We start from the raw sequence: 118,354 nt of genomic DNA, 5'->3' as shown, positions 1-118,354 counted from the left end.
TACACATCCATTACTGTTGCAATTGTTAGCCATCCGAAAACTCTGCCCTATTCTGCTTTTTCTGGCACAGTCATAGTGGATATCTAAAGTTTACACATCCGAGTTTTGCTATGTTTTATGTTGTATATTAGCACGCCACAAGTGAGTGCATGTATAAACTTTAGTCTGACCCATCAAACAACCAAAGTCATTTGATGCATCAAAACAGTAACTAAACAAAACTGACAGGCTTGAGGTGAAGTGATTGGACATTTTTAAATGTCTGATGATGATAAACAATATACTGGATTTTTAAAACGAGCGGATTAGCAGATTACAGCTTTTATCTTTTGACAGGGGGAAAATCCTTCTCTTTTTAACCTTTTAGCTTTTTTTGTCAGTTAATTGATAAATTGAGTATGAGGATAGATTTAAGAGAAATATGAAACCTTTTTTTTATTTTGATCATGTATCCCTAAAGATGTCTAATGCACCTTGTGTGGTTCTTCATACCTGGTATCAGTTTGTTATCCATTTTATACATATATGGGATGTTTTGGTTACTTGTACTTTATTCTCAGTATTTTTTCTCACCTAGTTACACAGCAGTCATAAATATGTTCATTTACTGGTTACCTGCTTTATTTCTTATAAAGCATTGCAAATACTGTTAAGTATTTAAAGGGATAATTTGGGATTTTCTTGCAAGTCTGTCTTAAATAAAAATTGAGGTGCATATAAACAATCGATATAAAAAAGATCCTTTGCTAATAATGTTGATTGTCAACTCCTCTCTTGTTACTAACTCATTACAGCCATGATTAAACCCATGTCATAGAAACCTGGCTCCAATCCTGGTGATTTCAATAATTATAGGCAAATCTCTTATCTGGCGGATGTAAAAAAAAAAAAAGGTGGACTCCAGGCTTTCTGTTTATTCTTTTTTTCGACCTTAGTGCATTTGACACACTATCTCATTTAATACTTTTAGAGCATCTATTTTCCATTGGGATTCGTTGCACTTTTGTGGTTTGTTTCCTATCTAACCAATAGGATGCAGTTAGACCAAATTAGGAATAGTTGTGTGCGCGTTCCAACATTGCATAAGGAGTACCCCAAGGTTTTGTCCAGGGACCACTTCTATTGATTACATGCCTTCCTTACTAGGAAATAATTTTTTTTTTAGAATCATGGGGTTTGTTTTAATTGTTATAATGTTTACAATTAGCTTTATATGGCTGTTAAACCAACTGGTTCTTTCGTGATTTGATTTTCCTCACTGCCTGCCTCAGTGATGCTGGTGCATGAATGACTCCCGACTACCTTAAACTAACTTCCGTTAAATCTGTAATGCAGGTTGTTGGTTCCAAATCTGCTCTTTTTAAAGTGTTTGATTTTATTCTGACCATTGATGGTTTAACATTAGCATGTTCCACTCAGATTAAAAGCTTTGATGTGCTCTTTTAGTGCTCATATAAATAATTAAATAATTTGTCCTAGACATCACCCCTCCTCTTGCTCTGTGTCTTATTGCATTCAGTTCAAAATATTACTGTTAACATTTAGAGCCTTCATAATATTGCCCTATGCAGATTTACTTCCGATCTACACTCTACGTTTGCTCCCTGCCATCCTCTTCAGCGGGGCTGCTTTTGGTTCCAGATTTTAAACTTGGCACCAGTGTTGCGCCAAGGCTCTGTTCTGATATTCATCATTGTTCCTCTGAATGTTGCGATAAATGTTATGATTTTAATGTATTTTATTTTTGTATTTATATTTTTTTGTGGTCTTCGTATTTTAGTTATGCTTTTATTCTAGTTTTTGATGTAGTGTCCTTGGATGTCTTGAAAGACTAGTTATGTTTTATTATAAAATAAAAGTGTTAAATTTGTACCTAATCCGTCATAATTTTAAAAGATAACAACCCTTTAAGTCTCTTTTTGCACAGAATGAGGATTGTGGAATTTGGCTTCAATTATTTTCATTAATTGGAACTTACCGCTGAGCAGTAACATTATAAACAACCAAGACCTATGGAAATCTACTTACAGTATATGCACCACAGTTTTGACTTAATGCAGACTTGCCGAAAGAAATGTTTGATTTAAGGTAGGAGTCATAATGTGTTCACTTCCTAGTAATTGTTTCTCTTTTTGCTCTGTTCCTTTAAATTAAATCGAATTGAAATGGCTTTTTTCATCTTTCTTTCTAAAGGAATACAATTAAAGCAAATATTTAAATGTCATCTTAATTATTTGTAAATAAAATGCTTCAAACTGCCTAAAGACTTGTCCTTTTGTACCAGTTACAGATCTGAATTGTTTTGGAAGGATCCATTTGTAAAATTGTGCCCTGTTGTCTTCCATTCCCTGATGCATTTATTATTATTTTTTTTATCAAATTTTTAAACAATTATCAGGTCATGCTGCAGGAGATTTAATTCAAATGAACCTCAAATTTCATGAAATGTCAACACTTTTTTAATTATTTTTTTTTATTTAAGACTTGCTGTTCCAGTGATATGAGAGAAGTGGGATCATGTAACAGACTGTTACTTCTGATTCATGTCCCTGGCTTTTTTGTAAAAACAAGAATTTTAGTCATGAGGCCATTGCCACATGATGACCATCTGTTAGTACCCACGTCACTGGAGACATGGAGCACAGAGGGAGCTAATGTGAATGCTACAATGCAGCAGCTTGTGACCATGTATTTTGTTAAAGTAACAACATAGTCTTTAGCAAAACTGAATTGAGACTGTATCACAGTTGACTACTTGTACTCTTTCTGTGGAATACAAGAATTTCTGATATAAAAGTTTCTCTTTAATTATTGTGAAAATCCTTTTTCTGCACATCATGTGACTGTTGGATCTGAAAGATGTATTGATGCATAACAGCAATGTAGTTATAGTCCTCTAGATGTATAAAACTTGTATTAATTACAACAAACAGCTTTTTTGGTGAGAAATAGGTTTGCAGGATGATGAGTGGCACAATGGGGCCAGAGGATTGTTCACATGGAGCTACTTTTATGGCACCAGTGCCAAATAGAGCTTACAGAACCTTTTGTGGGCACGGTGTGGGCAATACTTATGTTGTGGACTTTAAATGCATGTGGACTCTTGAGTTTCTGCTCTGTGTTGTCCGCTCTGCTGCCTTGCCTAATAAGTCTATAAAGCAATTCTCTAAGGTGCTTTTAACAGTGTTGAGACTAGGGCTATTCTGGTGCTGTGGGCCTGCACAGGATACTGATAATAAGGTGGACCTTTCATCAGGTTTATTTTTGGGTCTGTTCTTATGAAGAGAATTCGACCTTTGTGAGCATGGGCCAGCAAACAGAGACACACAGGCAATGGATAATTATAAACTAGTACGTGACCTATAATTCTTTAATCAGAAAGATTTGTTTAAGTTGGGATTTTAGTTTGCAGCAGTTTCTGACAGATAACCACCTCAGATATCACCTTTTAAAAAAATCACAATACAGTCTTTCCTTTTTTATAATTTTTTAATCATATAAGAGAAAGTCTTTTAATAACATTTGTAGCCATAATAATAAATAAAACTAGTTTTAACCTTGATACTGTACCGGAGCATATCACAAACAAGGTTTAGAAGGCCTCCATTAATATAGCACCTTTTGTCAAGCCAGTGAGGACACACACTTTAAAGATCACACCTAATGTAATGCATAGACAGAAAGAGACAAATTGATCTTGTACATCACACTAGAGGCACGCGTAATACATATTTTGCCCTTTCTTTTGGGGACACTCATAAATATACATATTTTTTAACTGTGTGCAACTCTGTGTATAAAACCGTGAACCCTGATAAACACTCCATATTCATTTGACCGTACATAAATGTTTGCGAGAAATAAATGTATACAAGTAAAGGTGGTAAAGTGAATAACTTAACTAAGGTATCCCGTATACATGCAAGAAACAGACTTACAAGTCAGCAAATTATTGTCCTGCATCAAACAAGAAAACGATAAAATGACCAGAATTGAGTTAAGAACTGTCCAAAACATGTCCAAAAAATCTGCTTAGCCATCAACATCATGGACAAAATATGGTCATAAATAAATGATAAATGAGCATGATCAGAGATCACTTAAATGTTTGGTGAAGTTACATGGTAAAAAAAAAAATGCCCATTAGAGATCAGACCTACATTTAATAGTGAAAGTAAAAGCATTTCCACACACAATGTGACGAGTACTCTCAGGATTGGGACTCAACATCCCATGTGTGGCCATGAGAAAACCACTTGTTAGTGAGACTAACCAGAAAAAAGGCTTGCATTTGCTAGGGACCATAAAGATTGGACTTTAGAGCAATGAAAAGGTCATGTGGTCGGATAGGTCCAGATTGACCCTATTCAAGAGTGATGGGCACCTCAGGGTAAGAAGGGTGCATTAGAAGGGATGCACCCATCATGCATAGTGGCCACTGCACAAGCCTTTGGAGGCAGTTGCTTGAACTGGTCAGGCCTAGGCTCAGCAATGTTTTGTGGCAATAAAAAGAAGTGAGCTGACGACCTGAATGTATGAATGACCAGAATAGCTCACTAATGGAGTTTTTCTTGTGGTGGCTCAGGTATATTCCAGGACTGAGATTGTGCACGAGTGGTTCTGGGAGCATGCTTATAAGCTTATAGGCGGTCAGAATAAATATTCTCAGCATAAGAGTTTTTAATCTGCTTATTTGTGATTATATGTTAATAGAAAAGAAGATGGAAATGCACACCATAAGCTTTTGGTTGTTTGCTAACCTTCACATAAAAATGGGAAATGGTGATATCAGAAGTATTGAGCAAAGTCACAGTGTAATTCAAAACCACAGTATATGGTAAATATTGTATAACAGTAAGAGGATTATAGTTGAATATAATATATTTACATCTTAGGCGGACATGCAGCATAGATGTCATGTTTGGGCATATTTATGGCATTAGAAAATACAGAAATAACCTTAGTAGAAGTGCCAAGGAGACATACACAGAACCTTTTAGATTTTGTCAAAGATAAAGTATTTGGTATTATATCCAGAGAAGAAAAAAAAATCTTTCTTTTAAAAAATAAAAACGTATTTTATATGTTCATGCCAAGGACATTGGCTTTACATTCAGCTGAAGACAGGACTCATGTTTTTAAAAATATATAGAACTTTTAACAGAGACTGGCAAGGTGTTCACCTCGACCTGGTGTTCAGATCCAGATGAACTGCCTTTGCAAAGTATTGCACAGTGTAGCCACTCAAGGCTTGTCACGGTCAACGCTGGTATAAAAATAGTACAACAACAAACACACCAAACAAAAATCTTTTGTGTTTTCCGACAAGCATTTTCAGAGACTCGAGAAGACATGTGCATATTACAAAATCCATGCTAAAGTTGAAAAAAAGCTTGCTTCTCTGAGGCATGCACAGACGGTGTTCTGGTGGGGAAAAAACATGTTTTTTAAGAAAAAAAAAATATAGTCATACAGCTTACACAATAGTTTCTAATCCAACAAGCTTAGGCGTGAGTATGCGAGGAGTGACGCCGTTGTTGAGATCTTCTTCGAACTCAAGGAGCTGACCCATGAAGTTGAGGTTGGGCGAGATGATAGGTCTTCGCATCTTGACAAACTTGTAGGCGTCCGTCATCGTCATCCAAGTGTGTTTCATCAGGTAAGCAATGACAATCGTGGCAGACCGTGACACACCAGCCTGGCAGTGAATGAGCAGTCCCTTACCTGCCTGATGAGCTTCTTCTGTTGATGCAGATAAAAAAAAAGAACCAATTATAAACAAGACCTTGGATTACTCACGATTGAAGAGCTTTGATGTGAGCATTGGGGTGTATTTTTAAATGCCCCCCGAGATACCTTCAACCATTTTACAGATACAATTGATAAAACATAATGGACCAGGTTGAATTTGGGTTTGATGGGTCAGCTAGTGAATGCCTCTTTCAGAAACTTACATCATTCCTGATATCTAGAATTCCTTTGGGTCCTACCTTGAAATGCCTTCTGGCCCTTTTTTATTTTGCATTTCACTTCATTTTATGCTCAGGTAGGTGCTCAGATGAGATTTATCCTGTACAGGGTCACGGGGAGCCTAAAGCCTATGACAGGGAACTTGGAGCACAAGGGTGGTTACACCCTGCATGATGTGCCAACCCAGTGTGTTGTACAAGCAATTTGGAAATTCCAATCAGCCTCCTGTGAGTATCTTTGGAATGTAGGTGGAAACCATTAAGCACAGGGGGAACATTCAAACTCATGCACACATGCACACAGACCAGGGATGAGATTCAACTAAGCCACATTTAGTGGTAATCGGTTTGTCCGTATCCAATACAGGTCATAAACCTATACTTACACACTGGGGTTGGAACATCTACATGGAATTTATAAATGTGACTTGTAACTGTAGATGTGGATCTTTTTCAGTCTGATGATCATTTTTGCATCATCATCAGACATGCAATTGTGCAGGGTGCAAATATTAATTCGAGCTGGCAGTCACATATGAAGCTCATGGGACAAAAGGACTGCAGTGATTAAAATGTACTCGTGGTGGAATTCTGGCTTGGAATTTAGTCATTCTTCTTCATTACCGGCTTGCTCAAGAACTTTGTTAACCACCTCTTTTCATTAGAAAATATCACAAATGGCTATAAACAAAATAACCACAGGAGCAGGTGGTATTGATCTAACGTTTAGTTGGGGAGGGTAGAACATCCCACTGCCTTGGTGACACTGGTCCATTCATTGGTGCTCTCGTCTCAGACAAGCTGCATGTTTTGCATCTCAAAGAGAAGAAGGTAATAATTTTTTATCCTACGACTTGCCTCATTGTCACCTGTGTGTAAGCATAAAGACCATTTTTTATGGACCATCTGTTCAAGCTGCTCTCACAACAGGGTTGAGATCCTGGGATTGAGATATGAAGGACCAATCCATAAGAAACAGAAATCCAGCTTCCCTAAATAGGTCTTGCATAATCGGAGCCTGGGGATCATATTCTGTTTAGGAATGGAATTGGCTCATACACAGGGTATGGCATGGGGTCGCAAAATGGAATGAGAAACTTTTATGTTGAAGATTCTTCCCACCCTGAGGAAACCAACACCAAATAAAACCTAGCCTGTTTTTTCCTCCAACCCCCTTAAAGCACTCCGTCATTTGTTCTGCATTTTACAAATAATGTTCTCTATGATCCAAACACCTTAAACCTACACTTTTCTCATCCATCCTCTGTCCAGTATCTGTGTTCTTTTGGCCTTTTTAACATTTTCCATTCATACGCCAGTTACAAATAAAGCTTTTTCTATAAAATTCGGTCTGGAAGTTCGGCATCCCAGAATCATTTGTTTTGAAGCTGCAAAACAATTAAAGTAATTGAATCCTTTTTCCTCCTCATTGTATTTGAGGTTTGGTGTTGGGGCAAAAGCTGGCCTCGCTGACTTCCATAATGCCTGGACTGAAGAATTACCGCATTGCTGAAATTTTTTGTAAGGCCTACATTAAATAACCTGTTTCAAGGCTGAGGATTTGACTAAATTCATCAGAGGAATTGTATAAAACATCAGGATGCTTCAAGGTTTCAAACTTCAGAAGTTTGTTTCAATCGTAGAAATCCCAGTTGGCTTGGAGAATCATAAGAATCTGGAGTAATGATGGGTTTGTCATAACTCAATCAAAATCTGTGGGCTAATATTCTAAAAGAATAAGAGAAATATATATTTTTGAAACAATGCTAAGTTTTATTTTAACGTTTTATGACTTGTAAAAAAAAAACTTATATATATATTAATTAGACAAATCATAGCTTTAAACTTTGTTTAAAATTAAGATAATTAAGAAATTAAGCAAATTGAGAGAAATGTTATATGTTACAAAAGCAATATGATAACTAAAAATTTCAGACATTTGATTTTATCAACTTTAGTTTTTAAAAGCTTTTTTAGTGAAATCGTTTTTATTTCTAATTTGCACTTCTACTTTTTAATTATCTTCATGCATGACGTGATTACTCCTACTATGACGGTGTTATAGGTATTACCTTTGGATTACCTAATTAAATCAGAAGGTAGTTTCCATACCTATAAATTCAAACGCTTCTTCAAAGTACTGCCGTAGGTTCTGCTTATTGCTGTCGGTGGCGGGTAAGCGTTTGTACTTGAACATCCCTAGGTCATAAAGGTAGAGCGGTAGGTGCGTTGTAACATTGAGAATGTATCCAATGTTTAACCGTTGCATTTGGTCAAGGTCCTGTGCATCACGCTCGTTGCCCAGGTACAAAAAGGGCAGAACAGTTGTCATTTCAGCATTCTCAATGTCAGGGCTGGAGGGCAGCAAGGGAGGTAGCGCCCCAGACAGGGCAACAGCTGCACCAGCATCCTGACTCTCCTGAAGGTGTAGGGAGCTCTCACATAAGTCCTCATAGTCATGCCTGAAACTGGAAATACCACCTGTAAGGGACACATGCACACAAGAAACACTAGTGAGAATATGCAAGACGAAGTGACAATCTTCATCAACCTGTCTGAAAGTGACAGCTAGCAACAATGCACCTTTATCAGTCCATCTTCCCCTGTGCTTAATAGACACATATTATACCTCACTAATGTTTTTACCTACAGATTTGTCTCCTCCTTTCATTTTTATTCAAATGTGCGATGCTCAGGCTTTAATACCTTCAGCCAAATGAACCACATGGATTCCAGTGAGTCTGGTTTATAGTTCATAAAGAAATTGGGAATATAAAAAAAAAAACATTCCCAAGCTCTGACTGACACTTTTCTTAAATGCAACATGTAAGTTTTTTCTGCATATCTTTGCATAGGTTCTTATGAACTACAACATGAGAGGCAGTAATGTTTATAACAGCTGCAATTTTGGAAGCCCTGGCACTCATCAAGGTTTATTGCTGCACTACGGAATATCTTCTTGATGAGGTACAGTACTCCAGGCTTGTATTGATCAGCATAATCATTTGTGCAAACTGGTGAATTGGAGGACAATCCATGTGGCATCTGGGCTTAGCTCTGTTGTTGGCATTTTCTCATGATGCACTGGTGAACCTGAAGATTGTTGGCAGCTCTCCTGCACAAATGGTGCTCTTTTTAATTAATACCAGCAACTCCTCTTGCTTGTGTTGCCTACTTTTCTCTTCCAAATATCTGGATTGGTCAGCCTTAGCAGCAAGATTTGAAATATTGGTAGGAATCCAAGTACATCTCAATGGAGAGTACTTTACATTCCTTTACCCAATTCTGGCATTATTCCCTAAACATCTTTATAACACTGTAAATGGTACTGTATGTTCCCATTTATTGCCATGTTTCTACTTCTCTTAGATACTGTATTGACATTCTAACATTTTCATAAATGTTTCTGTATTCTTTACTATTTTTTTTTTTTTGAGAATTCTAGGCTACAACAGGGAAGTCTTCTGAAGGTGCCGTCATTGCTGCTTAACCATGCTGGATGGCTTCTCTAAGCATCTAGAACCAAGGATGGTGTCAAATGGCAACACAGATTCATGTTTGCTAAATATAAATGTATTTTTACCTTTCCCTGTAAGAATGCTGTGTGTATTGTGGGTGCTCGGTTAACGTCTTAAAGTTATGTGGCATTATGCCTGATTTGTGTTTAGGTCTTACAGATTTCCAAAATTTGTCTGTTAAAGTTTCAGCTGTAATTCAACTCCCTGCATTCTGGTGATCCTAAATTCTTTCTGTTTTACTCCTTTTTCAAATATGCTGCTTCAGTTTTTCTAGCTTTAAATGACCTTTGAGGTAGTGCCTTTCCCTAGCCAACAAGTGCAATGTTTAAGACCTAAATGTTTACCACCTGTGCTCAGGCCTTTCAGATATAGCTGAAACACAACTAAGAGTTAAAGAAGACTAGGTTAGCCATTGGCAGGTAGCTGCTACCCGCTAGTCTATTAAAAATGTAAACTAGAGAATGGCAGGGCTGGGCAGAACTGGGCAGAGGTGAGTAGACCTAGGGATGGTCTGTTTATACAAAAAGATAGCAATTGGTGAAAGTCTGATTTGCTTGTTTGTTGTTTTTTTTTTATGGGTGGCTGATGTGCCAATTTAGGACAATTCAAAGGTTTAACTACATTTGGATATCTGTTGACGGAAAAACGGTAGTAACACCCAGCAAAAGCCTAAAAGGACAAAATTTATATACCATGGGGCAGTGGTGGCTCAAATGGTTAACACTCTGGGTTACTGATCAGAAGATTCGGGATTTAAGCCCCAGCACTGCCACTGTTGAGCCTCTGAGGGTCCTTAACCCTATGGCTCCAGTGGCACTGTATCCTGGCTCACCCTGCACTTGGACCTCAGCGTCCTAACTGAGATATCTAAAAAGAAAAACATTTCACTGTGCTGTAAAATTACAATGCTGTATATAATAATCATAATAATAATAATAATAATAATAATAATTATTATTATTATTATTATTATTATTATTATTATTATTATTGTTGTTGTTATTATTTAAAGCTCCTTTCAGTTAGAGGGTCAGCTTAGTAAGGCAGAGATCTTATCTGGGTCAGCATGTACACCATCTGCATGTACACCACGCCCCAGGGATTTAACAGGAGACTTATAAGTCTCTCTCTCTCTCTCTCTCTCTCTCTCTACATGTGATAATGCCATATAATGAGTTACTGATTTTGCTCTCCAGATCTGCCTGAGCCTCCTGCTTGAAACATTCATCATCTGAATATCACACACCGGTTCAACAAGGAGAGACTAAAAGTCACTCTAAGACCATTGTAGATGGTTCACAAAGATAGATGTGGATGTTCTTTTTTGGATAGCATTAGAGCAACAAATGCTAAAAACAGTTTGCCCTTTAGTCTCAGTTAATAACTTAATACAATACTGTAATGATGTTCAAACTCAGATTTCTTTTAGCCCAGTATGCATGTTTGACTTTATATCATACCCCTTTACGGAGTTCTATTTCGCTACTCTCAACTTTGGCTACTGCTATGGCCTTGCTCTGCTTAATCTATATTTTATGATTTTCTTTAAGGCTTACTTAATCAAAAGGTGCTGCCTATTTGTTCGTACCTCATATAATAAAGACTAAAGTAGGGGGAAGGTCTTATATATAGTTAAGGAATAGCCGAGCCGTTCTATTAATGTTCAGCACTCTCAGTCATCAATCTGTATATTCATAGAACACAGTCTATGTGCTGAAGTCTAGATTGGTTAAGCGTTTTGTTAATAAGCTTCTCTGTTAAATAAATCTGGAGGAATCATATGTTGGTTTTAGTAAACAGGGATGTTTATGTTTGTTGTCAATCACCACCTATACCCCAATGTCCGCTGTCTAAAGCACTACATAAATACCATCAGGTCCATCATTTCACACAATTTCTGTATTTTCGTCTCTATACACCACCACAATGAATTTGAAATAAAGCAATCAAGAAGTGATCGAAAGTGTAGATTTTCAGCTTTAACAGGGTTTAACATAAACATTGGATTGGACTGTTTAGAAAATTCAGATATTTTTAAAAAAATCTCTTTATTTTCAGAGGCTTGATTTGGAATAAACTATTGTTGATGAATATTTTAGAATAGCATTGCTAACAGTTGTATTTTATAATACTTTATTGCAGATGCATTGCTGTCCATGCCTGCACCTGTGCTGTGAACCAGTTTTGCAGCATTTGACAGACGCTGAGCAGAAAGTAGAATTCAATGCACTTCAGAATTCACTTTAAAACTGATGTTGGCAATGACGCCAACAAAGTGTTCTACACTTGATCTTGTTAAGGGTTTTCTTTTACAGAAGAACAAATTCTGTGATTATTTACTTTGGTTCTTCTTTAGGTCCTTTGGTGTCACTGAGTTCGCAAGTGCATTCCCTCTTTTTAAAGATGTACCAGGTTGTTGATTTGGCAATTCCTAAAGTTTATTTTCTCTCTCTCTCTGTTGGGTCTGTTAATTTTATTTAGTTAAATGTTGGCCTTCTTCACTTGCTTTAGCACCTCAGACCATACAGTACATTGAATGTTCCTGTGAACAGCAACTAAATGCAAAATCAACAATAACAACCCAACGGACCACAACTGGACACCAAATTACTTATTAGTGAGTTGTTTGGATTTGAGTTGAAAACAGAAGGACAAAAAGATGGCTATAATTCCTGTACAGTTCATGTAAGGCTTTTATCTTTTCTTTTGAAGTTTACTCTTTAATTATTTGAATTATTTCTTGATTGTTTGATTTCAAATCCCTTATATTAATGCACAAAGGCAAAAACATGCCAAATACTTATGCACTTGAAAATGTAAGTAAATTAAAGTAAACTGAATTAAGAAAAAAATTTTATGTTTACAGTACTCTGTTAAAAACATTTTTTTTTAAATTGATTATTGTTAGTCTTAGAACATGAAACAATCCAATGCATATGATATGTCCCTGTGTATAAACTGTATATATACTGTATATATCACTCATCAACCTGAAGCCTATCCCACGAGGCCCAGGGCATAAGGCTATTGTATATACTGTATTGTACTGTATACTACTGTACTGTGTTAATTATTTGTTTCGGGGGAGGGGGGCACGGCCATAAAAACAAACAAAAATGTATATCAGTAGTATATCATTATTGACAGGCAGAAAGCACAACAAATTTCAGTGAGAAAGAAACAGAAGGAATGCAAAGGACGTGGTGAGCGAACAGACGAAGGCCCTGTGTGGTCTCACAGTATGGTGCTCAGCAAGCGGCACCCTAACAGATGTACTAGCTTCTCAATTCAGTGCTTTCTAACCCAGTCAAAATGTTTAAAAAAAAAGGCAGTGTTTACAATACAAGTAATTGTAAATTGTGTTTTTACCAACTGCTTAAGCTGCAGATGCCCCTCTTATGTAAGCTTTAAAAGTACATCTGTTTACTTGTGAGGTGCCGAATCCACCTGATCAAAAATAGCAGTCAATGTGGCTCACAAACAAGCAGAAAGTACTTAATTATTTAATGCAGAAAACTGTAAATGCCTTTTTAAAAAATGGATACACACAGTTTGACCTAGTTTCATCTAACATTTCACCAAAATAATATCCATGTTTTAAACTGAATAAAAATGTGCATAAACAACCTGTATTGTACTTGACCTAAACATCACTTATACGATTAAAGAGAGCTTAAGGCAATAATGAGGCTCTTTAATAATTATTATGGCAAATTGGTAATTAAAAAGTAAAATTATGCACCTGAAGGTAAGGTTCCTAGAAGTGCCAAATAGCCACTGTTGGCTCTCGAAATAATTAAGACTCTTACCTTTGATATATAAGTTTCTGCCAAATTAATGAATTAACTACTGTTAAAAAAATGAACAGGCCAACCTCGGAGAACAATTGGATCAGTTCCATCCCTGTGTAGAGACTCCAGAACTACATGCAAAGGTTGAGAGGAGGACAGTCGTGCCGGGTCCAATGTCCTCTCATCATAAATGATGATCTCTTTTGAAAAAATTCCCCTAAAGGAGTCTTTGCTCTGGCGGGAGGAAATGAGATCTAGCACAGTGATCTTGCCCTGCTGCAGGCGCCGGCGGCTGATCTTGTCTGAGCAGTTGATATGCACAGCACCTCGGATATGGCTCTTGTTGTAGTCTGTAAAGGGCCTACAGTCTATTATCATTGGCTGAGGCCCCACTGGATGACCCGTGGGGCAATATGTCATCTTCTGAGCGAGCTCACTCGGGTGGATGATGCGCACAGCACGTCTGGGTGTGCTGGATGTGAGACTGGGCGCACTGTAGGTTTCACTCTGGCCCACCGTTGCTCTGGAGAAACCTCCATGGTTGACGCTGGAGTTCAAGTTGGGGCTACTTGTACTGACCTGGCTCGGAGTTTGGTTCAGGGTCTGGGGCTGGCTGTCTTTCTCGTAAGTGGTCACAGTGCAGCAGCTGGCACTGTTGCATCCACACGTCAGGGAACGGTTGGAGCTGCTGGATGAGGGCATATAAGTGAGGTTGGTCACCTGGATCTCCACCACAATGGCACCCACGGTGGCTTCCAGGTAGGTTGTGTCCAGATAGAATTGGAACGGTACCACAAATATGTCATCGAGGGAAGCTGGAGGCATGGGTATACCACTGAGCAAAGGCTGGCAGACAACAAGGAACCCAGCTGGAAACTCTAGGGGAAAGGGGGTTTAAGTGAGCCATGACCAATAAATGAAAAACTGTCAAACAAGACAATGCAATTAGGTCTGTATTTACTTCTCTGAGAACAACTCAATGTTCATATCAAACATTATAATGGAAAAATATTTATACTGAATCTTCAGCTATCCAGTTTGGGTGAGCTTGTTTCTACACTAGCCTCTGATAACAAACGCCTAAGGATCGTCTTCTGCCGTTGTATCCCATCCGCCTCAAGGTTCCATATGTTATTTGTTCTGATTTGCTTTTTCTTTTGAGGTGCTTTTTCTGAATACATGACATGTGAGACCAGACAGAAGGGCTAATAAGACGAAAACTTTGCAGTGTTTATAATTTACCATACAATGAGATCACAACTTAGTAACATGATAATAAGTACAGTTTAGCCATGTGATCATAAATACAACAAACTTTGGTGAAATATCTGGAATACCAAGTAATCTGATGGCAGAAAACACTTTGCTATAGAAAGGCTGTAACTAGATGTTTTCTGTTTTCTGCACCATTCTTCACAAACTAGAGAAAATCCCAGGAATTCCACTGTTTTTGAAATATCTGGAAACACTGACACCAAAAATCATGCCACAAAGGCTTCTGACATTTTATTTAAACTTATGACCATATGAAGTATTTAGGTGGGTGGGTTACAGCAGAGAAAGACCACATCAGATTCTGCCCCATCAGCCGAGAACAGGAAGCTGAAGCTTTAAGTGGGCACTGAGTGACTGAAACTTGGATAGAGTTCCAGGCGGTGTTTTTCTAAAACCACACTTTTGTTCCCGTTTTTATATTTGACATGAACATTAATTGAAGCTTTTGACCTGTATCCGCATGATTTAACGTATTACACTGCTGCCACATGACTGGTTAGAGAATTGCAGGAATGTTTAGCTACACTTGTTCTTATTTAAGAGGCCGTGAGTTTATATGCTTGTTTTGCTGAACTACTCGGGCTGCAGACTCGTTTAAAAATAGCACAGCCCTCTCTGAAACTCGGCATGAGGACGTGCTGAGAATATGATATACAGACACATTCGACCTCTCTCTCTCTCTCTCTTTCACTCTCACACACACACACACACTTCTGATTTATCATAATGCACAGTTCACTGGGCTTTTCCAAACCACACACTTGCCAGCGCAGAAAGCTCCGAGTCAAACACACACTCCTGTACTACTGAATACACAGGACCAGCATGCAACTTACCTTTGGTGTGTTTTATAAAGACTAGAGGGTGAGATTTAAAGGTGTCTGCAAAGCTTCTAATCGACTGTATTCATCCCGACAGCTCGAGCAGCTGCTTCTTCAGAGCATTTTCACTTTCTGCTATGCTCAGTGAGAGTACAGATTAGAGACTCTCACTTTGGAGTGACACCGGGTCGAGCCAATAGATTTCCTCCTCATCGATCCAGTAATCAGAGTTCTACTGGCTATCTAGCAAAACCAGCTCTGGGAAAAAAAAACAAGGAGGAGGAGGAGGCTGGACGAATGTAAATTCAGCATTCAGAGGCTTGATCAGGGAGCAGTGCTTACTCAGCGTCCAGTGGATGGAAGCATACAAGAGACAGCAAGATCTGTATCAGCATGCACACATTCTCAGTGGCACACGGCATAACAGGATCAGTTTGGGAGGTTTCTTTGGTCCATTCCTACGTGAGAAAGGTTCTGGACCATCAAGTGTTCAGATGTATTATATGATAAATTTACATAACACTAAGGGCATCAGCTTAATCTCATAAATGTAAAGTAAATGCAATTGAACAGTCAACAGACAGAAAAAGAACAACACACAAGCAGGCGGTGAGAATGAAGTCCAGGTCATGTATCTCTAACGCTTTCTTGAGGTCTTGAGGCTAAAAGTGACAACATTTGGTTTTGTAACATTAAGCTGGAGTAAATCATCATAAATAAATGATTACCACCATTTTTTTACTTCCTCAGTATACTTGTTTACACCCATGAACAGAGCAAACTGTAATGCACCTACAGTTGGTATAGAAAAGAATCACCCCCTTTTAAACGAATCACATTTTGTTGCTTTGCAGCCTGAAATGAAGACACACAGTTTTTGTCTTATCCAAATATATTTATGCAGTACAACTTTTAATATCCAAGTGAAAGATATAACACCAATATGTAAAAAAAAATAATAATAAAAAAACAATCACTGATTTGGAAAAGGATCACCCCCTTCTAAAAAAGACTTATAATCCGGTGAAGCTAATCACCTTCTCAATGGTACACCAAGCTTTGGACGACTAGACTTATAGCAATATTTCTCTTCTCTTCTTTGTAGAACTGAGTCAAATTTGATGATGACCATTTGTAGACTGCAGTCTTTATTCCAGTTGCCATTCCACAGATGTTCAATAAGGTCTGACTAGGCCAAGTCTGGGCTCTAACCATGCAAGGACATTCCCCTTTTTCTCCTTCAACCAGTGTGCGGTCAGTTTTGCTTTGTGTCCCTGCTACAGTATGTGCTCACCCCATAACAGGATATTACCACCTCCATGGCATTACTGTAGGAATGGTTATTTGGATGGTGAGCTGATTTCCACCTGATTAGTTGTTTGCTATCATTGAAATTATTGGCTTTTAGTCTCATCTGACCTAATACCTTCTTCCATATGGCCTCAGAATCTTCACGGTGTGTTTTTGCACAGCTTAGTCGCTCAGGCTTTTTTCTTGTATCCATCCCATCCCATACAAGCCACATTTGTGAAGAATTTGAGATATTGTTGTCACGTTCACACAATGAGCACTCTTTGTCATAAATCCCTGCAACTGCTTCAGAGTTACTGTAGGCCTCTTGGTTGCCTGACCTGTTTCCTCCTGGCTCTTTCATCCAGTTTAGAGTGAAGTCCTGATCCAGGGAGAGTCTGTGTTGTTCTTAATACCTTCCAAGTCTTAATAATATACTTCTATACAGTGATAACACCAATGAAATATTTTGTAACCATCTCCTGACTTGTGCCTGTGCACAACTTTACCTTTTGACAGTGCCTTAACACCCACAGTTAATTGTTTGATTTAGTTGCAGAACCAAGCGCTAAAACGCTCTAGCATTTCATAATTAGCTAATTAAATGTTCACAGCTGACCACAGTTGAAAGTCAACTGGCTTTGTGTGCCATCAAGAAGGTGATTAGCTTCACCTGATTGAGTTTACAAGTCATTTTAGGAGAGGGTCATTCTTTCCCATATCGGTGACTGTTAAAGGTTTATTAAAACTAACTAATGAATGTAATGTTAGCTAATGTATGATTCTAGTGTTGCCACCTTCTATTTTTAAACATTATAAAGGACAACAAGTTTAGGAGCCTCTGTGGGAGTTTTGTAATTAAAGGTATTTTAAAATATTGGAAAATGAAACAAAAACCTTGTTATTTTATTATAATTTTTAGGTTGCTAAGACAGACGTTTCTTCATGTATTTCATGTTACACATTAGAGAACAATCTTGGTTTACTGAAGAGCGTGGGGTTTTGTGGAAAGGAAAAGTGAGCTTTTATACTTTCCTACCTGAGAGCAAAGCAACATTGTATAAAAACTACAAATATATATTTTAAGTGTACAGTGCATCCGGAAAGTATTCACAGCGCTTCACTTTTTACACATTTTGATATGTTACAGCCTTATTTCAAAATGGGTTTAATTCATTATTTACAATACCCCTTAATAACAACATAAAAGAGGTTTGTTTGAAATCTTTGCGAATTCATTAAAAAAAAAAAAAATGAAGAAATCACATCTACATAAGTATTCATAGCCTTTGCTATGACCCTCAAAATTTAGCTCAGGTGCATCCTCCTTCCACTGATAATCCAAGACACACACCTGTCTATATAAGGTCCAGTTAACAGCATGTGTTAGAGCCATTTAGAGACAGGAAAAGAAACAGAATTATATATACCTTACATAGACAGGTGTGTGTCTCCTTTTAAATCATGTTTAATTGACTGATGTTACCACAGGTGGACTCCAATTAAGTTGTAGAAACATCTCAAGGTTGATCAGTAAAGATTTTGAGTGTGTGCTGTGAATACTTCTCGGATGCACTGTAAATTGTTAATTTCGAAGGTTAAGTGCCAATTGGTTTTAATTGCCAATTTTTTTGACAACAAAATGTTAATATTTTAATAATTATATTGAATAAAATTCCTGCTGAAGTAAAATAGGAAATTTAAAATTCCAAACCCAAAAATATCTTAACAGTGAGTTGCTTAATGTTTTATGATAGAAAGTAATTAAATTAACTCTTGCATTTTTTAAATAAATTGCAGTTCAACTTATCAACTAAATTAGGCCAGGAGGCATTTTATTCTATTAAAAACTTGACATTTTAAATGAATAAATCCACTCAGATGAGTTCACAGTACTAAGCGTATTTACCAAAACCTGCGACATTACTGATGAACTGAACGTTGGATTGAACCAATTTAACAATCAGGATTTTAAAAATGGTGACACAGTGGTGTAATGGTTAGCACTTTCGCCTTGTACCTCCAGTGTCTGGGTTCGTTTCCCATCTCTGGGTCTGTCCATGGCTCTGACAAATGTGCCACAACATCAGCCAATCAGAGACTTTTAGCAGGTTAAGTCTGATCAGATGTTTTCTTCCTTATCTGAAACAGCCAGTTGGCCTTTTTAGTGGACCTGGTGCTGCGGAATTTTCTTCTGGTGAAATAATACCTTCCAATCATCACTGCAGTACTCTCCCTAGATGCCTCTCCTTTGATTATGCCCTGGCAAGCATCCAGTTTAAGTCCATGAGGGTGAGAAAGAAGGGACGAGTTCAGGCTCAGATACGGCAGGAGAGTTTCGGAAAAGTTTAGTTTTTAGCGGCCTCTGCAGTCACTCATCTGCTTTATGTGGTGTTACTGAAAGTTAACACACAGTGTCTCTGTCCTTCTTCTCTTTCCCTTATAAATGCATAATCTACAGTATATATAAATTCGCTTGGTGTATTAATTAGGTAAAAATTGTATCATAAAAATGATGTTTTTATAAAAAAAAAAAAACATATTTAAAATTACATGTATTAAGCCATCAAGACAATTTTTTACTACCATGTCCTCACAATGACAAATGGCAAGAAAGTCTACACACAACCTCTGGGTGTATCCATTCAGGACGTACGCCAAACCTAGGGGTATTCAGGATATGTTATCCTTTAAAATACTGCAGGTCTGACTGAAGGTTCCAGATGCTCCAGATACCTCACCTGAAGCATTCACCAATATGTTGATTGTGTACTGTACATATTTATTACTATGGGAATTATCTGATGAAATATTTACCCTGTGATATTCTGACCATAATTAGTAAACATGCGTGCAGATTTATCCTACAGCAGACCCGACTCATTATATTCATCTATTTCTCACTTTCTGACTCTTCCTTAAACTTTTCGCTCCTTTTCTTACTTCCCCTTCTCATCTCTCCTTCTCTTTTCCTGCTTCCTCTTCTGCACCACAGTTTTCTTTCCTTCTAACTCTCACTCATTTTCCCTCCTGGGCATTTTATCTTGAAAGACATACTGTATCCTCATCAAGCATTTAGAATACACAGGCAGTGTCGGAGACTGTCTCTGTGTCTTTAATTCATCAAGACATCCTCCTGGTTTCAACTGAATCCTATAATGAGAAGCAAGACTTTTAAGGGTTTCTTCATAGAGAAAGGTCTCTGTGGTTGGGTTGCAGGCTTGCATCTTACATAAGCTTTCGAAAAGCAGAGGATGAGACCCTCTTTTAGCCTGCCTAGAAACGAATAAAAAAAAGCTGTCCTACTCACAGGCTTCACTACAAAAATATGATCAATATGAAATAGAGCCCTGTATGTTAATATGATTATTATAGAAGACCCTGTGCACACACTCTCTGTTCATTTCTCACTCACTCATCTTCTATACCGCTTTATCCTGTATTCACGGTCGCAGGGACCTGGAGACTATTCCAGGAGGCTTAGGGCACAAGGCAGGGTACACCCTGAACAGGGTGCCAATCCATCACAGGGCACACACACACTATGGGCAATTTTGGAAACGCTAATTAGCCTAACCTGCAGATCTTTGGACTGTGGGAGGAAACCGACCAAGCACGGGAAGAACATGCAAATTCCATGCACACAGAGATGGGAATCGAGCCTGGCCGGGAATCGAACCCGGACCCGGACAGGCTGAAGCTTAGGTGACTTCTGATTGTTCAAATCATGTTTTAAGATCATCTGTTGCTAGCTGTCGCCACATCTTATATTTAAAATTTAAAAAACAAAGTAAAATAAATGGCTTAGAACAGCTAAAGGATGCTTAGTTACCATGGTGCAGTGTTTGTGTTTTAAAAGTATGTAAATTGCCAAAGATACACATCGTCAAATGCACAATAAACTTGGAAAAATTTATTAAAAATTCTTGTGCTTTTATATACAAACAGCCAATAATTTATTAAAGACATCATTGACATACAAGTAGAAATACAGCTTTATGGTTAATTTGTGACTGAGACAGTCTACTCTGAGAATTCCCTTACACATTAAAGGGTAGATCAAGTGTATAGCATTGTGTGCGTTTCCATAAACAGCACCCAACTCAAAAGCCAATATTTGTAGCTTCACTTTTTTTTTTTTTATCTCAGGTTAAAGTTTTGCAAAAAAAAAAAAAAAAAAAAACATGGGATCCTCAGTGACCACAGAGCAATTTGTGGTTTATTCATTGAGTCCCATCGCCGACTGCAGGACAACTTTTCAGATGGACAGCAAGCTGAAGTCCTTAAAAAAATAATAATAAATAAATAAATAAATAATAATAAATAAATGTTACTTATATTATTCTCTTAAATAAATAGGTAGTGCATAGTTTTTAAGATGACTTAAGCCCAGTTCCCATTCATGCGTTGCTATAAATTCACAAATTGTAATAAGTAGTCTTACTGTTCTTGCCCCTTTTTGCAATTTAAAACCACATCAATTCATAGCTAAATTTGGGGAAATAGGAACTAGGCTTAACGCTAGCGACATTTTAAAAGATTACCAGTATAAATTCAGTGCTTAATGTTAGTATAGTAAAATATATTTGGTTTCTTTAAGAATCAAAAGGGCTTGAACAGAAAACTCCTCAGGAACCCTGAGATCGTCCTCACTGTCCCTGTCCTTGCTGGAACATCTGATTTAACTCACTACATACACAGTGCTTACTGTTTATTGACATAATTCTTGGAGTCGTCTTCTTTTTCTCCTTTTGCTGCTCCCAATGGGGGTCACCACACTGGACCATTTGTCTTTATCTAAAGCGGTCTTTCGCATTTTCCCTCGACACTCCAACCCTTCAACCCCCTGCATGTCCTCCATCACCACATCCATAAAACTCCTCTTGGGCCTTCCTGTTCACCTCCCGCCTGTCAGCTTCATCTCGAACAATCCTTCTCCTGATATCCCCCTCATCTCCCATGTGCACGTGTCTAAACCATCTTAATCTGTCCTCTCTAACTTTCGTCCGACCTGCACTGTCCCCTCTAATATACTCATTGAGTCTACATTACTTACTAGTGCCTTTGGAACTATCGTCTGTTAAATAAAGACTATATTAAGAACAAATAGAACATATTTCAAAAAATAAAATACTTAAAATATGTATATTGTTAAAGGCAAGTACTGTTGAAATATAAAACCTAAAAAAAAACACCCTTGTGTCTGTGCACAGTAGTACAAATCAATAACACACCACCGCAGGAACATTCAGGGTTATTTCAGAATATTTTAATACCTTACTTTCAAAACATCATGTCCTTCCTTTTTCTGAGTCGTTCTTTTTTCTTTTTTTCTCTTGATAGTACACCCTGTTGTAATGTCTGTCTGAAAGAAGAAACACTATGTTAACATTAAAATAAACATGTATACAGTGCCCTCTGCGCATAAACATGAGGTGTTCAAGTCAAACCGGGATCTCTGATGAATGAAGGCTTTAAAGTGTGTACTATTTACAGAAGACATTAAGCACGGTACGTCGATGAGACTTTTGGCTGCAGTAAAACATTTGAATAGTGCAAACGTTTATATAATGATCCCAGTCGAAGGAGCTCCGAGCCATCAGTCACCGTTCATTTGTACATTTAGCGAGTACAACACCTGATCCTTGAAAATCGGTGGATAACTTGTCACAAACTTGCAGAATGCAAGCATTTGTCTGTGAAAACTTTACACACAATAATTTACACGTTACAGGAACTCAGCAGGCTGATAATCACAAGAAAGAGCTATCCACCCACTTCTGCATACATAAGCTCGAAGAGAAAGCATGCCATCCCTTCCACGACAGATTTATTCCCTCTTGGACGACCAGAAATGGTTGTGGCACGTGTTCTTTCTGGACCCCACAGTTAGTTTATTAAAAGACAACTAATGCAACAGTTTCTATAAACCACTGTTAAAAGTTATTGGCCAAGTTTTTTTTATTGTGTGCCATTTGCCCTGACATGGTCGACGGAATTAAGTCTATGGCCTAATGTCTAACATGGTAAAAAAAAATTTTTAAAAAGCTATTGGTCCTGTCTTCCAGGCAGACATTTTAAGCTATTTAAGAGATTTTGTCCAAGTTATTTGAGGATGTGCATCTAAAATGCAGACCACATTGTCCAACTGACTTCAAATGCATCACTCTATCCATTCATCCATTAAGAGAATGCCCCTTGTTGAGGTTGAAGTATAGCTGAATGGAGACTCAAAGGCAGGAGAGATTATAGCTCATAGATTGGCAGAAGTCTGGAGCGACAACCTCCGTCTGGTACCACTGTGGCCCGCCATCAGGAGAAGGGGAAAGAAAAGGAATGAATATATACAGTACAGTGGGGCAAAAAAGGATTTAGTCAGCCATCAATTGTGCAAGTTCTCCCACTTAAAAAGATGAGAGAGGCCTGTAATTTTCAATTTACGTATACCTTAACTATGAGAGAAAAAATCCAGAAAATCACATTGTAGGATTTTTAATGAATTAATTGATAAATTTCTCGGTAAAATAAATAAAAATTTGGTCAACTACAAACAAGCAAGATTTCTGGCTCCAACAGACCTGTAACTTCTTGAGAACCTGAGACTCCTCTGTCCTCCACTAGTTAACTGTATTAATGGCATCTGTTATCAGTATAAAAGACACCTGTCCACAACCTCAAACAGTCACACTCCACTATGGCCAAGACCAAAGAGCTGTCAAAGGACACCAGAAACAGAATTGTAGACCTGCACCAGGCTGGGAAGACTGAATCTGCAATCGGTAAGCAGCTTGGTGTGAAGAAATCAACTGTGGCAGCAATTATTAGAAAATGGAAGACATACAAGATCACTGTCCATGTAACAAAGGCTACCATCAGTAACACACTGCGCTGCCAGGGACTCAAATCCTGCAGTGTCAAGGCCCGTCTGTAGTTTGCTAGAGAACCAAAATAGAACATTGTGTTTGGAGGAGAAAGAATGCTGAGTTGCATCCAAAGAACACCATACCGGGCAACGAAGGAGTGGCTTCGTAAGAAGCATTTCAAGGTCCTGGAGTGGCCTAGTCAGTTTCCAGATCTCAACCCCATAGAAAATCTTTGGAAGGAGTTAAAAGTCCATGTTGCCCAGCGACAGCCCCAAAACAACCCTGCTCTAGAGGAGATCTGCATGGAGAAGTGAAAGACTTACAGAAAAGTTTGGCCTTGGTTGTCATTGCCAACGAAGGGTATATAACAAAGTATCGAGATGAAATTTTGTTATTGACCAAACCATAATTTGCAAATAAATTCTTTAAAAATCCTACAATGTGATTTTCTGGATTTTTTTCTTATTATTATTTTGTCTCTCATAGTTGGGGTACACCTATGATGAAATTACAGACCTCTCTCATCTTTTTAAGTGGGAGAACTTGCACAATTGGTGGCTGACTAAATCCTTTTTCACCCCACTGTATATACACAAACCTGCAGTCACTCTAACACAGCACCACTGAAGCAAACATTTTAAATTAACATACTGTTTTACTAAAGACTTAAAAATATATAAATACTTACTATATACGCCAAAGAAGTGCATGACTTGGATTTTGACATTCGTAAGTTCCATGCTCTCTCTCCTGCTGTGAACGGGTTTATAATGCATTTTCATCCAAAGGTCTTTCCTTTCTTCCCACTCTGCTTTTATTAGATTCTTAAACTTTCTAAAGAAACATAAGTATATACTGGTCAGAGTGAGCCAAGTAACTCCTGGATTAAGGTGTTATGGGAAATACTGCAAGTAAAAGGATACGTATACTGCATGCACTACATCTATAACTTCACAATAAATGAAAATAGACCCCCATTAGCATCATGGATGATTTGAGCTTAGTTCACATTATATGTCTCTTTCTGCCTCAGTTCAATAACACACACTCTTTCCAAACTAGCATGCTCTGATTGGCATTTGCTTAAAGAAACTCAAAAAATTTATGCAAATAAATAAAAAATAATAATAATCTTAGCAGTCCTGAGCAGAAGTATGTTCATTTAAAATCTCATTGATATTACCATCTGTTACCACATAGAATCAAAAATAGATATGGATATTGGTGTAGATATGAGGCAAAATGTCAAACTTCCACTTTTACCTCTAGGAAATCTTTTTTTTCTTGGCAAGCATCAATTCAGTTTTGCTTTTTATAGTTCTTTAGTCGACGGATCCACACACACACACACACACACACATGCACGCACACACACAACACAGTGAACTTAACACCATAACTGCTTTTAAATGCTTCTTAGTAAATTGTTCCAGCAGTTTCGGAACTGACTGGTGTTGCCCAATTAATCACAATATTGAAATCACAATATTGATCAATAATTTAATTACAGAAGGCTGCGATTTATTTTAAGTAGTGTATGTATGTATTAGTGGTAGGAATATATGTGGAGTTTCTTTTTTATATGTATCATTTTGAGTTGACAAACAGAACATTCTCTTAATGAGTCAAGTTGTCTGATTATTTGCTGTTAGCCTAGATGAATACATTTGAACACAAAATGGTTCATTTAATAGTTCATATCTGATGTTCCATATTGAAGTTTAAATCGCAATCGCAATGTATGTCAAAATAATCGCATAAACGTGATTCGTTTTTTTTTTTTAACACAATCAGGTGGCCCTATAATGGACTTTTTTTCCTTGGCATTTCAGAGACAGAATTAAAGGCTACACTGGAGTGAGTCTGTTCATTAGGGTCATCTGATTTTTTTTCTACATTGATTATTTATGAAAATAAATGGCACAATTTGTCTTAAAATTTTGCTCATTTTCTCTTACTTGTTTTTGAGACGCTGCAGAAGCTGCAGAAGGCAGTTCCATGCTTTCATGTCAGTCTTCCAGCTGGAGTATTCGAGAAGGTTCATTAGAACACTAAGAGCACGCTGCAGATTCTTCTGCTCTCCTGTTGAAGAAGGAGAATGAGGACATCTGATCATCAATCAGCTGAGACATATCACAAGTTCATATTTTTAAAAAGTAGTCACACTAAAAGATAAAACAACTGTGTCAAAAATTACCTGAGCTTATCAAAAGTGTGCAATACTCCAGCATCAGCTCATGACTGGGAACCAGTGAGTGCAGAACCTGAAACAATTTAGGACAAATGTGTTTCTACTGTATATATTTAAAAAGTGGCAACCTATAGTTCTGAAAATAAGGCTAATGTACATCTGGCAATATATTTTTCTTTGTCTTTCGGCTGTTCCCTTTCAGGGGTCGCCACAGCGAATCATCTGCCTCTATCTAACCCTATCCTCTACATCCTCTTCTCTCACACCAACTAAAATTATGTCCTCTCTCACTGCATCCACAGATCTCCTCTTTGGTCTTCCTCTAGCCAATACAAGAACTTAAAGATATAAGAACTGTCAATACATGCAGGTCCTCAAATGTCCACTCCAAAAGTGAGTCAATTCCCATAGTCCCCAAGTGCCCAAATATAGAAATTAAAATGTTTACAGCCTAGCACAAAAAATATTTGTTCTCCATAGCTAGATATATTGTTCAGACAAGTGACGTCACAAAGGGTTTGTCCAGTTCTTTCAGTCTATGACTCTTAAATGGTTAACATCAAATTTTCATGCACTACAGTATGTGATGCACATTCTAACCACAAGGGGCAGTGTTCTATCTTGATGTGTGCTTAGGTTCATGTAAGAATTGTTTATGGTCACATTAATGTAACTGTAGTAAATGATATTTTATGTGCCTTATATCAGGTCTATGTCAGGTGGTTAGTACACCAGTGGTTGTTTTTCTTTTTCAGTACATTCCAAATTGTTGTACTGGCTATGCCTGATACTTGAGGTAAAGGTGATGGTCAAAGGACCAAATGGTTTTACGTTGGCCGAGACACAGCACACAGCACACGCACACTGAGAGGTCTATAGATTGTTGTCAGTATACTGTACCTTTAGGGTGCTAATAAGTTGAGCTGGTGAAGCTTTATTTCTTTTCTGAAACTTGTACAAGTAAACGTGAGCATTGGGGTTTGATGGGTAATCCTGGCTATATGCATAGTTTAGCAGTAACTGTAGAGCTTCTTCTTTATCGTTGTAGAATTCTAGCATCTGTCAGAAAAATAAGCGGAGTATGTAAGAAGCCATCAAAATTAAACAAACATAGATTTGAAGTCAACGATCTGTTAACTCACATCAATGCAACCACATATGAAAGGGTCCCACACTCCTGGCTGCTTAACGATCTCCTGCAGGGTCACAGAGGCTTGTCTGAAGTAGCTGTGCATCTCGTGCTCACTTACACAATCATCTGGTAAAACAGAACAACATTTATTTGTACAAAGCTGTTACAACTACAGAAAGTAGATTTTTGCTAAATAATAAAAACAAAAAAGTAAGACTCCGAGATATCTGGTGCAGAAATGAAGGGACCCGTCTTACCTGCATCAGAAATAGACGTCCTCTTTGTGGACCAGACCAAATAATCCAGGAAGCCGCAGTACGCATGGATGAGTTTTAACTCCAGAGACTGGTGTTCCGACTGCTTGCCGTACCTCCAGTTCATCGCAATAGAAAGCTGCTGCTTGGCGTTGTGAATGGGGCCGTTCAGCAGCAGGTGGAACATGTGTTCCAGACAGATCTGGCAGAAGCAAGGAGAACTGGAGTTTTATCTCATGCACAGAAAATGAATAAACGTTTAAAACAAAACAACAAAAAAGTAATGTATTACATGTATTTTAAAATTAATTACTTTGACCATTGGCATGTTTTCAAAAAGATTCATGTTCTCCAACATCCTTTAGTTTCAGTAAGTATGTAACCCATATGCCTTTTTTGTCAAGAAGAAACACCATAAATTTGTCATGTCATTTTAACTGTTGTTTTTTCTGTTTAGTTTTGTTGGTTTAAACTATTTGTCCTTCATTAATTACACCCACGTAACTCGTTTGTTGGGATTGTGCCACTAGGACTGTTTAAATAAGACACCTTGCCAGCTTTTCCATCAATAATTAATGATTCTTAGATTATTTATTGTTAATGTGTTCAACTATCAATTTAAGAAAAACTTTGCGGCTCTAGTCGCTATTACAATTCAGGAGTTCAGCAGTACTCAGAATTCCTCTTTTGACATTCCTTTCCTTTCATTTTTTTTTTAAACAAGACAAAAATATATTACAAATGAATATATTACAATCAAACCTTAGCGTAATTTTTCACTCCAGTGTTTTTCATCCTCTCATACAAAATATTAAACTGCTCCATCTGTTTGTTTGGATGATGCTTGAGGACTTCAGTGCCGAGTCTCCAAAAAATCTGTCGGGAGGAGAAAATGCAATAAAAAATTTTTTTTTACATTTAATATTTATACAGAATCTCATTAACACTTTGCTCCAGATGACCTTTTTGTTAATGTCACAGTTTTGTAAGGTAGAGGATTTCCCTGGATAATGGTGACATGCATAAGGTAATGGATAATGAAGATGTGCTAATAGAAAACACCAACTCGTTTGCAGAACAGTCATTCCCATAACCTCCTACCTTAAAGTCGACCAACTGTTCACTTCAGCAGCACCAGTGAATAAAGTTGGGGAAATGTTTCAGATGAATTACCTCACAAGCTGCCAATTGCTTGCTAGCTGTGGTGTCTTCCAGCGTTTGAGTGTAAACTTCTAAATATTGTACGGCCTCTTCCCAGCGATGATGCAGAATGGCATCTCTAATGGCACGAAGACATAATCTTGTACTTTTATGAAATCCAGTTTCTTTATGTTGCCCTTAAATCAAACAACATAACAACAGTTAGCTAAGCAACCTGTAGAAAGGCAGTAAAAAGAAACCATACAAAAAAAAATTTCCTGTGTGAAACTGACCGACTGCTGTCATGAACAGGGGTGGGTGGGCGTGTTACCTCACAGGTTGGGTGCATGCTCGAGGGTTTTATTTCACAGGCAGTGACTCACTGGGTCACTCGGTGACTAAACCACAATCCTCTCTTCACTACTACCCACATTAGACTTTAGAGCTTTTAGACCTATGGTAATAACTTTTAACTCGGTGACTAAACCACAATCCTCTCTTCACTACTACCCACATTAGACTTTAGAGCTTTTAGACCTATGGTAATAACTTTTAACTCGGTGACTAAACCACAATCCTCTCTTCACTACTACCCACATTAGACTTTAGAGCTTTTAGACCTATGGTAATAACTTTTAACTCGGTGACTAAACCACAATCCTCTCTTCACTACTACCCACATTAGACTTTAGAGCTTTTAGACCTATGGTAATAACTTTTAAAGCTATACTAATAAATTTTAGAGCTATATCAATAACTGACATTTTCCTGGATCTAGTAATGAAACATTCTATAGTTCACAGACACCATGAACTGAATCTTTAGGTGGAAATAAATGGACCTGTTATTCCAACATTATAATAGCGCATGGATTTTAATAACGACACTAATATTTAAGTATTTGTTTAGGAATATGTTCCTAAAATAATTGCCGTACTGCGATCAGGGTTTTTGTGGCCCATCACCAATCCGTGATCACAGAAATCAGAATCGCTGATAGCCATATCGATCGCTGATTGCTGATCACGGGTGTGTGGATGTTATTGGGATCTGCTTTTTAAAGAGGAAAATATTGACTATTCTAAACACCAGTGCATAAATATAATTAAGATCTGAGAAAGTATTATAAATTGAAAACTTTTATTTATTGAAAGGCAACATACGCAACATTTACATTTAGGCATTTGGCAGACGCTCTTATCCAGAGCGACTTACATGTTTATCTCATTACACATCTGAGCAGTTGAGGGTTAAGGGCCTTGCTCAAGGGCCCAACAGTGGCAACTTGGGCCCTTGAGCAGTCAGATGTGTAACTTGGTGGTTGTGGGGTTTGAACCTGGGATCTTCTGAACCGTAGTCCAATGCCTTAACCACTGAGCTACCCCATGGATAGCTCAGCTCAACATGGTGGCTGTTGCCTTGCACCCCCAGGGGCCGGGTTTGATTCCCTTCTCCGTGTGCACGGAGTTTGCATGTTCTCCTAGTGCTTGGTGGGTTTCCTCTGGGTACTCCGGTTTCCTCCCACAATCCAAACTTATGAAGATGAGACTAACTGGTGTTCCCAAATTGCCCGTAGTATGTGTGTGTGTGTGTATGTGTGTGCCCTGTGATGGAATGGCACCCTGTCCATGGTGTACCCCCACCTTGTGCCCCAAGTCTCCTGGAATAGGCTCCAGGTCCCCCACAACTCAACCAAAGCACCTTTATAAACATGAATTAGTTAAAATAATTTTATTTAATAGTTTATTTAATATATATACACACACACACACATTTGTCTCTTTTTGATGGTGAAAAGTTTTCAGATAAGCAACAAAACCTTATATGTGTTGAACAGTTCAGTGATACACACACACACACACACGTGTCACGAAGCTCCGCCCACAGCGTGCCTCTGACTAACAGTAAACACAAACGGACTCTTTACTGCGCCTTAACACTAGAAGCGCCGCGCCAGTGTCACCTACTAAAAGCGCGGTTCAGCGGTCATTTGACCGCCTATTGTTTTGAATGGGAAGCTGCTGCTGACACACAATGATCGCTAGATGGCGCTTTCACCCAAAGCAAATAGTTTAGCTCCAAGATCAACTTGCACTTGGACAATGCGCCATTCATTCCCGCGTTGATAATAAGCGGTATCTTTTTTTCATATTCAACTGAGAAAACCTACTACAGAGTCTCTAAGGGGACAAACGAAGAGGGAAAAAACAAGTCATGTTTGGAATTATAACCCAAAGTTTTTGATTTTTTTCTGCCGTTTTTTCTCCTCCTTTGTCCATCTAGGGGCTTCGTACTATAACAAAAAGGAAAGCTCTACTTAATTTTATATCGTATGGAGAAAATGTTATTAGTTTGTTCATTCTATTTGAAGCTTCTGAACGTCTCGGAGCAGCGATTTAGTTCTGAACTCGCTTCCGTGAAATTATCGCTAAAAAAATATTAAATTTGAATAAATCAGATCTACTACAGCAAATAATAAACTATGCTATGTCATAACCGAAGCAAACACAACGAATATGTCTCGTTTCGTTCAGTGTTGCTAGGCAACGGACCACGCGCCCAATCGGTTCACTTTGCCGCGGTGTATTATAAACCTGCGAATTGTTTCACTGCTTATGTTCATGTAATAAAAGCGAGGGAAATGTGGAAGTGATGTGTGGCCACTGAATGAGAACTAAACCAAAGATTTCGGTAACTACACTGAGTGTAACATCTGCATAGTGACACTAAACAGCTGAACAACTTCACTTTCCCGTTTACCTCTGAGAAAAAAAAGCTGCATGTTGTTTGTTTATATGTTTATAAAAGTACACGAAGTAGGCGCGCGCGCGCGCACACACACACACACCTCCCCTGAGCCCTCGGTCAACATCTAATGACCGTCGATATGCAAATGAGTCAAGACGTAGCCTAACGTGGTGTCGTGTCGGATTTCAGCGGTCAAAGAAAGTGGAAAGACTTTGAAACAGTTGCAGCGTTTTTTTTCAGTTTGCAGAGCGACGAGTCCGTTGTTTCACTGGTTATGACATAGTGACACTAAACAGCTGAACAACTTCACTTTTCCGTTTACCTCTGAGAAAAAAAAGCTGTATTTAGTTTGTTTATATTCAGAGTAACACCTTCCAACCACCTCTCATAGTCTATTGTTAATTAGTTTCAGCCAAATCATTAAAACTATCACTACATAAGTACCCCAACACCATTGATCATGAGTTTCAGCTGAAACTAATTCTATACATGCAACAGAAAATGTAGATGCAGATTCCAAATGTATAAAGATACATGCTGTATATATATATATATATATATATATATATATATATATATATATATGTGTGTATTCGATGCATGCTATATATATATATATATATATATATATATATATATATATATATATATATATATATATGTGTATGTGTGTGTAATCGAGGCTGGCTCTATTCAGGGGCAATAGGGGCAGCGCCCCATCAACTAAATGTCTGCACATGTTAATATATTCCTAAAATTAATATATTACAAGTTGATAAACTGATCTGCGGTAGCAGAGAAATCCGCTGAAAAAGGGACACTACACAATACGGTATTAGATGTCCCTCATGTCTCTGCCCCTCTGCTGTGCGTATTCATTCACAGGCTGCAGCGCGCGCGCGCGCTCACACACACACACACACACACACACACACACCTCCCCTGAAGTAGTTGCGGCGTTTTTCAGTTACAACAAGCACAGCGATGAGTATAAGAATAAAATAAGGTAACAGTTTGGTCTGTGTAGTTAGTGCCCTTGTATAGAATAAATGAATGAATAACACATTCCAACAACTTCTCAAGAAAGTGCCATAGTTTTGCAAAAATACTTGCAAAACATCAGCATACATTGGAGGGAACTTCTGAGGTGGTCAGTGATTGATGGCACGGTCGTTCGGAGGGGGTTGTGATCACACCTACTGTTCTTTTGTTTCTAGGCTGTCGGTCAAATATCTCTCCACTTGGAATGGAAGCACAAAATATAGGGGCAACATGCAAGGGATTTCAGCATCTCGACGCACAGTAGAAGCTGTTTATAAAGAAGACACTCTTTGTTTTTTTATTTTGTAATCTTTCTCGTGTTTACCTTTTACTGTACAATGTATATTCATTTTATTAATGAATTGCTGTGAATAAACTACATATGCAGTTGATTTACCAGAAAGGACTTTTTTTGTGCTAAACTAAACTTTAGGGTCAAGTAATAGCGATTTTATTTGAAAAGTATATATAGGGAAAGATTAAGAAACACGCTGAAGCGGAATATATATATATATATATATAGCATGCATCTTTATACATTTGGAATCTGCATCTACATTTTCTGTTGCATGTATAGAATTAGTTTCAGCTGAAACTCATGATCAATGGTGTTGGGGTACTTATGTAGTGATAATTAGTTTCAGCCAAATCATTAAAACTAACAATAGACTATGAGAGGTGGTTGGAAGGTGTTACTCTGAATATAAACAAACTAAATACAGCTTTTTTTCTCAGAGGTAAACGGAAAAGTGAAGTTATTCAGCTGTTTAGTGTCACTATGTCATAACCAGTGAAACAACGTGGACTCATCGCTGTGCTTGTTGTAACTGAAAAAAACGCTGCAGCTGTTTCAAAGTCTTTCCACTTTCTTTGACCGCTGAAATCCGACACGACACCACGTTAGGCTACGTCTTGACTCATTTGCATACCGACGGTCATTAGATGTTGACCGAGGGCTCAGGGGAGGTGTGTGTGTGTGTGTGTCTGTGCGCGCGCGCGCCTACTTCTTGTACTTTTATAAACATTCTACATATAAACAAACAACATACAGCTTTTTTTTCTCAGAGGTAAACGGGAAAGTGAAGTTGTTCAGCTGTTTAGTGTCACTATGCAGATGTTACACTCAGTGTAGTTACCGAAATCTTTGATTTAGTTCACATTCAGTGGCCACACATCACTTCCACACTTTCCTCGCTTTTATGCATAAGCAGTGAAACAATTCGCAGGTTTATAATACACCGCGGCCAAGTGAACCACGTTCCCGCCGATTAGGCGCGTGGTCCGTTGCCTAGCAACACTGAACCAAACCAGGCATAATCGTGGTGTTTGCTTCGGTTATGACATAGCATAGTTTATTATCTGCTGTGGTAGATCTGATTTATTTACATTCAATAGTGAGGCTTTATATCCTCAGGAGGGGTCATTACATATGTAATATGTAAAATAATATTGTTTTAAAGATACTTTCACGGAAGCTTCTAACAGAACAAACAAACTAATTAATTAAAACCTTATAATATTAAGTAAAGCGAAATTCCCTAAATGTCCTTATAAAATATCGCTGATTATCAACGCCAGAACGAATGGCGAATTGTCGATATTTTACGGAAGCATATATATATATATATATATATATATATATATATATATATATATACTGCATATATGGAATGAAACCTGAGATAGTTACACATACGCACTGAATGACGCATAGATAGTATGCGCGATTCCTTGCGCCATCTGCTGAGAGAAATGAGAATCGCAGGTTGGAAAAGACAGGAAACGTCATGCCGCCGCGCAGCTGTCAGCGATTTCACGTAAATAAGAGCAAAATAGCTTTATACTGGCTTTTACTGGTGCGATTTTAAAAATTTAAGCATACAGGGTGATTAAGCTCACAGAACTAGGAAAAGTCATGAAAGGAGGGTCCTGGAAATTGATCGAGTGTGAAGTATTTTTTTTTTTTTACCCCCTTGCGGTCAAAAGACCGCTGCTCGGCGCTTCTAGTGTTAACACACTTCGGTTCAGGACGCGACTTGACCCACTGGATCTTTAACATCTTCTGCATATATTAAAAGCTTTATGTACAATAATGTGTAGAAACTAAGAACTGAACAAACTCGCTCGTCTCACCGCGGTGAAGTGTCCTACCTTTGGCGGGGTCCACGTGCAGTAAGCGGCTCTGTTTCAGCGTGCTCTCACTTCTGTCCTCATCCGAAATCTCATCGCTCTGCTCCGCCGCTGAGACGTTCAGCTCTAACAGAAAATCATCCATACCGGACTGTTTCTGTACTGGTTATTACTGTGAGTCGCTAATAAAACGCTCTGATTCGTCCGCAAGTCTCTGCAGAAAACCAGCATGAAATCATCACCTATAATTAAGCTTTAATCCAGCTCTCACTTTCCATGAGATGGGTTTTAAATAAATAAATAACTACAGCAGCAACAGCACATTAAAAACCCAGGTATCCGTATACAGCCCCACGCCAACAATAGTCACCTTACTTCCGGGTTTGACAAACTTTTGTCAAAATAAAAGTCCCACAGAGCCAAAACTAGTTCTACTGCTACTACGAAAAATAATAATACAGTATTCATAATTATTATAATTATATAAAACTTAATAAACAACCATAAATAAAAATAAAAAGTTTGGGAGATAAAAAAAAATGTATAGCTTAATATAATCTTAACCAATGAGTTTCCAAAAAATCAGCAGCATTCAGTTTTCATGGAAGACCTGGGTTCAATTCAGCCAATGCCCAAACCCCAGACATATTACCTTATATTGCTTTGTCTTAAACCCGGAATAAAATGGAATGATTCTGTCGGATAAAATCTGTGCCGGATCAGATGGTCAGCTTTGGCAACCCCTTAATGGGAGCAGCAGAAAGACCATCAACAACATATAGTTGTCATGAATAGGAAATCTAGCTATGAAGACCAAAAATGTTTGTACAAAGAAGGTATGGTACACCTTAAAAGGGTGCAAATCCATTGCAGGACACACACCTACACAATCCCACACAATTACAAACCATTATATGAGGTGGATAAACAATTAACCTAATCTGCATATTTTTGGACTGTGGGAGGAAACCGGATTACCCGGAGGAAACTCACCAAGCACGGAAAGAATATGCAAACTCCATAGACACAGATCTGAGGCCGAAATCAGCCCCTTAATCCTGGAGTTGTGAGGCCACCGTGCCACCTCACTAATTTACAGTACTCTCTGAAAGTTTTGGAACAACAAGGCAATTCCTTGTCATCATCTATACATAGAATATATTTGGATCAAAAGATGAATGAGACAATAGATTAGAATATGTTCTTCCCAGTTAAATTGGGTGCAATGTCTTTGCAAACTGTTAAACTGAACGTAGACCCTTAGATTTATTTTGCTGCCCCATCATGGGTTTTATCATCAATGAAGATTAGTGAGAATGTTTCAGAAACAGCAATGCAAGCCCAAGCCATGACACTACCTCCACTATGCCTCTCTCAACAGCTTGGCATACTTTGGCCTTTCCATCACTTTAGTAGAAGGTCATATCTGTTCTATAACTGGTTGGGTTTGCACATGCTGAGTATGGCCTCCTTATTTTTAATGGAAAAGTCTTCTTTATATGATGATAATGTAAATATAAACAGATATCGGGAAATAAAAGTTGAAATTTTGATCTGCTGTTTTATATTCATTGTTTGATCTCCAACCCAACCTCGCCATTCCAATACTTTCAGAGCAAAAGATAGACCAGGCTGTTCAACTTCGGTCTTGGCGGTCCAGCGTCCTGCACGGTTTGTAATTCACCAACACATAAACACACTCTCTGTAATTTACAGATGAGTTGATTTATCAGTGTTTGAACAGAATAATCAGCAAACTGTGCTGGTTGCTGGCCCTCCAGTACTGAACAGGAAGATCCCTGCTGAAGTCACTGGGTATGACTTACAAATCATAGGAAGTTATAAGAACCTTTTATAGACTTCCTATAATCCTGTATGTATTTGACAGAAATATCAAACCATGTAGAACATCTCCAGATGGAAACTGATGAGCATGATAAGAGGATGTAACAATGACAATGGCACTGCATTACATATACAGTTGTCATGAATGAACAAATTGACAATGGCTAATAGGGTACTTATTTAATCATAAAATGAATGTAATATTTTATAACTTCATTTTCTAGTAAATGTACAATGATTTTAGCATGAATATTTTTCACTCTTATTTTAATCATATTTATTTACAAGCATACTGTTCATAAAACAATTCCCAAAGTACACATTTGACAAACATTTTACTGGAATAAGGCATGAAATACATGACAGCAAGTCTGAAGCTGAGTATTTTAGCATGTTTGTAATAACATTAAAATCAAACTACAGTTCATTATACAGCTCACTATTCACTTCAGCTTTATTTATGGTTTTTAACAAAACCACTGTTTAAGCGTATGGGTTTACATGCATGCACTGGTCACTTTACTGGGAACTCTGTGCGCATACTGGATGACTCTAGTCACCTCAGGTGTTCAGCCACAACACTTTAGCACAGCGTATTGGATAACAACTGTATTGTTAACGTAATACGTCATGTACAATTTTATAATCCATGATAATCAAGAACATTCCGTTTATAATCGTTGGCTTGTAAGTTGATGCATTGAGCCATTAAATCCAATTGTTATTCCCAGGGTTAACACACTAGGTGGAGTTCTGCATTGGTTGAAAACTTGCAACTTGATGCTATTACAAACAATTGTTTGCTATAGACACTCTCCTCTGAGAGGAGGTTCTCAAATCTGTGCACCTTCAATGAGCCAAATAAAATGTAAACTAATCAAATTTTATTTCTGCTAAATGTGCACATCATATTTTTTTTATGAACTGTTCATGTTAAAACAATATATGTTTTTTTTTATTCCTTTTCAAATATTTGTGATATACAGCATATATTTTAACATCCTTCATTATTATGCATATACATTTTAAATGCACATGGATTTATTTCAATTTAACTGACATTATTGGCTCCAGAGGTTAGCAACATCTGCACCTTCATGTATAACATTCCCAAACATAATTTTAATCAAATATACAAGAGATACCCCCGAAACAACCCTTAACGAGGAGTTTTAGTAGACTTTGAAATCTGGTAATGTTTTAAAATTGAAAAAGAAGTTCAGTTTTCAGGCTTAAAAGTGAAAGAAACGATTACTTTTAATTAAAATAAAAAGTGTATGGTCTTTTGTGCAGAGCTTTCAACAATTTTTGTGGATCTCATTCGGGGGGTTCAATATGAATACAGTATTAGATAATCTCCTATGTAGTACACTTGTCTTGCTGTGGAACACAAAAACACTACGTAAATGGAATCCATAACGTTAGCTCGAGTATTATCGAGCACCTCTGTATTTCAGATCGCACACTAACAGCTTTGATTAATTAGGTTAAGGGTTAATCAATCATAAACATAATTACAATCTCATGCTCAAGAGCTCCTGGAAATGCTCAAGAGAGCACACATCCGGTGTCTTTCTGCGGCTTGAGATCAGGTTCCTTCACAGGCTTAATCTCCTCCTCCTGCTTGGGTTTGGAAGTTGCCTAGGAGCCGGAGAAGAATACATTTGTTAATTGATCTGCCAGCATCTGGGCGTAGCAATGTTTTTTTTTTTATGACCAAATCCTCTTGATGTATACCTTGTCATCTTTAGCTCCTCTGGTGAGATCGAATGTGGTGTAAACCTCAGGAGTACACTGACTGCTCAGCGGAGGAAGCTCAAAGCTGATGGGCTCTGCCAAACCATAACTTGCCTTCAACTCCAAAACTGGTGCATCTTTTGGCACTTTATGAAAGTATCTGTCACACAAAAATAACATTCCATTAAAAATCGATATTTTTATAGACCATGATCATGAGAGCTGATGAGCAGCACTTGCTTGTGATCATATTTTAGGTTGATAGCAGCATAGGTGCAAATGCATTTAATACGAGAAGCTGTTACTCTTGACTTAGCATTTTTGAAGTAAACATGCAGTCATCCAAAGTTCTGACTACCAGCTAGTTTGTCCCTTTGTTCACCTTTGTTTGAGATAATCTCATTAACAAGGGTTGCCAGGTTTCACCAAAATTCTAAGGTCACAGACCTTATGCTAGGGGTGCAAACGCTCACGAAAACGTACAGTTCGGGCGGTTCGTTTTCCCTTTTTTATGCGATTTGATTTTAGAAGAATGACAAAAATCATTTAGCTTCTTTCCAATTATTCCTTACAGAACTTTGGAAACATTTAAAGCCTAAGATGTTCGTTTAGGAGTTTTAAATGAAAACAGCATTCAAGATGTTTAAACAAAAATAAAATTTACAATACTCAATTGTTAAAATGCAATGTGTTTAATTCATCTTTTTTTTAAATACACTATTGTCCATATAATTAAAGTGTTCACCTTTGTCCTTGGAGCAATAATGAATAAAATATAATAATACTTAGAATTTCGAGATGAAAAAAGGGTCTTTGGTGGGTAATAAGATTATTAGGCCAATGTAGTAAACAAAGATACTGTATGTGCATAAGTAATGGAGCTATAGTATGAGTCCTGATATTGATATTATTTATTCATTTATTTATTTATTTGTCCTTAAGACATTTTGCCACAGTTGTGGACGTGTGCTTGGAGCATCGTTCATTTGGAAGAAGCATTTAAAACCAAACTTGAACTTCCTGGTTGATGTCTTGAGCCATCTGTTGTTTCAATAAATCCACATAATCTTCCTTCCTCATGATGCCATCTATGTTGTTCAATTCTTGTTTCATCAGACCAGGGGACATTTCTCCAAAAAGTAAGAGCTTTGTAATCTATGTGCATCTGCAAACTGTATTTTGACATTTTTTATGGCGGTTTTAGAGCAGTGGCTTCTTCTTTGCTGAGCAGTTACTTTGATATCGGCCTTGATTTTTACTGTGGATACAGATACCTTTGTCTTCCACCAGTGTCTTCACAAGCTCCTTTGCTGTTGTTATCGATTTGCATATCCTTTCTGAGCAGTATGATGGCTCCATGGTTCCATGTTGTTTATACATGCGTAATATTGTTTGTACAGATGCCCTTCAGGTATTTGGAAATTGTTCCCAAGGATGAGCCAGACTTGTGGAGCTCCACAATTTTTTTCTGAGCTCTTGGCTGATTTCTTTGGTTTATCCCTTGATGTCAACCACAGAGGCATGAACTTTGAAGGTAGCCCTTAAATTACATCCACATCTCCAATTGCCTCAAATTATACCAGAAGCTTCTAAAGCCATAAGATTATTTTCTGGAATTTTACAAGCAGTTCAGAGTCACCTAAGTGTATGTAAACTTGTATGGCTTATTGGTTTTATGAATTAAAAGTGAAATAATATAACTGTCAATAATTATTGAAAAAAAATACCCGTGTCGTGCATAAAGTAGATAAGAAATCTGTTTAAATTACTTCAACCTAAGTGTATGTAAATTTCTCACTTCAACTGTAACTGAATCGAGGTACCAGTGCAGATTTGGGTCAGTGTGGCAACTATGTCATTAACTGCCCAGCGCACTCGCCTGTTCCACAGTCTGTTCTTGGGGCACAGACACAATTCACCCCTAAGGATGTCTATTAGCATTTACTGCAGTTCCGAAGTCTGACCACTATTCATAATAATAAAAATAATAATAATAATAATTACAACAATAATTTTATTTACATAAACTTTATAACTTACATAAAGCCATTTTCCCTTTGACATTTCTCCAGCGTGTTTTTGATCAGACCCCCGAGCTTCGTGAAGAAGAGCTGTTCAGAAGGCTTGGCGGTGCTGCCTGGGCCTTTAGTTTGCCGATACTCTTTACACAGTGCCTCGGCACGCAAATAAACTAGAGGTGGAAAAAAAAACAGAAGTACAAACTGAAATGAGCTGAGCCCTTAAGTGTACATGGGCCTGAATAATAATATTTCCACTACGGAAAAAACATGTGCAGTAATAAACATATTCTTTAAATAACTTACATTTTTCAGCCTCTTGTAGGGATCTAATGGCCTCGCCACACTTGTCACTAGCAAGTAGAGTCTGGCCATAGTAGCAGTGTGCCTAGGGGACGAAAAAAAAAAAAAGCAACATTTCATCTTCTCAAATGAAGCAACAATGGTTGTGTTATAATCTGTAATACAAATGGCTATGATGATACGATAGGTTTAGGCAATATGCAATACTTTTACAGGTTTGGTGATGAACAATAACTGGTAACCTTACAGGAACCCTGGTCTTGGTGCAGCAAGGCTAGCATAACCAGAACACATGAACACTGATGAACAAAGACTTACGTAAGCCATGTAAAAGTGCTGCTTTAACTGCAAGTACTTTCTCCATTTATTGCTGCACTCTGGGTCCAGAGTGTTCAGAGTATGATCTACAAAGAAGAAAAGTTTACTCACACAACAAAAGATGAAAAGATAATAAAAGCTTCTTATATTTATATTTTTAAGCTTCTTTAATAGTATTTAATTCCCACACACCAGCCTTCTGGTAGTAGTTTGCGGTCTCTTGTGCCAAAGCTGCAATAAGGCCCGCGTTATGCTTCAATTCGATTGCACGAGCGATGGTCACTAAACGCAAACCGAGAAATACAACGCCCCAAAATTAAGTGTTTGTTCTGGCAATGGAAACGATCCAGAGAAAGTAAATAGACATAGAGAAATTTCCACACCTTCTTGGGCCTCTGCTTGACTCTGCACAATGTAGGTGTCAATCACCCTGGGCTCCATGTCTCGGCCTTTCTCCACTGGCGTGATCAGGCGTGGAATCTGAACTTCCTGGAAGGAATGAGACAAATCTAAAAGTTAATAATTAATAATAATATTTAATTTAATATTAAATCAGTTTAAACATACTGCAAAGATAGAAGGCATGATTTTTTTAATGCGATCTAGAATTGTGTCTGGAACGAAGTTTACCTTGAGGTATTTGAAAATTCCTGCTGCAGTTTTCAGATTCTTATGAACCTCTTTCGCCTCATCTTCAGTAACGCTAAAATGACACAATTAGCATATAGAACTCAGTTTTTACTTTTTACAAGACAACAAGACTCGTGATGAAATTTCTTGTGACTGAGGACATCAAAACAATTTACATTTACAGAAGACTTAAAGGCACAGTATTTTGATGAGACTCTTTTTAAAAGAATGCATTTTAAAGAAGGCTGTATGTTCGTAAATGTCGGTCCTGGCCGAGGGGGCTTGGAGCACATTGTAATCATTTCCGGAAAGCATTCAGCATGTGGTGTTCCACAAACACGTTACAGGAACTCGGCTGGGAGTTATGACCACATCCCCTGGACAGTCCGAACCTTAGTCCAAGCCATTTCCACATGTTTGGGCCATTAAAGGAGTGTTTCAGACGTGAAGAAGGCAGTCCGATCATGGCTCGGGGCGTGCTGAGAAAAATTTCTACCTTGATGGCATCCAAACACTAATATAACGCTGGGATAAGTGCATTAGTGTAGCAGGGATAGCAGGGGCTAGATTTCTTATCCTGCACAATCAAAAGTCCTGCTTTAACTTCAACGCCCATTATATTATACATAACAAACATGACATAAAATATGCTGTCTTATGTCATTTCTTAACACAATCTGATTAAAATTCAAAGCCTCAGTTCTGCAGCATTTGCTCTTAGGCACCGATGTTACACAAAACAAAGAGCAGCACTATTCCAGCTTCTTCACCATGACCACTGACGTCAGTCTTTGCACCTCCTGACCTACTACTTCCTGTATCCACTTCACCCAAGGATCTTTTTGCATATATTTTTTAACATTTATTTTTTTGAGCAGACCGCAGGCTGAAGAAGTGAAGAACAGTCCTGTGATATTATTAATGACATATAAGACATGCTGAACATGTTAAAGGTTCTCTTGTTAATATAATTCTTTTCAATGAACATGTTTTGTTCTTCTCCACAGAAGTGTGTTTCTCAGCGTAGATGACAATGTTATCTCTGTTTTGACCCTGGAACATCTGTGTATGTGCATGAAGCTTCAATAAAAACTATTCTTTTCTCCAAGTTAGTGCCTGCTTGCATCTTCATTAATGAGAAAAAGTAAAAATTGCCTCTCAATTTAATACGGTGTTTACATTTGTTAGTTGAAAATGCACACAAGTTACAGTTTGAATTAGGCGACTGTAGCTATAACAATCTGCTAGAGCAGTGTTTCCCAAAGTGTGGGCCACAAGATGTTGTTTATAAAAAATTAATAAAAAGATTAAAATTTTAAATTTTGCAATTCAGTTTAAAAGTTTTATATAATAAGACAACAAAAGCTACTGAAGAAAAGCCTAATTATATTTCCTTTTCCATCAGCTCACAGTCATACCATTTGTTTAAAACTAATGCACTTACTTTTCCTTTCCTGCCAACCTTGATGCAAATTTGGTATGCCAAACAGCAACATTAAAACCCATGGACACCAGCTCGAACACAGCATCTTGTTGGGAACTAAATAAAAACAAGAGAAATAAAGTTTCCATAAATGTTCCTGAGGTACTAGTTTGCTGTACGTCTTTCTCTGTATGATATTTTACCTGGGTGTGTTTCCTTGCAAAGTGTCAGTCCACTTAAAGTTCTGAATGAAGCGCAGCTTGTTCTCTTGTGTCGTGCCATCCAGAGACACAATAAACCCTATTCATGTCAAACAGGAAAAGAAAAGAAATATTCATATCACACCAAGCCCTTCTTTCATATTAATAATTAATGTTATAGCTTACGGTTGAGATAGTCGATGTAAATATCTGTACGTAGCTTGTACTTGTGTTACGTTTTTCAACTTAATAGCGCCTTTAATGTTTTAAGAGGAGGTGGGCCAAAAGTATGCGCTCCCCTGATCACTCCCCACCTATACAGTTTGATGGTTCCTTGCCAAACTGTTGCCACAAATTTCAACAACAATAAGTGTAGTCCAAGAATACACAAACCCTGTAAAAGAGCGAAGTATTCATCAGTGGCTTTCTTCATGATCTCCGGGGTGCACGTAGCATCTGTGAACATGTCCAGAAGTCTGGCCCTTGTGGTCCTCAAATCACTGCATCACAAACAGGATTTCACAATGTCAAAAACTTTTTTTTACTTTTGTTCACGGTCATGTTGTTTATGTACAAAAATGTAAAGCACATCCATCACCCAAGGTGACATCAACTGATACAGGGTACTTACTTGCAGATTTTATTGGCAGCAGGACTGGATGCCACCCCGTACAGGTTAAAGGAGACGGGCGCTGTGGCCTTCAGAGGATTCCGGTGAAACCAGTGTGTCATAATGAAACTCCTTACACACCTGTGCTGAGAATGTCACAGGAGCTGTTCATGGACACTACTGACATTCTGAGATTTTAGTAACATTGTAACTGTTTTGTTTCTTCTTTGTTACAGCTTATAATCAATGTAACAAATTGTAACTAAATAAATGCTTTTATGTTCATCTAATGATCATACACTTGTATCATTTTATTCACAGACACCCATGACAGCTATTGTATAGAGTACAATCATCCCTTTACATGAACAAAATATAACCTCAACTACGCAGAACGAACAACAGCCGAAAACATAGCTCTCTTCTCTGAACCCCAAACACCACGACATTCACAACTAACAACTGAATTCACCTGATACCGCGAAACCGAACCACTGAACTGTCCAACTCTTCTTATTTCTTTTCCTCTTCTTCTTTTTCTTCTTATCGGAACTGCTTCTAGACAAAACCAGGAGCTGATCCAAAACAGGAAACCTTCTTCCTGGTTCCCTACGTCCCAGATGACGTAAAGGTCGTAACTCGTAATTCCCAACATAACCAGAAATCAGTTCTGTCAACTCCCCCGGAACTCCTACTCGGAAACTACGAGTTCTGCAAGTGACGTCATACCAACATGGCGGCAAACAGTACACAGAACAGTAACAATATACTGTACTTACACAAATACTTATTCTAAATCAATAAATATATACATATCATTTTGTTACATTTTTAATTCTGACTTTACACAGACATACAAGGAGTAAAAAGCCATTCATAGTTTTAGGACAAAATATCGGGGGTGTTCAAGTCAAAGCAGGACTTGATGAAATTTCTTGTAAATTAATGCATAAAAACTGATTTCAATTTACAGAGGACTTTAAGCACAGTATTGCGATAAGACTCTTAGCCACAGTAAAGCATTTGAATGGTTTCCTTGAACATTCCGGAGTTATCCTTGAATACTGATGCTTAAGTTCTCACCAACTTGCAGAAGGGATGCATCTGTCTGTGGATACTGTACACATAATCACTCATGAACACCACTTCCACATTACATGATCTCGGTTGGGACTTATTGCACCGTACAGTCCTTGCTCCAAGCAATTTCCACATGTTTGGCCCATTATAGGAGTTACTAGGAGGCCAGCGTTTTGGACAGTCCAATTATGGCTCCACCCTACCACAGTCAAAAGTTTTGGTCTGACTAAAACACCCCTCATATATGCACATATATAATGTGTTATATTTTAGGCCAAAATACATTGAAATGAAACAAGGTGCTACCTGAGAAGCCAAAAAAGCCAAAAAGATCTCCCCTGTTATGTGTTGATTTTTACACCAGTGTGACACAGAAAACCAGGACCATGTTGTGAGGCTCACTCTTCTTTCCCAAGTGTTTCTTGTGCAACCCAGTGGTCTTCACATTTAATGCTCTGTTGACTTTCCTTTAGTGGCTTAAAAAACAAGAAATTGCTCGGGCATAGAATGAGGGGTGTGCACTTCTTTACAGGTCTTCAAACAGTAGAAAGATGTCTTTCAGAAGGCCCAGGTCCTGGGACCCTGGGTCCTGACTCAATGGCAATGAAAAACCTTCTGAGATAACATGACAAAGAAAACTTGAGAGGTGGTACTGGATAGCATGGGCATAAATATCACCCTTTATAACTTTTTAAGATCAAAAGTGCAATTGTAAAACAAAAAAACATGTTACAGTTAACAAAGTCCATTTAATTGAGATTACCCGCTGTTCACTGACAGAGACTTGGGTACAAAACTGCATTTTGTCCCCCTTTCCTATTTCTATTACGATTGTACATAGGATACATTAGAGTCAGTATTCATTGGTCTGACCAAGACCACTTCACAAACATCTCCATGCTTAAAGAACACTAGAAGAGGCTTCAAAGTACGATGACCAACCTGGAAAGACAGGCAAGCAGAGCTGGTCTCAAGATAACTAACGGGAACTGGAGAGGTTCAGCTACTTGGGCAGTGTGATCTTCCACAATGGACATGTGGAGGTGGATGTCTAGTGCCACATTAGAAAAGTAGGAGCTGTCTTTCAGAGAATGCACACTATCTTATCCATGCTATCCAGCTCCTTGAAAGTCAAGCTCTGTCTGTTTAGTTCCATCGGAGTAGCAATGGTACTCTATGCCAGTCAGACCTGGTAGGCATCAGCTAGCGTCACACAAAGCCGGATCCTTAATTTCTGTCAGAACTGTACAAACTTCACATTCTTATTACTTGTGGAAGACTCTATGATGTAGGCAGGTCATATCCTCCAAACAAAGGACCAACAGATCCTTAAGGCTGCAACAAGATGGGCCCCAACAAATTTCCATTTCCAAGGTAAACCACATGCAGGAGAAGACTAGAAAGACAGCTTTATTTATTTATTTATTTATTTATTATTTTCTGTATTTTTTATCTAAACAAATGTGCGTTAACTTTACATAATGCTTGATTTAACAGTGTTTCATGTTGTTGTGCATTATATAAAAAATGGACATTCGATAAATTGTGTTTTTGCGGGGGCTGCTCAAGTTAAATATGATGCAGACTTTTTGAAAGTAAAATTGTGGTATTTGCATGAAAGCGGGAGTACTGCCAAAGACTAATTTATGCAAATATGTTCAATGTGCATACAATTCATATGTTGGCATCAGCAGATTTTTTATGGACAATTGAAGAATTTGCATTTTTATGTTTCCTCTGGGTGCTCAGTCCAAAGACATACAGGGTAGGCTAAATGGCGTTCCCAAATTGTCTATTGTGTGTGTGTGTGTGTGTGTGTGTGTGTGTGTGTGTGCCCTGTCCAGGGTGTACCCCACCTCCTGCCCCAAGTTCCCTGGGATAGGCGACTCTGTATATGATAAGCGGTATAGATGATGAATAAATAAATGATTATTTAAAGGTATTTACTGTTCAGGGGATGTCATTTATGTCATATGTTGTATATAATATTAGCTAAATAAACCTCCAAATAAATCACAGTGTAAACATTCAGCAGTTAAAATGGTTATATATTTACTGTGATTTATTGTGAAGTAGTTTGTCAATAGGGATTTTTATCTTCAAACGATAAGCCATTGTTAATATTTGAACCTAATTAACCTATGAACAGAGGAGTTCAGGGGTGAGAGGGTACGTCTGGAAACACACCAGGCTGAAATAAACTTGAAACTTGAAATTCTCGCTGCAGGCTGCAGGACTGACTTCCGTGAAATCCCGAGCGCTTCCGAGGAAAGCCGAGTGCAGGATACGGTGAAGTTCGGTTGCACGCGCACAAGGGCTTGGTCCTGGTGTTGCGCGATCGCCGGTTCCAGTTGACGCGCACGCGGGCAGACAGTTACCCCCTGCGCATGCTGAGCACGAGCCTCTGACCCGCGATGGTAAACCTGCCCCGGGCTCCTGTAGCTGGGGAAGATGTCAGAGGTCACCAAGACCGTGCAGAAATGGCATGCCAGCTTCAAAAGGGGCACGGATTTTGACTCGTGGGGGCAGTTGGTGGAGGCAGTTGATGAGTACCATATGTAAGTTACACTCAGCAGGTTGGCATGAATAGTGCTTTGCTTTATTTCTGTTATTATATATATATATATATATATATATATATATATTAGCTCCGAGGCTTTTAGCTGCACTAACCCCATTGGATGAGTGCGGTTCCTCGAAAGCAGCATCCTGAGAAAGCTTCTAATGGATGTGTATGAAGCTTGTTGCACGAACACTTCCGCATTCTTTTGCCCTTACTGCTCCTGCGTTTCCGGTTCTTTCACTGCACTCGAACTTGCAGGAGTTCTGGATGTCAGTGACGTCATCAGACCCGTAAGCGCCATGGCAAATCAGTGTTAAAAACCAGAGATTGCATCTTTTCTGGCATTGTGTTTATACAAGAAAACTTTGGCAAGGCATTTGCCAGTTCATTGTAAATTTCATACACAATGACTTTGAGCTTTTCTTTAAGGATGTTTTGTTTGGAATTTTCCCTTTTGAGAAGAAATATGGATATATTTACTTTCTCTGCAATTTAATTATTTTCCACAAATGCAAAGTTATGAAAGTTACCCCAAACTTTTCTTATTTCCAAGAAGATATTAAAATCTATATTAAATCTTTATCTACCTCCTATAACAAAAAGGCAATTAAAACTTTAAATGTATGCTCACTTTTTGATGTTTTTGTATAATTTGTATCTGATTATTTATGTTGCGAGGAAAGATTCTTCTACAGGTGGTACACTCTGAACTACAGTATTTATATATTTTCATCTTGTGTGGTAGAAGTGAATTATTTGCTAAGTTGGTTTTTAAGTGCGATGACTAACTTTTATAAAGAACAGGCAACATTTAATAAATTATTACAATTTTAAACCTGAAAAAAAAAATCAAGGAAAAATGTAATATTTAATCGGGGTGTCTATAAATTATTGTACTTATAGAATTGAAATTTTTGCAATCGAATTGGCACACTGTCCCGATGTACTCCAAAATGAGGCGTTTTTCCTGCCACACAGGACCCAGGTTGCCTTTCACCTTAACTGCTTAACACACAACACCATGTCTGCTAACGTCCACCTGTCTCTGACACACAGAGTCAAAAGAAAGACGATTATGTGAAGATGATGTTCGTTAGATCAGACTTTAGATCAGCATTTCAAGCTGAGGTTTAAACATGTTTCTCTGTAACTGAAAACCCTGGACCATCAGGGACACCACCTCCAGATTTTATATGTTGTTCCCACTGCTGACCCACGACTGGTATTCCAGGTGGTTTCTAGGGTGGTGGTTGGTGATTGATTCCAAGAGGGTGCAAGGGTATTGTAATTCTGTTGTGTTGCTATTCATGGTGTTTACTACGGTGATGCCAGTTGGTTACTAAGGTAATAAAGATGGATGCTTCCTGATGATTGCATGGCATTGCGATGTGATTGCTATGGAATTCTAGATGAATAAAAAAAAAAAAAAAGGAATTGCTCATTAACATTTGCCGAAAACGCAAATACTAAGTATTTAGTATTTTTATTAATTTAGATTCCATACCATTTGGAATTTATTTAATGTGGGAACTTTTTCCTCAATTTCAGGTATAAATGAAAGGATGATATACTGTAGGTGTACTGAAATGATGATGTGTTTAATTAATTAGCAGATTATGGATCAGGTTGTGTTTATGCGTACCTTATGTTGCATATTTATGTTTCAGACTTGCACGGCAGCTGCAGAAGGAGGTCCAGTCATCAAAGTCTCCAGATTTCACTGATGAACAAAAGGTTTTTACGTCTGTCAAAGATGAAATGCATGCAGTAACATACAAATGCATTTTGTCTCATTTAATACATCATACTTGTATATAATCCAATGCATACTCAAAAGCTTTCTGTCTTAACTAGAAAACCCTGGGAAAAATTGCAGCATGCCTTGAAATGCGAAGTGCATCCTTACAGGTTGGTGATTAACTGAAGCTCTTTTTGTAAGATCAATGCTGTTAGAAGGTTACAGCAAAAAGATTAACATTAAATTTCATTTAATTGGAACAAGTTGTACTTGTACTTCCTTTATACTTCCCTTGTAATTCTTGATGGTTTGACTTGTTTACTGCGTTTACTGTGTTTAAGCTCATGGTGTTGACCTGATGCATCCTCAGACCCTCACAATCATTTCAACATTGTTCTACTTTCTGTTTCTGTTAGAGCGCACAGTGCCAAGAGGAGTTTACCTTACAGGATCTAAAGAAACTGGAACCCAGTACGTATAGACAAATCAAATCAAGAACACTGTCATAGTCTGAGGGGTGTTTAAATCAAACCGGGACTTTTGATTGTATAGTAACAGAACTGCAGAAAAAGACAGAAAACTCGCCTTATTTCTCTGTACAATCCCCTGCTACATTAAGGCACTTATCCTAAAGTGCTTGGAATTTTATTCCATGATCGGACTGCCTGCTTTAGGTCTGAAACGCTGGCCTCCCAGGAACTCCTTTAATGGCTCAAACATGTGGAAATGGCTTGGAGAGAGATCAGGAGCGTACAGGGATGTGGCAATAACTCCCAGACGAAAATTTTATCACAGGGCCCGGTTTGTCTTGGAAGCCCCTTGTAGAGTCATTATTGTGTGTATGTAAGGTAGCGTAGATTCAGCAGGGGACTTTATACCCCTTATTCACTGTCAAGCTGAAAACGTAGACCTACAGATTAAATGAACCGCATGCCTGTGATCAGAAACCAAACAGTGAGGAACACATGGTCCAGTTTCAGTACAGTACAGAAGAGTGGGAACATTTATTGTTTGTTTGTTTGTTTGTTTTAAAACTGTGTTTTTGTGTGTTTTTGGACAGTCATCAAAAATATCCTGACTTACAACAAAGATTTCCCCTTCAGTGTCCAACCAGTGCCTTCAAGGTAAAAGTCTACATACTGTACTTGTCTCCTGTTATTTTGGAGAGCATGACAGAGGATAGTAATTTCACATGTTGTGCTTTAGAAAAATCTTTGCACCAGGAGAGGAGGAAAACCTCGATGTGGAAGAGGAGCTGGACACGGCCACGGGGACGGGCTTAGTACAGTCCTTCCCCACAAGGCTTCCAGGTACCAGAACACCCACAGCCCTCTACAAGCTTATTTTGTTTGTAGCCTGGACAAAACCCATGTTGTCTCTCTCGGGTCCTTCTCAGGCGTGTGAGACACTGACCCGGGAAAAGAAATCCAAAGCTCTTTAAAGCATTATAATTTAATTACCGCTCAATGTGAAACATGATGAGCACAAAGCAGCTTTGCAACGTAGCGTTCCCCTTATTTAGTCAGGATAATACGATGATATGTTAACATGATGATGTTATGAGCTGGATTTAATAATCTGCTATACAATAAGCTACTTGCTCAATGTAAACAAACACCTAAACCAATAGATATTAATTAGAAAAGCTAAACGGAATATTTTTTTAACTTTTCTATATGTATTAATGTTTTCACACTGCTCATTTGGGAAGGGGTAGTTTAGGTGGCTAAGGGACTAGGTTGTTGGTTTGGGGATCTGAGGATCCGGGTTCGAGCCCTGCCATCGGTGGCTTGCCACACCCCATACACCCCATACTACCCAGCCATGCTTGCAGTGCCGACCCCGGATAAACGTATTCAGCGTAAAACCTGTGCCAAGTTGCTTTGCGGATTAATGGTCCGCTTGACGGGAGTAGTAGCACAACATCATGCACATACATTTCAAGAGCTTTGTTATAAAGTAGGGAAAAAGTCCAACCTGTGTAACTTTAAATTCAGTCACACAGGTTCCACTAGCTGACCCATATAATGATTTTTTTTTTGGGGGGGGAGATGAGTTTTTAGAGTCGGGATCTGATTTATGACTGAAAACTGAAAGCCTGTGGTCACTGTGCTTTAAATTGTGAGCTGCATTGTTTGCAACAGGTACGTTATTACCCCAGCTTCCCTCGGAGCCAGGGATGACGCTGCTCACTCTGAAAATTGAGAAGATCGGTTTAAAAGACGCAGGGCAATGCATCGAACCCTACATTACCATCAGTGTCCGAGGTAACATTATAATTATTGTTATTATTATTAGTAGTAGTAGTAGTAGAAGTAAGTATAAAAATAAAGATATTGTGTTTTTTTTTTTCTACTTCAGACTTGGATGGTGTTGATTTGAACCCTGTTCAGGACACTCCAGTGTCGACACATAAAGAAGACACATACATTCATTTCGGCGTCGATGTGGAAATCCAGAAACATCTCGAGAAGCTACCAAAAGGTCAGAAGTGTTTCTGCACAGTAGATTTAACTTCTGGTGATCAGATAACCTGGTTTATAGTTTGTGAATCTGAATGTACTGTTTTTGTACTGCAGGTGCTGCTATTTTCTTCGAATTCAAACACTACAAGCCCAAGAAGAAGTTCACCAGTACCAAATGTTTCGCCTTCATGGAGATGGATGAAATCAAACCTGGCCCCATTCTGATCGAGCTGTGAGTAGTGGCAATTGTAATGGCAAGCTGTGTGGATAATGAAGATCTGCTCCAGCCTGACCTGTGTGTAACCGTGATCTTAGGTACAAGAAGCCGACCGATTTCAAGAGGAAGAAACTCAACCTCCTTACGAAGAAGCCGCTCTACCTTCACCTCCATCAAACTCTACACAAAGACTGAGGGACACGTGGACCAGCACAAAACTGACCATTAGGAACAGCACTTTGTCTCACCTGCCAGCCTTTTAGGTTATTAAAGTTGGGTACATTTTATGCCGTTAATTAAAAAACAAACAGACATAACCACATAGCCATATTGCCTGAACGTGTCCAAGTGTTTAGAAGGATAAACAACCATGAGTACATCATCCTTGGTCCTTCAAAGTCAGCACTGATCAAGGAAGACATGGACTTTGTGCTCTTTACGGCCAGTGTGATGAGTGTCATGACCCATTACTTCTGGTTTATTGTTAATTACCATTATACAAGACATTTGCTATTAACTTTTTTTTTTCCAGTAAAAAGAAGTAAACACATCTTTGGATGTTCTCTATTAAATCGTCCTGATGATCCTTCATCCTCCCTGCTGCTTATCCTGCATAGGGTTGCGTGGGGCCTGGAGTCTCTGTCAGGCACCTCAAGGCAAGGGACACCCAGGATAGGGCGTGAAAAATATGTCCACAGGTGCACACACACTTACACACCCGATCACTTTTGAGCAGTTGAAGGTTAAGGGCCCAACAGTGCCAACTTGGTGGTGCTGGGGTTTGAACTATGAACTTTCCAGGCAATAGTCCAAGGCCTTAACCACTAATTATCAGCTAATCCTATCCCAACTGATCCCAAATAATTATTGCCCCACAAACTTTAGTTCGATACTCTTCTTTAACACTGGTATCCATGCTTCTGTCTACTGAGCATTGGTTCCTGAAGCAATCCACAAGCCTACCTTTTCGTGATCAAAGCGTTCCACTTTCACTTCATCAAACCAGATAGTTTATTTCCTCTTCGACCTAGATATATTTTTGCTTACATCAGAATGAGCTAACCGGTAAGGTTTCCTTCAGATGACTTATTCATGCAGATCATGTTTGTGCAGGCAACACTGGATTAACCTTAACTGCAGCTCCAGTGTCAGCGGGTTTCGCCTTTCTCTCCAGCACGCATGCAGATCGTTCCATTCGCTCGGTCTGCAGGCTTCAGATTCATTTCCTGATCCTCAGGCAGATGTTTAGAGGAGAAGTTTGGAAGTATTCCACTCTGGATTTGTTGTGCATGATGAGTTTTCAAGCTGCCTTGTAACTATGCATTACCACGTTAAACAGATTACAGTTCATTTGAGTTGAAGGCAACAAAGTTGTTTTGTCGCTAGACATATTTGCTAAATTTACTAAGCAGTTCATTTTATACATTTACCAATCGACAACTTATACGCATGTTTATTCAATTCATACCCTCCCATTTACTAAAACCGCTTACATTAATTCCTGTTGAGCTGTTTTATTCATAAAATGACTGTGCCAGTTTGGTTTATGACATTTCATCCCTTCACCTCTTCTAACTGGCCATTTAGCCTTCTGGGTCTCTGTTGCTGGGTGTAATCGACAAAGGTATCAGGCTACCAGGGTGCCAACACATTGCAGAGAACAAGTGCACAAAGACTGTCAAACTATTCGGTTTCAGGTCTTCTGGGTGGGAAACTAAAGTACTCGGATGAAACCTACAATGCCACCCTGGAGGTAAAGTAACACTGGTAAAAATTGTGCAATTTACAAACAATGTTCAGACATCCGGCTTCCAGGGAAAACAAAGTAAACTGACAGAACCAGGCCTTGTCATCTGTCCACTCCAACTCTAACCAAGGGCTTTTCTTATTCCCAAATCCTTAAGTATTTTGTTTTTATACTTGGCTTAGAGGTAGGCGTCTTGCCTGACATCAGGAAGGCCCAAAATAGATTCCCAGCCAATGCCCAAACCCCCGTCACTGGATGCAATGCCAGTCCCAAGCCCAGGTAAAATGGGAGGGCTGCATCAGGAATGGCATCCGGCATAAAACCTGTGCCCAGTTGTGCGTGGATCGAATGGTCCGCTGCAGCGACACTATGATTGGAGCAGCCAAAAGACATTATTTCATCTTAGCTCTGGTGTTAAGATCAGTCCTTGGGTATGTGCAAACTTCAGACTCTAGTTTACATTAGAATGTAGCTATTAAAGGACACATTAAATGTATCTTACTGGTCACTTTGAAAAGTAATGGAATAGTTGAAAAGTGTGTATTGTAACTGTCAGATCTCACCACTTTTTCTTTACTGCCATGATCTGGGCGGAGAGACTGTCTTTTGGAAAAAGGGTGCAAGAATTGCGCAAAGCACAGATAAGAACTTTCGGTGGCTAAACAGCTGGATAAGACAAGCAATAGTGCCTTTTTCTTCAATCTCAATTTTCCTCACGTTACCGTATAAACGTGGCCTGAGCTTAATTTTTATTTAGGGTTTCTATGGTGGGTGAAAAGATGGCAACGGACTCTACTTCCCAGGCGACTAAAATTTAGAGAGAACTTGACGGTGATATATAAATCTGTATTGAAGAACGTTGTGAGCTCATGCACTAATGTCCAGATGTTATGGAGGCTCCAGTTTTAGTTCATCCCAGTCCAGTGGGGACACCTTTTTGCAGGACACTAAAGTTCTTCCACTTCAACATGTCCCTAACACACCATGGCTTCATGGAGCTGGCTTTGTGCTCTTTGCCATGCTGGAAGCAAACTGTAATGCTTCAGCATACAAAAACATTTATAAGGAATTTTGTGGTGAGAGTTTGGTAAAGGACTACATATGGTAGCAATAATCAAGGTTGCACATTCTTTCTTCTGTACAGCGTACAATACATCCAAAAACAAAATCTTGATTTCAGACATTTTAAAACCTTCTAAATATGTACCAAATATCCTTACGTGTCTCTTTATAGAAGGTAAATGACTTTTCTGTATTTTTTAAAAGGGAATGTGCAGAATATTATTGGAATAATACAATATTATTTAAGAATTCTAATACATTTAAAATACCCTATATGTGTGTATACCCTACACACAATGTGATTATCCTAATAAACTAATTAAAGAATAGCCATTTCTTCTTACTAACACAATGTAAAGCCTGGAGAAATGTTTCAGTCTTTGGAAAACTTCTTTCTCCTTGGTTATAATTTTAACATCTTTTTGCAACCAGTGGCAGCAAACAACATGATGTTCTGTCTTCTCCGCTGATTGCATCTGTTTGTTCCATCACAAGGTACTGATAAGTGTTCACATCACTTCAGAGGATTTTCAAAGAATTAAACAAATCCAAATTACAAGTAGTCTTCAAGTTAAACCAGGACTTTTGATGCACAAAATAACAGAAGGCAGGTTTAAGAGTAGAAACTCTATTTCTCTATATAATCGCCTGCTAAACTATTGCACTTATCCCAGTGTTTCACTGGTGCTTGGAAACCATCGTTTTAGAAAGTTTTCTCAGTCGGACTGCCTGCTTCAAGTCTGAAATACTGACCTGATCATGACTCTGGCATACTGAGAAATCTTTCTACCTTGATGGTATCCAATAGTGAAACACTAGGATAAGTGCATTAGTGTAGCAGGGGATTTTATAAAAAAAATAAATAAAGGGAGTTTTTAGTCTTACAAGGGGTGTTCAAGCCAAACGGAGAATTTGGATTGTGCAGAATAACAACAGTCTTGTATTAAAAGAACAGTAGGTACATACTGCGTGTAGGTGTGATTCAGCATACAAAAACATTTATAAAACCAGACAAAACTGGACACCACCTTGCACATGTCCAGAGAATTTCCAGATAGTTCACCCATTTATATGTGGTGCAGAATCTCCTTAAATTCATTTAAATTGGCTGAAGTATGATATCAACCAAAATACTCATTATACTTTATTGGTCTAAATAAATCGCTCACATCGCTGATACACTGATATCACTTCTACATTTTCTCATTGAATTCATGACAATTTTATTGTGTTTTAATCACAGACGAAGGGAAACACACAAATAGTTTGTCAATATGACAGCAAGTGGTTCTTTTCACTAGGAAAAGAAAAAAAAATCATAAAAACACTAAATAAAGGACTGGTGATGAGCAAAATGTGATGATTTAACTGCTGAATGAATTTCAATTTCAATCTATTAGGGTAATTTTTCATGCGTTTCTCTGCAAAGAGAGAGAGAAAAAAAAAAGAGCACACAGCAAAAGCAAAGCGTTTGGGGTAAAACTGCCTGAGGTCTTAATCCTTTGAATAAACAAATACAATACTCTACTCTCTCTTAACTTAAGTCCAAGCACACAACATCTGAGTCTCTAAAATCTCACAATTCAATAAAAAACATCTGTATGGGTTAAGTAGTGGTCATTGACTCAACAGCAGCAACCAAATCTGTTTTCACACATGGGAGACCTACAAAATAACGTTCCATCTAAGATTCCTTTGCAAGAGTCTGAAATATCTGTGGAGAAACGTTTTTTTTTTAGTTAAAAAAGTAATATTTATGCATTTTGAAATGTTAATCGTAAGAAAATAATGACATCAAAGTCCTGAACTAAGCGTGAAGGGCTGATTTACTGTTTTAAGATTATTCATTGTTCATGATTGTGTTACTGCAGGTGCAGGAGCATCCTGTGCAGCCCTCTGCTCAGGTGGTACATCTGTTGCATGTAGCATCTTTTGCCCGTCCCTAGGCTGCTGAGGTGCAGGTGGAGCTGGTCCGTAGGCACCAGATGAGGGTGGAACCATGGCACCAGGGGGGGGCAATGGCCCAGAAGGGAAGGGCCGGTGTGGGAAAGGCAAGTCTTGGGGCCCGGAATAGTTGGGTGGGAAGTCAGGTATGCCATGTGCTGGTGGATGTGGATTCATGGATGGGAAGTCTCTCAGAGGTGGCCCATGCGCTTAAGTGGAAAAAAAAAAAAGAAAGTTAAGGACTAGAGTGAAGTTCCTGTACAATACCAGACAGAAAGACAAACATAACTACAAATAAATTATATGACTCAAATTAGAATCTTTTCATCATCCTGAGGCAGTGATCATCTTAGTAGTTTAGCCAAGAAGGACGGACCGAACCGCAAGCTAACTAACAAAACCAAGAGTAGCCTCCCAGAATATACCCCCATGATTACTGTAAATGTGAATTAAAATCAGGTTAATGAGTATTATTATTATTATTATTACGACATAATATATTACCGAAGCGTGGAGGGATGGGTCCAAATGGCGGGCGCAAGGGGAAAGGAGGTCTGTAGGAGTCCATGTGGGGAGGCCTGAAACCGGTATCAGGTCCAAACGGAGGCATCATGGGTGAATGACCATTAGGTGGTCGGATCGCTGGGGGAAGTGGTCCATTCAGTAAAGGAAGTGGTCCGCCCATGGGCTGGGGGCCATAAACCTTTTGATGAGGGTTTGGAGCTGGGACAGGAGAGTCTCTGATAGGAGATGGGAGAAATGATCCCTGTCTCTGAGACTTGGACATCTGGAAAATAAAGTAAACAACAGAATTAAGATTTCACTTAATTTTTAAGCCGTCAATAAAATTAACTGGGCCAATATACTGCCAGCCATGCACTTAAACACCCTTTAGCGGATTACCACAAGTAAGCACTGCGTTATACACCCCACAGATATGACACCAGTGATTTCAAAGACTTTGAGGATTTTATTGACAGGCAGAGCAGTCAGAATCAGCAGTATTTTTGGAATACAAACCACTTCTGTTATTCTTTACATTCTTTTTATTTTTTTATTTGAGGTGAAGAGGTAAAAGATACATGGTGAATTCAGATCATACTGGGATCTCAACTAATACGATACATGTAATAATTTCTCTAACTTTCAAATCTAGTCTATTATATAAATTTTACAAGATATTGCAGTATGTTGATGAATTTGAAGAAGATTGTAATGTAAAGATGATTTATTGATGCTTTGAATAAGTATGCTACAAATGCAAAAGTAATGTTCTAAAGAGGACAAAAAGTAAAAACCTAATCCATGTGAAATGACCAAGCATGCCATTAAAAAAAGAAAAATGCTTTTTTTTTAGTCTTTTTAGTCATGCCATGCTTACAGTCAGTTGCATATATAAAATCATCTGAATTCACCTTTTAATAAAAAAATAAAAAAAAGGTTAGGCATTAAACATGTTCTAGCATCCTGCCACTCCGAGCTTTTTAAATCAGAACAAGCAATTATCATTCACACATCCCTTTTTACATCCCAGCACTCGGGTCAAGTACTCACTGCCTCTGTAGGATCAGTGGAGGTCTGCATTGTGACCTCAGCCATTGTATCTATTGGCTTGTTTTTTTAAATATGTAAAGAGGAAGAGACACACACAGTGACTATGAAGACTAAAATGTGTCTAAAATGTAGAAGTTTCACAAAAGCAGCATCACAGATGACTTTCAGGGATACTTACAGGTCCGTCCTGTGTGCACGGTGATGAGGTGCGAGGGGCAGACAGTTCTGTTTAAAAAAACAAAAGGTTTTTATGGTATTTTCCTTCTTGTTCATTAAGAAAATTCTAAACAGGAGATAACGCATACCTGGCCGAAATGGCAGAGGATGTCCGAGGTCAGCAGAACGGCTGTGGCCATCCAGAAGAAGTCGTGGCCCTAAAAAGTGAACCAAACCAATTTTCAACATTTTACAGTTAGAGTTGCAAACTAGAGTTGCAAAGGTGTGTTTTGGCTCAGACTTTTCAATTCTCCAGAATACATGTGTCGAAAGACAAAGCAGATGAGTATGTGAACAGCAACATGTATTAAACAGAATGGATTAAAAAAGAGAAACGTGTTCCCAAGACACTGTGTGAAGCAGTATCCTGGGTAAATAAGAGCAGCGGAGGAGCCGGCTGATAAAGTAAACATGTCTTTAGGCAGGAATATAAACCGGACACTGAAAGTAGAGGTCACAGTGCCATCGCTATGGTTACACCACCCCAAAAGTCCATATTAATGATCTGTTTACCTTTTAAAGCCAGCATGTGTCATGACAGTGTGGGAATTAAAAATGGTTTGAACACGGAACAGAAACTCACCAAAAGGCTCACTCCTTCGTCCAACAGGACCGGATGGAGGACGTCCAGGATCTTCCATCATTAAAGGAGGAGAAGGAGCACCACCACTCACAGGGGAAGGCCCGTATGAATCCCCTGTTTACACAGAATTACCACGAAAATGGATGAAATGCAAGCTCAGCTGGTGAATAAAAACAAGTTACAGGAAAGCAGACGAAAGATCACCTCTCTGCTGATGAGGCATGTGGCGGTCTGCAGGACCTGACCTGTACAGAGAACGCTCTAAATCGGACATTTTGTCACTACACTCAACGATCCTGAGAAGAAAACAAAGCTCATTTAAACAATTGAAGATTATATACAGCACGTGAATATTTATTTTATAATGAGACCATTATGAGTCGAGCCGTAGTCCACTCACTTCTGACGCAGGTTAGCACATTCTCTCTTCTCTTCTATCAATGCTCGTTCAGAAGCTCTGGCTTTTAACTAAAACACATGATTATTCATTATCAGTACTGAATAAAAATAAACCAGTACATTCAACAGACATATGTTAGAACCACTTCCTCTTACCCAGTTCTCATGGGCTTTCTTTTCCTGAACAGCGATCTAAATGCAGAAAAAAAAAAAATCCCACAAGAGAACATTTATTTGTTATTAAGTCCAAAATGAAGCCAGAAAAGCCAACAGACAGAAGCACACCAAAAACAGGTAATGCCTGACCTCGCCTTTGAGTGTTCGCTCATTCTGCTGCATTTCCTCCTGCATGTCCTTCACTTTCTGCCTGAGATGTCTGAGCTCTTCTTCGGCTTGCATGGCTCGGCCGTCCACCTCCGACAGCTTTGTTTCCTTTTCGTGACGCTCCAGCTCTTCCTGAGTCAACTTCCTGTGAAAGAGTCAAGCCTGTTTTAAAAAAAACTGAAATCTAAAGCTTTTTAATTAACATCTCCATAGACAGATGATACTTACTGGTGCAGGATATTTTCTTTCTGGTGGTACAATTCGGTTGTAATTTCTAGTCTCTGCTGTAGGTTCTTGTACTGGTTCTCCAGCTGGGTTTTCTCATTATTTAGATTTGTTTGGTCATGGATGACTTTCTGAAATTGCTCTGTAATAAAAATATTCTTTGAATCAATGTTTTTAGCTGCTAACAACTAGAGCTATGAATCCCGGGTAGAAAAAGGAGCAATATCTCAAAAAATTCAAATATTTTTCAATCATGAAGATGGGAGTGTTTTGTATTTTCTGCAAAAGCTGTATTATATTTTATGGAATTCATCAATTTTAGTGTTTAATGTTCGTAAGTATACCCAAATGATTTTAAAAGTGCAAATTGAATAAAAAATAAAAAATTACTTACTATTTCAATTAATCAAATCGACCTAAAGAAAAGTATAAAGAACACCTTTAGTATAAATAGCAGTTGGGTAAGTACCTTCAAGTTCCTGTCTTGCTTTCTGTTCAGTCATGAAGTTTTCAAACCAGCGATTCCTCTCCTCCTCAATGACTGAAAGAGTAGCTTTGATCTAAGGTTAAAAACAACAGTTAAAGAAAATTATCTGTGCACTAAAGCCCTCATGCAGGAATTATTTCGGCATGCTCTTACCCGTGAGACATCCATCATCTGTTTGAGGTGCAACTTCAGTGGATCTCCGTTCTTGTCTGTAAACAACAGGAGTTTGAATATCCACGTGGTACAGAACAAAACCAAATAAAAAGATTAAAAAGCCCAGAATCACATCACACTCCCAATCATCCACTACACTGGCCATCTTACCGTTTTCTAGCTCTGTATCGTTATGAGACTCGAGGCTCTTCAGTTCAGCAATGCATTCAGTCAAAACCTACAGCAAAGAAGAAAGTCAGGGCTCTACTGCACTTTAAATAACCTTAAAACATTCTTACTGAGAAAAAGAATTTAAAACAATATTCTTCCAAACAGTTGAAATGTTGCTTCTTTTTTGGCCCTTTCTCTCTAAATAAGAAGAAAAAATAATCTAAGAAAAGCAGACTTTATTCTCATTTGCGTCAGTAAGGGCATCCACAATCCACACAAACAATCTCATTTTATAAAGATTTTTAAAAATAAACAAATTTATAAAAAAAGTCACCAATAGTCTGTGTAGTGGTGCAACAACATAAATGGACTGAGACTGAGATGTTTAATGGACTGGACCGAGATGTACTTTATTCCTGACATGCTACATTCCTGAGTATGCTACAAAGGCATATTGTTTTTAAATAAAGCGATATCTAGTAGGTTTCTTTTGTTAATTTTGGTGAACAGTAGAGATGGCTTAATCTGGTTTACTTCCTGGAGATTGTTTTTGTAAAATGGTAAAACATTTTTTTTTTAAAGTGTTTTTTGCATGAATAAAGAAAAACTTTCAGCTCACATCCATTTCATTCTCTTTGTGCACAAGTGCCTTCTCCAGCTCGGTTTGGGTTTTTTGGTAAACTTTGATTTCCTCGCTCAGTTTTTCATGCTTCTCCTGCCAGTCCTTGGCATCTCGTAATAGCTGTTAGGCGCACAGCAGTACAAAGGAATTAGAATAAGAAAATAAATGTACAGTTGCTTTTAAAACAAAATCAAGCATAATATATTTTACTCACTGATTTTTTCTGTTCTTTTAAGGCACAATTGTCCTTTTCAAATGACAACACCTGAGCTTTCAAGGCATCTTCTCTGAATTTCGCTTCATCCATGAGTACCTGAATCTAAAATAAATAAACACACAAATAAGAACATTAGTACTTGAATTTTGTCCCAACAACATAATGAAAACCAGGGGGAAATGCGCAGAATATACAAATTTCACATTTTTTAAGTTTTATATAGAACAGTGCACCTTTGTGCGTTCCTCATCATGCAGTTTTAGGATTTTCTCATACTTTTGAATTCCCTGATGCATTATGGATATCTGAGGGGGAAAGAAAACAAAACCACTTCAGCAGGGAGCAATTATAGATATTTTGATAAGAAAAGTTTAAATAGACAAAAAAGAAGTTTACCTTCTCATTTAAGGTTTTGTTCTCTTCTTTTGTCTTTGCAATTTTCTCGTAAAGTTGGGCAAAATTACCAGACAGCTTCTCCTTCTGGCTGTTGAGATCTTTGTAATGTGTCTAAAGCACATAATTTAAAGTCAGCTAACATCTTTGAAGGATAATCAACATTTACAGTCTTATGCAAAAGTTTGGGCACCCCTTGATAAACAGATTTTGATGATTTTTTTTTAATTGAAAAGATGTTAACACAGTCTATCTTGGAAATAGAAAAAATGCACAATATTTTCAGCAAACACTGCATGCATAGTTACTTCTTATGCCATAAATTGAACAAAAATAAAAACATTATTATGGCACTGTGCAAAAGTTTGGGCACCCTAAGAGTTTCAGTGTCTTAGATTCTTTTTACAAGGTTTCCGTTCGTTAGATTTTCTTAATCAGCTCGTTAGATCTGATGCATGGCAACAGCTGTCATTAGTAAATGCCAATTTACAAAGCTTTACAAATACTTTGACTCTTCAAACCTTGTGCACACACTTGCAGACGCTCAACAACTACTGAAGCTGAAAAGAGGATGTGCTTCTACACCAGGACAATGATCTAAACATATTTTGAAATCCACTATGGAAAACCTCAAGAGACACAAGCTGAAGGTTTTTGAATGGCCATCACAGTCCCCTGATTTAAACTTTGTGGGTAGATCTTACAAGAGCTGTGCATGCAAGACGACCAAAGAATATTACAAAACTAGAAGTCTTTTGCAAGGAAGAATGGGAGAAAATCCCAGGTACAAGAATCGAAAGACTTTTAGCTGGCTATAAAAAGCATTTGCAAGCTGTGATATCAGCCAGAGGAGGTGTTACTAAGTACTGATTATGTAGGGTGCCCAAACTTTTGCACAGTGCCACAATAATGTTTTTATTTTTCTTTGTTCAATTTATGACATAAAAAGTAACTATGCATCAATGTTTATTGAAAATATCATGCCATTTCCAAGAGAGACTGTGTTAACATCTTTTATATAAAAAATAAAATAAATAAATCTGTTATTTCTCAAGGGGTGCCTAAACTTTTGCATGAGACTGTATAAGACAACCATGGGAATACACAAGGTGAAGGCTTACCTCGAGTTCATTAAACTGCTTTTGTAGAGAACAGCGTGAGTCTTCAGAATTATTTAGCTTTTCCTCATGTTCCTTAATCTACATGAATACAGAGAGCAGTGCCTTATCAGTGCTTAACTACAATCAAAAACAAACCTTACACATAACAAATCTAATAATAATAAAAATAAAACACTTTACCGCATTGTTCAGTTCAGTGACTCTGTGGAGGACGTCAGACTTCTCACTCAAAAGCTGCTGGATCCTCGCCGCAAGTTGCTTTTCGGTTACTGGTAAACATAATAAAAAAAATCTGTTGTAAGACTCTGAATTAGGCACAACATGGCACAAAGAAACACTACAATACCTATGAGGTTTACAGGAGATACTTACAGAGATATGTCTTGTTCTTGACCTGAGGAGATTCAGATTAAATCAGAAGAGAATGTGGATTAATGTTTAAAAAAATTATAATAAACACAAACTTTTGTTATTATTATTTCCTGTGATATGACAAAGCATGGCCAAACAAACACTAAATAAATTACTGTGAAGTTAGAGGATATAAAATACACTGTGAGGAAGATGGCAATCACTGTATCCTTGTGTGCCTGTTTTATTATCAATTAAAATATATTTAGTGATAAAGCTATTTTCCCCTGAAATAACCAGATAAATAGTATGAGGGGTTTAAGTTAAACTGGGACTTGTGATAAAAGTTCTGGTGAATGAAGGAGTAAAACTGATTGACATCTAAAACTTCAAACAATGACTCTGAGCAGTAAAACATTTGCATTATGTGAACATTTTAAGGAAGGTTGTACGTTCGTGATGGATGATCCTGTCTGAAATTGCTCCAAGCCTGCTGCAGTAGGTCCTGTGAACATTAGCAAGTGCAACACTGATCCTTAAATATTAATGTATAACTTGTGGAGAACTTGTGGAAGAAATGCGTCTGTCAATGGGAACTATATACACAATCATTTACAAGACCACTTGCACATTACAGGGACTCAGTCGGAAGTTACTGCATACAGTTCTGACCTCACTCCAAGCCCTTTCCACTTTTGTGGTATTAAAGGAGGTCCTAGAAAGCCGGTGTCTCAGACTAGGAGCAGTCCGATCATGGCGCCGTTCTACCTTGATAGCACTAAAGTGCTATTGAAACGCTAGTATAAGTGAATTAGTGTGGCAGGGGATTATGTAGAGATATAAAGGTAGGTAAAACTCTCAACCGGTTTCTGTTATACGATTAAACGTCCCAGTTTGACCCGAACACCCATTATATTAACTAGCAGTCACAGGCTGCACATTTAAAACACTCTACATCCTGGTCTTTACAGCAAAAATCTTTTACCTGTATTACTGTGAATGATCTTATACTGCGTATATTGTGTGAATATTAATAATCACTTAGAAAAAAAAATCTTACAGCCAGAACAGTCCTCCACATGAACACCAGCACTGTAAGAACTCCCACCACAGCTGTAGCAACCACAGGCTTCCAGGGAAGGCCATGGAACGTCGGCCCGGGCTGCCATTCCTCAGGGAGAGCAGCCATCAGCTGGAACACAGACATTATCGTGGTCAAATCAGATTCATCACCACATTGCGTTTAACTCATTGTTTGTAAGTAATATAATACAGATTTAAGCAATGTTTATAATAAAACCTATTAAAACTGATTCCTTCACAAGTATTTATGAAGCTGTAGAATAGGGAATAATAACACTATTACAGAGTGACAGAAAAGGCATAATGCTTATACGTCTCAAAATTCAGTAGCTAGAACTATATCTATTACAGAGATTTGTCTTGTTCTTGACCTGAGGAGATTCACAAAGGTAATACTTCTTATCATGTTAATTAATAACCTTAAAACAATAATGGCTGTGTTTCATTAAAGAATAACTGCTTAGCAGATTATACATATATTCATCTTATAGTGGATTGTAAACCAATTAACAGATTTTTTTAATTACTGGTTTCCTAAACGGTGACTATAATATTTGAAATTTCATTTGTATATCATGACACCTCTTCTCCAGAAATTAACGTATTCATTTAAAAAAAAAAAGTGTGCAAGACAAAAGTGTACATTTTCAGTCACGTGACCATGGTCCGTTATAATTCGATAAACTAAAATGCCAAGCGAAGCAGTTCACGCAGGAGATCATGTGACACCTGCTGCAATCATTGGCAGTTATTAAAATTTCTGCAACACTTCCGGTTTAGTGAAAGCACCGGAAGTCGGGGATGATAAAAGGTCTATTTCTGTACTGTATTTATTTTGCATCAATATAAAATTTTATATTTTATATATACATAATAATATTAGACAAGTAAAAATTGATCATTTACGCCAACGACCTCTTTAAACAAGAGATAAGTGATGACTGTAAATGAACCACGGGACTTTGTGACAGCTGTTTAGTTTTGATATTCGTTTTGACTCGCAGCAATAAACACGTACTTGCTGAAATCCGGACAGACACTCGACAGAGACTGTAGTCCACAGGTCCAGCACTCCAGACAGAGCAGACGAGCGGTTTATTACACCCGACTCCATTTATCCTTCAGCTCTCACATAGACACCAGCAACACCACCGCGATAAATGTGCGGCTAAGCTAATTTCATACCGCTAATCTGTCAATCTGTACACAAAACCTGTCAGATCGGACAGAAACGAGATTGTGACAAAGCTAACAGAGAGATGTACAAGCGTTGTATGCTGTCAGTGACACGTCGTTTTATTTCTGCCCTGGAAACCTAAACCCTCAGTGAACAGTTCAGCTTCAGTCTGTACTTCAACCCGCGCTTCGACAAACACGCAGCTGTACAAAGTACCGTCTGTATCTTCTCTGATGTACTCGGAAATCGGAGGAGGGGGAAAGAAACCAGACCTCCGACACGGAAACATGCAACAGTTCAAGGCAGGAACTCGGGCAACGTCCACCTGACAAAAACACACATGACGTCGCGAAACATGGCGCGCGCAACTACGGAGACCCGAAAGGCCATAACGTCATTTTTATACTCCGCGAAAGTAAAAGTTGCTGTCTCGAGATTATGACTTGCTTTAGACATCCAGTTTTAGAATGAAATTAAATGTGTTGCCATTTCTATGACTACCATTTGTGTGCTCAAACATATGCCACATCTGGTGCATAATTTTTCTATGTATTTAAGTGTTTTTATTTCAATCAGAGACAGACACAAGTTACTATTTCTAAGCCACTATTTCTTGTTGTGAGGTCACAAGTATAACAAAATATCCAACAGCATCACTGTAGTGTAGCGAACAGATTTGCATTTTTCTCACTGGATAAAGTAAAATATCCCCAATTTTCCCCAATATCCATCATGTTGAACTGTCATTCTGAAATCACAATGCAGCAAAATTTCTAAAATTAAGTAAAAATTACTTACAATTCCTGCATACACTCCAAGGTATTCAGATGCAAAAAGAAAGAAGTCCAAAGCATCGTTCAAGGTCGATGTGCTTGCTTGTTCGTAGTTTGCGTTATTGTCAGAGAAATCAGATGCCCTTGAAGAGTCTAATGAATCTGATAAGTCAAATGATAAAACGTTATCTAAACTATTTCAGTGGATATACCCACTGAAGCAACAACAGCAAAAAAAGCCACCAACCTGAAGAGGGATCAATCTCAAATCCTGATATGTCCAAAGGATTATCCAAGATAGCTTGTGGTCCTCTCTGAATCTCTGCTTTTTCTTGAAAAGCTGCTTGAACATCTTCATTTTTATTAAAATGACCAGAGTCTTCCCCAGGACCAACATCCTTGCTGTTGGACTCATCTTCCTGCTCATTTACACTGAACAGTTCACTGGCTTCTTGAGGAACCTCTGGCATTTCTTTTACTTCTGTCTTGGGTTCTGGGATGGGTTCTATTGGACTTTCCACGTCTTCAGACACATTCTCTGCTAGCATTGGGAAAGAAATGAAAAAGAATGCATGAGATATATCTCACTGATGTTAGGAGAACACTTACACTCAGCCAAAAGACAGTATTGGTATTTTTTTTTTTATGTTGTACATGTAATACAGAAAATGAGTGTGCCAAAGAAGCTACTTCTGAAGTTTCTGCAACATGGAAGTGACCAATTATACTTCCCTAAAAATTTCAAGTTGCTAACTTCTGGTGTTTTGGAGAGATAATTTTATATGTGCACTAAAAATGGCAATTTTCAGGGTTATACTGTCTCAAACAATAATTTATACTTTTATTACTACAATCAATAACAATGCAAATTAATTATATTTCTTTATGAGTATTGATAACATTGGTGTAAGCTTCTAGAAGCAAACGCTTGTAAAAAGTGTTGCTTAATTTAAAGAATTCCATGCCTAATTAAGAACATTTTTCCCCAAAAAATCTGTAGTGTCTATAACCATGTCAAATTCATGTTGCAATATTTTAGAATAATATGCTTTTTTAGGTGTATGTCTTTTCACGTGAAATCTAAATTGGCCAAGTTCCATGTGAATGACAGTTAAGATCATTGAAAGATTTGAATTCAAAAGAGTTTCGAACACTACATAAAAGATCACAAAATTATATTTAGCAAATGTGTTTCTTCTTATCTGATAAAATATAAATATGTATGCGTATGTACAAAAAACAAAGCTTAGTTTGGGAGATAAGAAATATTAAGAATTATGGTAAATTGTTTTATATGATCCTATCTAAAAATCAATTTTTTTACCTAGGTGAGACATTTTTTAGCACCATGTTTTGGCCGACTTTTAATTGACCTACCAGTTTCGAAGACAGACAGGTTTTCCTTCGACAATGGGACTCTCTCGCTGTATTTCTGATGCAGATGAAAAACAAATTCTTGAAAGTCATCTAAAATGGCATCTTGCTCATCAATAAAGACCTGGTCGAGCTGCTGTCCAAGCTTAAGCGCTCTCTGCTCCCGAGCATCCTGTATCTTGTCAATCTCATCAAGTATGAGGTTTCCTGAAACCTCTAGGATGTTCTCCAGAGTGATCTCCAGGTCCTCGCTATTCTGAAAATGAGACTGCCTGGTAGACTTCAGCTCATCATCCAAGTCAGTAAACATTGCTTCAATTTTGTAAAGGTCTTTAAGGCTAAGGTGACGCAAGATGCGTTCAATTTCCTTATCTTTGAAGTGGTCTCTTAAAAGTGTGAGGCGCATCACGCTGTCGCTGTACTCAGGCTCGCTACTCGGAGCAGAAGCCTTTTGAATATCATCTGCACCATTAGTGTTAACAGGCTTTTTAACATTTTCATGAACATGTGATAAGACTGAGACGTCCTGCAACGTTTCCAGACCATCATGGGTTATCTCTTCTGATGTGTTCTTATTCTGCTTAAGTTCAGTGTCTGCAATGGTGTCTTCTGTCTCCTCAGCTTTATCAGTAGACAACAGCGCATTTTCATCCTCTAACAGCTCCTCAATTTCATTTTCCACGTCCTCCTCATCATCCCCACCAATGTCAAGTTCACGCTGTTCTCTTTTCAGCGTATTTTCAAATAAACCTATGATGTCTTTTTTAACTGCGTTGATTTGCTCATCAGGCTGCTCATTAAGCTCAGTTACAACATCAGCACTTTCCTTCACAAAGGCCTCTGGTTTGCGTTCGCCTGACTGTATACCACTTTGGATCGATTTTGAGAGATGTTTTTCCACCGGAATCTCTAACACCAGATTTTCATTTTCCAACTCTGATGTCAGGGAGTCAGATTCAGGTTCAATAAAGATGTCATCCGGATCTACAGACTTGTCCTGAATCTCTTCTAATTCTTTAGATTTTAATATAGTGTTTTGTTTCTCTGTTTTAGAATATGTATTGTCATCTAAAGAATTTATTACAAAGTCATTAATAGAGCGTTTTTCATTCTGTACTTTACTTGTTCCTGAGTCAGGAACTGAAATAGTCTGAAGTTCATCTGAACCTTTTTCATCGGTTTTAGAGTGAGCATCAGCTACCACCGCTGCCTCCTCCTCTTCCTCCTCCTCTTCCTCATCATCATCTTCAATATCATCTTCAGGGAAATTCATCCTCTCACCTCCACTTACAATTTTAAAAACCGTGTCCCCGAGAGTAGACCACATGCCATCATCCTTCTTTGCCTTAACTGAAGGAGAGGGCTGATGTGGACCAAGTTTATCTTCTGACTTGGATGTCTCTTCAAAAGTAAGCAGTGAAGGCTCTTTCAGACTTTGCTCTTCTAACTCGACTGGCTCCTTAACTTCTGGGTCACTGGTCCGATCTTCATCAGGGTCACTGGTCCGATCTTCATCAGGGTCACTGGTCCGATCTTCATCAGGGTCACTGGTCCGATCTTCATCAGGGTCACTGGTCCGATCTTCATCAGGGTCACTGCTCCGATCTTCATCAGGGTCACTGCTCCGATCTTCATCAGGGTCACTGCTCCGATCTTCATCAGGGTCACTGCTCCGATCTTCATCAGGGTCACTGCTCCGATCTTCATCAGGGTCTCTGCTCCGATCTTCATCAGGGTCTCTGCTCCGATCTTCATCAGGGTCTCTGCTCCGATCTTCATCAGGGTCTCTGCTCCGATCTTCATCAGGGTCTCTGCTCCGATCTTCATCAGGGTCTCTGCTCCGATCTTCCTCAGGGTCTCTGCTCCGATCTTCATCAGGGTCTCTGCTCTGATCTTCATCAGGGTCAGGGCTTACTTTTCGTGTGACTTCATCATCCGAAGTAACAGCATCGAAAGTTGTCCCTAAAGTCGTTTTTAAACTGGAAAAGGCTTCTACACGTGTCGTATGGTCACTCCTCTGTAAAGCTTCAGCATCCTTAGATGAAGGTTTATTTGATGTGTCCTTGTCTATTGCTTGCTCCTGATTAGAATCAGCCGCAACGTCAGGACTCTTTTTAACATCGTAACCATCTTCATCCTTTACATACGAAGATGTTGCTTCTAGTAGCACCTGAGCTGTTCCATGATCTTCAGCAGCTTCAGTTTCTTGTTCTGTATGCGATGAATCTGAATGAACTATCTTCCTTTGAGTGTATTCTCTCTCTCCATTTTTAGCAGCATCCTCACTGAGAGCCAGTCCTTCTTGCTTAATAGCTGACTCGGTTGCATCAGGAACATTTGTCTCTTCAAAAGTAAGCAGTGCAGGCTTTTTTACAACCTCCTCTTCTAATTCAGCTGGTGGCTTGACTGAGTCACTGTGCTGATCTTCATCCTCATCCTCATAGGGGCTTACTTTTTGTGTTTTTTCATCATCAGAGGTAACAGCATCGAAGGTTGTCCCTAAAGTTGTTTTTAATTTGGAAAAGGCTTCTACAGGTGTCGTATAGACACTTTTCTCTAAAACTCCAGCATCCTTAGACGAAGGTTTATCTGGCATGCCCTTGTCTCTGGCTTGCTCCTGATCAGAATCAGCATCAGAACTCTTTTTAACATCGTAATCATCTTTATCCTTTACATTAGAAGATGTTGTTTCCAGTGGCAGCTGAGCAGCTCCAGGATCTCGAACATCACCTTTTTCAACTGTGTGTTCATCTTCATCTTCTGTAATCATGGACTCAGAATCTATAATGTCCTTGCTAGTGTCTTCTCTTTCTCTATCTTCAGCTGTATCCTCACTGGGAGCTCGTTCTCCTGTTTTCTTACTCGGTTCATCAACCTCGTTAGAGAATGAGTTTCCTAACAGTACATCAATGTCATAGCTTTCAAATTTATCCCGTCCAGTGTCAAAGCAGACAAAGTCTGTTTCCTGGGGAAGGATAATAAACGAAATGAGAACTTCAATCTAGTCATGAACCTTAATGAATTTCTTTCCAGCATACAGTCCATATGTAAAAGAAGCTTACATGACATAAGTTATAAGGAAACAGCACACCTACCTCAGCAGGTACTTCTATTTCTTTATCTGTATATACATGATTTATTTTCAGAAGTTCCTTTGGGAAATAGCCGAAGCTGTTACCAACCTACATAAAAGAAAAAAAGGTTGTTTGTTAATACTAAGCAACAATAAGATGCATTTGATTAGTTAACTAGTTTTTGTAATGTTGCAAGGCATCATCTTTTTAATTTAATTTGTTTCATAGTTATCCATGTCTAATTATAATACAAATTAAAAGGCACCTGTTTAGCAGAATTCACTTTTCAATCACTTAATCAGATCTCTAGTATGTGTATGCAACCAAAAACATAAGCAATCTTTCCCTCAGTTTAGTCCGTTTTCATTTAAACAGGCAAATCAGATTCACACGACCTCATACAAGAAGAGCCGCTCAGCTGTGCTGTTCTCTGGAGGGGCGTGGCTCAGCAGGAGCTCATTTACATAAACAGGTATAAAAATACATAACTGAGGCGTATTTCAGCTGTAGGTTTAACACACTTTTTGAAAGCGGGCTGATACTTGTGAAATCAGTAAAACAGGAAATAAAACAGGAAATTAAATAAGAATGAAACATGGCAACTTTTAATAATTTAAATACTTCTATTTTTACCCCAGCCCTCTCTATCTCTGTCTTTTTCTCTTGCTCTGTCTCTTTCTTCTACAAGAAAGTAATAAGCAACTAATTTGTGTGCTTTGTATTGGATACAAATAAAATCCTTGAACCAAACTCTAAAACAGTGCTAAAGCTAATTTTTAAGTGAGTTTTTTTTACCCTTCAAGTGTTAGTAGCAACACCTGGCAACGTATTTTGCAGGGTACAGTTAATTCGCTATGAAATGAGAAGGTGTTTTTTTTATCTAAGTTGATAGCTTCAACAGTTTCTGAATTATGCCTGATTAAAAAACAATACATAAATAAATCTGAGCACCTTTTCTTGGTTTTGTCAAAAAAAACAAACAAGCGATCACAGAATGAACCAGTAATAAATGATTAACAGTCATACTCACGCTTCCAGCCCAGACATCTGACCTCTGTCCTGAGAGTTTATAGTACACGTATATCGTCTCTCCTTTTTTAAAGGACAGAAAACGGCAGTCTGGACCGGTGAAATCCAACGAGGCTTTCCCTCGACACAGAAGCACTGAGAAAAGAGAGGAAAGAAAGAACAACTTGGATGAAATTCACTTTCATGTCTATAACTGGTAAGCCTTATTGAAGTTTTCAAAGTAGTTTGAATTCAGGATCTAATTACATTAGTGAGGTTTTTAATCGGTCTGCACAGAAATATAAAGTCTTAGTCTAATGTTTCTAATAAACTTGTTCAACATACTACATAACATAATGAGCTTACATGAGGACCTGATGCATGTGATCTAAATAAGCTGATATATTACTTTTACATTAATAAATTATCATGGTAACAGGCTATAAATTTTTTTCACAGCAGAAACTGATCATACTATAGTTGTACATGAATAACTTAAGTCAAACAAGTCCAACCTATAACTGCCAATTCTGCTCATAATATGTTACTTTGGTCTTCTTTTTCTTTGAAGTCGCTTGAAAAAAATTACGGGTCATGTTTTTTTTTTTTTTTTAATATGGTTGCTTGATAGAGAAATCTGATAAGCTACATATTTTTTTTTATTTATGATCTCATTCTCTTTAAATTCATTTCTTGACATAGTCTTTACACAGTCCCACACTAATCACCACTGTAACACCCTGCCACAGACCCTCATGTGGACCTGCACAGAGATTTTAAAGATCCAGCTCCCCAGAACTATTATGGGTTTACAGCCCCGCCCTCCTCTCCCCCGCAGGAGAAAAATCATGTCATTCAAGCTCAGTCGCCTCATATTTCTTAAGAATGCCGGTAAAAAGAAGTCCAAATATGGAAGAAATATAAGAAAGATAGGAAAAAGAAAAACTTTTTTTAAGTATATGTTTTTATAATGTAGGCTTGTAACACATTATTGCTGGTGGCAAAAACAAGCAAATCCTCCTTGCACACTAAAATTAGTTTACACGGTTTTGTTACCTCCTCCTGCTCTGACCTTTTTTCATCTCATGTTTGATTGTTTGTGATAGATAAGTGTACCCGGCCTTGCATAGGAAAAAATAAATTGTTGCAATTTTATTTTTGTTAAAATATTTTAATAAATAAATAAATAAAACAGTACCAGTCAAAAGTTTGGACACACCTTTTAACTTAGTGTTTTATTTTCTACATTCTAGAACAGTACTTCAGATATCAAAACCACAAAATAACACATAAAATTATGTAATTAAGTAAAAACAACAAGAAAAAGTCAGGTGTTTTTTTAAGACATGAAGGTCAGCTGTTTTGAAATAATTCTTAGCAAAAACAGTATTTCTGCAAAAGTTTTTTTTTCCAAGCACATGATGAAACTTGGCTTTCATGAAGATCATCCCAAGAACCTAAATTTACCTCTGCTGCAGAGGAGAACTTCATTTAGATTTACCAGCCTTAAAAATCACTAATTAACAAACACCACCTCAGATTACAGCCATTATTAAAGGCTTTAAAAAGCATTTCAATGTTAACTGTTCAAGGGAGATTTTTGTGTATTTGGGTGCCTTCAGTATTGTTTTACACTGTAGAAAAAAATTAAAAAACGGAAAGACCATGAAATTACACAGGATATATCTAATATGTAGTTAAAATGTTAATGTTAACTTTGTTGTCTTAATAATATCGGGCTCGTTCCGGGTGTGTTTATGTGTTGGCACCCCATGGTCCGTCATAATAAACCAGTTCTCTATTTAATTAAGGCTGAGTTAGCTAGCTAGGCTAAGCGGCTAAACTGTAAACACAACACAATACTGCACCCATGCTTGGTTTTCCTAGGCTATTATTAATATGACAAAGGAAATAAACACTCTTGAGTGTTTCAAGATGCTCCAGCACTTAATGGTTAATCAGAAAGTTATAAATAAATGCGCGGGGTTTGTGTCAGGTTAGCTGCTCGTCCGTATCTACTTACTGCTACATTCCTCATCGGCGCATCGCTTAAAGTCAGAGAACCGCCGGTCTGACCAGGTTCCCCAACAACATGTGCAGATAAACAAGAGAAAAAGATTAAAACGTGAACTCGTCATTCTGCCGCGTTAGGTTAGAAAACCCTGCCTGAGCGTGCGGCAGAAAACACATACACACGCGTACACACACACATATACATAAGCCGACACGTCAGCATATCCGCGAGGCTGAGAGGAGAGAACATCCTGGAGTCATGTTACACTCCTTCAGGAGAAGAATTAAAGGGACAGCTTCTCAAACCAAAGACCCGAAGTGACCAAAAGCATACGGACACCCCAGCATCACACCAATGGCATGTTATTCAGTCACAGAAATGTACTGTATGCTCTTTAAAAAAAGGACAAATCTGATGCACCTGGGGATGAGCGACACCTCTGGTTTCCCCAATCCTGTAAAATACCCCTAAAGTTTCATCTGAATCCACCTGGACCTATATAAAACCTCATTCCCTCATCGTCTATACCCCTTTATCCCGTCCACAGGGCTGCAGGGGAGTCTATCCCAGGAGACCTAGGGCCAAAGGTGGGATGCCGATCCTTGCTGGACACACACATACACTAACACACTACAGGCAAATTGGAACTGCCATTTAGCTTAATCTGCATCTCTTTAGAATGTGGGAGTACACAGAGGAAACCCACCGAGTACAGGGAGAACATGCAAACTATATACACAGAAACTCTGAGGCTGGAATCGAACCCAAACCCTAGAGGTGCAAGGTGATAGTGCGAACCACTTAGTCACCATGCCACCCATATGTGAACTCATAAAGAGGTGATTTCTATAGTAGAAATCGAAAATAAGAAAGTGTTGAGGCTTTTTTGTAAATCTTTCAAATTTTATACAGATCTTAATAAAACATTGATTGAATAAGATTCGAGAACATGCAACAGGTCATCATTTATGTCAGTATCCTTTCAGGAGATGTTCTTCACTGTTTGACTGACCAACTGGCAGACTCTATGAGGTGTGATGAGTCTGGCAAGAAGTTGAAAGGAAAAGTATTTTTTTCCTGAGCAACAGTTAAAATTGATAATAAATTAAGTAATTGACTGTTATTGAGGTTATGGATCACCTGAACTGGTAGTACCGATACTCTGTTATGGTAACAGACCCACCAGTCCCTAGTCCCAGCACGGCAAAGCCCCAGGGCACAATGGCAGCATTATGCATTATACATGATGCATTAAAGTGCATGAAAGCAGAAGAACTAGTGTGTCCTTCCTGAGTGTCCTGGCACCATCTGAGCTAAGCTGAATGAACACAAATGCTCCAAAAATCTAGTGGAAACCTTTCTTCTCAATAGAGAAGAGTGTAGTACATTATGTCAGGGAAGTTGGGACAAAATTTAGAAATAGGATGTTTAATCACATATGGATGGCTCTATGGTGTGTGATATTTGAAATTAAATTGGAATTATATCTGTTATTGTGGTCCAAGAGTGTGAAGGAGTAAATGTTATTATTATTATCATTATTATTATTATTATTATGATTAAAGTGCAAAAAACCTACAATAATTTTTAATAAGCAATATTTAGACAAGTGAGCTGGGCCTGATTTGCCCAATGGTGGCGCTTTAGCACAAGGTATTGAGTCCCACAAAAAAATTATTTTACCATGTCAAGACAGTAATGGAACTTCATGAACCATTTAGTGCCACCCACATATTTAAATATTTATTTCTTTATTTATTGCCAATTTGTCTTATATGCAAATCATACATTTGATGAAGCTGAAATTTGCTCGGTTTATAGATTTTCAACTACTGTTGAACTGTTGAAAACTGTTCAACTGTTTTTCAACAAACATTCATTTCAAACTGGAATTCGGATCATTTAATTCCTGACAGATTTGGTCAGCATAATGTCAACATCTTGTTCAGGCAAATTCAATTCAATTCAATTTTTATTTTTATAGCGCAATTAACAATTGCCATTGTTGCAAAGCAGCTTTACAAAATCAAAAGAATTATTTAAGTCTGTATGGAATGTGAATGTGCATGAATCAAGATGAGCAGATTGTCCCTGGTGAGCAAGCCGCGGGCGACAGTGGCAAAGAAAAACTCCCTGAGATGGTAATAGGAAGAAACCTTGAGAGGAACCAGACTCAACAGGGAACCCATCCTCATTTGGGTGAAACAGAAATCAGGAATTGATCTGCATTTATACTGTGTGTTAGATGGCAGCCAGTTCAGCTAGTTCAACAACAGTTGATGTTAATTGATGTAAATATGGAGTCCAGGTAGTTATTGGAGACAAATGCAATCTTGAACTATCGAGCAACCGCAGCCAAGTCAAGTCCTCAGAGAAACAGCTGTCAACACCAGTCGAGGCCAGAACCGCCTTTATGAAACGGTTCTAAAACTATCCCCAGACACCAGACGCATTCCAAAGAGACACACGGGGCATCCATGCGGCAAGATCTCCAACCAGAAACGGGGCACCAGGATGGGTCAGACAGGTCCAGGGGGCAGAGGGAGTCTGGATCACTGGCAGCTCAGCAACGACATGTGTAGCTCGACAGAGAGAGGGGAAGAGAGAACAGAAGAGGGGAGAGCAGAAGAGGAGACATAACAATTTGGTATGGTCGCAGTCACATAATGTATAATGTGAATGTATATTTAGTGTAGAGTGCAAGCAGAGACTCCGGCAGGACTAACTATAACAGCATAACTAAAAGGTATGCTTAACTACAAATGTGTGCCATAATTCCATTTTACACTGTGTGATATGATTGAATCTTTAAAATTATTGTGGGAATTAGTCCACCTACAAGGCCTGCGTGATTCTTTTGTCATAGTGCCACCATCTGGACAGACAAAGTAAGGTTTATAAACCAAAAATTCACTCTTCTCCTTGATGCATTAGGTTATTATGTGTGCTAAATGACAGGATGTAGTTATGTACTGTACATATATTCGTGATCAATTGTCATAATGCCACCAGCCAGCAAATAAAAGCAGGGTCAAGTTTTTTTAATATAGCAGTGTTGACATGACAATTAACCCAGGCATTTCAAAGAGGAGTCAACTGAATTTGAATCTGATTTAGCCCACAGCTCACATACCTGGTCCATGATAAAGTATAATTATACCTGCTAATACTGATTAATCATTATAGTTAATCAGTATTAGCAAAACTGGCACCAGGATGTAATGCTTGTAAATCAAACCTTTTCATAATCATCTTTAAGGGCTGCTCTGATTCGTGCTTAATTCGATCAGCAAGATGTCAAGATAAAATCACAATGTGATCAAGTCATGTGCAAGCCAAAACATCTGGCAAAATTAACTTTTACTTTACAAGTCTTTCGATTTAGCACCAAGTTTCACGAGTATTAATTATGAGGTATAATCACACAAATTTACTAATTAACAGATTAAACATTTTACTATTTCTCTTGAAGAAATTATCAAAGTCAGGTTACTAAATTGAAAAGGAATTGAATTTAGCAAGCTTTTTAAATAGAGAGATATTATGCCTTTTGTTTATATTCTCCCCCAAAGGATCATGGAATTTTTATAATTTCAAAATTTGCTCCGTTAGAAGATTTAAGATAAAAATCATGAAGCTATTGTGCATGGTGTATGGCATGGTAATAAAACATTGCATAATTATTCTCTATTCATAATCCAATGCCATGGACAATTAATACATTCTTTATGGAATTTCATAAGCATATTTCATAAGCAGCGAGCTGGCGAAGAGCTGGATGATCTCGACTCAGGGCAACCTGCAAGTTCTCCCAATTTTCATAGTGTGGTGTTAATTTATTTTAGGGTCTCGGCTCGGCTCGGCTTTTCGAGCATGGCCTTCTGAACTGAAATATTTTTCTGTTGAACTCAAAGTCTTAGACACTTGCAAACAAAGCCACAACTCAACAGAACAGTGTCAGTGGAAATTGCTTTGCTCAGCACTACTAAGTTCACACTTCATGACACACAGACAGAGAAAAGTTAACACAGTGAAAACATGCCCACTACCACACTATAAAATAATATATTATATATCCAAAGCATACCCTTACTGTGTGTAGCAAATATTGGTTTGCTTCTGTTACAGGTCACCACAGAGGAGCATACAGTCCACATGTTAGATTTGGCACAAGTTTTTCTTCCCCGTGATACCATTCTTCACGGTTTATCTCGGTTCGGCACCAGTACTGAAGGGTGCACAGACTTGATGAAGGGTCCACCATCATCTGCGTCCCCTAGTGTTCCCCATCAGGGAATCGATACTGCACTGGACACTGTAGGAAAGAATGATTGTCTGCAAAACAATATCCCTACCTTAGCAAGAATTTCAATGTATTTATCAAGTCCTCTGAAGAAGAGGCAAAAAAATTAACTTTTTATATGTTAGGCTCCAGGCCTCCTGTGATCCTGTACAGGATTAGCCGTATAGCGAGTGAGTGAGTGAGTTCATTAATTTATCACTCATTGTCTAACCACTTTATCCTGTGTACAGGGTCACAGGGTGCCTGGGGGCCAGGAGACTTAGGACACGAGACGTAATCCATAGGACATAATCCATCGCAGGGCATAATCCACCCACATATACACACACTCACACGCTTATTCACACACTACAGGCAATTTGAGAATGCCAATTAGCCTAATCTGCATGTCTTTGGACTGTAGGCGGAAATCAGAGTATGCGGAGGAAACCCACCAAGCAGAGGGAGAATAAGCAAACCCCATGCACACAGACTCGAGGCAGGAATCGAATCTGGGACCGGGAAGTGCAAGTGTTAAACATTGAGCCAATTTATTTATTTATCTTTTTTTATACAATAATATTGTTATAAAAAGCTTGTGCAAGGTTTTATGATGGAAAACAGTACTTCGGCTCCTTAGGTATACACCAACCAGTTCCACAAGACTTTTGGGGATGGCTGTAGTGTCAGGACATTGGCAGAGGATCCTTTGGTTGCTGGGGACTGCGTTGTGGGGCCTCCATGGATCAGACTTGTTTGTACAGCACATTCCATGGGAGCTTGATTGGATTGGAATCTTGGAACTTTTTTTCTCTCATTGCCAGCATTGACCTTTTTTAAAAAAAATCTATTTGTGCTACGTTAGCTTTTCGATAAGATTGGGTTGCTCATAATCCTGTCACCAGTTTACTGGTATATAATTCATAATCAGTGTTATTCAATTCACCTGCTAGTAGTGTTAGTGTTGTGACTGATCGGTGCAGTTGGTCAGCTTACTGCTTCTTCATAAACCCAATAAAGGAAAATATTGTCAGCTACAATTTTTTTTTATAATGATAATAAGTGTATATAACCCAATAAGTTAACATTTTGAGAGTAGTGCTAGACCAGAGATCTTATTTTACTTTGACCTATGACTTTTCAAGGTAGGTTTATGTTGTGTGTGTTTACATTTGCTAAAAAGTTCTTTTTTTCCTGTCCAAGGCTTGGGAGAAGTGTTATTTTTCCCATCCTGCTGTCTGCTTCTTTTGTTTCGCATGATGTGGCTTACTGGCAGGAGGTGTGAAGAAGTTTTCGGAAAGTTACACCCATATGATAAAGACTGTAAAACTAGAATGTAGTCATGGATACATTATTCATTTAATAATGTTGTGTGTAAAAACCAAAAACACAACATCTTTCAGAAACACTCATTCTTCTCTGTATATATACAGTCATCATATGGGTATGGACACACCTTCTAATTCCATGGTCTTTCCTGATTTTTATTTTATTTTTCTACTACATTGTAAAACAATGCCGAAGCCATCCCAAATATGCAATAACCTCCAAAGTTGATATTAAGATGTCTCTGCTACTTATGCTCTGTAGAGCCTTCATAACGGCACTTATCGGAGGTACTGTTCGTTAATTGGTGATTTCTGAGGCTGGTAACCCTAAACAAATTCCTCTGCATTAGAGGTAGGTTTAGGTCTTGCTTTCCTGGGCTGATCTAAATGAGAGCCAGTTTCATCATGGTACTTGATGGATGAAGCACAAATAAACTTGATAATATTGTTCTTGCAAGAACTACAGTATTCCAGAACAGCTGACATTCATGTCTTAAAATAACAACTGACCATTATTACTTAATTATTAAATGCCATATTTATTATTTCATAGTTATGAAGACAAATGTTGTTTTAGAATGTAATATATACATATACAATACTTCTACACTTGTATATTTACTTGTATATTGTATCTAATTAGTCAGTAATGTTCACATCTCACATCACAATGGAGAAAACGTTTGATCTCTTTCTATGTTGTATCTCTATTTCTTTGTAAGTGAGCTCTCTGTTGAATCCAATATTAGCTGATGAAGCTTATAAGCCACTACTGTGCATATAGAAATTGTATTATTATTTTTTATTTAACTGATTACAGGAACAAAGAGAATGGCCAGACTGGTTTAAGCAGACAGCAAGGATTCTCATATAACTGTGGTGAGCAGAAAAGCATCTCTGCATGATGAACCACACCAGAAGAGGATCAGGTGTCACTACTACAAGCTAAGAACAGGGATCTGAGGCTACAGTGGGCACAGACTCACTCAGCCTGGGCAGACTGCAAATATCGTTCTTATTAAACATCATACGAAGTAGCGGAATAAGGTAGAAAATCTAGAAAGCAATTACTAAGTCTAGCGCTAACCTTTTGCTGAGGCCTTCACTTAGTGTACAGTATTACTGTAATTACAGAAATTGTAGCTGATGTTCATTTTTTTTAAATCTTGTGTTTTGCTGCTTCTGCAGAAATGAAAAGATAAATAAAAATCAACTGTGTTCCTATAATTATAGAAATTGTAGTTTGTGTTTAAATCCTTGGACGTGCTTATACATCAAGAAATAAATTAGTAAACCTCACTTACATTTAAGTGTTTATTTATTTATTTATTTATTTATTATTGTTGTTGTTGCTGTTGTTGTTATTTATTTATTATTTATTTATTTATTTATTTCAACTTATTTTATTCTTTTATTTTTACTTTTAATATTTTAGTAGAGTTCCAAATGTTTATAGCTGGAAATTGCTGGAATTTAACAATACGATTAATATGGTTTTATTCCTAGCAGCTCAATTACAGGGACGTGTATGTCACAGACTACACATAATCTAAAAGTTACATAAAAGTTTAACAAAAAACTATTATCTATTAAATAATAGATAAATAGCAGTATGCTTTAAATAACAGTATTTAAAAGTAAAACATACTGTATAATCCTTGATGTGATTTTTTTAAGGGGACATAGAGTTTCCCAACAGAGAGGCATAAATTTATTGAGCGAGAACTAAACACTGACTAAAATGCACAACATGCAGTTTATTAATGAATAAAACATTATAAAGCATTGCAAATCATCACATCACTCCAGCATGCATTATTTACATATAATGACCTGATTGGGACAAAAAAATTATTTATTAAAAGTACATTTATGCAGGACTTTTGACTTGCATTTCCAGAAACCAGGTTTGATTCTCTTCTCTGGTCTGTGTGCATGTTCACCCGAAGCTTGGTGTTTCCTCCCACAGTCCAAAGACATGCAGATTAGGCTAATTGTTTTTACCCAAATTGACCATAGAATGTGAAGAAGTGTGTGAGTGGGTGTATGTGTGTGCCCTGCGATGGATTGGCACTTCATTACCTGCCTTGTACCCTAAGTAGCGAAAGTCACTGCATAAATGTACTTTTTATAAATTTTTATAATTTGGTGTTCACATTACACAGGACCTGTCATGGTCCTATCACAGAAACACAGTGGTGAAAAAGGCCTGGCAGCGTCTCTACCACCTTAGATGTCTGAGAGACTTTAGACTGCCCTCTAAGGTGCTTAGGAACTTTTACTCCTGCACCAGAGAGAGCATCCTGACGGTAAACATCTTAACCTGGTTCGGGAACAGCACCATGCAGGACAGACGAGGGTGGTGTGATCAGCTGAATGCATCATCTGTACCAAGCTCCCTGACCTGCACTCGATCTACAGCAAGCGGTGCTGGACCAAGGCCAGGAAGATAGTGAAAGACCTCAGCCATCCCAACAATGGACTGTTCTCTCACTTCTCTGCGCTTCCGGTCCCTGAAGGCCAACACAGAGAGAGCAGGCTATACAAGCTCTCAATCACAACACCACATAGGACCTAACAGTCACACGCTTGCACATTTTGCACACCTCTGAACTGCAAACTTTTACTTTTTACTAGGACACACACATACGTTAACACATGGAACATTTGCACATTTGCAAATTTTGCACACTGTGAGCTTGAATTGCAATCTTGCACATTATCTTGCCAATAACTGGACTCGGTTCTACACTCTACATCACATTCCTATTACATTCATATTATATTTTATTTTGCTATATATATTTTTTTATTTTTAATATATATTCTTTAACTTCTTTATATTTTCATCTTATTCCACTATTTCATTTAGATTTTTATTATTCCTATAGCCCGGATATATATTATACTATAGTATATTATAATATATATTATGTACATTTAAAGGTTTTTTTTAATTCAAGGGAGGTCAACAGAAGTCATATAAGCAGTTCACTTCATATCATACAGTGTATGACTGTGTATGTGATGAATAAAACTTTGAACATTTGAAATTTTAAGTCTTCTGGGATAGGATCCAGGCCCCCTGCAACCCTGCACAGGATAAAGTGGTATAGACATTGAATTCACAGGGTAGAAACTTAATGCATTTAGGCATGTAGACTTGATCAAGACTATCTGCTGAAGCTCAAACCGAGCATCGGAAATAGAAAGGAAAGGTGATTTAAGTGAACATTTTTTACACTCTGTACATGGGATGGTTGTTATTGCCAGGCAGGCTGATGGGCAACCATCTCTAGAGAATGGTCAGAATATCCAGTGAGTGAAAGTTCTCAAAAGGTAGTAAAATATGGAAGTTCCTTTATAATCCGACAACTATTCACACACAAGCAGGCAGCACGGCATAGTGTCGTGTGGTAGGAGCAAATTACTGTATTTGCTTAGTTTCATATAAACTGTAATGAAATGTTTTAAAAAAGAATATAGAATCAAAATATTTCGAAAACCGTGATACTTATAGAATCGCAATACAAATAGAATCGGCACCTATGTATCATGATAATATCCTATTGGTTGGTCCCGGGTGATTCCCATCCCTAATCTATATGTACTTCTTGCATATCTCTCTCTCTCTCTCTCACTGTCATTTAATATATTAGAATGTCAATTTGTATATGTACTGTAAGATAGATACAAAGAGATATGTAAGAGAAAAAAATATATACATACTATATATAGCAGTATATATATACTGCTACTATATATATATATATATATATATATATAGTAGCAGCAGGTAGAAAAAAACACTAAAAAATACAAAAAAACCCATGGATCCAGAATAACTTCCTTATCCATTCTCATGTGACGTCATCCCGCTCTAAAGGTTTAAGCCAATAAGAGTGTGTCTGAGACTTGGGGAGGCGGGACAAGCACTCTTCCAGAGCTGCGGCTGTGGGAGGGATTTGGGACTGTACTCCTCCTCCTCATCATCATCCTCAGCATGCTCATGCTTTAGGAGTCTCCAGGAGGAGGTGCATGCGTGGTGTTGAATAACATGAAGGACGACCCAGAAGGCAGACTTCTCACTGAGGAGCCAGGGCGTCACTCCAGGGGTTGAGAACGGGAACGGGAATGGGAAGTATCCCGAGCAGCGTGAAAATCCAGCTGCTGGACAGGCTGAGAGGAAGAGCCAATCACAGGACAGTGGCGAATCTGGTGGGGAATGGCGTTGGGCCTACGTGTTCTCAAACCCTTACGGCAACGTTAGCACCAAGCACACTGTGCACGAGAGGGGAGTTTGTTTACCGCGAGGAAATAAACATCATTTTCTTTTATTAGTTTGTTTTATTTTAAATGGCTGCTGCTTCCTGTGGAAAGGAAGGAGGGCACAGAACAACCGCACCACCTTCACCATCAACACCAACAAGGAAAAACTTCAGCTCTGATTTTTTCCTGGCAACAAAGCTGCAGGTAAGCGGCGTCCTGAGGCGTCTCGCGCTCAGCATTGTCCCGAGCAAATGCTACAATGTAACATTTTAAACGCGCGCGTGTTTGATTCCAGCGCTGCAGTTTCCTCCTGTGTTAAAGAGAAAAAGCCGAGAACTCGAGGAGGGAAGCTGTGTGTGTGTGTGTGTGTGTGAAGAGAGTGGGGAAAGTTTGTCGACTCTTAGAAGGTAAATATCCGACTGGAAGGAAGGAAAGTGTGAGAGAGAAATTAGTGTTTTCTTTTCTCTGGTGCGTTTAAGAAATTAGTTGTGTAACCTGTAACAGCCAGACACACACCACAAAACTTCTCCATCTTTTCTTTAAGCTCATTTTTGTCCATCTGATTCTTCCTGAAATCTGTCTTGTTCTCAAACTAAAATCTCAGACAGGTTCAAACCTTTTTTTTTCTTTCTTATTCTAAATACATCTTTAAGGGTGTAATAGTCACAATATATTCAATTTTTTTAAATCGATTTCCTTATTTTTTTTTATGAACAATATACACATGAACTTTATACATTTTATAAACATATATTAACTGTCTTGGAATAAATGAGTTCCCTAGCAAATGATTAAATAAATGAATTGATAGGAAACCTGACTTCCTGACTGTAATGTTTGTTTTCAGTCTGTTTATAGCCACGCCCCCAAAAAGCCAGCGTCACATTTATAACTCATTATGTGGTGAAGTTGCATGATTGTAGAGCTGTACCCCAACTTTCAAGCTATCAAACATTACATTTTAAAGTGTTAGTGTTAGATGTTCCTTGCTAACACTGGAACGCTTGATCTTTAATTAATAACTTATTACAGTTCCAGTTGGTTAATGTGACCGAGAGTCAAGAGTGCTGATATTTTTCTCTAACCGCACTGGGATTGTTTGTTTTCCCCACAACAAATATCTGTCCTATTACTGCAGAAGACTTAATGACATCATCAGAGACGTGGAATAGATGAAAAGGAAGAAGGGATACTAGTTTTATTAGAAGCAACCTTGACAGGAATTTATGAATTGAGGCCAGCCAGCTGATGAACTGTAAAGTAAATATGGGTGCTTTAAGGCCTGTTTCCGGTACGAGTTGTAATGAGTGTTAATTTTCTATAAACTGGTTTTGTGAAGTTTTAGCAACTACAAAGAACCTAGCGAAACCTTTTATACAAGCCCCCCCAAACCCACATTGATTTTATGCTTTTCTTTTTAAAACAGGAAAACAGCATTCATATACTGGATGTTTTACTAAAAATACTACTCTTTTGGTATATTTTTGAATGATAACCCCTAACTGTGTAACCATTCCTGGTTTTTGGCTCCACAGAAGGTGTTCATGTTCTCAGAGGGCTGATAAACGGGTGCCATTTATTCCCCTCGGTTTTACTTTCCCCAGACTAAAATAGGAAAAATATTCTGGCTTGTGTGAGACGCTGTTTTTTTTTTTCCTCAACAGCTCATGAACCCTTTGAAATGCAGTGTACCGAAACATTAACCCTATCATTGCAACGTGACATCATGTATAGATGGTTTCAGTATCCAAAAGTCCAAGAGTGCTGGTATTTATGTGAACACCTAACTTGGAGAAAATGATGAGTAATGGTCCTTTGTTGCAGCACTCCCTGCATAAGAGCTTGAAAATGCACCTTTTTATGAATCTTCTTAAAGCCTACCTATATAGAAATGCTTTGAACTCCAGTAGTTAGAGGTCTCTCTGGCTGCTTCTGCTTCTAACATCATCTCTATAATTATAGTACAGGTAGGTGAAAAAGGCTCAGATGTCTGCCTTGAAGTCTGACCACATCAGCGAAATGGTGCTAATGGGAATTCCTGTATTTCATGTTAAGCGTCACGCTTCCAGGTGCTGTGCTGATTATGCTTGGTTTTTCTGAGGACAGGTTCTCGGCATGTATATCAGGTGATTAAGGTGCTAAGAACTGTAAGGTCATTCCAGGACAGATACAGAAGGACATGCTTTCTACAGATCTGGCCTGTGTTCAGCTTTCTGTATCGGCTGAGAACACATAACAGACTGATGTTTAACTCTCTGTAGCATGAGCGGGTGTTGCTTTACAGGTTAAGTGAAACATCAAGAGATGCAAACAGGAGAGCGGATCTCTTTTTTGAAGCTTCAAAGCTTCGGCATTTTAATCAATTTCTGCATCTTTTTCCTGCCAACTTCTGTCGTTGCAATTTTTTTCAGACCTCACCAGATCTTAAACAAAACCAAACAACTTTTAAGTAGAGAAAAAGCAAAGAAATTTATTGAAGAATATAGAAAGACAGACACCCCACAAAGCTCTAACTACAGGGTCCTTGAAGTCCATTACTCCCTTATTTTACATGGGTTTATATACCTGACAAGTGCTTCATCGCTCCTCCTTGTTTCTTTGTTTCATTCAATTTTTATTTAATATTTAGTAGATATGTGTTAATTTGTTCGGCCTAGTGGTGTCGTCTTATCTCTAAACCCTCTTATTTCATCTTTTATTTACTCATATCTGTGTCGGTCTCATTGGGCCTAAAAAAATTGAACTTTCCTTTTTCCAAAGAGAGTTTGGTTTGTTCTTTTTTTTTTTCTAACCAGAATATCGATTACTAGTGCTGACAACTTAATTTTGTTTTGAGATTTTTACAGGATGTGTAATAATAATTTTATTTTATGACACAGTCATGTCTCAACTGTCCTTGGTACAATTAGTTATTGAAATAATTTATTTATAAATTTTTATTTTTATTATACTTTTTTGATATCAACATTACATGTCATAATCATTATTGAACGTAATTATGTTTAGGATCAGTATGATTAATTTTGTCAAAGCTTGATTACCTCAGATTATATTATTTTAATTATTATTTCTAATTTAAAAGACTGATCATTAAAATTTTTTTCATAAGACAATTCTTAAATCATAATTTTTTCATTAACCTACAGTAGATGATTTTACACAATGACATTTGATAATATACGTATTTATATATATGGATTGCTAATTATGGACACATGAATTTCGGTTATTTAGTATAATATACAGTAGAGTGATTGTGTTAGTTGTAGTAGTAAGTTATAGTATTAGATTTGATTATTGATTATTGATCGACTCCCAAAATGTATTTCGACCATCTGTGCTCTGTGTCCGGAAAAAAACTAAACTGAAAGTTTGGCAAAGTACTTTCTGCACTTTTTCATTACGCTCTGTCTGCATTAAAGTTCCATATATTTTTGCTCTGTGTGAACAAGTCATCCTTTGGTTACACTCTTTTTTATTTTACTTGATTAAGGTTAGAAAAGGAGTATAATCATGATATATAATAAGATAAAATTAGTATTATCAGTACATTGTTAGTTTAGATATTATATTAGGCTATATTATTTTTGGTTAAGATTATTGTTTTAAATCAATCTCTTCCTCCTGCCTGTGTATTTTCTACTTGCCTAATTTGAGTTTCTAGCCTACAGGCCCTGTTTCTCTCTGGCATGGTTCTTTCACAGAGGTCTTTTGCGTATTGGGCATTAAACCTACCTTGTTAGACCAAATGGCACTGAATTCCTAAAATATCATTAAAATTTGATAAAATTCAAAAAGCTTCCTAGGCACTTCTTTTGTCAACATAAAAACAATCCTTTTAAACAGTTTAAACTGTGAAAACTTTTATGGAATCTTTTTTACATTATCATCTTCTTCTGTCTTCCTCCTCCCAGGCAAATAGTGCGAGCTCCATGGCTCTGACTGAGGCTTCTATCAATGTTCTTCCCCTAAATAGTGGTGGACTTCCTCAAAGCATGAGTGATCCAACACCAAGCACGCCTGCCAGCTCTGTCGCCGAGTCTCCACCGGATATCGGTGAGAACACTGAGCAGAACGCGAGAACAGCGTCTAAAACGGATCCACCTAGCCCAACCTGTGTCAAACAGAACTGTTCTATCCAACCTTCATCATCCTCCTCAGCGTTCTCGTCACGGTTCAAGTCTCCGATGTTACCCTGCACTCTTCCGCATCATCCTTCTGCCTGCTGCCCATTTCAAGAGCCGGAATGCTGTAACGGGAACCAGCAGGAAGGCAGTCTCTTCCAGGGCTCACTCCATGCACAGAGGGCTCTTCACATGGGCCCATGTTGTGTCCAGGGGACACCTAGCTTCTGCATGCAGCACCGGTGGCAGGAGCGTTTCCAGAACCAACCAAACATGGCCACATTCAGGTAACAGGTTTCTGGTTGATTTTTATTTTTTATTTTTATTTATTTATTTATTTTTATTTTTTTTTAAATCCTCTCTCTTTTTCTTTACGCACCGTTGTAGCTAGGGAAATAGTTCCCCATGCCGGAGTACTGATTTTCAGAAACAGCCATGTTAGAACAGAAGCGACAGATCAGCAGCGACCACTGCAGCAAGATTGCTCATGCACACACCTGTTTACAAAACACACCGGTATAACACAGTTTATACACACACACACATCTGTTGAACATGAATTACACACATGAAGAGGACAATTTACACACACACACACACACACACACACACACACACACACACACACACACACACACCTACCTGTTAAAAATGAATTACACATATGCAGAAGACAATATTACACACAAACATGCACACCTGTTGAACATAAATTACAGACATGCAGAAGACAATTTAATACAGACACGCCGGCAGGCAGGCAGACACGCCCTTACGGGCACACACATGGACGGACGGACACGGACACACGCGGAAGGACGGACAAGGACACGGACACACCCACACGGACGGACAAGGACACGGACACACCCACGCGGACGGACAAGGACACGGACACACCCACGCGGACACGGACGGACGGAGAAGGACACGGACACACCCACACAGACACGGACGGACGGAGAAGGACACGGACACACCCACACAGACACGGACGGACGGAGAAGGACACGGACACACCCACACAGACACGGATGGACGGAGAAGGACACGGACACACCCACACAGACACGGACGGACGGAGAAGGACACGGACACACCCACACAGACACGGACGGACGGAGAAGGACACGGACACACCCACACAGACACGGACGGACGGAGAAGGACACGGACACACCCACACGGACGGAAGAACGGACGGAGGAGGACACGGACACACCCACACAGACACACACGGAAGAACGGACGGAGGAGGACACGGACACACCCACACAGACACGGACGGACGGAGAAGGACACGGACACACAGACACGGGCGGACGGAGAAGGACACGGACACACCCACACAGACACGGACGGAAGAACGGACGCAGGAGGACACGGACACACCCACACAGACACGGACGGAGGAACGGACGCAGGAGGACACGGACACACCCACACAGACACGGACGGACGGAGGAGGACACGGACACACAGACACGGACGGACGGAGAAGGACACGGACACACCCACACAGACACGGACGGAAGAACGGACGGAGGAGGACACGGACACACCCACACGGACACGGACGGAAGAACGGACGGAGGAGGACACGGACACACCCACACGGACACGGACGGAAGAACGGACGGAGGAGGACACGGACACACCCACACGGACACGGACGGAAGAACGGACGGAGGAGGACACGGACACACCCACACGGACACGGACGGAAGAACGGACGGAGGAGGACACGGACACACCCACACGGACACGGAGGGAAGAACGGACGGAGGAGGACACGGACACACCCACACGGACACGGAGGGAAGAACGGACGGAGGAGGACACGGACACACCCACACGGACACGGAGGGAAGAACGGACGGAGGAGGACACGGACACACCCACACGGACACGGAGGGAAGAACGGACGGAGGAGGACACGGACACACCCACACGGACACGGAGGGAAGAACGGACGGAGGAGGACACGGACACACCCACACGGACACGGAGGGAAGAACGGACGGAGGAGGACACGGACACACCCACACGGACACGGAGGGAAGAACGGACGGAGGAGGACACGGACACACCCACACGGACACGGACGGAAGAACGGACGGAGGAGGACACGGACACACCCACACGGACACGGAGGGAAGAACGGACGGAGGAGGACACGGACACACCCACACGGACACGGAGGGAAGAACGGACGGAGGAGGACACGGACACACCCACACGGACACGGAGGGAAGAACGGACGGAGGAGGACACGGACACACCCACACGGACACGGAGGGAAGAACGGACGGAGGAGGACACGGACACACCCACACGGACACGGAGGGAAGAACGGACGGAGGAGGACACGGACACACCCACACGGACACGGAGGGAAGAACGGACGGAGGAGGACACGGACACACCCACACGGACACGGAGGGAAGAACGGACGGAGGAGGACACGGACACACCCACACGGACACGGAGGGAAGAACGGACGGAGGAGGACACGGACACACCCACACGGACACGGAGGGAAGAACGGACGGAGGAGGACACGGACACACCCACACGGACACGGACGGAAGAACGGACGGAGGAGGACACGGACACACCCACACGGACACGGAGGGAAGAACGGACGGAGGAGGACACGGACACACCCACACGGACACGGAGGGAAGAACGGACGGAGGAGGACACGGACACACCCACACGGACACGGAGGGAAGAACGGACGGAGGAGGACACGGACACACCCACACGGACACGGAGGGAAGAACGGACGGAGGAGGACACGGACACACCCACACGGACACGGAGGGAAGAACGGACGGAGGAGGACACGGACACACCCACACGGACACGGAGGGAAGAACGGACGGAGGAGGACACGGACACACCCACACGGACACGGAGGGAAGAACGGACGGAGGAGGACACGGACACACCCACACGGACACGGAGGGAAGAACGGACGGAGGAGGACACGGACACACCCACACGGACACGGAGGGAAGAACGGACGGAGGAGGACACGGACACACCCACACGGACACGGAGGGAAGAACGGACGGAGGAGGACACGGACACACCCACACGGACACGGAGGGAAGAACGGACGGAGGAGGACACGGACACACCCACACGGACACGGAGGGAAGAACGGACGGAGGAGGACACGGACACACCCACACGGACACGGAGGGAAGAACGGACGGAGGAGGACACGGACACACCCACACGGACACGGAGGGAAGAACGGACGGAGGAGGACACGGACACACCCACACGGACACGGAGGGAAGAACGGACGGAGGAGGACACGGACACACCCACACGGACACGGAGGGAAGAACGGACGGAGGAGGACACGGACACACCCACACGGACACGGAGGGAAGAACGGACGGAGGAGGACACGGACACACCCACACGGACACGGAGGGAAGAACGGACGGAGGAGGACACGGACACACCCACACGGACACGGAGGGAAGAACGGACGGAGGAGGACACGGACACACCCACACGGACACGGAGGGAAGAACGGACGGAGGAGGACACGGACACACCCACACGGACACGGAGGGAAGAACGGACGGAGGAGGACACGGACACACCCACACGGACACGGAGGGAAGAACGGACGGAGGAGGACACGGACACACCCACACGGACACGGAGGGAAGAACGGACGGAGGAGGACACGGACACACCCACACGGACACGGAGGGAAGAACGGACGGAGGAGGACACGGACACACCCACACGGACACGGAGGGAAGAACGGACGGAGGAGGACACGGACACACCCACACGGACACGGAGGGAAGAACGGACGGAGGAGGACACGGACACACCCACACGGACACGGACGGAGGAGGACACGGACACACCCACACGGACACGGACGGAAGAACGGACGGAGGAGGACACGGACACACCCACACGGACACGGACGGAAGAACGGACGGAGGAGGACACGGACACACCCACACCCACACGGACACGGACGGAGGAGGACACGGACACACCCACACGGACACGGACGGAAGAACGGACGGAGGAGGACACGGACACACCCACACGGACACGGACGGAAGAACGGACGGAGGAGGACACGGACACACCCACACGGACACGGACGGAGGAGGACACGGACACACCCACACGGACACGGACGGAAGAACGGACGGAGGAGGACACGGACACACCCACACGGACACGGACGGAAGAACGGACGGAGGAGGACACGGACACACCCACACCCACACGGACACGGACGGAGGAGGACACGGACACACCCACACGGACACGGACGGAAGAACGGACGGAGGAGGACACGGACACACCCACACGGACACGGACGGAAGAACGGACGGAGGAGGACACGGACACACCCACACCCACACGGACACGGACGGAAGAACGGACGGAGGAGGACACGGACACACCCACACCCACACGGACACGGACGGAAGAACGGACGGAGGAGGACACGGACACACCCACACCCACACGGACACGGACGGAAGAACGGACGGAGGAGGACACGGACACACCCACACCCACACGGACACGGACGGAAGAACGGACGGAGGAGGACACGGACACACCCACACCCACACGGACACGGACGGAAGAACGGACGGAGGAGGACACGGACACACCCACACGGACACGGACGGAAGAACGGACGGAGGAGGACACGGACACACCCACACCCACACGGACACGGACGGAAGAACGGACGGAGGAGGACACGGACACACCCACACGGACACGGACGGAAGAACGGACGGAGGAGGACACGGACACACCCACACGGACACGGACGGAAGAACGGACGGAGGAGGACACGGACACACCCACACGGACACGGACGGAAGAACGGACGGAGGAGGACACGGACACACCCACACGGACACGGACGGAAGAACGGACGGAGGAGGACACGGACACACCCACACGGACACGGACGGAAGAACGGACGGAGAAGGACACGGACACACCCACACGGACACGGACGGAAGAACGGACGGAGGAGGACACGGACACACCCACACGGACACGGACGGAAGAACGGACCGAGACACACAGACCGAGACACACAGACCGAGACACACAGACCTGTTGAACATGAATTACATGAATTACACACACACACACACACCTCTTGACTTTGGATTACACACACACACACACACACACACACACCTCTTGAACATGGATTACACACACACACACACACACACACACACACACCCTCTTGAACATGGATTACACACACACACACACACACACACACACACACACACACACCTCTTGAACATGGATGACACACACACACACACACACACACCTCTTGAACATGTATTACACACACACACACACACACACACACCTCTTGAACATGGATTACACACACACACACACACACACCTCTTGAACATGTATTACACACACACACACACACACACACACACACACACACACACCTCTTGAACATGGATTACACACACACACACACACACACACCTCTTGAACATGGATTACACACACACACACACACACACACCTCTTGAACATGGATTACACACACACACACACACACACACACACACCTCTTGAACATGGATTACACACACACACACACACACCTCTTGAACATGGATTACACACACACACACACACACCTCTTGAACATGGATTACACACACACACACACACACACACACACACTTGAACATGGATTACACACACACACACACACACACACACACCTCTTGAACATGGATTACACACACACACGCACACACACACACACACACCTCTTGAACATGGATTACACACACACACACCTCTTGAACATGGATTACACACACACACACACACACCTCCTGAACATGGATTACACACACACACACACACACACACACACACACACACACCTCTTGAACATGGATTACACACACACACACACCTCTTGAACATGGATTACACACACACACACACCTCTTGAACATGGATTACACACACACACACACACACCTCTTGAACATGGATTACACACACACACACACACACACACATACACCTTTTGAACATGGATTACACACACACCTTTTGAACATGGATTACACACACACCTTTTGAACATGGATTACACACACACACACACACCTCTTGAACATGGATTACATACACACACACACACACCTCTTGAACATGGATTTTACACACACACACACACACACACTTCTGTAAAACATTTCATACACCTTTATATACAAAACACACCTGTAGAATCTAAGTTACTCACTTTACACACAATCCACACAGACACACAACATTCTAACACAATCCACACACACTTCTTTGTGTAAAAAACTAAGCTATCTGTCATAAGAGCAGATAGAACACAGTCCATGTACCTTTATGACAGAATTCTCACACACCTGTGTAATTTAAAACACACCTATAGAACACAATCCACACATATTTATGACAGCATTTGCACACACATGCACTCCTGTAGAACACAATTCACACACACACACACCTCTAAAACACAATTACAAATATTACATTACTTTACACAAAACACTTTTACAACACAGTTCATACCTGTGTAACAATTTGCAAATCTGCATAAGACAAATCTCACTTTACACACACCTCTATAGTACAATTCACACACGCAACTGTAAAACACAGTTCAATCCATTCTGAGTGATCCACACCCTCTTGTATTACTTTAACTGCTCAGTGAGAAAAAAAACAGAACTGAATGATAGAATTTGTAAGGATCGGATTTTTTTAGGTTTATCTTCATTTTGATCTCAGAAGTGAAGTCTTTGGAAGTTTCTGTGGATTCGAAAAAGTTCAAGCAACAGATATAAAAGAAGCTGCAGGTCAAACCTGGGAAAGCATCATAAAACACAAAAACAAGTTTGTTCCAATACTTCTGCTTACCCAAACATTTTAGAAATTTTGCCTGGTAGATATACATGAAAAAAAAACAGCATTAGTGAATTGTTAGCACTGACTTGAACTAAATGGAGTGTAAAAATACTGTACTTCACTGTAACATGCACTGCATCCACAGCCTGTCGGTCTGTACGAGAACACCGTTCATTTATCTTGTGGTGCGATTGGGTTACACCCTGGACAGGCACAGGGCGGTACCGGAGTGAAGGAGTTATTAGTCTCGGGGAACAGACTAGAACCCCTCAGACTAATAAACCCGTGATTTAGTGAAGAACTGTAACAGAAAAAGGCTTGGGTAAACTATCTAACACAATTCACATGAATATAGACAAAGCATATCTGTGGAACACAATTCACACACCTGTGTAACAAAACACACTAGGGTTTATCATTTGGATTTGGCACTTTTACAGAATTACATTTAATTTGTCTGGACTGTATCTATTCTATTCTATTCTATTCTATTCTAAATCTATTTTTACATTTAGCCTGTCACGCTATCATACAAAGATAATCCTTAGTAGGGCTGTGCAATTAATCGAATTTCGTTTTCGATTTTGATTTCGGGTCTCAACGATCACAAAAATGGTATAATCGGAAAACCGATTATTCACTTTTTTAAAAGTTATTTTGACCTGCGTTCTGACGCACGCATCCGCACTTTCGCCCGTACAGAGACCTGAACTCTCTCACTCTATACTGTCAGCGAAGAAGTTGCGTATGTGGTATCTGATCGCATTTAAAAATCAGCGCGAGTGAAGATGGCGGAAACAGAGCAGCCACAGAAGTCTTTGGTCAACAAAGCAATTCTGTTGTTTGGGAACAGTTTGGATTCGAAAAAGCAGATGTGGATCAAAAACATATTAGGTGCAAGATTTGCTACGCGGTTGTGTCGGCATCGGTTGGTAACATCACAAATCTTTTTAACCATTTAAAATTTAAACACAGACTGTTTATATGACCAACTAATAAAGAAACAGAAAGAACGACAAACAACCCCCACAACATCCTCCGCAACACATTCATCCATTAAAGACCCGCCCTTCAGTGCAACTCCGTATCCATCCAGCTCAGAAAGGCACAAAAAAATAACAGATGCCGTTGCATACTTTTTAGCCAAAGACATGTGCCCTATTAGCATGGTTGAGAACAAAGGATTCAGGAAAATAATAAATTAGAGATGGCAAAGCATAACGCTTGTCCAGAGTATTTATTATTATATTTAATATTTATATTTTATTTATCATTTGTTTTTAAAAGATATTGGAAGTGCACTACATTGTTGACCTTGTTTGCCCTAATCTGTTTTAAGGAGATTTCACTGTTCTGTTCAATAAATGCAAAATATTTTCAAAGTCAATAACTAATTGTGTAAAATAATCGTGATTTCAATCATGACCAAAATAATCGTGATTATGATTTTTTTCCATTATCGAGCAGCCCTAATCCTTAGTGTCAGGAGTACTGAATGTTTGAATAGAATCAACTTGTTAGATATAAAAAAAAAAAAGTTTAACTATGCACTTAACTTATCCTAGTTATATAAGATCTCTTAAAACATAGCCAGATTTGAATTACAGCTCATTTATCACATCTGAAGTCTTTCAACAGGGAACAAACAGATGGTGGTTGTTTTTTTGTTTTTTTTGTTCAATAAAAGCTTTCCATCATGTCTAAGAGCATGCTTATATAACCCTATCATTATGTTGTAACAATAGCAATCTGTACTAGTACTGACCTTAAGGAATATTCTAAAACCGCTCAATTTCTAGTCCTACGTTTTATTCCGAACTGCTAGGCGGTCAACGGTCTCGCCACCGGCAGTCTCGTTAAAGCTTTCCAAAGCGGCCTGTCCATTCTCTAGCGCTCTGTCCCTAAAGATGTGGGGAAAAAACCGCATCTTGAGTGTGAAGGTCACAAACTTTTGTCATATTTTGGTTGTATTTTGTGGTCGGTCAGCCTGCGATTAGCAAGCTACACATACGCTGAGCCAGCTTCCTGTTGGGTGTATTGTGAATACGCACCCTAGCTAGGCTTTGTGCCTTAATAATAAAATCCACAGGAGAGGTTTTTTGACCCTGACTATGAGCTCTTTCGTAACTTGATTCATACTTGTGGCCTTGCCTGTCGGTCCTTGCCTAAAGAGTACTGCATTGTTTTATTCTCTTTACTCTTTCTCTCCCTATTATGGCACTTTGTCGAGTTATCAAGTTCATGTAAGTCTAGCTATAGATACCTATAGACTCTTATGTCTTCGAGTTCCACGGGTTAGCAAAGGAACTCCTTTTACTGACTTTGAGTAGACTGATTACTAGCTTTCTTTTCATTTCATCAGACACTCTTTTTCTTTTTATCCATAAAAAGTTCGGACACACCACCTCCCCAACACACACACTCCTTGCTGGTGGAATGTTCCCTCCGAACATGTTTAAAGCTTGTTCAGATAAACACAGTATGAGGTCTGTGTGCTCCTCGCCGGATATAACTGCTCTCCCTCGGCGTCCGGACTGATAGAACAAATTCAGAATTCTCCACAGTCTCCCAAGAAAGCATGGCTGCCCTGCTATGTGCACTTTCACGCCAAGAAACAAATTTTCGTAAGAACGTTCCAAAAGTTCTTGCTGATCCTGTACACTGATCTATTATTTGTCTGCAAGATTTATGAAAAAATTAAGCATATAGTTGGAATTCAGGATAATGTTGCTGTTGTTTTTCTCTCACCACCAGATAGAGGTCACTGCGCTTCCTGTACTGGCTGAACTCCTTTTAAAAAAAAAAACTTTTATCCACCCCCCCTTTGGCACACACTATTAAGTCATTAATCAACACTAAGCATGTTTCGTTTAGTTTCTTATTACACAGTTTTCATACTGTCCCTACGCCGAGGTGAAATGAGCAACTCTGAAACCCACCATATTTCATACTTTTTGATAAACATGAACTAAAGCGCTGTCTATTTATGCATGTTCATATGCAGTCGTAGTATCGGTTGTGAAGTCGAATAAATACATTGATTCACAAAGCTAAAAGGCTTTTTATATTGAACAGTTCAATAAAGTTTGACATGCACGCAAAAACCTGAGGTAATCTGAAGAAATAGTTGTTTTTTTTTTATGATCGTATCCTTGTTCATGTTCGGCACTGAAGGGCCATTTTCTCGCCAACTAATGAATATTTTTGTCCTTAGTCGGTCAATTTGTCCATCTAAGATTTTCATTAACGTGCTATCTTAAGCCTGAGCTATTAAATGTGTATAGGATGGTTTTTATATGTAATCATCATTGAAACAGGATATGTCCTGATAAGATTGTCCTGATGAGGGCGAGCGCACGCACTTTACCAAATTCAAATTTTATTTGTCACATACACAGTCATACACAGTACGATATGCAGTGAAATGCTTATACGACTGCTAGTGACCTTAAAGGAAAAGAATAGTAAAAGCTTATACATAAGAAATAATAGGAATGAAGGAAATACTTTAAAAAAATAAAATTGACTAGTAAAATATGCTGTACAAAGTAAAATATACTGTAATAAAAGAAATACGTTAGAAAATAAGATTAACTAGTGCAAATGTACTGTATAAAGTAATAGTAAGATAAACTTTACAAATAAGAACAAGATATCTATAAAAAAAAAGCAAAATATATATATATATATATATATATATATATATATATATACCAAGTATAAAAGTATAGAAAAGAAAATAGAATTTTGTCAACAGATTTAGAATATTTAAATGGCTGTGGTGTGCAAGTATGCATACAAAGTGACTTTGTAAAGTGTCTTATTTAAAGTGATTTGTGCCGTTGACCAGTGCGCCACCCGAGGCCTACAGTTTTCAAAATTTCAATCTGTGGCAGAGTACCCAATTTCTGGTGAGCAAAAGTATTGGAACAGGTAGCTCTAAGGTAAAGGAAACGTAACGTTTGGTTGCATTTGCCTTGCCTTTAAAGCTGCAGATCAAACCTGGGAAAGAATCACAAAAGATAAAAGCAACTGATTGTTCTAACACTTCTGCTCACATAAACATCTCGAAGTTGGCCTGGTAGATATAGATCAAAGGAAGGCATTAGAACATTAGCACTGACTTAAAGTGTACATTTCTTTTTAAATATTGTAATTCATAGAGCAGGCTTACATTATTTTTTTTTTATTTAAAAAACTTTTTCCCCCTCCAACTATGTTTCTCAGTTGCGAAATTTTTTATCTTTTAAAATGATTAGACCAGTCTCCCCTTCATGTACCTTTCAATCAGTGCTAGAACATCATTCATTTCTCTCTTTGTATGATTGCGTTATACCTTGAACAGTCACAGGGTGGTATCGAAGTGAAGGAGTTATCAGTCTCGGGGAACTGCTACAACACTAAAACCCCTCAGTACATTTCAGTACCAGCGTTTATGTTGTCTGTTTGAAAGCGGTGATTGACTGAGGACCGTTAACAAAAGAATGCTTAGGTAGACGATATGATGCGATGTCTTAGGGAAGCTCTGAGTCTTTAAGACAATCTTACTTTTACATGACGGATGATGGGTAATAAAGTTTATCATCATATGTGCAGCAAATTTTCTCTGACTTTTTGTCGGTTGCAGACCATTCTGTTACATGTGAAATTGATGTTCACTAGAAAATATGAGTAAAATGTCTTAGTTTGACTCGTTTAGAATTTAAATAGAATAAAAAAATAGATTAAAAAAACTGTCGTTTTATTGAGATCCAGACTGTTCTTTGTGTCTATGCTGCACTCCTCCTCTCTAGAGCTATGTGTAAGCCTGAGGTCCTGACTGTTTACACTGATAACAGGGGGTGGTGGTACTGAATGTAGTTGCATCCAGGGTCAGGCTTGGAATTTGAAACAGTCTTCCTGCTCTAACAGAGACTCAATTCCCAAAATCTAATACTGTTGAACACTAAATTTGGTAGTATAGTAGCAACCATTAATAATGAAGTAATTCAAACCTAGGCAGCCGTTGGGCTTTGGTGTGGTTTTGGACTGCAACAGTAGTAATTAGTGTTTAAGGGTACCAGTTTGGAGCTGGTACCGTGTGATGAAGAATCCTGGCAGGTATCTGATAGGATAAATGTCTGTATTCGCAACAGGCTGAACCTTAAGTACCCTCGGTGTTAATTTTAGTTTAGTGCTCAGTACTTGGTCAATGCCCTTATCCCTCAACTGCTCAGTTTTATACATGACAAAGGTGTCTGCTCAATGCCATTATATAGAAATGAAAATAGTAGAGAATTAGTGAATGGAATTTTCTGTCTGTTGCTGTAACACTAACATCTCAAACTTCCCTTGCAGCCCTGCGCGACCATTCCGGTTCCCCAAAAGGTAATCACCCCCCCCCCCTTTTTGTTTTTCCTTCTCTATACAAACTGTATATTATTAATCTACTCATGCATGTTAAACATCAATTTATAATTAACCAAATTTACTGTTTTTGTTTCCTTATTTTTGGGCACACTTGCAGTTATGCCGAGCTCATTGCTGACTGGCCTGTGGTGGTCCTTGGTGTATGCACCATACTCATTGTTGTCTGCACGTTAGTAGGTGTCCTTGTGCCAGACTTGCCCGACTTCTCAGATCCATTATTGGTAAGACATTGGCATTTATTTCTCTCACGATATCTGGCATCATAAAAGCATTAATGCACTTGATGCAAAATGTATTTTGATTTATTTGACCTTGAAACTTAACTGGAAGGTTTACACTTGAGGATTTATACCGGTGGTGCTTTCTCCCAAGGTAGACACAATTTAACAATTACCCTTCTTATTGTCCTGCCTATGTAATTATTGCAGAGTTGCAGAAGGTAAATACCTACAGTGTGCTGAACTTTCATTGTTCTCTAATGTATAGTTTCTCCCTTGTTTTTGGTTGTTTGCATGTTGTTAGGGCTTCGAACCAAGGGGCACTGCAATAGGTCAGAGGCTTGTCACATGGAACAATATGGTGAAAAACACAGGCTACAAAGCCACCTTGGCCAACTACCCCTTCAAATATGCAGATGAGCAGGCCAAAAGGTACCACTGTCCTTGTTTTATGCATCTAAAAATAATATAATTATTATTAAAAAATAAAGGCTTCATCTATAATTTAAAATAGGATTACATTTAAATGTACCCCAGTGGTATGTCGGGGTGGAATTGAGGTTCGGGCATTGACCAGGCAATGCTAACATAATCAGGTTGTTGGTTTCGAGCCCCTCCAGTATGTTTTTGAATGTTTTTTATATAAAAGACGAACCTCCAGTGTCAAGTGCCTTGCAGACTAAAACACATTTTCTTTTATGATTGCATAATATTTGGTTTTATACCGCTGTCTAGTTTCCTAGGTCCTGCTGAAAAACAAGACCACCACAGGATTCTTCCACCACCGTGCTTGGATATTATTTTTTCTATTTTTTTTCTTCTTGCTAATTCTCGATAAAGCCTAACTGTTTAAAGTTCAGGCTTTAGCATGGTTTCATCTCTAAACCATGCTATCCTCACCATGAGATCACTATTTCCATGAGTCAATGCCATTTCATACATACCATACGTAATTAATTTAATAGTGCATCAAAGTGAATGATCAAAGTTTGCAATCTTTGATTATCTGTGCACTCTTCTATACTTTTTCAGAATTGGTTCTCATAGTTAGTTTGGCACATCTTACTTTCTTTGATTACTTGGGAATACTCTGTTTCCTCTGTGCTTCTCTAACACATTTGGTCAGCAAGATGACTCCATATTTATTTCGCCAGAACCACATGCACGCTAGGTTTACTGCCAAAGTATGTAGTTACTCCACCTTTTTTTTTGTTTGTTTTTGCTAAGTTGATTGCCAGCGGGGGGAAAAATCTGTCTTCAGTTATGCACACTTTAGATCTACATGTTGTATGCATTCATGTGGAGCGGACTTTAAGCATCTCCACCTTACGTACAGGGCTCTTGGGTGAGCATGGCATATGGAGATGGCTAGCTCTTTAAGGAACACTGGTATAATCAAGGTGCCAACCACTCTGCTACGGTGAATCATTATTGCAGCCGCACACAGTTTTAGTATAAATGGGGACTTGCAATTATTAAACAGGACCTTCAAAGTGGCATCTACAGGTCAGGGAACATGTCTATTTTGCTGAAATTGAACATTGTGGCTCAAAGTCAATAAGTAAAAATACCTTGAATATTAAATCAATATACATTTTTTTTTCTAGTATTGAGGTTATTTAGGATTATTTCTGGACATTTATTTCTTGGCAGATTATTTTGCTTAATGCTTTAAATCAGGGGTCGGCAACTGGCGGACTCCGGTCCGAATCCGGACCGCGAAGCCTTTTGACTTAATAAAAAATACAATAATATATATACAGTATATAGCAAACGCTATTTTGTAATGAAATAAAATGTATATCAGGCACGTGAAGGTCAGCTCAGTAGAGCCATTTGGGTCCTACGGCACCAAAAGTCGCAAAAAAATGTCACGTTTAAAAATTAGAAAAGTTGATTCGGAAAACCGAGTTTTCCAAAATGAATGGGTGGCAAATCTCTACGAGGCCTGTGTGTCTTATTTGCTCGGGCTCTGTTGCGGTTGTCAAAAGTGGAAACGTTAAACGCCATTACGAAGCTAAACATTGACACTTTGAAGAAACTTACCCCCAGCAGTCTGGGGTAAGGGCGAGGAAAATAAATGAGCTTAAAGTGCAGTAGGAGCGATCTACACAGGTCCTCTCTCACTCACTCACCGCCCAGCAATGAGCTCATGAATGTTCACTGAGAATACAGGGGATTTTGGGAAAACATAACATAAGCTCTTTACAGATGGGGAAATAGTAAAGAAGTGCATGGAGGCTGCTATTGTCTTTAATCTCAGTTCAGCAGAAAAAAGCACTTTAGTTTCCCCTTTAAGTTGTGAATGTTGAAATTAATTTACGTTCTGTGCAGAATTAGAGATGAAGGCAGTTTCCTTTATCATATTTTTGCCAGACATTGTTACTGGTTTAATTAAATTATTTTGTACCAAAGCAACATAAAGGACAGAACAGAACAGCATTAAAATGAGATCCAATTTGTGAAGGATGTAAATTTATGTCTGTTTATACATAAATGTTACCTACACCTAAAGCATCAGTGCCTGTTTTGGGTTGTCCGGACCTCGTGTTCATTTACCGGACCTCAAGCTATTTTAGTTGAAGACCCTTGCTTTAAATGATCAAAATAATCTGCAAATAAATGAACTCATCTTACAGGTTTAACAGTTATATATTTGGTTTCTATGTAATCTTATCTATTCATTTATCTGGGAACATCTGTAGTCCAACTAGGGACCATGGAGGCCGTTAGACCAGTGTACTAATCAGCTCCTACATCATCTGCACCTGTTGGTTTTTTTATGCTTGAATGAATCATAGGGCACTGTGTGGGTTAACAAACAAAAATCACTCCTCTGAACCTGCTCAGTTACAGGAACCGGCTTTAAAACGAGAGCCAAAAAAAATCCTCCAGGGAGCCTGGAGAAATATTCCTCAAGACTTAAAATACAAGAGAGTTTTTGCCTCTTTTAAAAGCAAAATATGAAGATCAAATCTGTAAAATTATTAACCCTATTTCTAAACACATTTTACTTCATTTTTAAGATATTTCTCAGATAAAATGCTTGAAACTAGCAAAATCGTTTTCTAATAGGATAAGAAAACTACACTTTGTCTCAAAATAGGCTTAATAATCTTACATTTGCTTTGATGTAATGTTTTTTTAAGGAGTTGTACACTATATTCAGTCTTTTTATATGCTAATATATCACTTTTGCAGTGCCCCTCTTGTATCCAGTTAATTTTAAACTGAGTGCATGATTACTCTTATGCATGAGTAAGTCTGTGTAACCTCTTTGCATTTTGTCTTGTCTTGTTTGGGGCTTCGCCTTATCCTTATAGTCATCAAGAAGAGAGGTGGTCAGAGGATCACTCTGAAAGAGATAAAAGACAAGCAGAATGGGACTTCAGTAAAGACAGTTTCTTCTGTGATGTTCCAGGTAAGGCATTTTAAAGCCCATGTTATTTGCCACAACATGTAATGTAGTTTAAGTATTTTTGTCTTCCTGAAACACCTGGATGTGAACCTGCTCCCAAGTCTGGTAGTCCTTAAATACATACTGCAAAAGCGTCTTCCAGATGCAAGAGGCAAATAAATTGCAATAGGATTGTGGGATCATGGGAGGGATCATTCATGATGCTGAAGGCATTACAGTCGAAAACATACTGAACAGGAACGTGCCAATGAAGCTGTTGGCACAGTCCTCTGTAGGGTCTGCCAATCCCAGACATTACAATTCCAGAGCCAGGTATTAATGCAGCTAGTCAAGACCTGCTCTATATGGCGTTCCTGTGGAAAGTGTTGAAGGTGCATAGAACGATGCTCACCACCTTCAGGTGTCAGAGTAAGGTGGGATGCTTCTGAGCTCTCTTGGCAGGTTGATGTTGGTTGACCGGGTAAGGTCTTCCATGATTGCATCACTGTGGAGCAGTTTATGCAGAGAAAGGAGTGAGAAGTGCAGGACTTCATCTCATTTGTGTTATCAACATGTAAAGATGTATTGTTGTATGCCCTATCATCCGGAGATCTCGAGTTCGATTCCCGGGTGATGCTGATTGGCCAAGCTCTCTCAGAGGGAAGGGTTGAGAGGTACTTAGTGCTCCCACATTAATCACGGCTCTACAGCCAATCAGGGGCGTCTATGGGCTCATGCAAGCCTTAATGTGGTAGCCCCCTAGTGACGCGGAGGAATTGGACATGACCAGATTAGGGAGAAAATCAGGAAAAAATTCCCCCAAAAAAATTATAATAAAAAAAAAGATGTATTGCTGTTCTTGCAACAGACCCTAAGCTGTTTTTCCTTCTCTGGAAGACTAGCAATGTGAACCTAAGTAGGCTGAGGACACTGCCCTTGGCTCCACCACTCCAATGCGTGGAGTTGGAGGTCTAGCTGCTAAGCTTAACTAATAGAGGTCAACCAATTAGGAAGTCTAGGATCCATTACAGTTGGATGTTCCAGCATGATCTAGTCCAAATGTGACTTAAAACCACTCACTCAAAACACCTCATTTGATTGGCGTGAGTGCTTTGGTACAGTAGTCATTGAGGCTATTGCTGAGTCATGAGGTAAATGATCCCCATTAACTTAGATATACAGTACTGTTAGAGTGATGTCAACCTGTCAGGCATGCAAAAAGAAAATGCAGAGCAAAATTGCTCCTTGGTGACTCTCACTCTGAATTATGAACCATGGCTGAATTTTATTAGTTGACCAACCTTGAGACTTTAGTATGTTTTTATTTTCCACAGGTTTACGGAGTTTATTATCGCTAATGGCTACGTTGCCTCAGTGGATCATCTTTGGGACAGCACTCCTAGTGGTGAACGAAGGAATTGTAGGCCTGATATTATTCTTCTTAAGGCAATTTATGGGCCCTCTAGAAGCTGGGGATGAGCAACAGCTCTACTGTCAATGACTTGGCATTAATCATGTTCACTAATGCTTTTGCTAGTGGTTGGAACATCCTGGGGATCTTTACAAAGACTTCTTGTTAAGGATGACCAAAGAAAGGTATAGTGCCAAACTAATTGCACCTTATTGGGATCAGGCAAAGATGGTGGAAACCATTACATCCCTCGCCATGTGGTTCCGGGTGGGATTCTTGGATGACTGCTATTGTAAACAATATGAACATTATCTTCCCCCATCCTGAGGGTCCTTCAGTTCTTTACTTTTCCCCACCATTATAAAGGATATCCAGCTGTTGAACAGCATCCCTTGTGGTTCAGAGGGGTGAAAGAGAATGTACAATTATGGATCTAACCCAACTTTTTTAACACTGGCCATTGGCCATCGCGGTCACTAATTACCTGAAACCTTTACTGGGTGGCCATAACTGATTGCAGAGTCAGAAAATTACTTTGAGTCAGAAGGTCACAGCATGTGCACACGTGCACATCAGAAGGTTTCACTTTTTACCTGACTGCACTGTTAAGGCATTTATTGCAACGTTTGGGGATTTTCTTTATATTGCATTTTGGTACCCATCACCACCTGTTTGGACAGTGTTTTCTGTTATAGTACAAGTAGTGTTGACAGCTTTCAGAGGTGACATAAACTGATTGAAAAAAATGCACTTATCAACAAACACACTGAGGACATTTTTTTTTAACTGGCCATGCATCCATGTTTTGATGCTTGCATTGGAGCAGTCCCTTAAATGTGCAGATGTTGATTTATGCCTAAGGGCCACCTTGATGGACACTTTTACTTTCCTTTCCTTTTTTTAAATAGCTTTTGAAGTTCTTCATTGTGCACTGGGTTTCCTCCCACAGTCCAAATACATGCAGAGTAGGCTAGTTGGTGTTTTTAAATTTCACATAGTAAGAGTGTGGATGCTTGTGTGCCCTTGGGTACACCCTGCCTCATGTTCCAAGTCAATAATCACAATGTGTGTGTTTACTTTTTTGTTTTTCTTCTATTATTATCGTTGTTGTTGTTATTATTAAATCATGCAGCCCTGTAGTCAAGCCTCTAAAACTACAACGCACACATCAGCCCTATATTTTGGTGGTGTAATCCACATGCTTATTGGCTTATTGATACTGATTAAAATTTACAGTTCAGTACCTGGCTCTAGGTGTGCCATTTCGAGACTCCCTAGGTTTTGCCATGTTCACTTTCCAGATTTAACAAGGTTACCATAATTCTGAATAGTAGTGTCATATCTTAAGTCCCAAGATAAGTCCCAATCTGGGTGTTTCAGATCACCCTGTTGGATTGGAGGAGTAAAGTAGGAAGCTAGTTTTTGGTAACTGAGTTTATGAACATTGGATAACTTCTAGAATTTATCGTTACTGAGAATCTGCACCAGCCAGGCAAAAATGTATTTGTCTATAAAATTTATTGCACATCATGCACAACACATCTTGCATCACTGCATTACTTGACGTCTGCTATCCAGGTGTTTCTTGGGGCTTCTTATCAATATCTGAGGTCTATGGGACAACTGTTACATATATAACTAGCGTTCTGTTCGGTAATTATTGTCCAACTGGGTTTTCACAGGTGACAGCTACTCTAGAATTGTGTTTACCTCTGCTGAAGGGAAGAATTTGTGGAATGTACATGCTATAAAATCCATGTGCAATTTCGACAATACGAGGGTATGTGCACTTCTTCAGTTCTCAGGTTTTATTAAAATGGTGTGTTATGTTCCTTATACTTTGCTAATGAAATGCAAAATAGGGCAATTTAAATGCACCAAATTTCATGAACAAATTTGTCCAAATTTTGTTTAGATGTCTAACAAATTGCTGAATATTCTCCTTGATATTCTTTGGAAATCATAGATGTCACAAACAGCTGCCTTCAAATCAAATCTGAAAAGAACATTCAAACATTTTGATATAATTTACAAAAAAAAGACTCCATAAGTTTGGCAGCTAGTCTAATTTTTGGCTATAGTAACATCATTAAAGATGCTTTTTTAAATGTTATGTTGAATAGCTAAATCCTACACCGTACTGTAATGTATTCACCCACAACAACTTCACTTTTACCATTACTAAAAGAAATTTTTTACAAAGAATTCTTTGGTGATGACTAATCCCAGTAAACCCTTTTCCTTTCCAGATTGAAATGCTAAAAATGTGGAAAGGTTCATGTTTGATTAGTATTTATAAAAATAAAATAAAAAACATTGTAAATGAAACAAATTGCTGTTAGCTTGACTGTCATGCATTGATTAAATAAGCACAATCATAATGTCTTCTCAGGTTCGTTCCCACCCACAGTACTGGAGTTTGTGTCAGCGCGCCACATCTGCCTCTTGTTGTCCTAGCTGGACCCTTGGAAACTACATAGCTGTGCTCACCAACAGGTCATCCTGCCAAAAAATCACAGAAAGGGATGTTTCACTTACCTTAAAGGTCTTGCGCTCCTGTGCCAAGTTCTACTACAACGGAACGTTAGGTCCGGAGTGTTGGGATGCAAACACCCGCAGGAAAGACCAGTTCAAGTGTGCGAGTGTGCCAAGGAAATGCACAAAATACAATGCTGTATATCAGATCTTACATTTTTTAGTGGACAAGGATTTCCTTAACCCAAAGAACATTGAATTTCATCCCCCTGAACTAAAATACAGCATGTTGTTTTCTCCCACAGAGAAAGGGGAAAGTATGATGAACATTTACCTGGACAACTTTGAGAACTGGAACTCCACAGATGGTATCACCACCATCACTGGCATAGAGTTTGGCATCAAACATAATTTGTTCCAGGACTACCTTCTTACAGATACTGTGTATCCTGCAATAGCAATTGTGATAGTCCTCATAGTTATGTGTGTATACACAAAGTCTATTTTTATCACCATCATGACCATGTTTGCCATCATCAGCTCCTTAATCATCTCCTATGTACTTTATCGGGTTGTCTTCAACTTTGAATTCTTTCCCTTTATGAACCTTACAGCGTTAATTATCCTTGTTGGAATTGGCGCAGACGATGCATTCGTGTTATGCGATGTCTGGAACTACACAAAAATTGACAAGCCAAACTCCGAGCTCTCGGAAACTGTAAGTGTCACACTTCAGCATGCTGCTCTTTCGATGTTCGTCACCAGCTTTACTACAGCCGCTGCCTTCTATGCTAATTACGTCAGCAACATTACAGCCATCCGCTGCTTTGGCGTCTACGCTGGCACTGCTATCCTGGTCAATTATGTCCTCATGGTTACCTGGTTACCAGCTGTAGTGGTTCTTCACGAGAGATACCTGCTTAATATCTTTATGTGCTTCAGGTCACCACATCAAACCACAAGCTTTTTCAAGAGCATGTATCAGAATGCCAGCAAGTGCCTGTTTACTCTATCAGAGTGCTCGCGCGTTTTCTTTGAGAAGGTATTGCCGTGCATCGTAATCAAGCTGCGCTACCTGTGGCTCTTTTGGTTCCTGGTCATGACTGGTGTTGGAGCGTATATCGTCTGTGTAAGCCCTAAAATAAAACTACCTTCCTTAGAGCTGTCAGAATTTCAAGTGTTTCGCGCAACACATCCTTTTGAACGTTATGATGCAGAATACAAAAAACTGTTCATGTTCGAACGTGTCCATCATGGAGAAGATCTCCACATGCCCATCACAATAATATGGGGTGTCATTCCAATAGACAGCGGTGATCCCATGAACCCCAAAAATAAAGGCAAACTGACACTCGACACCAGTTTTAACATCGCCAGCCCTGCCAACCAAGTATGGATTCTCAATTTCTGTCAGAAGCTTAGGAACCAAAGCTTTGTGTTCCAGTCTAATGAACAAGATTTCACCAGTTGCTTTATGGAGACTTTTAAGCAGTGGATGGAGAACCAAGACTGCGACGAGGCTCGAGTCTACCCGTGCTGCAGTCAGTCCACGTTCCCTTATAAACAGGACGTTTTTGAGTTGTGCATCAAGCGAGCTATTATGGAGCTGGATCGCAGCACTGTCTATCATTTGGACAGTAAAACTCCAGGGCCAAGATTTGACATCAATGATACAATTCGTGCCATCGTGCTTGAGTTTCACAGTACATATCACTTCACCTTAGCGTATGAAAAAATGCATTTGTTTTACCATGAGGTGGATTCCTGGATCCAGGAAGAGTTGAAGAATGCTCCAGATGGATTAAGCTATGGTTGGTTTGTCAGCAATTTGGAATTTTATGACCTACAGGATAGTCTGTCTGATGGAACTCTTATCGCCATGGCACTGTCAGTGGCGGTTGCTTTCAGTGTTATGCTTTTAACTACATGGAATGTCATTATTAGCCTTTACGCCATTATCTCTATCGCTGGAACTATTTTTGTAACTGTGGGGTCATTGGTGCTCTTGGGGTGGGAACTAAATATACTAGAGTCTGTTACCATCTCAGTGGCTGTAGGGCTTTCTGTAGACTTTGCAGTCCATTATGGTGTAGCGTACCGGCTTGCTCCAGAGTCTGATAGGGAAGGGAAGGTGGTTTTTTCATTGAGTAGAATGGGTTCAGCCATTGCCATGGCAGCACTCACTACGTTTGTTGCTGGAGCGATGATGATGCCATCCACAGTGCTGGCTTACACCCAGCTAGGCACGTTTCTGATGCTCATCATGTGTATCAGTTGGGCTTTTTCAACCTTCTTCTTTCAGTGCCTGTGTCGCTGTATTGGTCCACAGGGCACGTGTGGACAAATCCCTATGCCTAATTTGTTTGCAAAGTGTCATGATTTTAAAGCAAGAACTTCTGACTCTTCGGCCACGTACCACGAAGGTAAACCCTGCCAGACGAGCAAGTACCAGTCAGAGACCAGAGGACAGGTGGTAGAGTATGAGCTTGAGCCATTAGCAAGTAATGTTCAAACAGAATGTAATCATTTAACAAGTGAAAGTGCTCCTCAACATGCATCATGTTGTCTGTTGAAAAACAGAACAGAGTGTGTAAAAGAAAATTCTGTTCCTAATGGCATGCCACAAACAGATCATGCATATCTGCACAGTTGCTCTTATAATACAGGTTGTACCTGTTGCCATCTTTTGTCCCAGCACAAAATGTGCAGAGAGTGGACCCATCACCACAACTGTATACAAGATAAAGAGTGTCCATGCCCAGCTTCAGAGTTTGCTTCAACAAGGAATCATGTTGCCAAAGATCAGTGCTTTTTCTCTCCCTTGATGCACACTACAACCATCAATCATGATGCCAAAAATGTCCAGTTTGTTCCTACCCATTTCCACAAGTGCTCTGATGCTCCAACACCAAGAATTAGCTCTCCCAAAAAGCATGGCTGCTACCTTAGGGATTGTCATGTGCACACATTGCACCATCAGTCACCGGACCATCCACCTAATGATTCAGGGGCTGATGGATCCCGCTTAACCAGTCCATGTATACTTCCACCTGATTCCATAAATGCTCAAATGCTTTCCACACACAGAGACTGCATGATTAATGATGGAACACACAAATCAGAAGATGCATCATTTAATCACATAAAAAGCAAGGTGGCGAGTTCTTCTCTTTCAGTGCAAGATTACAGTGATAAACATATAGTGGCTCCCACCATGTTTGACAGAAGTCTTCAGTGCAAAAAGAACAACAGAACCACAAGCGAAGACTCGCCTAAAAGAGACAATTACTTAAACGGCACTATAAAAGTAAACTGCAAGCCAAAAACTAATGACCCTAATGGTCAAGTCCTTCCATTTAACACTTTGACTTTATCTGAAACTTTATGCTGATAAAGCGAAGAGAACATGAGCTTATACATCGCTACTGGACCCATACATGGTGTTTCTCTGCAGTTAAATTGAATTGTAAACTTATGCAACTGCTGTTTGTTGTGTGTCCTGTAGAAATGTACATTCTTGAATCATGAACTTCACATGGTTCTTATTGCCCTTTTTTGCTAACGATTTGCTGTTGAGATATTCTCAAATGAACATGACCTTAGATACTGTCATTTCTGATAATGTTACTAACTTGTGTTGAAATGTATAAAGTGTTTATAAGCAAGATGGATTATCTTATTAACTTGATGGCGATTAAAAAGAAAAAAAAAAGACTGTCTGCTTTCTCTGGGATATATGTGTAAATATTTTACAGAAAATCATTTTATACTGATGAACACAGCGACACCATTTGGGAATAAGAAATCTGTGGAATAAGATTTTGTTTGTTTTTGTAAGATGCATGCATTGCCCAGCCGAAAGAGAAAAAAAAAAGTCACCATTTTGGAAGGGTTAAATTACTGATTGAGAACAGTTAAGCAGATTTGAAATGACTGAAATTGTGTTAAAAAACTCAACACATTATTATGGATGTTGCTAAATCTAAAAGCTGTGTCCCCATAGAAAAACCACAATTAGTGGGATTGACCAGGAAAAAAACCTTTACTTTGCTAGGGAGCATAAAATGAGCAATGGAAAGATCAGGTGGTCTGATGTCTACAGATGGACCCTATTCTAGACTATATAGATCTAGGGTTAGCAAGTTAGTGAAAGACCTGAATGTACTGAATGACCAGGTTATCCCATCTATAAACATTTTTCCTTCTCTGAAGGGAGAGGCATATTCCAGAATTCAAGTAAAATTGCGGCTGGGGAGCATGAGGAATCATTTTACACATGAAATCACCACCACACTGTGCACGGGTTATCAAAAATAAATATGGTGATGAACCCTTGGAGTGATCACTCTATTGAGAAGATTCACTGAATTGCCCCATTCTTGGTCTAGAGGCGGAACAGAAAGGTAACACTAAGCTTACAGAGCATGAGCTTTGCTTGGAATCGTAAAATGATATTCAAAACATTACATGTTCTTTTGGGACGCAATCACACCAGGCTATCATTAAGAAGTGGAAGAAACGAGGCAGTGCAATAACATCGCGAATGAGAACATCCCTTTGAAATTGATGAAAAAAAGGATTAATGCTGTTTATGCAGTTATGCTATTTATGTCTCCCATTACATTTGCTCAAACTCCAGTACATATACAGTATGGGTTTGGTATTCCTGATTGCTTGATGGGTATTATGGTATTCCGGGCCGCTGCTATGATGTTGGTTTTGTATCATAGGTGTTTGTTAGGATGGTTGGTTATTATAATATTCCAGGTGGCCATATCATACTGCGTGGTTGCTAGAGTATTTCTGTGTGATTGCTTTGATTATTCCCAATGTTTATTAGGCTTTTGTCATGCCATTTCAAGTGGTTGCTATGGGGTTACTGTCATACTCCATGTGGTTTCTAGATAGTTGTTGTGCAATGATGGTGCAATGATTTTTCAGGTGGTTGCTACGGTTTAGGTAGATGTTGGATTCTATGTTTCCAGGTGGTCCACCTCCAGGTGGTCCTTTCCCAGTATTTGGTTAAGTTCAATTCAATTCAACTTTATTTGTAAAGCGCTTTTAACAATTGTCATTGTCAAAAAGGAGCATTACACAATCAAAAGAAACCTATAGAAATTTGTATGAAATGTGATAAATATGTATGAATCAAAATGATACGATTGTCCGTGATGAGCAAGCTGAGGGCGTTGTTTGCAAGAAAAAACTCCCTGAGATCGCAATAGAAAGAAACCTTGAGAGGAACCAGACTCAACAGGAAACCCATCCTTATTTGGGTGGTAACGGATAGCAGGACTTGATCTGCAGTCATACTGTGTGGAACAGTGGCTGGAAATTCAATATAACAGTTGATGTCTATAAGGTAATGTGGAGTCCAGTTTGTTATCGTAGCCTTAATTAGACAGTAGGAAAATCCGGTCCTGAACTATGGAGTGACTGTTCAAGTGATCGCTGATATTTTAGATGGTTTCCAGCATGTTATTTGGAAACTATTGTTTTTCCAGTGGTTGCTGTATTATCCCAGCTAGTTGCTAGGGTGTTACTGTGGAGCCTGTTCGCCAGCTCGATGATCAATTGTATCTGAACACTTGAAGGTGTAGGACTTTGCTAAAAGGGCTAGGAGTATGGGGAATCAAACTGGGGACCGTCAGATCAGCAATCTAACACCTTAATCACCAGGCCACCATCCCCCCCCCCCCCCCCCCCTTTTTATTATCAGAATTGCAGATCCTGCGTGACCATTGAAAAAAACTTGTATATAAGCACACCATTCTCACTTGGCCCTAGATCTAGTTATTATTAGTGATAAATATTATCATTACTAATAACTAGAAAGATGCATAAAATACAAAAGCATTGCACAGCATAAGGATTGCACAGGCAGTTTGTAGTTGTCAGCAGGTGGTGGCTAGGCTGGTTATGAGTTCCTAGCCAGCCCCTAAGGTGTCGACCTGGTGCTAGCCGTGGCGTTCCAGGTGGTTGCTATCTTGTCGCTAGGCAGTTGCTATGGAATTCATGGTTGCTTGGGTGCTACCAGGCAGTTAGTATTGTGTTCTTAGTTGTAACTAGGATGTTGCCATGGTATTCTGTGTAGTGGTGGGGGATAGGGAGTCATTTATTTGGAAATTTAACACTGATTCATTCCTGTATTATTTTTTTACAGGTAGGTTTGGAACAGGTTTTTAAAAAAATTAAATTATTTAAAGACTGCATGTTGTACTTACTCATGTTATTTTTGTGTAATATTAAAATTAGTTTGATGGTCTTAACCATTTTAGTGTGACCAATATGCAAAATATATGTATAAAAAAATCAGGAAAGGTAATTTTGTTGAACTCTTGCGAACTTTAACTTATAAAAGATGGATATATGTCTAAAGAAAGTAAAGGAAAACAATAAAATATTCCAAGGTCCCAAAACAATGCTTCAGAAGAGACCTGAGGCAGAAACCACCCCCAAAACATACAACAGAAAGCAGTCTGGAAAAGTATCGCAGAAGGTGAATGCAGCAGTTTGGTGTTGTCGGAGGTCACAGGCTTGTTGCAGGTATTAAAGGTGAGGCGCAACTGAATTTTAAGTGTTTATTAATTCTTAATATACCTTATTACTGTCTCAATTCAACTCAATTTTATTTATATAGTGATTTTTGGTCATCGTCACAAAGCAGCTTTACAGAATCAAAAGAAAATTATAGCAACGGCTATGAAATGTGTGAGAAAATATGTATGAATCAGGATTATCAGAACCCTGAGAGAAGCTAGACTTAACAGGGAACCTATCCTCATTTGGTTGACGTTAGATAGCAGGGATTGATCTGCAGTCGTACTTTGTGCGAGGCAGCACAGGAGAGGTGTTTAAGTTAATATGGAGTCCAGTTTGTTAATGGAGGCTCAAGTAGAAAACTGCTTCCTGTATCAGCCGAGTCCAAGATCATCTTCATGGTCATGCATCTAAGCAGACTACATGGGACCTCCATGTGATGAGAGCTCCAACCGGGGTCAGGGGTAGCTCAGTGGTTAAGGCATTGGACTACGGTTCGGAAGATCCCAGGTTCAAACCCCGCAACCACCAAGTTGCCACTTTTGGGCCCTTGAGCCCAAATAGAATGATTTAACCCTTAACCCTCAATTGCTCAGATGTATAATGAGATTTAAAAAAAAATGTAAGTCGCTCTGGATAAGGGCGTCTGCCAAATGCTTAGATGTAGATGATGATGTAAATGTAACCGGAAGCAGAGCACCAGTATAAGTCAGGAAGGTCCAGAAGGCAGAGAGAGAGAAATAACAGTTATGTTTGATCACAGTCGCATAATAGTGCAGAGTGCAAAGAGGAACTCTGCAGGACTAACTATGACATACTAACTTAAAGTGAAAGAAGGAAGGAAACACAGACATGAGGGCTCCATGGGAAGTAAAGCAACCAGTTACTCCACCATCAACTAACCAGAGTGATTAATGAGAGTAGGGAAGACAGCGGCTAAACATACCAGTTCACCATAATACCCTACGTCCATGAGTCCCCCAGATCTGCCCCTTTTGTCTAAGGGCACTTTATTCAAATAAATGCTTGGCTAAATAAATAGGTTTATTATTAAGCCCAGATTTAAACACTGAGACTGTGTCCAGAACATTAATCAGAAGGCTATTGCATAACTTCAGGGCTTTAGAAGAAAAAGTTCTGCTGCTGATGAAGTTTCCATAATACGTGGTACTGACAAGCAGCCTGCATCCTGTCCTTTTAAGCAAAGCAGATCAAAAAACACTGACAGTTCACTAAGGTACAGTTCACTCAATCCGCCCGATACTTATCAGGAAACGAAAGCTAAAAATGCCCCTTGGCACACTAATATTTTTAGAGGAGACTGTATGGCTGTAAAGATGAAGTGTCCCCATATTTTTGGACATGTAGTGCATTTTTATGTGCAGAATACATCTCTCCGTGATTTCCCTTAATATAATTATGAGATAATTACCCAGCTCCATGCTGAGAGCTATACTTTCCAGACCAAAATGTTAGACCCTAAAGTCCAATGACATCTGATGGATGTTTAAAAAAAATAACAGTATAGGATATATTCATTCATCATTTAGTTACACTCCATCTTACCTCCCTGAGAGTCATGAAAAAAAACATGCTCCCCTGGTGCTGTGTTCCACATTTGGTGATTATTGCAGGAACTTTGTTGGAGAAGGGTCAAAAGAACAATTAAAAATAGAGGGAAATTACAGTATCGGTTGAACTCTGTATGACCCTAAAAATCTGAGAGACATGGAATAATGTTTCTATCACATTACAATCGAACAGTTATTACCGTAGCCCTGCCACATGTCCAGATGTGTCCTGTTGTTCACATTAGAGCTACTGTAGTGGTCGCCTACATGAACATTTATGTGTATTAAGCTGATCAAATTTTATAAAAGGCAAATAAAGGATTCTTTTTTATTATTTTTACACACTTGCAAGCACAAAAAGTAAGAAACTCCTAAGTGTACTCATAGCACTAGTTTTTCTGCTAGCTAAGTACTTTAGTTCTTACAGAGGAAGTTAGAATAATCACATTTGATTTAGTTTATCTGTGCTTATTCTGCTGTAGACTTGCAATAATTACAGAAGTTTTATGTTAATTCACTAAATTTGACAGTTCTCCTTTATATATGGAATATTTTACATTTTCACACACTATAGCAAGAAAGTACGTTCTGTTATTCCCACCACTTCACCCATCTAATCCAACTGCAGTAATCCAGTGTAGTATCCAGTACTGCAATGACAGCAGAGGATACCAGGATGTGCTGGGTGGTTTCCCCAGATTTCCTGTGCATGCCCACTATTCCCACAAGCTCATAAACCAGCTTTATTGTCTGGGATGTTTTGTCAGTAACTGTATCTTAGACCTGCTTACATCCACAGAAAGAGATAATGTGGCATGACCGGGGCAGCAGGATGTATTAAAAAAGTCTACACATCCCTATTAAAGCTGGGAGTATTTTGTTATCTAAAAATAATACTAAGGTCTTAATAAAAGGTCAGCTTTAACTAAAATTAATAGCCTTAGTAATAATAATAATAATAATAATAATAGCCTACTAATTTAATCATCAATTAGTTTTGTGTTTTAAACTATGATTTTCAGATAATAAATCATGGCACCAGTTTTATGGAGCATGAGAAAGGAAAAAAATGGAAGAAATACAGGTCAAAGGCAGCAACAAAGAAAAGAGATTCAAATAAGCATAGGGAGAGAATAAAATAATATTTAGCCTGAAGATGTGAGCTGGCTGCAGTGGAGCAAGAACCAAATGTCAGTTTTCTTGTCAAAGCATCTTATGTTCCTTGATCCATTTTACAGTCACGGTCAAAACGTAATACCCTCTTTTTTCATTTTATCATCTGATCAAAGTGGGTCTTAGCATTAGGCAAACACTAACTCAGATAAAGAACATATAACTTTTTTCGCCGTGCAATTATTTGATTTAAAAAAATGTGGAAAAATAATAAACATGCACATGATTCAATGGCTTGTTGATCCAAATTTATCACCAATACCTTGAGGAAATTGTTTCCTATATGATTTTATCAGTCTCTCACATTGTTGTGGAGAAATGTTCCCATTGTTCTTTACAACATTCTTTAGTTTCAATCAGGTTTATGGACATTCGCGTATGCATAGCTCTCTTAAGGTCCCGCCAAAGCATTTCGATTGGGCTGAGGTCTGAACTTGACAAGGCCATTCAAAATCTTGATTCTTTCATTATGTGCTTCGTATCATCGCCCTGTTGCATGAACACATTTTAACCAAACTTTAGCTGTCAGGCAGATGGCCACACATAAGCCTCTAGAATACTCTGGTATACAAAGTTGATTTTCATGGTTGACTCAATGATTGCAAGGTCCCCAGGTCCTGTGGCTGCAGAACAAGCCCAAATCATCACTCTTTCTGCTGAAATGCTATTTGGTTTTTTTTGCCAAACAACTCTAATTTGGTCTCATCTGTCCATAGGACGTTGTTTCAAAAGCTTTGTGACTTGTTTAAACGTGGTTCAGATGATGACCACAGACGTCATTTTAGAAGAGCTTTCTTCTGGCAGCCCTTCCAAACAAGTATAGTCTTTTTCTAATTTTACTGTCATTTAACATGCACATTGAGGTCTGTAGTGTCTGCGATGTAATGCTTGCATATTTCTCTGAGTATTATATGGTCCGACCTTGGGATGATTCCGCTGATTCCATAAGATTGTCAACTGTCTTGAATGCCTGGCTGCGACTTATCCAATTAAATCCTTTTTAAAAGAGTAAGGGAGTACTCATTATTCCTCACATGTTTTTATGCCTTAATTTATGTAAAATAAATAATGATACAGTGAAAAAGGCTTATGGGGTTTTTTTTACACGAAAATGCCTAGAACTAAAATAGGGGGGTACTAACTTTTGAACATGAGTGTACAACAGAGAGTCAAATGGGTGACCTACAGCTTCAATTGTGCTTCTAAAAGGAAATTATATTTACCTGCTGAACATCAAAGGGCAATGCTTGTATGTTGACAATCCTATCTCCACCATATACAGTTTAGTACACTGTATAGTGTACACTAGTGTTAGTGGTTTCCTCTTAAAAATTTGACATTCAAGTGCTTGCACATGATCCTGCCAAAGCTATTACTGGTTTCTGGGTTTCATGAAGAGCACACCACAGGGGAACTGAGTTGAGACTGTATTGCAAGACAACTTTTTCTCAAGGCGTGTTGTGGGGGAAGTGGGGAAGCACAGTTGTGAAATGTTCTGATTGCTTTCAATTGTCACCTCTTATGGTCTTATGGAGGAATTTAGTGGCTCTTTCTGTTTCCAACAAATATTCCAGTAAGTGTGCCAGCACAGCTAGATCTCCTTTGACTTGCACCTTGAGTGGGGGTAACTGGTTGAAGCTCTCCTGTCCTCCTTCTTGATACTTATCCAAACTATAGTTATATCTTGGTGCACAATGTCAATGTAATGCGCCATCTACAGCCTTTGGCCCACACCCTCCAATCTGCTGTCTTTTGAAAAGCTTAAAGCTCAGTTGGTATGAGGTGCAACAGAAGAGGAACATTATA

General features: G+C 39.3%; 6 protein-coding genes across 9 annotated transcripts; 2 read left to right on the top strand and 4 right to left on the bottom strand.

Annotated features, from left to right (window-relative positions):
• Positions 1 to 3,484: 3,484 nt before the first annotated feature.
• On the bottom strand, positions 3,485 to 15,575 carry dusp10 (dual specificity phosphatase 10). The gene is made up of 4 exons (XM_053487548.1): positions 15,390 to 15,575; positions 13,362 to 14,156; positions 8,082 to 8,450; positions 3,485 to 5,742 (listed from the first exon to the last, which is right to left on the bottom strand). Exons 2-4 carry the CDS (start codon positions 14,101 to 14,103, stop codon positions 5,477 to 5,479), a joined length of 1,377 nt encoding a protein of 458 aa, XP_053343523.1. The 5' UTR covers positions 14,104 to 14,156; positions 15,390 to 15,575; the 3' UTR covers positions 3,485 to 5,476.
• A 4,987-nt stretch (positions 15,576 to 20,562) lies between these two features.
• taf1a (TATA box binding protein (TBP)-associated factor, RNA polymerase I, A) lies at positions 20,563 to 34,513 on the bottom strand. 2 transcript variants are annotated; one of them, XM_053484236.1, is made up of 11 exons: positions 34,185 to 34,513; positions 28,278 to 28,441; positions 27,867 to 27,980; positions 27,108 to 27,306; positions 26,861 to 26,976; positions 26,619 to 26,777; positions 25,725 to 25,791; positions 25,486 to 25,609; positions 24,216 to 24,361; positions 21,946 to 22,029; positions 20,563 to 20,946 (listed from the first exon to the last, which is right to left on the bottom strand). In XM_053484236.1, the coding sequence occupies exons 1-10, from the start codon at positions 34,306 to 34,308 to the stop codon at positions 21,956 to 21,958; spliced, it is 1,287 nt and encodes a 428-aa protein (XP_053340211.1). In that variant the 5' UTR covers positions 34,309 to 34,513; the 3' UTR covers positions 20,563 to 20,946; positions 21,946 to 21,955. The 2 variants fall into 2 exon arrangements, with proteins under 2 accessions (XP_053340211.1, XP_053340219.1); XM_053484244.1 differs by having other exon boundaries at positions 20,843 to 20,946; positions 21,941 to 22,029.
• A 1,666-nt stretch (positions 34,514 to 36,179) lies between these two features.
• On the bottom strand, positions 36,180 to 43,851 carry brox (BRO1 domain and CAAX motif containing). 2 transcript variants are annotated; one of them, XM_053491190.1, is made up of 13 exons: positions 43,720 to 43,851; positions 43,269 to 43,393; positions 43,031 to 43,137; positions 42,641 to 42,737; positions 42,459 to 42,554; positions 41,015 to 41,087; positions 40,768 to 40,873; positions 40,577 to 40,666; positions 40,385 to 40,470; positions 40,070 to 40,151; positions 39,786 to 39,936; positions 37,746 to 37,905; positions 36,180 to 37,649 (listed from the first exon to the last, which is right to left on the bottom strand). In XM_053491190.1, the coding sequence occupies exons 2-13, from the start codon at positions 43,367 to 43,369 to the stop codon at positions 37,557 to 37,559; spliced, it is 1,242 nt and encodes a 413-aa protein (XP_053347165.1). In that variant the 5' UTR covers positions 43,370 to 43,393; positions 43,720 to 43,851; the 3' UTR covers positions 36,180 to 37,556. The 2 variants fall into 2 exon arrangements, with proteins under 2 accessions (XP_053347165.1, XP_053347166.1); XM_053491191.1 differs by having other exon boundaries at positions 43,269 to 43,388.
• Positions 43,852 to 46,613: 2,762 nt separating this feature from the next.
• Positions 46,614 to 52,035, top strand: aida (axin interactor, dorsalization associated). Its single transcript, XM_053512835.1, has 10 exons — positions 46,614 to 46,885; positions 48,558 to 48,624; positions 48,745 to 48,798; positions 49,045 to 49,099; positions 49,689 to 49,752; positions 49,835 to 49,938; positions 50,773 to 50,895; positions 50,990 to 51,112; positions 51,208 to 51,325; positions 51,409 to 52,035. Exons 1-10 carry the CDS (start codon positions 46,779 to 46,781, stop codon positions 51,503 to 51,505), a joined length of 912 nt encoding a protein of 303 aa, XP_053368810.1. The 5' UTR covers positions 46,614 to 46,778; the 3' UTR covers positions 51,506 to 52,035.
• A 3,290-nt stretch (positions 52,036 to 55,325) lies between these two features.
• Positions 55,326 to 73,601, bottom strand: mia3 (MIA SH3 domain ER export factor 3). 2 transcript variants are annotated; one of them, XM_053477286.1, is made up of 28 exons: positions 73,392 to 73,601; positions 71,391 to 71,524; positions 70,382 to 70,468; positions 67,290 to 70,251; positions 66,160 to 66,453; positions 65,938 to 66,074; positions 63,940 to 64,071; positions 62,901 to 62,922; positions 62,709 to 62,797; positions 62,529 to 62,606; positions 61,411 to 61,521; positions 61,248 to 61,319; positions 61,012 to 61,116; positions 60,795 to 60,917; positions 60,176 to 60,242; positions 60,005 to 60,060; positions 59,834 to 59,924; positions 59,368 to 59,506; positions 59,122 to 59,284; positions 58,972 to 59,007; positions 58,817 to 58,884; positions 58,621 to 58,712; positions 58,417 to 58,530; positions 57,923 to 57,991; positions 57,796 to 57,842; positions 57,618 to 57,674; positions 56,568 to 56,850; positions 55,326 to 56,272 (listed from the first exon to the last, which is right to left on the bottom strand). In XM_053477286.1, exons 1-28 carry the CDS (start codon positions 73,504 to 73,506, stop codon positions 55,971 to 55,973), a joined length of 6,045 nt encoding a protein of 2,014 aa, XP_053333261.1. In that variant the 5' UTR covers positions 73,507 to 73,601; the 3' UTR covers positions 55,326 to 55,970. The 2 variants fall into 2 exon arrangements, with proteins under 2 accessions (XP_053333261.1, XP_053333268.1); XM_053477293.1 differs by lacking the exon at positions 57,618 to 57,674 and having other exon boundaries at positions 73,392 to 73,600.
• Positions 73,602 to 83,050: 9,449 nt separating this feature from the next.
• disp1 (dispatched homolog 1 (Drosophila)) lies at positions 83,051 to 110,986 on the top strand. The gene is made up of 8 exons (XM_053482524.1): positions 83,051 to 83,465; positions 87,176 to 87,672; positions 99,692 to 99,721; positions 99,861 to 99,984; positions 100,286 to 100,413; positions 103,305 to 103,402; positions 106,472 to 106,569; positions 107,182 to 110,986. Exons 1-8 carry the CDS (start codon positions 83,349 to 83,351, stop codon positions 110,653 to 110,655), a joined length of 4,566 nt encoding a protein of 1,521 aa, XP_053338499.1. The 5' UTR covers positions 83,051 to 83,348; the 3' UTR covers positions 110,656 to 110,986.
• The last annotated feature ends 7,368 nt before the right edge of the window (positions 110,987 to 118,354 follow it).

This window comes from Clarias gariepinus, chromosome 2, assembly GCF_024256425.1.
Source record: "Clarias gariepinus isolate MV-2021 ecotype Netherlands chromosome 2, CGAR_prim_01v2, whole genome shotgun sequence".
Lineage (NCBI taxonomy): Eukaryota > Metazoa > Chordata > Actinopteri > Siluriformes > Clariidae > Clarias > Clarias gariepinus.
Note: the sequence above shows the minus strand (reverse complement) of the source record. Positions and strands in the feature narration are given on the sequence as shown.

Coding starts and splice junctions, on each gene's coding strand:
- dusp10 (XM_053487548.1), bottom strand. CDS start 14,103: ATGCCTCCAGCTTCCCTCGATGACATATTTGTGGTACCGTTCCAATTC. Junction 8,451..13,361: donor TGATCCAATTGTTCTCCGAG/GTTGGCCTGTTC, acceptor TGTCCCTTACAG/GTGGTATTTCCAGTTTCAGG. Junction 5,743..8,081: donor AGAAGCGTTTGAATTTATAG/GTATGGAAACTA, acceptor CTGCATCAACAG/AAGAAGCTCATCAGGCAGGT.
- taf1a (XM_053484236.1), bottom strand. CDS start 34,308: ATGGATGATTTTCTGTTAGAGCTGAACGTCTCAGCGGCGGAGCAGAGC. Junction 27,981..28,277: donor AGCAATTGGCAGCTTGTGAG/GTAATTCATCTG, acceptor TCCTCCCGACAG/ATTTTTTGGAGACTCGGCAC. Junction 22,030..24,215: donor GCACTTCTTTGGCGTATATA/GTAAGTATTTAT, acceptor TTCTTCTTTCAG/ACAGACATTACAACAGGGTG.
- brox (XM_053491190.1), bottom strand. CDS start 43,369: ATGACACACTGGTTTCACCGGAATCCTCTGAAGGCCACAGCGCCCGTC. Junction 43,138..43,268: donor GCTGCCAATAAAATCTGCAA/GTAAGTACCCTG, acceptor TTTGTGATGCAG/TGATTTGAGGACCACAAGGG. Junction 39,937..40,069: donor CCTACAAGAGGCTGAAAAAT/GTAAGTTATTTA, acceptor TTCCACCTCTAG/TTTATTTGCGTGCCGAGGCA.
- aida (XM_053512835.1), top strand. CDS start 46,779: ATGTCAGAGGTCACCAAGACCGTGCAGAAATGGCATGCCAGCTTCAAA. Junction 48,799..49,044: donor TGCGAAGTGCATCCTTACAG/GTTGGTGATTAA, acceptor TGTTTCTGTTAG/AGCGCACAGTGCCAAGAGGA. Junction 51,113..51,207: donor TCTCGAGAAGCTACCAAAAG/GTCAGAAGTGTT, acceptor TTTGTACTGCAG/GTGCTGCTATTTTCTTCGAA.
- mia3 (XM_053477286.1), bottom strand. CDS start 73,506: ATGACGAGTTCACGTTTTAATCTTTTTCTCTTGTTTATCTGCACATGT. Junction 60,061..60,175: donor CGATACAGAGCTAGAAAACG/GTAAGATGGCCA, acceptor TGTTGTTTACAG/ACAAGAACGGAGATCCACTG. Junction 56,273..56,567: donor ACCCATCCCTCCACGCTTCG/GTAATATATTAT, acceptor TTTCCACTTAAG/CGCATGGGCCACCTCTGAGA.
- disp1 (XM_053482524.1), top strand. CDS start 83,349: ATGGCTGCTGCTTCCTGTGGAAAGGAAGGAGGGCACAGAACAACCGCA. Junction 83,466..87,175: donor TCCTGGCAACAAAGCTGCAG/GTAAGCGGCGTC, acceptor TCCTCCTCCCAG/GCAAATAGTGCGAGCTCCAT. Junction 87,673..99,691: donor CCAAACATGGCCACATTCAG/GTAACAGGTTTC, acceptor CTTCCCTTGCAG/CCCTGCGCGACCATTCCGGT.